This window comes from Giraffa tippelskirchi, chromosome 1 (genome assembly GCF_054371585.1).
Source record: "Giraffa tippelskirchi isolate mGirTip1 chromosome 1, T2T-mGirTip1v1.2.pri, whole genome shotgun sequence".
Taxonomy (NCBI): domain Eukaryota; kingdom Metazoa; phylum Chordata; class Mammalia; order Artiodactyla; family Giraffidae; genus Giraffa; species Giraffa tippelskirchi.
Window position 1 is genome coordinate 4,589,919 of NC_137275.1, and position 124,081 is coordinate 4,713,999.

At 48.4% G+C, this 124,081-nt stretch overlaps 3 protein-coding genes and 2 long non-coding RNA genes across 5 annotated transcripts; 2 read left to right on the forward strand and 3 right to left on the reverse strand.

Annotated features, from left to right (window-relative positions):
• Positions 1-13,962: 13,962 nt before the first annotated feature.
• Positions 13,963-49,222, forward strand: LOC145543640 (epididymis-specific alpha-mannosidase-like). The gene is made up of 20 exons (XM_081585858.1): positions 13,963-14,100; positions 15,543-15,689; positions 17,025-17,130; positions 29,374-29,546; positions 29,940-30,028; positions 30,645-30,822; positions 31,500-31,698; positions 32,564-32,754; positions 33,825-33,963; positions 36,622-36,755; positions 38,441-38,715; positions 39,428-39,619; positions 40,116-40,368; positions 41,480-41,590; positions 41,668-41,860; positions 45,349-45,486; positions 46,618-46,625; positions 47,181-47,285; positions 47,638-47,758; positions 48,985-49,222. The coding sequence occupies exons 1-20, from the start codon at positions 13,963-13,965 to the stop codon at positions 49,080-49,082; spliced, it is 2,988 nt and encodes a 995-aa protein (XP_081441984.1). The 3' UTR covers positions 49,083-49,222.
• Positions 39,152-41,674, reverse strand: LOC145543672 (uncharacterized). Its single transcript, XR_014080956.1, has 2 exons — positions 41,489-41,674; positions 39,152-41,072 (listed from the first exon to the last, which is right to left on the reverse strand). It is a non-coding gene; the product is annotated as an uncharacterized LOC145543672 (long non-coding RNA).
• Positions 43,473-44,864, reverse strand: LOC145543688 (uncharacterized). Its single transcript, XR_014080968.1, has 2 exons — positions 44,766-44,864; positions 43,473-44,621 (listed from the first exon to the last, which is right to left on the reverse strand). It is a non-coding gene; the product is annotated as an uncharacterized LOC145543688 (long non-coding RNA).
• A 6,556-nt stretch (positions 49,223-55,778) lies between the features above and the next one.
• Positions 55,779-94,733, forward strand: LOC145543708 (epididymis-specific alpha-mannosidase-like). Its single transcript, XM_081586178.1, has 20 exons — positions 55,779-55,934; positions 57,374-57,520; positions 60,425-60,530; positions 65,856-66,028; positions 66,425-66,513; positions 68,001-68,178; positions 72,857-73,055; positions 74,781-74,971; positions 75,225-75,363; positions 78,489-78,622; positions 80,207-80,481; positions 86,384-86,575; positions 87,072-87,324; positions 88,426-88,536; positions 88,614-88,806; positions 89,747-89,884; positions 90,758-90,765; positions 91,321-91,425; positions 92,502-92,622; positions 94,495-94,733. Exons 1-20 carry the CDS (start codon positions 55,797-55,799, stop codon positions 94,590-94,592), a joined length of 2,988 nt encoding a protein of 995 aa, XP_081442304.1. The 5' UTR covers positions 55,779-55,796; the 3' UTR covers positions 94,593-94,733.
• A 14,506-nt stretch (positions 94,734-109,239) lies between these two features.
• On the reverse strand, positions 109,240-120,007 carry CLRN2 (clarin 2). Its single transcript, XM_081501018.1, has 3 exons — positions 119,755-120,007; positions 112,482-112,661; positions 109,240-109,505 (listed from the first exon to the last, which is right to left on the reverse strand). The coding sequence occupies exons 1-3, from the start codon at positions 120,005-120,007 to the stop codon at positions 109,240-109,242; spliced, it is 699 nt and encodes a 232-aa protein (XP_081357144.1).
• Positions 120,008-124,081: the final 4,074 nt, after the last annotated feature.

Here is a 124,081-nt window from a genome sequence, read left to right on the forward strand (position 1 = left end):
CCCATCCCACAATTTCAATTCTTCCAGGTAGTTAAGTGAGGGGATAAGTGTCTCTTGCCTACAGGGTCTTGACGGCTTTTAGCTCAAAATAATCCACATGCAAAGTGGCACATCTTGTGGACCTGCAGTCCAGCCTTTGAAAATTCTCCAAGAAATTCACAGTCCAGAAGTTGAGTTGGCAGATGCCTCATCTTATTGAACCAGTCTCTTAGTCCCCAGAAGAGTTCAGTTCAGTCAAATGGCTGTGTCTTATTTCAAGACGTGGTGATGAAGGCAGGGTCCCAAAGTTAGGACTGTGGTACAAGCAATCAGGTATTTAATAAGAGGCATTTCTGTGGAAGGGCTTCCCCGATGGCTCAGTGGGTAAATAATCGACCTGCATTTCTGGAGACACAGGAGATATGGGATTGATCCCTGGGTAGGGAAGGTCCCCTAGAGGAGGAAATGGCAACCCACTCCAGTATTTTTGCCTGAAAAATCCCACGGACAGAGGAGCTCGGCAGGCTACAGTCCATGGGGTAGTAAAGAGTCATACACGACTGAGCAACTAAGCATTTCTGTGGAAACAGAAGGGAAACAGTACTGACTGGAACTAATTATAATCCCAGTTTCTGAGTTCTGAAGAGAACCAGCCAAGATTTCTAGATGTCCAGCTCAAAGGACATTCAGATGGAGTGAAGCAGACGGTGACATATTGATAGGTTTTCCTAATTTGTTATTGGAATGTCTCTGGTGATCTTTCTGAGCGGCCACGCAGCAGCAGGCACAAAGACTGTCCACACATGAGCCACTATGATGATCTCTGTGAAGCTTACATCAATTTGCCCAACATTAGCTTGAACAGCTTTTAAAAAGGTCAGTTTTAGTTCTCAGTGATTCTACATCAGAGAAGTGGGAGGAAAATTCAAAATGTTAGTTTGGAGTTCTTGTCCGCAGTCACTCAGTCATGTCTGACTCTTTGCGACCTTGTGAACTGTAGCCCGCCAGGCTCCTCTGTCCATGGAATCCTCCAGGCAAGAATACTCGAGTGGGTTGCAACTTCCTACTCCAGGGGATCTTCCTGAAGCAGGGATCAAACTTCCGTCTCTTGCATCTCCTGTATTGACAGGAGGATTCTTTACCACTAGAGCCACCTGGGAAGTCCTAGTTCTTAGTGATTCCATGTCAGAAATGTAGGAGAAGAATTCAAAATTTTAGTTCGGAGAGTTGTCGCCAAATAGGAGGAAACTAGAATTCATGATCCAGTCGAGTTTAGGGGTGGAAAACAAAATGTTGAAAGACCGTGCACAGCATTTAAATGTAATAGCCACAAAGGTTTATTACTAAAATGTAATTTTTCTCTCTAGAAGGAGCCCCTTTTAACAAAAGATAGCAGCAGCAGCAGCAGCCATATTAAGACTAATATGTTGGCAGCTAAGTCTAAATTCAGTGAATGTGTCCTTTTTATTTACATGATTGCAGCAAGAAAGGGCTTCACGAGTGGCTCGGTGGTAAAAGAATCTGCCTGCAATGCCACAGTCACAGGAGGTGCGGGTTTGATCTCTGGGTTGGGAAGATCCCCTGGAGGAGAGCATTACAACCCACTCCAGTATTCTTGCCCAGAGAGTCCCCATGGACGGAAGAGCCTGGTGGGTTACAGTCCGTGGAGTTGCAAAGAGTTCGACACAACTGAAGTGACTTACACACAACAGGAATAGTGAAAGATCATATATATGTATGTGGGTGCTCAGTCATGTCCAATTCTTTGTGACCCCATGGACTATAGCCTACAAGGCTCCTTGTTCCATGGAATTTTACAGGCAAGAATACTGGAGTGGGTTGCCATTTACTCCTCCAGGGGATTTTTCCTATTCAGGGATTAGACCTGTATCCCATATGTCTCCTGTATTGGCCGGCAGATTCTGTACCAGTGAGACACCTGGAGATATCATATAGGCTCTTTTAAATCTGCTTTGCTGAAACTTTTTCATAAGGAGTCTCAGATTGAACTTTTAAAAACGCCTTGCTGCCAGGAAGCCAAGCCAAAGGATTACCATCAGACTCACCTTCAATGCCTATAGATATGAGCAAATTCCTCTCTTCTTGAGGTCCCCTAAATATCCTGAGGTTCCTGCAGCCACCAAGAAGTGACCTTTCTTACTCATCTGATAAAGCCACTGGGAAACCTATAGGAAAAGGACTAGTTTATTTTTTCAAGAACATTTATGTTCCCATAACATCAGTCAGTTCCTTAAAGTTGCTATTCATATCTGAGTTTATGAACATTTTCAAATTGGGTATTCCAATCAAAGTGTTGGCACTACAAAAAATGTTTTCAATTATGTTCTATTATAAACAAAATTGAATCTTATTGAACTTATGCAAATACCTATATTGCCACAAAAATAAGAATACTCGCTAAGAGTTTCCAAATTCTGGAAGGATCAGGTAGGGAGAATAAGATGAATGTTTCAGTTCTTCCTACAAAGTTAGAAGTTACCAAATTACTTTAAGTCATATTTAGCTTAAGAGGAAAAGTTTCCTTATATCTAGAAAAAATATTAGAGAACCAGCATAAGAAGTCATAAAAATGACAGTCATCCTCATTGAATCATTTAGTCTCCTGTAATTGATTCTTGCTGATATTTTTCTAAAATTTTATTGGAGTATAGTTGATTTACAAAGTTGTGTTAGTTTCTGCTATACAGCAAATGAATCAGTTTTATATGTATATATATATTTGTATCTGCATATATATATGTGTATACACACACATATGTCCAGTATTCTTAGATTCTCTCCCCATAGAAGTCATTACAGAATATTGATTAGAGTTCTCTATGCTGTACAGTAAGTCATCTATTTTATATACAGTAGTGTGCATGTGTCCATTCCAGTCTCCCAATTCACCACTCTCCCCTTTAGCCCCCTTGGCAATCGTCAGTTTATTTTCTACATCTGTGATTCTACTTCTGTTTTGTAAATAAATTCATTTGTACCATTTTTAGATTACACATATGTGATACCATATGACATTTGCCTTTCTCTGTCTGACTTACTTCACTCAGTATGACAATCTCTAGGTCCATCCATGTTGCTACAAATGGGATTATTTTTTCTTTTTATGGCCAAGTGATATTCCATTGTATATAGGTACCACATCTTCTGTATCCAGTCCTCTGTTGATGAATACATAATAGGTTGGTTCCATGTCCTGGTTATTGTAAATAATTCTGAAATGAACATTGTGGTATATATATCTTTTCAAATTATATGTTTCTCTGGTGTGGCTCAGCTGGTAAAGAATCTGCTTGTAATGTGGGAAACCTGGGTTTGATCTCTGGGTTGGGAAGATCCCCTGGAGAAGGGAAAGGCTACCCACTCCAGTATTCTGGCCTGGAGAATTCCATGGACTGTATAGTCCATGGGGTTGCAAAGAGTTGGACACGACTGAGCAACTTTCACTTCCACTGGATATATGACCAGGAGTGGGATTGCTGGATCACATGGAAGCTCTATTTAAAAATTTTTAAGGAACCTCCTTATTGTTCTTCATAGTGGCTATACCAATTTACATTTCCACCAAGAGTGTAGGAGGGTACCCTTTTCTCCACATCCTCTCCAGAATTTATTGTTTGTAGAGTTTTTGATGATGGCCATTCTTACCATTGTGAGGTGATATCTCAGTTTTGATTTGCATTTCTCTAATGATTAGTGATTTTGAGTATCTTTTTCATGTGGTTTTAAGCCATCTGTGTGTTGTCTTTGGAAAAATGTCTATTTAGGTCTTCCACACAGTTTTTGATTAGGGCTGTTTTTTTTTTTATTGATACTGAGATGCATGAGTTATTTGTGTATTTTGGACATTAATCCCTTGTTGGTTGCATACTTTGCAAATATTTTCTCCCATTCTGAGGGTTGTCTTTTCATTTTGCTTATGGTTTCCTTTGCTGTGCAAAAGCTTTTAAGTTTTATTAAGTTCCATTTGTTTATTTTTGTTTTTATTTTTATTATTCTAGGAGGTGGACCAAAAAAGATCTTGCTGTGATATATGTCAGAGAGTGTTCTGCTTATGTTTCCCTCTAAGAGTTTGATAATATTTGGCTTTACATCCAGGTCTTTAATCCATTTTGAGTTAATTTTTGCGTAGGGTGTTAGGGTGTATTCTCATTTCTTTGTTTTACATATAGCTGTCCAGTTTTCCCAGCACCATGTATTAAAGAGACTGTTTTTCCCTCTGTTGAATATTCTCGTCTTGCTTGTCATAGATTAGGTGACTATAGGTGCGAGGGTTTATCTCTGCACTGTCTATCCTCTTCCACTGATCTATATTTCTTTTTTTGTGCTCATACTGTACTTTCTTGATTACTGTAGCTTTGAAGTATAGTCTGAAGTCAGAGAGCCTGATTTCTCCAGCTCCATTTTTCTTTCTCAAGATTGCTCATGCTATTTGGTATCTTTTTTTTTTTTGTCTCCATACAAATTGTAAAGTGTTTTATTCTAATTCTGTGAAAAATGCTACTGGTTTTGATAGGAATGCATTGAATCTGTAGATTACTTTGGGTGTATAGTCATTTTGACAATATTGATTCTTCCAATCTAAGAACATGAGATATCTCCCCATCTGTTTGTGCCATCTTTGATTTTTTTCATCAGTTATCCCTGGGATAAATCTCCCTTGCTCATGGTATATGATCCTTTTAATGTGTTGTTGGAGTCAGTTTGTTAGTATTTTGTTGAGGATTTTTGTATCTATTTTCATCAGTGATATTGGCCTATATATATACATATATATATATTTTTTGGTGGTCTTTTTGTCTGTTTTTTGTATCAGGGTGATTGTGGCCTCACACAATGAGAGGAGTGTTCCCTTTGCAAGTTTTCAGAATATTTTGAGAACGATAGATGCTAACTCTTCTCTAATTGTTTGATAGAATTCACTTATGAAGCCATCTAGTCCTGGACTTTTGTCTGTTGTGTGAAATGAATATTTCTTGCCGTATCAGTGGGCAAGAAATACCACAGCCATCAGCAATTTTGGGCCTCCAAATGTGAATGAGGACTCCCCAAGAGGAAAAGAATGGCTGCGATCCAACAGATGCTGCCATCCTCACCCCCATGGTGGTTGCTGAGGAATTCAAGGGAATACAAGAAGCAGCCGTCCACCACATATGTCACTCCTTTCAATGAACAAGGTATTATGGGTGGGGACAATAAACAATTAAGGGTTTGGCCCTGGAGGTGCGTATGAAAGGAATGAATTCAGTGAGTCTGGAGGCTTGCATCTTCCCATACATAGAAGAAAGCTGTTTCTTAGCTTGGTATCTGGTTTTCCTTACTCAATCATCTTTGATGTTCATACTGCCTTCCTCCTTTGTTGCAAACTTGTATATAGCCTGAATCCCTCTCCTGACTCCTTGTAACAGTTTTCTCAGGGCTACTGAGATGCTACCTCCCTGGATCAGAGTCCTTAACATTCCTACCAAATAAAATAACTCTCTAGTTTCAGGTTGCGACTAACTTTTTAGTCAACAGGTGGGAATTTTTTTAGTCACTGTTTCAGTTTCAGTACTTGTGACTGATCTGTTCATATTTTTGTGTTTTTCTGGCTCAATCTTGGACAGTCGTACTTTTCTAAGAATTTACCCATCTCTTCTAGGTTGCCCATTTTACTTCCATGTAGTTGCCCATAGTGGTCTCATGATCCTTGGTACTCCTGAGGTATCAGCTGTAACTTCTCCTTTTTCATTCTAACTTTATTGATTTGGATCCTCTCCTTTTTCTTCCTAATGAGTCCAGCTGTAGGTTTATCAGTTTGGTTTATCTTCTCAAAGAACCAGTTTTTAGTTTCATATTTCTTCATCTCTATTTCGCTCCTTCTTGCTCTGTTCTTTATGATTTCTTTCCCTCTACTAACTTCAGTTTTGTTTGTTTTCTCTCTCTAGTTGCTTTAAGTGTAAGGTTAGGTAGTTTATTTACATTTTTGTTGTTGCTGTTTGTCTCCTGAGGTAAGACTGTGTTACTATAAACTTTCCTCTCAGAATTATTTTGCTGTGTCCCATAGGTTTTGAATCATTTTGTTTTCACTGTTATTTGTCTCTAGGTACTTTTTTTATTTCTCTGATTTCTTCATTGATCCATTGGTTGTCTAGTAACATATCGTTTAGCCTCCAAGTGTTCATGTGTTTTTACAGTTTTTTCCCCCATAATTGACTTCTCATAGTGACGTGGTCAGAAAAGATGCATGATATGATTTCAATATTCTTAAATTTGCCGAGTCATAACTCATGGCCCAAGATGTGATCTAGCCTGGAGAATGTTCCATGTGCACTTCAGAAGAAAGTATATTTCTGCTGCCTTTGGATGGACTATCCTGTAGATATAAAGTCAATCTGATCGAATGAGTCATGTAAGGCTTGTGTTTCCTTATTAGTTTTTGATCTGGATGATCTGTCCATTAGTGTGAGTAGGGTGTTAAAATATCCCAGTTGTACTGTGTTACTGTTGATTTCCCCTTTGACAGAAGTTAGTATTTGCCTTATTTATTGAGGTGCTTCTATGTTGGGTCCATATATATTTACAATCGTTATATTTTCTTCCTGGATCGATCCTTTGATCCTTGTGTAGTGTCCTTTCTTGTCTCTTGTAATCATCTTTATTTTAAAGTCTATTTTTTTCTGATGTGAGTATCACTATTCCAGCTTCCTTTGATTTCCTTTCGCATGGAATCTCACCCTCAGTCTCACTTTTCCTCTGAGTCCCCTTCCAGGTGTTGGACTTGACCACATCACCTTTTTCCCTTTCCTACTCAATTATATGTGTATCTTACGTGTGTATCTTTCTTATAGGCTTGATTATATAGGAATTCTTTTGTCAGTTTCCAGTTAAGTTTTTAGTGAGAATTGTTCCATATGTGCATATATTTTTGATATGTTCATGGGGGCAGGTGAGTATCACATGCTTTAACTCCACCATCTTGATCTTCTCCTTTACCAACAATAAGGAAGCCACAAAAATATAATCTCAGAAGGTTTTAGCATCACTTATTTGACAGTCTCCCCTATATAACTTAACATGTGAAATAAGGCTAATTCATGTAATATCTTTCTTTATATAAAGAGAGCAAAAATCTTCTGAGATGTTTCAGGGGACCTCTGGGAAGTCCCCAAATAAACGTAAGGTCAAAAGGACTTCATATACAATTTGATTTGGGATAGCTTGTCAAAAAAAAAAATCAAAAGGTTTGGATATTTGATTAAATAGGATGACAGATCATTATGAAACAATACTTAACCACCTATTTGACCAAAGTGACAATAAAAAATTTCAAAGGAAAATACAAAAGGTTACATAGTTGTGAGCAAAACTTAGCTCTCTTAATATTAGGAAGACTTAGTTTTCTGAAACTGTCAAACACCTGATAAAGGCAAAATTATTTTGATGAAACACAACATCTTTGCTTTCTAAGTGGATTACTTACTTAAAAGGGGGAAAAAACCTTTCAGGATCATTTCAGGAGCAGTCCAACAGTCCATAAAACTTTTGTCCTTTTAATAGATGAAAGTAAAAAAGAAATAAAATTTCATTTTTACCTAAGTGTGCTGTTGATATTAAAGCTTAATTTCATAAACTTTATAGTAAAGTCACGTAATTTTAGCCTGCTTGACCACTCATAGTGAGTTTCTTACCCCTGCTCTGCATGCTGTGATCTCTCCTCTGTTTCATTCTGAGCCAAATACTTGCAGGGGGAGGAGGGGCTTTTGTATGTTTTTATTTTTAGCAAAAGCAGATCCCCATATCTCATAACTTTTCCTAGCCAAAGACACATCCTTCTTTCCTTGCAGAGTTGTTTCTCCTGTTATTTCCAGTAGTCCTGATTAAATACATTAGTTAGAATTCTGAACTTTTAGAAACCTTAATTTCTAATAAAAACTAAGAGGTAGGTATATGAGCTGTCTGTCATACCAGAATTAATTATATTAACAAATTTATGAATACATTTTATAATATCTGGAAACATGCGCCCTTCAACTACATCATTTTCAATCTCCTTTTTTTTTGTTTTTCCTTCTAGATATATAGCTCTATTTTAATTTATGAGAGATGGCCTAAAACATTTTCTACCAGGTTCTGAATATCAGCTGTGATCATGAGTTCAGTCAGATCAGTTGCCTCTCATCTTATTTTTTGCTTTTTAAATATATTTAGTCACTAATCTGAGGAAGTTGTCCATTTACAGAAACTTGAGGATCCTGGTTTTAAGAAATTCTTTAACTACAGCCTATAGTTTGGCCTTTGACCAAAGAGTTAAAGATGCCTGAAAATAATCATCTGTAGCCTCAGGTGGTCTTATGTTAAAAGTTAACTGTAAAGAAAAAAATGTTGACTGCTATTTCAGTACTACAAAATCAAGCTACCCACCGATGATGCACCTGAGGAGGACTCAGGATGGAAGAAGGGGAAGCCTTCTGTGCCCTGGATCTTCTATAATTGGTGACAATGCTAAGTTTTACTTGGCAGTGGATAAACTAACTTTGAGGAGTAAGTTTTCCTTTCCTTTCAAGAAAAGATCCCTGGGTTACCCTGGGATTTACAGGGATTAAACTGTAATTAAAATGTAAATTAAAATTTACAAGGATTAAAGTTGCAGGGATTTTTGCTCAGTTGAGAGACACTGGGGTGGTTTGGACTCGGTGATTAAATAGGAGTCTGCGATGATGTCTTTCCTATATTCAGCTACTTTAATAGAATTTGTTGGAAAAAAAAATTATGGATACCTAATGAGAGCTCCCAGCTTCAAAGAAATGAAACAAATCTTCCAACTGGTGACAGCTTCCTCAGGCAACCAAGAAACTTGTGGGAGTGTTGAAGGCAAGTCTACCTACTGGGTAGTGGTCCCATAGAGAAACTCATTTATTAATTTAAAATTTGCTTGGCCAGATGATAGCCTATGATGAACGGTACTGATGGATTTGTGGTCTTCGAAGGAGAAGATTTAACTCTGGAACCAAAGATAGTCTCAGTCACTCAGAGCTTTGTGTGCAAAGTTTTACTTAAAGTGTAGGACAGAGAAAGCTTCTGACACAGACACCAGAAGGGAGTAGAAAGAGCACCCGCCTCACTAGTTTAAGTAGGACCTTATATACTTCTCAACTTGCTGCTGAGAATTGATAAAAAGAATACCTCAAGGTTGTAAGAATTCCACCAGAGCCTTTCCCAAGGCATACATCCTGAGATAACTTTGGCACAAGATTAGCCAGGGAGAATGGGTTCTGGGCAATGTCTCTGGGCAAGATATACTGCTGCTGTGTAATCAGGGGTGCAAGTCTTGAGAAACAGGTTCCCAGGCAAAATTTGTTACCATTATAATTATTAACATAAGGCCTAAGAAAAGCATTTCCATGAGTAAGACATTGTGCTCTGTGATCATTAGTTCCTGACCTAAAGAAAGGCCAGTTCTCAGGCGAGATACACTATGGAACAGGGATTAAGGAAAGCATGAGAGAATGTTCATCTCCACCTTAAAGGACTGCCTGCCTCAGCTTCAATGCTTTCACAGGGACACACAGAACACACTGGCCGCCCTGTGCTCTCAACACTCACAGTGGTTTTAGACCGTAGGAGGGAGAGACTGAGAAATGTAAAAGACTTGAACAACTCTAGGGTGACGCCGAGAGGAGTTACGCTCACAAACAGCACCTTGGCCCGTCACTCAGCTATCAGTATGATTCTATCCTGACAAGCCACCTTTAAAATGGGAAACAAACCTTTCAGATCAAAAGCAAGATGGATGACAGGTTGCCAGCCTTCAGCTAACACCCCAACCCAGGGTTCATACATGTACAGAACTTATACTTGCAAGTACTCACTTAATTGGGAACTCACCCAAGATGGAGCTCTGTTGATACTCCAAAGCGTGTTTTGACTTTTGTGTATGCAGTTAGAGAAAGTTGTCTTGATAAAATACCTTCTCAGAATTCTGACCTTAAAGGAACAAAAGCCCTTCTGGGAGGAACCTGAATTCATCTCCCTGTGCCTTTGAGATGTATATGTTCTACTTGAACTTCTAGGCATCCTGTTTCTATTTTGAGAGCTTGGTCTCTGCACTCCAGAAGGTACACATAATATGGGGTACATCTTCCAGCCAGTCAGACAAACTGCGTTTCCAAGTAGTCTCTTGGCTGTGTCAGCTCTCAGGGAAATTTGTCCTAGGGGCTCCCATTCTATAAGGGCCTGTGTCATCTCAACCTTCATTGCATCTGCTAAGCAATGAAGGCCTTTACTTTCTTAGGCTGTTTTCTAGAGCTTGTGACGGTAATATACTTTTCACTCCCTTGTAGGGACACCTCTTGCATCTTATTGTTTTGAATTGCTTTTGAGATAATATTCGCCAATGGCAGATGATGGGTCCTTAAATGGAATACATTTCTAAATGGGTTAAATTTTAGAGCGCTCTCATTGTAAACAGGCCAGAAAGGCAGGGGGGATGAGTCCTAGAGGGTCTGAGGTGCAGGCTGAGGGTCAGGTTCCCAGAGGGCAGCCACAGGAGCTGTGGAAGGTTAAAAGCAAGAGGATGCTGGGTCCCTGCTGCTGTGGGGAGGCGCTTGGCACTAGCTGCAGCCCCAGGCAGTGTACCCATCAGGACAAGTCTGAACTCCCCGGGACAGTTCACTTAGCGAACAGGACCGAGAGCGTTAATGTCACAAAGAATGCACGCGAGCGGTGCTCGTGCGTCCACTTTACAAACTCGCACGCAGCCCAAAGCAGGGTTGGGCCGCTCTTTGTCTAGAACACCCAGCACAAGCCGTGCTTCACACTCGCACAAGCCGCTGTGGCCCAATCAAGAAGAGGTCGCGGGCCACAGGCCCCCAGGTGGGAACGAGCTGACTTTGCTGCGGGGGAAGTATCGCGCCCCATGTTCTTCTCACCAGGCTGGATTCAATATGGAGTTCATGGTGCGGCTCACTGGAGCGACCAAAACACACGTGGAACCTTTTGCTTGACAATTTGCTTCCAGGAAACAAGGTCATGAATCATAGAACATCAAGTAGCCTATTCAAGCTGGGCACGGCAGAGCCTGTTCCAGAAAGACTTGCTCTTGTGCTGTAGCCTGTCCCTGCAGGGAAATGCCGCCTCATGGTGAAGAACAGTGAGCCCCTGAGGCTGTCATAGAAGCTGCCGTGACTCCTAGCCTCCCAAGGGGGGCCTTGCAACCTCCAGATCTGTGAGATAATACGTGTCTGCTGTTTATGTCCTTTCTCTGGTATCCTGTTATGGCAGATTAAACACCAGTCACAAAGGATTTAACAGCAGGAGGCACGTTAACAGACTGCAGAGTATTCTGAGAGTGGACAGGGTTGGTCTACACTGAGTGAAAAAGAGATGCCAACTCTGCCAGGACAGGTGGAGGAGGGAGGATTAAAGATCCAGGGATGTAGGAATGGGCTGGATGGTGGTGGTTGGTGAAGTCCGAGGCCCAGAGGACCTTCCATAAATCAAGCACTAGTATCACCAACAAGCTCAGACACAGGGCTGGGCTGCAGACCGGGGCTGATGGCAGACGCATGATTACTGAAGCGGCTCCATGGTGGCACTTGAGGTAATACGATGTGAGAATCAGAGGTAAGGTGCCTGAACGAAGGTGTCAGAAGGAAAGTCAGTGAAATTACTGTGACATTTCAAGAAAAAAGGGGCAGCAAGCCCACTCTCGGCTATGGAGATGGTTAGAAGAAACCAGGACTCTTAGGGGCAAAGTCGATGAACAGATGACATAGGTGACCCTCACTATGGCCTCTGAGAAGGAATCAAGGATGAATGGGTTAGGAGGTAAAGGGTGCCAGCCAGTGGCATGGATTTTGGTAAGGAGGTGTGGTAGTGGGTACACAACCATGAGGATACTGCTCCGATTGTGAACTGCCGGCCTGAGAGAGGAATGGAGCAGCCAGGGGGAGGTTCTCTTGAGCAGCAGCTTGGAGATGGCACCTGTGGCTCTGGGGCACCGCCCTCTAGGAGGCATGTGGACCCCAAACCAACGACCAGAGCCTGGTGTTCCCAGTGGGTAGAACATCTGGGATGGAAACAGGTGGGGCCCATTTGTCATCACTCCCAGGGACCTACTTGGGAATTGGAATCTCATGTACACAACTCCGTACTCTGCCGGTTCAGAGGTCTGGACATTCAAAGTGGGGGTGCTTCCACCAGGGGAGAAGTTCCTGCTGGCCTGGTCACTATGGGTTACTCCTGCCAAGAGGCCAGCAGACAAGAGTCAGCAGGGTAGCGGGTCTGACCCAGACCACGTGAGGAGGTAGGTCACGTTGGCTGAGCACAAGGAGGCCGAGAAGACTTGGTTTGGAGCTCACGTGGGCATCTCTGGTCTTCTCTGCCTGATCTGGATGCTGAATGGACAGGTAGGAGCTGTGGCTCAGGAAGGCATGCTGACCAAAGGTCCGGTCCTCAGGAAAGAGGCTCTGGGTACCACCAGGTCAGCATCATACCAGCACAGGTGCATGCTGGCGGTGAAAGGAGATGGATGGTAGGTAGGGACATGAGTATCTTCCACACCCCATATGATCTAAGACAAGAACAGCTAATGCACAGGCCTGGTGGAAGGGACGAGAGTAGACACCTGTGGGATGTGGATGATGTCTCCACGTGGGCGCAGGCGCATGGGGCAGGGGCTGGAGCAGCGGGGCTGGCCTGCCCCTCTCTCTGAAGGACTCTTAGGGCTGCTCCACGTCTCCTTCCCAACGGCCTGGTTAGGGCTTCCCCACAGCTGGACGCTCTGGGATCCACACATGAACGCACCAGGGGCCAAGGCAGGCTGTGTCCTGCCACTTCTGACAGCCTCCAAGTCACACAGGCCATCTTTTCTACATTCTATTGGTTCCTAGACAGTCACCAGTTCACCAGCTACAAAGGGAGAAGGCGCAGGTCCTGTAGTCAATAGGAGGAAGTTAAGATCAAGTCAGGTCAGGTGGGTGCCAGGGAGGGGGATGAGACCGAAAGGATGAAGACCTGCTTGGAGACCGTGTTCTCCAGTTGTATTTGCTGGGAGAGTGGACAAGGAGGCCAGAAGGGAGAGTGAGTCACAGGTCTGGCAGCGATAGAAAGAGGCACTCAGGCATTTGGAGGTCAAAGAGAGGAGCCCACTCCCAGACCTCTGCTCCTGAGCCAGGGTTACAGAGACCCCCAGGCAACACTCTGGCCCCTGCAGGCTGCACCACCATGCCAGCCATCCTCCAGGAAGGAGGCACTGTTGTTGTCATCTCATGTGCATTCCCTCTCAGGTCCCCAGTACATCTATGGGTGTCCCGTTTTACAGATGGACTGCTCAGATGCAGACAGCTTAGGCATCTTGCCAAGGTCACTATCCCTGATTCAGACCTAATTCTGAAAATTTCAGGTCTTCTGCTCCTACACTAGATGTGTGACCTCAGGTTGTCAAGTCCTATTTGGGAAAGCCAACTTTCCTCCTTAAAAGAGAGATTACAACCCCTATTGTAAGGCTCAGATTGGGGGTTTCATGTGAAGGAGAGTGTATCAGGGCAGGCTTCCTGGTGGTGGCAGGCCCCACACTGAGAGTTACGATTTGCAGGGCAGCGTCAAGGAGTCAGTCCAGTGGGTTGGCGGCAGGGATGGGTAAGATGCCCAGTGGGAAATTCTGGAAAGGCCTAAGGGAGGGGCATGAGGATTAGGGTGAGGAGAGCCAGGCCTGGCCAGAGGGAAGCTGGCATGCTTCCCTGGGGTGGTGGTTTGGGGTTTGGCTCAAGGCGGATGGTCAGGAAACCGCAGATGGAGCAGAGTGCTGCAAGGCAGTGAGCGAGCGCCACCCGCCTGCCCTGCTCAGGTGACAGCACCTGTGTGGGTGTCACTCCTGGTTCCCTCCCCACTCCATGCACCGAAGGGTGGTGGCCCAGCCAGCTGGCAGGAGGCCGGGCCCTGCAGGCAGGCAGACGTCCTCCAGCCTCTGTGCTGGCCGAGGAGATGGAGCCGCGGGGCTGGCTGCCTCTGCTCCTGCAGTTGGGCCTGATGTGGCCCCCGGGGGCTCTGCCTGAGCCCCGACTGAGGGTATTCGTGGTTCCCCACAGCCACATGGACGTGGGCTGGCTGCACACCGTACAGGTAGGTGCCCAAGTGACCCCTGCACAACTCTTGAAGCTGCGGTTCTTTTTCCATCTGGACTCCAGAGTGGGTTTGTGTCCTGGGTCTCTGCCATCAGGGGACTCGGCCTTGGGTCCACCTGTACTTGGCTACGGACTGGATGTCGGCTTCCCTGGTGGCTCAGATAGTAAAGAATCTGCCTACAATGCAGGAGACCCGGGTTCGATCCCTTGGTCAGGAAGATGCCCTGGAGAAGGAAATGGTAACCCACTCCAGTATTCTTTCCTGGAGAATTCCAAGGACAGAGGAGCCTAGTGGGCTATAGTCCATGGGGTCACAAAGATTTGGACACGACTGAGCAACTAACATATACTGTCTGTGGGCAGAAGTGAGAATGTGTCCCCAGCTGCAATGGGTGGAAGGGGTTCCTCAGATATTCCTTGAGTGAATGAATGAACCAGGGCCAAGGAAAAGAGGGAAAGACTGATTTCCATAAGTCTCTGGTGCAGGTAACTGAAATGATTACCCAGGCTTGCACAAGATCTTTTCTGGAAGGAGGAAGGAAATAAATGAATAGGACCACTCTGATCATGGATTCAATACTTTCCATGAGACGTTAATGAGTGAGTCGCTCATTTTAAAGGGAGTGGGGCAGCAAGAGGCCCTGAGGCTGGGTGCTGAGTCTGGTCCCAGCTCACCAGGCAGCCTCTGTGGGTGGTCACCCACCTGCAGGTGGACCTGCTGACGTGCGAGGAAGCATGCTCACTACCCCCAGTTTACAGAAGGGACACTGAAGCCCAAGGGGAGAGTGCTGCCCAAGTCAGCAGACATTGCTGCCTTGCCCAATAACCCCCTGCCTGGGGCTCCTTGCATTCCTTTATCAGCATCTCTGGGCACCATGGGAGCCAGCCTGACCCAGATGGGAGCGGGCACAGCTCCATCCTGGGGGCTCCCAGCCTCGGGGGGAGGAGATAGATCCAGAGAGATGACTCTCAGGGTCAGCTCCTCTCAGCCTCAGCCCTTGACACACGCTTCCCCATCATTTCATCCCAAGAAGGCCCTTCAGGGTCCCCGGACCTCACTCCCGGGACCCTGTTGTCGACTGGTCTGTCCTCCAAGGCAGGGGTGGTCAGCACGCCCCTCTGGGCTGGGCTGGCACGTCCCTCTGTCACATAGAGTGTGTGTCTCCTCGTGACTGTCCTCAGGGGTAGGCTCCCATCGAAGGGAGTCCGCCCGGGTCCTTCTCTCAGTGCAGTGCTCACCGCCAGGCCAGCACAGAGTGGACACCGTGCTCCCTTGTTTGAGGAGCAGGGGGTCTAGGGCAGGGCCTGGACAGGCTTGGTGGGAGTGCCAGTGGCCCCCGGACAGCGTGTCTCCCTGGACATCCCTCCTCGGTCCCTGGTCCACGCCCTCTGGTTTCCCCCGCGGGTCTCGAGTGATGTCTCTCCCCTTCGCCACCCCAGGAGAGCATGCAGGCTTATGTCACCAACGTCTACAACTCCGTGGTGGAGGAGCTGACCCTTGAGAAGAAGCGCAGGTTCATCGCCGTGGAGCAGGAGTATTTCCGGCTGTGGTGGGATGGCGTCGCCTCGGACAAGCAGAAAGGCCAGGTAACGCTGCCGTCAGGGGGTCCTCACCAGGCAGGTGAGAGTGTCCCTGGGGGTCCCAGGAACGACCCTTCAGGAAGCCCCTGGGTTATGCTCTGTGTGACTGGGGCGGGGCTGCCTAAACCAGGAGGCCCCAACCCAGCTAAGCTGTGCCCAGGGTCCATTTAGTACAGGTTTGTAGTCAGCCCCACGCCCAGGGGACAGGCTTGTGTTTGATCCTGCCTTTCTGGTTCCTCCTAAAAAGTTGCAGCCCTGGCAGCCCAGCTGGGCACTCAGCTGGTGCAAACAGGGTCACCTCTGACACTGGGCACTCCAGGGTGACCCTGTGTCCACACCTTCTGACTTCATTTGTGGGTCTGCATGGCCCCCATGGACACTGGAGCCGGGACCATCCAGGGGTCCAGGAGTCCCTGTGGATTAACCTCCGGGTCTTGATTAACTCTGCATCACAGTGGGTCAGAGGCCATGGTCCTTGGAGGGGCAGTCTGGGGCCAGGTCCCTTCCCCCTCTCCGTGTGATCACAGGTTGGGCCTGGCCTCTTTAGCTGCATGTGAATTCATTGGTAGCATGATTAATGTTACATTCCTGATTTAGTTAATTATATGACAGCTATAATGATCTTGCTCAACACTTACTGAACTACGGAATTAAAGGAATGCAGCTGCTAACGTTTACTTTCAATTGGTTTAAGTAAACCATATCTTGTATTAAAATAAATAAATAGTGTTAAGGAAATGGGTAAATAATATTAACAGTGAGATAATTTGGGGAAGCTGAAACTCCAGTTCTTTGGCCACCTGGTGTGAAGAGCCAACTCATTGGAAAAGACTTTCATGCGGGGTAAGATTGAAGGCAGGAGGAGCAGGGGATGACAGAGGATGAGGAGCTTAGATGGCATCACCAACTCAGTGGACATCCGATTGAGCAAACTCTGGGAAATAGTGAATGACAGGGAAGCCTAGAGTGCTTCAGTCCATGGGGTTGCAAAGGGTCAGAGATGACTGATCAAATGAAAAACAGCAATCTGTGGAAAGATTTATGGGAGGGGAGCTTTTTTTACAATCCTTGCAAGGCTTTCATAAGCTGGAAATTATTCCAAACAAAAGTTGTGAACATATATACCTGTATATATGCCTGACGAAGCAGCAGCCATGGGCTGTTCTCAGAGCTGGACACAGTGCTGCCCCGGACGGACAGCGTCCTGCTATTTGCAGAATAAATGAGGCTGCGGAGCTTGAAGGAAGGACCGTGAGACGCACTAGACATGAGACCAGCAAACATAAATGGTTCAGCCTGGGAGGTGTAACCTGGCCTTTTCTCTCTGCCCACCACGCCAAGGTCCACGAGCTTGTGGCCGAAGGTCGCCTGGAGTTTGTCCTCGGAGGCCAGGTCATGCACGACGAGGCCGTGACCCACTTTGATGACCAGATCCTCCAGCTCACAGGTTCGATTACCCTTCCTCAGACCAGGGTCCCTGTGGCCTCCTGTGGGGCTGGGACTGGGTGTCTGAGCCCTGATCTGGGCTCCATCTTCCCCTCTCAGCAGGAGACTGACCAGTCAGCACTGTGATTGCTGGTGCCGTGTCCATGTCTGTGTCTGAGTGCAGGGGATAAGGGTGTGGATTCTAGACCAGCTGGCCTGGCTGGTTCCTGACTCTGCTAATTCCCAACACTATAACCCTGGGCAAGTGATGCAACCTCATTAAGCCTCAGTTGCCTCCTGTATAAAAATATTTGATAATGATGTATGATCTATCTGAAAGAGTTGTTATAAAGTTTAAATTGAAATAATTCAAATAGGTCACATTGAGTACAGCATGTGGGTCCCTAGTCAATTATCAATAAGGGTCAGATGCCATCTCTGCCATCACCTCACCCACCAGCTATTCAATCAATACCAACACCTCCAACACCACCAGCATCGCCACCTCCAACACTACCGACATCACCACGGTTACATTGGTGCCATCACTACTAGCACCTGTACCACCTCCAACAAGACTACCTCCAAGTCTATCATGAATGCCCCCAACACCACCATCACCACCACCAACATCTTAGCACATCATTGCATCACTTATAACACCAACACCTCCAACATCAGCACCATCACCATCAATGTCACCATCACTGTCTGCACCTGTACCACCTCCAATCCCACTGCCTCCAAGTCCATAATGAATCCTCCAGCACCACCATCATCACCACTAATACCCCAGCACATCATTGCATCACTTCTAACTCCAACACCACCCACACCAACACCAAAATTACCACTGTTACCACAACCTACCCATCATGCATCTCTTCCAAAACCACCACATTCCCCACCACTATTAACACTTCCACCACCACCAAAATTAAATGTACATTAATTTTTTTAAACACCATTCTTGTAGAGAAGGGGGACAAAAAGAAGCAAATGTAGAAAAATATGGGAAACCTATTGAGAATGTGTTCATTTCTCATTTCCCCATTTCCCATTTCACCTCCAACATCAATACCACTTCTAACACCAGTGCATACAACCACTCTGTCAACTGTTACATCCACACCATCATAACACCAACACCTCTACTACCACCAAATCTCATCACCTTCACCACCACGAAAACCAACAGCACCTCGTCTATCACTAACATTACCCCCTCTGCCAACAGCAAAACTATCTCCACCACCACGAGCACCCCCAGAATCACCAGCACTTTCACCTCCATGATCAGCTCTAACGCTCCAACCACTTCTGGCACCATCACTGCCAGCAGCACCACCGAAACCTCCAGTGCTAACTCTACCACCTACGGCACAACCAGCATCCTCAACGCCAACACCGTAACAGGAAACCGATAAACTTTACCACCGCCTCTACCATCCTCACTACCATCATCATCACCACCAACTCCATTCGCATCATTATCCCCGTCAACGCCACAACCACTGTCATCACAGCCATCATCACCAACACAGCTATCATCCATACCACCACTACCACCATCATCATCTCTTCCATATCCGTTACTGACACCGCCACTGTCACACCCCCATCACCTTCACAACCTCCATCACCACACATCCTGTCATGAAGGGCGCATTCTCCTCCACTTAACAAGTGTTTTTCACAGGCATCACTTCATGCACCCTGGAAGGCAGGGTGTCCAGAGGGCATCAGGCTCTCGGTCTCTTTCACAGAAGAGACACTAAGACTGAAGCTACAAGAGGGACAAAGTGTCAGTGGGTGAGCCAGGTTGGCTGCAGTGTGGGCTGGGCTCTAGCCCATTGTCACTCCACTAAAGTCAGACCCTGTGCAGGACATCACGATGGCACTGGGCTTTCTCTTTGGATTTTCTTACCCTGTCTCTCCTTTCAACTCTTTAATCTGTGCTTCCTTCCTTCTGAGTTTCTACTGCCTTATTTCTAGATGTAAGTGTGAAGCTCATGGGAATCTTTATGTTTTACCGTATAAACTCCTGTGTCTGCAAAGCGCAGCCTCTGGCCTCACCTCCTGCCTTCCTCCTGTTCCTTCTGCTTCCTGCTTCCCTTGATCTGCCCCTAAGACAAGGCCTCCTGTGCTTTCAGAACAAGATTTCCTGTTGTTTCCAGCCAGACTCACCTAGGGAGTCTCATGTCCAAGAAACTTTCAAAGGGGCCACAATACCCGAGCACCTCCCCTCTTCACCATGAACTACAGTTTGATTCTTATCTGGGTTCCCAGGGCTCAGTCCAGGATTTGACTAGGCCAGGGGTGGTGGGCATAAAGGGAGGGAAAGGGCACTGATCTGTCTTCTCCAGGTACATACAGAATGATCATTCCTAATCTCTGGTCTCAGACCACCATGCTCACCTCCTTGAACACCACACAGCTGACCTTGCAAAGCAGACCAGAGGAGCAAGAATCTAAGCAAAGACAGGTCCCCATCACTGGGGCAGGAAGGGCTGTGGACACCTGCACCCTCCCCAGGACATTCTCTGAGGCTCCATTTCCGACACTAGTCAGGCTCCTGGGACCCTCAGAGGATGGGCCCTGACTTCATCTCATGATAACCTCTTGTTCTAACAACAAGGGATACACTTACTTCCTTCAGTCTTGGTGGCAGTCCTGGAGATGGGGAGACTTACAAAACTCCATTTTTGGAGGTTGAATACGAGGCAAAAATGCTGCTGAAACTTACATGAATCACGCTGCCAGCAGGTGATGGTCACATTCTTTTTTGAAAAAGTTACTTATTTTTTTCTTATTATATATATTATTAAAGTATGATTGACTTACAGTGTTTTAGGTGCAGAGTGACGTGATTCAGGTATACATACACACATATTATTTTTGAAATGATTTTATATTATAGGTTATTATGAGGTATTGACTATAGTTCCCTGTGTTGTACAGTATACCTTTGTTGTTTGTTGCATATCTATTTTTAAATTAAAAATCTAGCATTGTATTCATACTTAGTCAAACAAGTGGAATCAAAATGTCATACATTTTTTAGTTAGGCAGAAATTCATATTCTAAAATATGTAAGTATATGTTATGCATATTATTTATATATATATACATATACAAGAGCATTTCTACTACAGTTGAAGAAGGATTGAGAAAGAACAAAAAAAGAGATGAAGAAATTGGAAAACAAAAACTAAATGAAATGGGAGCACTGAATATTAAATAGAAAAAGTGAAACAAACTAGATAAAAGTAAAAGATCATCATGTAGTCCAGTTGTTTTTAACTACGGTGGTTCATTAGAAACATATCTGGAGCTCTGGAGGAAAAAAAGCAATACCTGGGCATTTGTATTTAAAAAAAATTCTAAGAAAATTCTGATATGTATCTGCATTTTAAAAAGTGATTACAGGTTTTTCTATTAAATGGTAGTTTTGGTGATATATAGAGTTCTATTATTTTTCTGTTGACCAATCATGACACAATGATATTGAGTAATAGTTACATAATCACAAAGGTGAAAGATTCTTATCAATTTTCACAATCAATAGCTAGACAAAAAATAAAAGATAATTACAATTACAAACGATTATGGGAACATGATTAACCTAACAATATAAAATAGGTACAAATTATTTGCGTGGGTTAAGCAGAGTGACCTGGTAAGTGGAAGTTGGTGCTTTTAATGCATTTACATTTGAGGTGATTATCAATATGTTTGATCCAATTGCCATTTTCTTAATTGTTTTGGGTTTATTTTCTGTAGATCTTTTTCATCCCTTGTGTTTCCTGCCTAGAAAAGTTCCTTTGGCATTTGCTGTAAAGCTGGTTTGGTGGTGCTGAATTCTCTTCACTTTTGCTTGTCTGGAAAGCTTCTGATTTCTCCATCAAATCTGAAGCAGAGTCTTGTTGGTAGAGTATTCTTGGTTGTAGTTTCTTCCCGTTTATCACTTTAAATGTATCATGCCATTCCCTTCTGACTTGCAGAGTTTGAGTTGAGAAATCAGCTGATAGCCTGATGGGAGTTCCCTGCTATGTTATTTGTCATTTTTCCCTTGTTGCTTTTAATATTTTATCTTTGTCTTTAATTTTTGTCAGTTTGATTACTAGGTATCTTGGTGTGCTCCTCTTTGGGTTTATCCTTCCTTGCACTCTCTCTAGTCTCCTTCCAGGACCTTCCTATAATGCAAATTTTGGTGCATTTAATGATGTCCCAGAGGCTTCTTAGGGACACCGTCATTTCTTTTCATTCCTTTTTCTATATTCTGCTCTATGGCAGTGATTTCCACCATCCTATCCTCCAGGTCATTTGTCCATTCTTCTGCCTCAGTTATTCTGCGATTGATTCCTTCTAGTGTATTATTCTGGAGAAGGCAGTGGCACCCCACTCCAGTACTCTTGCCTGGAGAATCCCAGGGACGGGGGAGCCTGGTGAGCTGCCGTCTATGGGGTCGCACAGAGTCGGACACGACTGAAGTGACTTAGCTGCCGCAGCAGTGTATCCTTCATCGCTGTTTGTTCTTTAGTTCTTCCAGGTCTTTGGAAAACATTTCTTGCCTCTTTATTGTTTTCCCAAGATCCCGCATCATCTTCACTATCATTATTCTGAATTTTTTTCTGGGAGGATGCCTATCTCCACTTTATTTAGTTGTTTTTCTGGGGTTTTATCTTGTCCCTTAGTCTGGGACATAACTTCCTGCCTTTTCATTCTGATTCACTTTCTGGAATGTGGTTTTTGTTCTAGCCACTGTGGAACTGCTGTTCTTCTTGCTTTTTCTGTCTGTCCTGTGATGGAAGAGGCTAAGAGGCTTGGGAAAGGTGCCTAATGGGAAGGACTGATGGTGGGAAAAACTGGTCTTGCTCCGGGGGGGCAGCACCTTGCTGAGTAAAGCTTTAACCCAATTATTTGCTGATGAGTGGGGTTGCACTCCCTCCCTGATAGTTGTTTGGCCTGAGGTGACCCAGATTTCCTGGGGATTCCCAGGCCCTTTGTTGGTTCCCCAGGCTTGGAACCATGACATGTGGTTGAGAACCTTCACAGAAGTGGGAAGGCTTCTTTGGTATTACTGTTCCCCAGTTTGTGGAGAACCTTACCCCACAGGGATGGCATTTCATTATATTGTGATTGTGCTCATCCTACAGGCTCAATATATAGCATTGTACAGGTGGTAGTTACAAAAACCATCCTCAAGAAAAAGAGATGCAATACAGAAAATAGTTGCCTGAGGAGGTCTTACAAATAGATTAGGAAAGAAGATAAGTGAAAGGCAAAGGAGAAATGGAAAGATATGCCCATCTGAATGCAGAGTTCATGGAAAGATATGTCCTTCTGAATGCAGAGTTCCAAAGTATAGCAAGGAGAGAGATATAAGAAAGATTTCTTAAGCAAAGAAATAGAGGAAAACAACAGAATCGGAAAGACTAGAGGTCTCTTCAAGAAAATTGGAGATACCAAGGGAGCATTTCATGCAAAAAGATGGGCACAGTAAAAGAAAGAAATGATAAGGAACTAACAGAAATATAGGAGATTAAAGAAGATGTGGCAAGAATACACAGAAGAACTGGAGAAAAAAGTCTTGATGACCTGGGTAACCACGATGGTGTGGTCACTCACCTAGAGCCAGACATCCTGAATTGTGAAGTCAAATGGGCCTTAGGAAGCATAGTATAAACAAAGCTAGTAGAGGTGATGGAATTCTGGCTGACCTATTTAAAATCCTAGAAGATGATGCTGTTAAAGTGCTGACTCAATAGACCAGCACATTTGGAAAATTCAGCAATGGCCACAAGACTGGAAAGGGTCAGCTTTCATCCCAATCCCAAAGAAGGGTAATGCCAAAGAAAGTTGAAACTACCATACAGTTGCTCTAATTTCACATGCTAGCAAGGTAACGCTCAAAATCCTTCAAGCTAGACTTCAATAGTACATGAACCAAGAACTTCCATGTATTTCACCTGGATTTAGAAAAGACAGAGGAACCAGGGATCAAATTGCCAACATCCATTGGATCATAGAAACAGAAAGAGAATTCCAGAAAAACATCTACATCTGCCTCGTGGATTACACTAAATCTTTTGACTGTGTGGATCATAGGAAACGAAAAACTCTTCAAGATATGGGAGTACCAGACCACCTTACCTGCCTCCTGAGAAACCTGTATGTAAGTCAAGAAGCAACCATTAGAACCAGACACGGAATAACAAACTGGTTCCAAATTGAGAAAGGAGTACACCAAGGCTGTATATTGATACCCTGCTTATTTCATTCATATGCAGAATGCATCATGCAAAATACCAGGCTGGATAAAGCACAAGCTGAAATCAAGATTGCAGGGAGAAATATCAATAACCTTGATACGCAGATGACACCACCCTTACGGCCGAAAGTGAAGAGGAACTAAAGAGCCTCTTGATGAAAATGAAAGAGGAGAGTGAAAAAGCTGGCCTAAAATTCAACATTCCAAAAATTAAGATCATGGCATTTAGTCCCACACTTAATGGCAAATAGATGGGGAAACAATGGAAAAGAGTGACAGATTATTTTCTTTGGCTCCAAAATCACTGCCGAAGGTGACTGCAACCGTGATTAAAAGACACTTGCTTCTTGGAATAAAAGCTATGACAAACCTAGACAGAGTATTGAAAATCAGAGACATCACATTGCCAACAAAAGTCCACATAGTCAAAGCTATGGTTTTTCCAGTAGTCGTGTACATCTGAGGGAATTAGATAAGGCTGAAGGCTGAAGAATTTGTGCTTTCAAACTGTGGCATTGGAGAAGACTCTTGCGAGTCCCTTGGACAGTAAGGAGATGAAACCAGCCAATCCTAAAGGAAATCAACCCTGAATGTTCTTTGGGAGGACTAACGCTGAAGGTGAAACTCCAATACTTTGGCCACCTGATGCAAAGAGCCAACTCATTGGAAAAGACCCTGATGCTGGGAAAGATTGAGGGCAAGAGGAGGAGGGCAACAGAGGATGTGATGTTGGACAGCATCACCAGCTCAATGGACATGAGTTTGAGCAAACTCTGGGAGACAGTGAAAGGCAGGGAAGCCTGATATGAGCAGTCCAAGGGAATGCAAAGAGTTGGACCCAACTCAGTATATGAAGGACAGCGACAACGCATCCTCTCAGTCACCTTGGCCTCTGCACTCTGGCCCCACCCTCAATTCCCTAGGCAGGTCGATCTTCACCTGGTCATTGTGCTCATTAGGAATCTGGTTCTGATGCAATGAAGGTGACTGAGTGACCGTGACTCAAGCAAGAGGGAAGGTTCTTCTCTTAGGGATGGGGCAACGGAGAGGGGAGTCTACACTGCAGGCTGTTCTGAGCCATCAGGGGGCTCTACTTCACAGAGTAATGATGTTTCTGGTTGCTGGTGTGTTTGCTATTCATCCCGTAGGGTGTCCTTGCCCTCCTCACATGGCCGAAGGTGTCTCACCCCTTTGAAATGTCATCTCATTTGGGGAAGGGGAGGGGAATGAAAGGAAGAGGGTAGTGCATCCTTGAGAAGGTGACCCAGAACTACTTTCATCACTTCTGGCCATGTCCAATGTTCAGAACCTCATCACATGGTCTGTCATCTATGGGAGGCTTGAGAATGCAGGCGCCAGGTAGAAGTTTATTACCCTGACCTAACTGGGTGGGGTGGGGGTCTTCCCTGGTGGCTCAAGGGTAAAGAATCCACCTACCAATGCAGGAGATGTGAGTTCCATCCCTGGGTTAGGAAGATCCCCTGGAGAAGATTCCACTTCAGTATTGTTATCTGTGAAATCCCATGGATAGAGGAACCTTGGCCAGCTAAAGCCTAGATGATAGCTTACTGTGAACGATATCAGATTGGTGATCTCCAAAGGCAAAGATTTACCCTCGGGACCAGGAACCAGTCTTGATCACTCAAGAGATTTTGTGTAGCAGAGTTTTATTAGAGTATGAAAAGGGACAGAGCAAGCTTCCTACATAGACATCATAAGGGGGATGGAGAGTGACTCCCTCACTAGTCTAAGCAAGGGAATTATGTACTTTTTAATTGGTTATTGCAATAAATCAAAAGAATGTCTCAAGGTTGTAAAAACCTTTCTAGAGTCACTCCCATAATATACATTTTAAGATAACATGATTAGTCAGAAGGTTTTCAGGAAGGAGAAACATGTCCTCAAGCAGGATACTTTATTGTTATATAATCCTTAGTAAGGAAATGTAAGGAAAATAATGTTTGTCCTTTCCTCTTCATTGAGAACTCCAGACCCCTATCTCCTCCTCGGGGACCCTGGACTTCTGAACAACCTGCCCAGGGATTGACTCTCTCGATCCCCCTTTTTCTTTTGGGAGAATTATGTTGCCAAGGGAAAGGGGCATCATTTTCATTCCATAACTACTTCCTGTTGTTGAGGGGAATTGTCGCTAAACTGTTGATGCAACATATTCTTCTCACCCTCATGTTGAGTGTCTCTGATCCAGGGAACCCAAGTAATAGTTGGAGAAGGTTGTGGCACTTGTATGAGCCTGAACAACCTTTTGTAACTTAAAAGCTTTCAGATCATTAGAAACAAACCCCATTTCACAGTTACCAATGTAAGGCAAAATAGCCATTAAACCATGTTAAAACATAATCAAAATTAAAAGTTACATTATGTACACAGTTAAGGTACAATATGTTATATCAGTCCTTCTTAGAATTGTTTGATGTCATCAGATCAAGAAGAGTTGAAGAAAGTCTTTTCCTTGAAGTGGAGAAACTCACCATGGGAAGCCTTCAATTGATGAGGAGGTTGAAAAGTTGAAAGCTGAGTCACATAGTTAATTTCAAGCCTTCAGGATCTATGACAATACCTGTGCACAAAACCAGCCTGTCATAGAGACAGGTCCTTCTTAGGGGCAGTTTGAGCCCTTATTAAAGCTATGGGGAGAACTTTAAACCAACTGTCTTGTGTTTCCTGAGTTAGCCTACACAGATGCCGCTTAATAATGACATTAGCCTTTCCAACTTTTTCTGAAGATTGGGGTCTCCAGGAACAGTTTAAGTGATATTCTACTCCTAGAGCTTTTGACACACCTTGAGTTATGCAGCTTTAAAGATGGAGCCATTGTCACTCTGAATTTTAGAGTTTAAAATCCCACTAATATCATGAGAAGTCAGTACAGTAAGATTTTGTCCATTAATAAGCTTAGGAGCTTTAGGCATTAGCAAAACAATAGCATAAATTATCCTTAAGCAATGTAGCCATAGACTTTTTTTCAGTAACAAACAAACTAAACTCTGATCCTGTGGGTAAGCTCAAAGCGGGAGCCTGCCAGAGAGCGGTTTGAAGAGTCTTAGAAGCCTTTTGAGTTTCTGGGGACCAAACCAGCTTGTTGGTTTGGGCCTGCTGAGTCTCAGTTATACGTTTATATAAAGGCCAGGCAAGTTCTGCATAACCCAGAATCCAAATGCGGCAGTAGCCTGTGATTCCTAAAAATCCTCTCTTGTCCTAAAGTCATAGGTAGGGGATGACTTAATATAGGTTTAACTCTAAAAAGTATCCTTCAAATCAGTGACTGAAAAATATTTTACTCCTTCGGCAATTGTAGACAATAAAGTATGAGGATTAGGCACTTATTATTTGTAGATCTTGGACAAGTCTCCATTTATCATTTGATGTTTTTTTACACCCCAGATAGGAGTGTTGTATGGACTGGTACAGGGAATTAACAGTCTTTGTTCCTTTACATTTTTAATGATTGGCTTTAACCTTTCTTAACTTTGGGTTTTGGTGGGCACTGTTTTTATGTGGGAATAGGTGAGGGTCTTTGAGCTTGATAAACACAGGAACAGCATTGCTCAACACACAGTTTTTCCATCAGCCCACACTTTAGGATTTACATTTCGTTCAACTAATGGGAGAGAAAGAGAAGGCTCCATATTCTTGAAAACAGAGGCCTGGACCTTGCTCAGTATATCCCTCCCCAGAAGGGGTGAAGGAGACTTCAGCAAGATGAGAAACGTGTGAGAAAACAGCACAGGGTCCCAGTTACAGCTTAAAGGATGACTGAACTAATAGCATATGACTCGTCCTGACAGTACCATTGCAGTAATGGATTGGGAGGAAAGCGGACCAAGGTCTTCAGTGAGCACAGAAAAATTTTCCTCAGTGTCCAAAAGAAATTGACTGATTGGCCCTTCACAGTTATTAATACCTGGGGTTCCTCAGATGTAATTAAAATGGGAGCTTGTGTGGGGACCCAAGGCACCTTCAGTCCTGATTATCTTGAGTCTGAGCCCTGGGGCCTACACCTCAGAAGGAAGTTTCTTTTCCAGTATGTTCCTTTGCAGACCAGACATGGAGCCGAGGGCAGCTTAGATGCCTGAGGACAATCCTACTTTAGATGCCCCTCCTTCCACAGTAATAGCAAGTCCATCCCTTTTTACCTGGGTCTCTCTTGGCATTTTTCTCAGGCTGTTTCAGAGCAGGTCTAACAGCCTTTGTTGGGGCATCAGTCTTTTGACTGGTTCTTTTTTCCTATTTTCCTCGTCATCCTCTCTACCATAACATACGTCTGAGACAGCTGCAACAGTTTTTCTAAAGACTGATTTGGTCCAAACGCCTGTTTTAGTAACTAATGGCAGATATCTGGAGCTGATTGAGTGAGGAATCTATCTTTTAAGATCATTTCTCCATCTGAACTTTCAGGGTCAACATCAGTAAACTTGTAGAGAGCCTCCCATAATTATCTAGGAATTTACCAGGAGTTTCCTTCTCTCCCTGTTCTATGTCAGCCAACTTAGCATATTTAAAAGTCAGTGCACACTCGCTTGAGTCCTGCAAGAATACATCCAGCAAAGGGAGTCTGTTATGGGAACTGCTTGGCTCCAAGTAGGGAGGAGGGCTATTTCATGTTCCCACTTTCTCCTTACCTTAAGCCTTTCATCTCCAAAAGTGGTAGCTTCCCCCAAAACTCAAGCTCTTGAGTCAGGAGTCAGCGTCTCTCCCAAGACATGTATTACATCTCGCCAAGTAAGGTCATAAGGTAAAGTTAGTCCCGTAAAGCCTTCCATGTACCTTTTGGATCCTCTAAATATTCCATTGAGACTGAGGCAACCCCTCCTAGAAGGGTGCCCTGATTCTCTGCCTGTTCATTTGGGAGCCCCAGATACAGGGGGCTGTAAGAGAAAAGGAGGGAGCTGTCGGTTTCACATCCAAACCTGCACCCTTAGGACACAAGTCTGGAATGTCTCGCAGAGAGATAAAGAGCAACACATATGGCACTTCTACCCAATTCTCTTGTTTTCTTTGGAACTGATCTAGCTGTGAAACAGTATCATAGTGAAGAAACTCTTCAACTGGCCAGGATTCCCCTTCTTCCAGAGGATACCATGACCCCTCAGTGTCACAGAAGAAGATCAGGCATGCCATCTTAACCTCTGGGGATGAAACTAGTCCCAGCATTTTTTAAAAAATACATTTTAAAGGAGTGATTCTGGAAGTGCTCCCTCCCATCTGTAAGAGAATAAAAAAAAATGGCATCCACAGCCATGGCTTTTTTCCACCGGAAGTGTCCTTCCCTGCTCTAGATGAGGGTGTACACAGACTCTCCACCAAAGCTTTCCTTCCCTGGTAGGACTTAGTCTGTCCCTTACCAATGCAAGCATCTTACTCGTCCCTCTCGGTTCTACCACCGAGGCGGGGTGGACATGCACAAGGGGTAGACCTGATAGCACCTCAGACTGATTTAGTTCCATACCACCAAAATCTTTGTTTGATTGGCCCTTTTCTCTGATGCCACCCGGGGTAGAGCAGAGTAGTTTTCCCAGAATGTTTCCCAAGCTAGGTCTCCTAGGGGAAGCATCCACCTTTCATGCGCCTGTGGGCATTCCTGTGTACAGTCCTGATCGCAGTAGAAGCAGTGAGTCATAAAGGGACAAACAACAACCAAGATAACCCTTCTGAGTGTAACCAGGCCAGTATATGTATAGCCGAAGAGGTGGTGGGGGGTTGGCCAGAGAGCAGATTATATTGGGGGAAAACCCTCGGGGAATTTGAATCGACGGCGTATCAAATATGGGACTTTTTGAAGTCACCTTGATTCCTGCCTCTATGGGGTGGCTTATAAATCATGAATAAAGATGTGAATAGACCGTTTATTCTGGGAAGAAGTCCTAATATTACCATCTATTTCACAAGACCCTCCTTGCCTATTAGATGGCATCCCAGCCCTGGAGAAGGGCACAGGGCCCTGAGGGAGTGATGAAACTTTTCTCTTTGCAGAAGGACATGGGTTTATCTATGAAACTTTTGGGGTCCGGCCGCAGTTCTCCTGGCAGGTGGACCCATTTGGTGCATCCGCCACGACCCCCACCCTCTTTGCCCTGGCGGGCTTCAATGCCCACGTCATCTCCAGGATCGACTACGACCTGAAGGAGGTCATGCAGGATCACCGGGTGAGTGGTGAGAGGCATCCACTCATCCACGTTCTCACCATCAGAGCTTAAAAAAGCTGCTGTACCTTCAGTGGTGGTGATGAGCTTCCTGTGTCTGGCGGCATTCAAGCCGAGTGTGAGACAGCCTGGCTGGCAGACCCTGGCAGAGAGTTCTGCCCTGAGGAGGGTCAGATAAAAGTGCAGGCAGGCACTGTCTGGAGGGCCAATTCCTCCACCACTGTGGCTTTGGGAGGGCACGGGCAATCTTGAGGAGGGGACAGCAGAGGGAGATCTTACGATGAACCACTGAGAGAAGCAGGTGCAGGCAGCTAGGAGACTCAGGTGGGGTCTGCGGAGGGGAGCCGGCAGCCTTGTCACCCCTGGGCCCTCACTCCGTTCCCTCCGGGTTTGCAGGAGCTGCAGTTCGTGTGGCGAGGGTCCAGATCCCTGTCGGCACAGCAGGAAATCTTCACACATGTCCTGGACCAGTACAGCTACTGCTCGTGAGCACCTGCCTCGGGCCAGTCCCTGTCCCAGCACCCTCCCTGGACCACCTTAGCCACACCCCTCATGGCCACCCCTGAAGGCACGCACTGAGCACCCATCTTACAGAAAGAACAACTGAGGCCTGGACACCCAGCCAAGGTCCCGCGATAGCAGCCATGGGGCAGCTGGAGTGGCTCAGGCAATTGAGTCAAGACTTCCGAGTTCTGGCACCAGCCCTCCTGTGGGCTGTGTGGTGGGGGGCCTTGAGTCCAGTCCCCTCTGCCCTCTGTGCCTGGGAGGCCGTGGGTGGAGGCTGAGCCCCCATGAGCAGGGGAGGTGGGATGAAGCAGCAGCTGGGAGAAGAGCCGGGGGGACTCACTAGCAGGTACTGGGTGCCCTGCAGAGTCAGGGTGAGGTGCCCAAGTGCCCACAGGACTGATGTGGAGGCATCTTCTGTCCACACAGCTCTTGTCTGCCCACCAGCACCCCGTCCGCCCACTGATAGGAGACAGAGGCCCCGAGCAGGGTCTGCAGGCACAGGTGCTCTGGCCTCACTGAGCTCTGCCGGCCTCCTAGACCTCAGGCTGCTGCCCTTCTCAGGGCTGGGCCCCCTAACACTCCTCTCTCCCTCAGTGAGGGATTTAACTGGGATGGCGAACCAGTCTTCCCAGGTCCACCCACAGATGGCCTGTACCCCAACGTGGAAATGCCTGTCACTGAGGACAGCATCCCAGTTTATTCCAGTTCCATGAAGACCAATGTGTTGGCTCGAGCCACCTGGTTCCGGACACCGCACATCCTCTGGCCCTGGGTGAGTTGGGGCCCAGGCCCTGGTTCCTCAGCTCTGTGAAGGGACTGCGTTCACGTGTCCCACCCCAGCGCCTGGGTCCACCCAGGACTCTGTGTCCATCTCCAACCATTCCAGTGTCCATCCAGGCAGTGGGCCTTCCCAACCCTGGCTCAGCCCTCCTTCCCTGCACCCCGAGTCCTCACCCAGTCTACCAGCTCCTCTCCGACCCTGGATCACCCCCACAACCTCCGCCTCCAAGGCAGCCCCTCCCCCACACAGGCTCCAGCTCCTCCCCAGCTCTCCCCTCCTTTCCCCTTCTCAGTGCTGGAAGCAGAGGCCTGGGCCTGAATCCTGGCTCCCTACTCAGGGGCTGTGAGACTTGGACCCTCTGAGCCTCACTTTTCTCATCTGTGAAATGGGGATGATGACAGGACCTGCTCCATAGGCTGGATTTGAGGTCAAGTGGGAAAGACACCCCCAGGGGACAGTGCCTGACACCCAGTCACCATTGTTGTCACAGCCAAACTGGACGCAGCACCTCCTGTACTCCCAGAGGCGAGAGCTAGTCAGCCCCATGGGTGGCTTCAGTGTCCACCGTGGGGAGGGGGGCAGTCGTGCAGATGAAGAGATGCTATCCCTCTGCAGGCTGGGCTCTGCACCCAGAAGGGCTGGGCATTTCTTCTGTCCCCCGGCTGCAGGGATGTGACAGGCAGTTCTTCAACGCCTCGCTGCAATTCGGCAACATGGACATTTTAATGGAATACGTCAATAGTCATGCATTGGAGTTAGATTTCTCAATGGAGTATGCCACGCTAGGCGACTACTTCCAGGCTGTGCACTCTGACCAAGTTGCCTGGCAGGTCCGAGACCACCGCGACTTCCTGCCCTATTCCTCGGGTAGGAGCCTCTGGGGGTGGGGGGGATTCAGGGCCAGGGAGATGTCACCAAAGCAGTGATAGGTGGTTTCCCAGGCTGCTCAGCTGCACTGGTGGAGCCCACAGGGCCACTGGGTCACAGACAGCCCTACCTTACCCGCCTGCCTAATGCGGATCGCCCAGGGTGGAGACAGATATAGGCGGGCCCAGTGCTGTCCACTCTTCCTACACCAGTTACTTTTCTTCACAAGAGAGGCTTGAGTGATGTCCAGAGGCAGCCTTGGTTTCCAGTGGGGCACTGGCGGGGGTTGGTAATGCCCCTTGGGGACTTCGTCATGCCATGAGCTTTGTGTTCAAGGTGAGGAGAGTGGTTTCAGGGATCTCAGCTCCCTGTGGCCCTGCCAGTCTGCCCCCATGGGCAACCAGAGGGACCCGCTGGAAGGCATGCCTCTCCAGACCCTGATTTTCCTCAGAGGCACACAGAGGGGGCCAGCACTCCAGCCCTTCCATTCTGGTCCTGGCCTCCTGGCCCTCATCCCTCTACCTCTTCCTCTGAAGTCCTCCAGGGCCCTTCCCCACAGGCCATCCCAGGGGCCCAGGTGCACACTGGAATTCTTGTCGTCGTCACAGTCCTTCAGCACTCGGGCCTCTCCAGGCCTGCCCCAGCCCAGCCTGACCCTGTCAGCTGCCCAGGCCTTCCAGGGATCTCGTACCATTGCTGACCTGGCTGGACCAGGAACACTGAGATCATCCCCCTGGCCTAGGCTGTGTCCCTGGGGACCCAGGCAACTCCATCTCTGACCTCATCTCCCTCAGCATTTCCCAGGGGGTGCTCAGGGGCCTCTAAAGGCAGGCCCTCCCACAGACTCCTGGCCTTTTGCTCCTAGACATGCATCATGCCTGGACTGGATTCTATGCCTCCCGAAGTGGGCTCAAGGTGCTGGCGAGGCAAGCCAGCGCTCTGCTGTACGCCGGGGAGTCCATGTTCACACGCTACGTGCTGTTGACTCCCCACCAGTTCCTGGACCCGGCCTGGGGCCTGCAGCAGCTCCAGCAGCTCCGCTGGGTGGTCTCCGAGGTAACACAATGCCTCCCAGAGACAGGACAGGATTGGACCCTCCTGGGCTGTGTGCTCCCCTACCCTTCGGCCAGCACAGCTCCCTGTCCTTGGTCACTACAGGTCCCTTTTACAGATGAGAACACTGAGGTCGCCTTTGGTCACAAGACCAGGCATGTTGAAGCTGCCCCAAGGCTAGGACCATGGCCTGCCAGGGTCCAGCTGTGGTTCAGTAAGATTTAAAGCCAGACTGTCCCAGAGCAGAAAGGGCAAAGTGGAGTGGCATTGGTGTCTAACAATCCTGGCTGGATTCAAATCTCAGCTCAGCTCTATGAGCTCAGGATTTCCCTCTCTGAGCTCTAATTTCCTCCTTGAAAAATGAGAACTACGTGCTCACTCAAGACATTGATGGGACAGTTGAATGTGATAATACACATATGCTGGTGGGCTCTGCGGCCAACACAAAGGAAGATGTTCATAAATCTGCATCTTACTTTTTCCCCACTGTGCAGAAGGGAAAACTGAGACCCAAGATCTCCTATAAATTGTCTCCTCTCCAGTCAGAAATGAGCCATATGGCCCAGGACATTCCTAGTCACTAAGGGAATTGCTGGCAGGACCAGTCATTGTGTGGGCGGTGAGGGGATTGACTTTAGCATCCATCAGAGCCGGTGGACACATGGCCTCACCCCACGGGACTCAAGTTTCCCTTCTGGGAAGAGGAGGTCATGCACCCTACATGGTGCGGTCAAGTACAAGGCCATGTGCGGGGCTTGTCTGGAGCAGGTTATCGGCACTTCTGGGATGACTGGGTCATGGAGGGAAGCTGGGGAGGGTCCTTTCTGGAGTCTGTTTTCTGTCCAGGCTCAGGGACCCAGTTATGTGTTTTCCCAAGGTCAACAACACTTGGGCAAGGTCATCAGCCTCTCTGACCTCAGTTTCCTCTTCTGTAAAGTGGGAGAAACCCCCAGCTTCTCCAGCAGCACCTGCTGAGAGGGAAGGGGAGTCAGGGCCCAGGGGGTGTCAGGACAGCAGGTGCTGAGCAGAGGCCGGCCTGAGCCCACTCTTGTCCTGCTCCTGTGGGCGCCCAGGTCCAGCACCACGACGCCATCACCGGGACTCATGCCCTCAAGGTGGGTGACATGTTTGTGGAGCACCTGAGTGCCGGCATGCAAGGGGTGCACAAGCTGATGGCCTCCATCACCCAGGACAGGTCTCCAGCCCACTCAGGTGAGCGAGGCCCCTGGGGGCACAGCGGGCTATGGCAGGTGTCTGCCCTGATCTGAGAAGAGAGCCTGAGGGTCAGGGAGGGGCCGGGACACCTGAACTTCAAACTCGAGTCCCGTCCAGGGGAGGGTCTCATTTCAGCGTGAGCTGGGCAGGTGCCTTCACGTCACTGAGCCATTTCCTCTCTGTGATTCAGCAAAGGCTGATATGCCAACTAGTTCAGTTCAGTCGCTCAGTCGTGTCCGACTCTTTGCGACCCCATGAATCGCAGCACGCCAGGCCTCTCTGTCCATCACCAGCTCCCAGAGTCTACACAAACCCATGTCCATCGAGTTGGTGATGCCATCCAACCATCTCATCCTCTGTCGTCCCCTTCTCCTCCTGCCCCCAATCCCACCCAGCATTAGGGTCTTTTCCAATGAGTCAACTCTTTGCATGAGGTGGCCAAAGTATTGGAGTTTCAGCTTCAACATCAGTCCTTCCAATGAACACCCAGGATTGATCTCCTTTTGGATGGACTGGTTGGATCTCCTTGCAGCCCAAGGGACTCTCAAGAGTCTTCTCCAACACACCACAGTTCAAAAGCATCAATTCTGCGGCACTCAGCTTTCTCCACCGTCCAACTCTCACATCCATACGTGACCACTGGAAAAACCATAGCCTTGACTAGACAGACCTTTGTTGGCAAAGTAATGTCTCTGCTTTTAAATATGCTATCTAGGTTGGCCATAACCTTCCTGTTTTAATTTCATGGCTGCAATCACGATCAGCAGTGATTTTGGAGCCCAAAAAAATAAAGTTTGACACTGTTTCCACTGTTTCCCCATCTATTTCCCATGAAGTGATGGGAACAGATGCCATGATCTTAGTTTTCTGAATGTTGAGCTTTAAGCCAACTTTTTCACTCTCCTCTTTCACTTTCATCAAGAGGCTCTTTAGTTCTTCTTCACTTTCTGCCATAAGGGTGGTGTCATCTGCATACCTGAGGTTATTGATATTTCTCCCAGCAATCTTGATTTCAGCTTGTGTTTCTTCCAGCCCAGTGTTTCTCATGATGTACTCTGCATATAAGTTAAATAAGCAGAGTGACAATATACAGCCTTGACGTATTCCTTTTCCTATTTGGAACCAGTCTGTTCTTCCATGTCCAGTTCTGTTGCTTCCTGACCTGCACACAGGTTTCTCAAGAGACAGGTCAGATGGTCTGGTATTCCCATCTCTTTCAGAATTTTCCACAGTTTATTGTGATCCACACAGTCAAAGGCTTTGGCATAGTCATTAAAGCAGAAATAGATGTTTTTCTGGAACTCTCTTGCTTTTTCGATGATCCAGTGGATGTTGGCAATTTGATCTCTGGTTCCTCTGCCTTTTCTAAAACCAGCTTGAACATCTGGAAGTTCACGGTTTACGTATTGCCAACTAGAGGCAGGAATAAATGCTAATGCAGTCTGGATGTTGCCAAGCACACTGCTTGCACAATTTAGTGTAACACCTCACATCTCTGAAAAGCTGGAAGTGTTACTGTCCTCACTTCATAGCTGAGGACACACATGGAACAGAGAGGTCGTGGAGCTGCCCAGGGTCACAAAGGTAGGAATGGTACCCATACCCCTGTGCTGCCCAGCTCTGTAGACAGGATGCAGGTGTTCTTTAGACTTTGCCAGTTTCACAGTTGGAGAATGACTGGTCACTCCATTTGCCTGGAGCTGACGGGCTTCACCCCTGCACATCCTGGGTCATCAGAGACAGGCGTTCTCCCTGCAGGAGAATGTGGCCCGCCCACCTTCCCAGGGTCCACACTCACCCTCTGTCACTGTGCTCTCCCTGCTCTGCCCCTCCCCTCCCCTGCCCAGCTCTGCCCTCCAATCTGTGTCTGTGTACAGTCCATCCTACCTTCAGACTCTGTAAGGGCCCTGGGGATCAGGAGGGCAGCAGGCTGGAATCCTGTCCACAGGGACTGGGGTCGGGAGGGGATGACGGTCACAGAAAGGGAGGTAGAACTGGGTCCTTCCAGTGTCTGGTGAGGTCAGCCATTCCCGTGAGCTCATAGGGGCAGCTCCCCAAGCAAGGGGCAGGTGGAGAGCCCAGAAAGGCATCCAGCCATGGGAGCTTCCCCGGGCAGAGGCCGGGGACTGGACAGTGTGTGCAGTGTTCAGGGATCTGGGAGTCATCGGACATGGTCATAGATGGTCACTTGGGGTGGTGGGTAGAACAGAAAGAGAATCCAGGTTCATACCAAAGAGGCCTCCAGCGCTGAGCTTGGTGATTGACCTTGACCCTCCAAGCTCCAGAGAATTGTCTGTAGATTGCCAAGCGCTTAAGCTTTGGAGCCAGGCCTTAGGACATGGGGTCACCTTGGACACCTAACCCTTCACTCTGGTCCTCAGTCTTCTCACCAGTAAAGTGGGCTAACAAGGAGAGATGAGTGAGGAGCTCAAGGACCCTCATCTTTAGGGGCATGCTAGCCCACACCCCTGGGAACCAGGACCCAGCTTGAACAGATGAGGAGGGGGTTGGACGTCTGAGCCCATGTGTCTGCTTGTCCTTCCCCTTGGACTCTGCAGGGCCAGTCTCACCTGCCTCAGTTTCTCTTGTTCTGAGGGGCACCAGGGGTGAGGGGTGGGTCAGGTGGCAGCAGTAGAGCCTGTTCTCTGTGCGCAGGCCTGGAGCCTGGGGGACACTTTGCGGTGGTCTACAACCCGCTGGCCTGGACGATCACCACCATCATCACCCTGACTGTGGACTTCCCCAAAGTCAGCATCACAGATGAGTCAGGCCGCCCTGTGCCTGCACAGGTAAAGGGGACATCGTGTCTAAGGTGCACGCCCTGTTGCAGCCCCTGCTCTGCGCTGGGTCCCCAGAAGTGGGGCATCTGAAGGGAACATGTGACACGCTGCCCTCACTGTGAGGACAGTGTCATAGGGGTGAATCACCATCAGGGTCAGTGGATCCACCCAGGGGACTGACCCTGCCGTATGCGTATCTGAGTTGACCAGAATCTGCCTGTAATGCAGAGCCACAAGAAACACGGGTTTGACACCTGGTCAGGAATATCCACTGCATGAGCGCATGGTAACCCACGCCAGTATTCTTGACTGGAGAATCCCATGGGCAGAGAGCCTGGTGGGCTACAGTCAATGGGGTCACAAAGAGTCAGACGACACTGAGCTGACTTGGTGTATATGTATATATAACCCTGTATAAGTTTCCACTTCTCATGGGGACGCCAGCAATAGTCCTCATTGTGCATCTTTATGGAGGTGCTGTTAGGGCAGGCCCCAGCTATGATGCCCGCATCCTGTGTGGTCCCTCCTCATCTCCTTCCCAGACCTGGAGCTAGACTTGAGTATAGAGGTGACCCTACTGTTACCACGCCAGCCCTTTCTTGGGGGAGATGGACTGAGTAATGCCATCAGTCAGCCATTCAGCAAACACTGCTGAAAGCCTGTGCTGGGCTTGGTCCCAGATGAGTGCTCATCCCTGGACTCGGGAGCCAGCCTGGGATTCAAGGAGCAGACACAGAAATGGACAATTAAGGCATGGGGTAATGACCAGGAAGCCAGGGCAGTGGCCCTTAGGTGAGACAGAGGAGAAATATTCCTCTATGTCATGGCTGGGGGAGGTGAGGGTGTTGGGTGGAGTAGACCCAACACAGAACATCCCCCTTCCCCACCCAAAGGCACCACCCATCGAGCCGAAATGCTCTTAAATACTACTGAACACCTAGTATGTGCCAGGTGTTACTCTAGGCACTGGAGAAACTTTAACAACCAAGTAGACAAAAGCCCCTGCACTCAGGTGGCTCCTATTCCAGTGGGGGATCCAGGCAAGAAGAAAATAAGAAAGTATAGGAGTGACAGATGACAATTGCGGTGGAGGAAATCCTTCAGGACTGGTTTGGGGTGTGGGGTGGGGATGGGTATCTGCTTTAGTTCAGAGGAAGGCTGGGCTGGAGGCTGTGAGGAGCCACGTGGGTTTGCTCATAGCCCCCCAAACCCTCCCACAAGAACCAGAAGTGACACTTGTCCCTAGAGAGTGAAGAACCTCCCGCACGGACCCAGTGTCCTCATCCAACTCCCTTCCCTGAATCAGATGACGTGGAGATAGAGAAAGGCCTGCAGGCTGACCTGGAAACCTCCCTCCTCGGGGAAACTGGAGTATTAAGAGACAAGGGAGCCCCCTCTAAAGTGGCCGAGGGAAGAGTGTGAGCAGTTTCAGAGGCAGGAACAGGAGGGAGTGTGGGAGGAGGGCAGGTGGTTTGCAGCCCCAGTAGAGGAGGAAGTGGGGAGAAGAGATTGGACCCAGCTGAGCGGGGAGGATGCAGGAGGGGAACCCAGCTCAGCCCAGTGTTCGATGACCTAGCTGTCTCCATGCCAAGCAAGCACTCCATCCACCAGGTATGTAAGCCCAGGGATTCCAAGGAGACTGAGGTCTTCCTTCCCTGACATCCATCATTCATCCTGTCCTTTGGGTCTTGCAGATCCAGCGCTCGAAGGAGATGCCCTCTGCCTATGACCTGCATGTGCTGACCACGATCCCAGGGCTCGGTTACCGACACTACAGCATCCGGCCCGGCAGGAGTTCCCAGGAGGACATTGGGGAGCCTGAGCCCTTTGTGGCCAAAACCACGCAGTATGGAGGCCGACTCAGGAGACGTGGAGGGCAGGTGGGCGGGAGCCTGGTGCCTGTGGTGAATGACTGCTACTTCGTGTTCCTGGACCTGGACACCAACCTGATGCACAGCATCTGGGAGAGGTGAGGTGCAGTCATTGCTGCCTCTGAGGCCAGGAGGACCCTGGGACCTGGGCACATAATGCCCCACCTGGATCTCTATTTCCTCAGCTGCAGGGCGAGGGTGTGATGGTGGCGAAGCTCCCTGCAGGGCATCGAGCTCTATTTCTAGTGTGTGAGTCTAGGCCTAGTCACAGAAGCAGGCAGGACCTATAGGATCCAGCAGAGGTGATCAGGGGGAGAGTGTGGGGAGCAGCAGAAATGGGGTGCAGCCCCAGAACGTTCTGAGTCTCCCTGGTCTGAGCCCTGGTCAGGCTGGGAAAGGTGAAGTCAGAACTCAGGCCTTGGGCTCCGTCATCACTCAGGCCCCATACATCTTTCACCGCCACCAAGCCCTGGTGACTCAAACCTCCTTTCTGTCTCTCCAGATTGGCCTACAATGACGTATCATGCAATGAAATTATACCATATGGGGCCCTTGGCAGGCTGCCTTCTTTCACTTGTCATGTTTGTAACTTTCATACACGTTACAGGGTGAATGAGACCCCTCATTCCCCTTGAGGACTCAGTAATGCTCTGTTATATAGATACACCACTTTAGTTCTGCAGAAGCTGTCTCTGTTCACCCCTGGCTCCAGGCTGGCATCTCCATAGAGGCTCTGTGAGCCTGGTTCCAGCATGAGGATGACACGATGTCCGTCACAATGACACTGTTTTCTCTTTCCTCTCTGTGCAGACGGAGTAACCGAAAGGTATACATGACCCAGCAGTTCATGGAGTATCACGCAAACAGTGATGTCTGGCAAGTCCCCATTTCAGACAATTATGTGTTTACACCCCGTGGTAGAGCAGAGCCAGCGTGGGAGGCTGTGAGGATGGAGATCGTGGCGGGGTCGCTGGTGACTGAGATCCGGCAGCACTTCTACAGGTGAGGGCTGCCCCCCGGCTGTGCTCAGCACATGGAGGTGCCCACAGGAAGGCGAAGGAGGAAATGAGGGCCCATCCTTGCTTCAGACACCCAGCTCCTGGACCTGGGCTTGGCGCCTGGTCCTTCCTCCATGGAAGTTCGGTGAAGTCCTGAGCCGCTCCAGTCTCTGTGGTCCTGCCGTGCTTGCCTGCGCTGTGTCACCTTGGCGGCACCTAAGTCCAGAGGTGGGACAGGTGCCCGCAGTGACAGGGAGCGAGACAGGAGAGCAGTTCTTGTGTTTCCATTAGCAGGACAGACAGAGCCCCCAGGCCTGGTCGGGTAACCAGTCTTCAGAGGACAGGGTCCCTCCTGTTCTCTATTCCAAGCATGTTCCCTGTCCCCTGGCTGCAGGAAGGATGGAGGGAGGAAAACGGAAGGAGACGAGGGAAGAAAGGAGAAGGGAGGGGCGTCCAGAAGGCTCCCCGGGCTTGACCTACCCATCCTGCTTCTCCTGCAGGGAGGTGAACGACAGTGAGCCCACGTTCGCCATCTACTCCCGGCTGGCCCACAGGCCCCGGGGATCTGATGGGGAGCTGCTCTGCCATCGCATAGAGCAGGAGTACCGGGTGGGCCCCTTAGAGCTGAACCGCGAGGCCATCCTGAGGACAAGCACCAACCTGAACACGGGGCGGGTCCTCTACTCGGACAACAACGGCTACCAGATGCAGCGCAGGCCCTATAGGAACTACAAGAACAACACCATTGCTCGGGTACGCCCTGAGTTGTCCTGGGGTGTGGCTGCTGTAGACCCAGTCTTGATGGCCATTTTCCAGAAGGCAGGAGAGTCCCCTTAGGTCCAGAGCATCTCCAGAGCCCCGCTGCCCTGAGTCTGCCCCGAGGGCCTGTGGCCAGGTGTGTTCAGACCAGGTCTCAGAGCTCTGGGGCCGCCGCATATGAGCTGTGTCCCTGAGGTCTCCTGAGTGCACCGCGGGGCCTCCTCGGTCAGATGGATGACCGACTGGGGGTTGCTTGAGGATTAAGCACGTGGTGCCTGTCTAGGCCTGAACAGGGTGTGACCCTCCTTGGCTGCTCAGAGCTAAGCCACAGCCTGTCTTCCAGGGAGAGCTCAGCAGGGGCTGAACTCCAAAATCAATCAGCTCCCAGGGCCTCTCCCTCCATCAGCATGACCTCGGGCGAGTCCCTGGGTGTCTCTGGGCCTCGTTGATCTCCTGGGAAGAGAGCGACCTCCCCCAGAGCTGTGCTGAGGCCTGGGATGATCCAGGGGCAGCGCCGTGCTGGGCACCTCCTGAGCCTTCCTCTAGTTAGTTGTCTCTCCTTTCAGAGGGACCCGGAGAAGGGGTGTAGTTCCTCCCTGCTCTGTCTTCCCTGAGTTTCTGTCACTTCGTCTCTACAGCTGGTCTTCACACTCTGTGCCCTGGGCTCCAGAGTGTCCAGGGCTATCAGCCTAGGACATCTTGCTCCAAAATAGGAAAGAGCAGGGCTGTGTGAGTGCTTTCCAGCCCAGACACCATCCCCTTTCTATTTGGGAACCACTGGCTGGGGGCATCCCAGACTGGACTGGCACAAATGCCTCATTGTCTCCCTGCAGCAGGGGGACCTTTTGGGCACATTTTACAGGGGGAAACTGAGGCTTGGGCAGGCTGAGTCCCCCAGGGCATAAAGTCAGGAAGCAGTGGAGCTGGATTTGAATCCCAGTGCATCCATCTCAGAAGTCAGAGCCCCTACCCCTCACTACCATGCCACCCTAGCTGCTGCTGCGCCCATGCAGGAGGCCACCTGGGGCCAGAGGGAGACCCCGGGCCTGCTGGCTGACCTGGCCCACTGCCCCCACCACCAGCCTGCCAATGTTTCTGTCCACAGAATTACTACCCCATGGTGCAATCAGCCTTCATTCAGAGCAGACGAAGCAGGCTGGTGCTGCTGTCGGAGCAGGCACATGGCGTCTCCAGCCAAGGGAACGGGCAGGTGGAGGTAGGAGGAGGCCCCTCTGGTCACTCTCGGGCACCCCAGGGCCCAGGCAGACCCGGTCAGACAGCTGTCCCCTGCAGGTCATGCTCCACCGTCGGCTGGTGAACAACAATCCAGGAAACATCATTGTTGACCTCACAATGAATGACACCTCAGTTGTCCACCCAGTGTTCTGGCTTCTGCTGGGATCCAGGGCCCTCACCAGTGGCCTGCGCCAGAGGAGCGGGCTGGCGCTGCAGCACCGGCCCGTCGTGATGCTCAGAGAGATGAAAGGTAAACGTGCTCCTGTCCTCACTGCCTGGGGGAACCTACCTGCCCAGGGAGGGGGCTGAGCTGGTATTGACAGCTTAGGGTGAATGATGTTGATTTGTGATCTCTGAAGAAGAAGATTTAGCTTCAGGATCAGGGCCCAGGCTTGATCACTCAGACCTTTTGTGTGGCAAAGCCTCATTACACTGAAAAATGACAGAGAAAGTGTCTGACATAGACATCAGAAGGGGGAGGGGGAGAGCCCACTTGGTAGTCATATCAGGGCCTTACATATTTTCACCAGACCCACTCCCACAACAGACATCTTAAATTAACAAGGTTAGAACTAACAATAGAGGGGTCTTACCAGACCTACTGCCACAAGTCTTAAGATAACAAAAGACTAGTCAGAAGTTTCTTCTTAAGAAGGAGAAACATGTCCTGGAGCAGGATACATTATTGTTATATAATCATTAGTACAGAGTTTAAGGAGAAACATACAATTGAGCAAGATGAGTTGTTTGGTTTTGTAATCATTAGCTCTGGGCTTAAAGAAAGTCTTAAAAATTGTTGTCACAACAACTCAGAGTTTAAGTAAAAACATCTTTTGGGCCTAAGGCAAAGCAATGTAGGAAAAAATGTTTGTCCATTTCTTCTCCTCGAGGGCCCTGGACTGCTTATCAATCTACCTAAGGATTAACTCGGTCAGTACCTGCCAGGATCTGGGCTACTTTTGGGTAGGAAGGGACCAGAGTCCTCACACCCAAGCCCCTCATTTTAAATGTGGGCAACCTGAGGTGCAGAGGTTCAGTGAGTCAGTCAAGGTCATACAGCTAGTAGGTTCAGAGCTGGGACTTACTGCAATCCCCTCCTTACCTCTTTTCCCTCAATCTCCTCTATTTCCTTCTCTGAGGACACTTTCTACTTCTTCCTATGATATATGTCACCATTCAGGTCTGGTTGCTCAGCATTTAAAAGACTAGCTTTATCTGAATTAAGCGCATTGTCACCGAGTGAGGGAGATTCTATTCTATGTCCTGATCTGCAAGTTTTATGAGTTGCCTCTCCTGAGACTTCTATAAATTTCCTTCACTACAGTTGGGTATCATAGCTGAATAGTTGAACATGAAACACTTTAAACAATGAGTGCATTTGAAAGTATTTGAAGATGCTACTATAGAGAATCTTTTAAATTTTATAGACATAAACACAAAGTGTGTATTTGTCCATTCTCTCTACAGGCATACCTCAACATATATACTTTTGTTTTCTTTTTTCTTTTTTTTTTTTTTGAGCATTGAAGATATTGCATTGTTTACAAATTGAAGGTTTGCTGCATCTTGCATGCAGCATGTTCGTCTGCACTGCTCTTTCAACAGCATTTGCTCAGTTCACATCAATGTATCACATTTTGCTATTTCTCACAGTATTCAAACTTTTTCATTATTACTATAATTGCTATAGGATTAGTGATCTTTGTCATTGTTCTTGCAGAAAGATTGCTAATCACTGAAGTCTCACCTGAGGTAACTTTTTTTTAACAAGAAAGCCTTTAAAATCTAATGTATATATAAACTGTTTTTCTTAAACATAATGCTATTGCACACAATAGATTATAGTAAAGTGTAAACATAAATTTTATATGCACTATGAAACCAAGACACTCATGTCTGGCTTTATTACAATGTTTGACTTATTTCAGTGGTCGGAGTCAAACCCACATTAATTCCAAATTTTGCCTGTAATCAGGCAAAATAACCTGTTTTTTATTTCTCATCACTTGCAGAAGTTTTGATGAGGGCGTGATTTTAGGTTTTCCCTGTTTGAGATTTAGGCTAGACCTTCATAAGGCATTAGCAAGAAGGTGGGTGCTAGCTGACTCATTCACTGAGCATTTATTGAGTACCTGCCGTATGCTGCAGATTGTACCTGCATTTGACCCAGCTCTTGTCCTGAAGGATTTCTCAGGGGCTGTACGGGGGTACAAGTCATGGGGATCCAACTTCAGGGTGAATAGGGATTAGAGGTCACAAGGGACCTGATGTCCGTATGTTTGGTGGAGTTTGCAACACCAGACCAGGTGGTGTACAGTTATCAACTTCAAGAGATAACAGTTGATGTTCTCTTGTTTGGAAGTAAAGAAACTGAAGGGGCAGGTACTTGGGCTGGGTGTGGGGAAGCAAGTGGAATGGAAGGACAAGCTGGACAAGAGGCTGGGGCAGGAGGGAGACAGTGCCGCTCCGGGCCTCTCAGGAGCAGGTGCTCATGTCCATCTCTTCTGGGACTGTCAGGAGCTGCCTGCCCAGCCATGCCTATATCCAGGGGCAGACTCCGAGGAGAGGGACGGGTTTGGCCAGCTGGGCTGGGGCTGCTCCTGTGTCAGTCAGTGGTTCCTTCCTGGCAGCAGAGAGGATGTTGCCGTGGTGAGAAAGCTCCATGGCTGTGGTCAGCTCCACCCACGGTCCCGTCCATGGCTGTGGCCAGCTCCGTCCACGGTCCCATCCATGGCTGTGGCCAGCTCCACCCACGGTCCTGTCCACGGCCGTGGTCAGCTCCACCCACGTCCCGTCCATGGCTGTGGTCAGCTCCGTCCATGGTCCCATCCATGGCTGTGGTCAGCTCCACCCACGGTCCCATCCATGGCTGTGGCCAGCTCCACCCACGTCCCGTTCATGGCCGTGGTCAGCTCCGTCCATGGTCCCATCCATGGCTGTGGTCAGCTCCACCCACGTCCCGTCCATGGCTGTGGCCAGCTCAGTCCCAGATTCGGCCCTGGGCTCTTCACCTGCACAGAGAGAAACCAGAGGTGCTGAGACGGAGCAAGAGGAGCCTTTGTTCCGGGGCAGACGCACCTGAGGGAAGGGTAGCGTGTATTGGTTCCTCGGGTGCTGGGCCCTTCATGCGGCTGTCCCCTCCCTCTTCCTGTCACCTGAGCTGCGCTGTCTGCAGACCTTGTTTCTCCTCTCGTCTGGGAGGTGGCTGTGAACAGCTCTGGGGCGGAAGGAACTGGGACGCCTGAGTCAAGGTCAGAGATCCTAGGAAAGGCTCTGATTGGCCCTGATCGAGTCACATGACCCAAGCCCGACCAATCACTGAGGCCTGGGAGCTGTGAGGGATGGCGGCTCCAGCTGGAGCCCAGAGTTGAACGGAGCATCTCCCGGAAGAGGAGGGCTGAGTCCGTCTGGGCAGAGGCAGCGATAGATGACAGCACGGAGCTGGCGTCTGAGACCTTGTTCACAGAGCAGGTCTCTGTGTGAACTTGCTGCAAGTTCTGGAAGAAATGGTGTCTTCTCTCTGGTCCCATCTCCCAGTCTGCAGTATGAACCGGCTGGACCAGAGATTCACGGCAGGCTGGGGCTTTTGCACCAACAGGTGCTTCAGGCTGCCTGCCCTGTGGGCCACAGGCGGGAGGGAGTGAGATCAGATGAAGTGGGGGACTTAGGTGGCGAGCTGTGAGTGTCAGGAGGAGAGTTTGGCCCAAAGCCTCTCCTTGTTGTCCATCTGCCTTGCAGAGACTGCCCGGCATGGCTCAGGCTCCAGGCAGCAAGAGGCTGTGACGCTGCCCCCAAGTGTCCACCTGCAGATCCTCAGCATCCCCGGCTGGAAGTACAACTCAAACCACACAGAGCATCTGCGGACTCTCCAGAAAGGTGCGGCAGGTGTTCAGGTGTCCAGACTCATTCCTTCCTCCACAGGTCAACCAGGTCCCCCAGCCCATCACTGGACAGAGGGGCTCTCCTCTGAGTCATCCAGGCTCTTTGAGGTCCTGCTTCTTCCAGGGTCTTCTCCTGGAGCCTCAGACACTGGTGTCCCACCTGTATTTTGGGCTCAGGCATGACTTTGATGAGGTTCCATTCATGCCTTGAAAAATGATTCTAATGTCAGGCACTGCAGATTGAGCCATGGATGACACAGGAAACATCCCTGGGCTCAGTGGGCCCCTGTCTACAGAGGGAAGCAGCCAAGTCATCAGAGAGCAATGACAGTGATCCAAGGAAAGTCCCAGCTGGGCATCACTGAGGGCTTCCTGGTGGAGGCAACACCTTCCAGAAATGAATAGGTCCTGTACCTCTTACCTGCCCCTTTAGACTCTGAGCAGTTCCAGGGCAGGACTGACTGTGCCCCAGCCACCGCTGTGTCCCCAAAGCTGCACTCAGGGCCTAGGACGTTCCCATATAAGTGTCAGCCCAATTAAGGAGGAACAGAAAGAAGTCAAGATCAGACGTCACCTTTGTGCCTGATAAACTGGATGTTTGAAAGACTGGCTCAAGCCTGCAGCCACATGGCTTCCTGACCCTGACCTCCAGCATCCCTGCACCACTGCCCACCTGACACATATGATGGGGTGGACGGGGTTCCCAGCAGCAGCAGAGTCATTTGGCTCCCACTTGTGTGTGTATGTGTGTGTGTGTGTGTGTGTGTGGCCAAGCCACTGAGAAAGCACCTCCTGGAGGCTGCTTGTACTGAATGAAGTAAAAGAGACACGGGCTGGGCCAAGCAAGACCCTCTTCCTAGGAAGGTGAGTAAGTGGCCGAGTGAGGGAGCGCTGGTGATGGCAGGAGGGCCGCCTACCTCCCCAGAAACATACAACCCCATTATCATCATCACCTGCATCACCACTGTCATCATCTCTAGCTACATTTTCCAGTGCCAGAAATTCTTCCTTGATTCTAGAGCTCCAGTCCCTAACTCCATCACTTGAATGGAGACAAGAGACTTTGCAGACCTCCTATGCTGCAGTAACAAGGAGCCCACAGCATCACTGTCCTCCCACAGCACAGGTCATTTTGTCCTCGTGTTCTGTGGGATCGGCAGGATGGCTCTTCTCATTTGGTCTCAGAGGACCAGCAGATGGAGGCTATATTACACCACATTTCCTAGGTCTCAGTGGCAGAAATAAGCTTCTATGAGACGTGACACATCACATCTGCGATGGTGCCTCATCTTCAGGGTTACGAGGCCACACTCCCCTTCACAGGGGCCAGGGCAGAGAGAAAGTTCCAGAGAACAGGAAGCTGGAGGGACAGGCCCAATGAGGACCACACCAGTGAACAAGAACAAAGAACTTCAGACGTCAGCACCAGCCCCAGTGTGGGTGGTGGGAGGCGGTAGCTTTGGCTGCACCTGGGTTGGAATCCTCCCCCCTCCTTCTTTATGCACACCAGCTGTGTGTCTGGGCAAGTGCCTGCCCCTCTCTGAGCCTTGTTTGTCTCATCTGCAAAGTGGGGCTGTGTTAGCTGCCTCGGAGGGAGGTTGAAGATATGAAACGGAGGTGAGAGTGTAAAGTGCCAGGCAGAGACTGTTGTCCTCATGGCCACCTTCCTTCTGTCCCTAAGACCGAAAGCACAAGGCCAAGGCAGACCTCCGCCGTGTCCTGCTGCGGCTCCAGCACCTGTATGAGGTGGACCAGGACCCCGAGCTGTCTCAGGCTGTGACGGTGAACCTGCAGGTAACTTGCCCCTCCCGTGTCCTGCTCCGACATCACTGAGTCAGGCCCCCAGGAGGAGGCCCCCTCGGGAGACACACCCTGGTGTTTGGGTGTTTGCTGGGGTGGCTCCATGTGCCCACCACCTGCTGGGAGTGCTGATCCAGCTGGCACTGGGAGGGGTCTGCTCCCCCCGGCCTCAGTTCCTCATCTGTAAAATGGGACTGCCCCTCCTCCAGCAGGGGCTTGCTCTAAGTGAATGTGGGCCATGCTGGGCCCTGGGCCCTGGGTCCTGGTGCGGCCACCCTTCTTCACCAGGTTCTCGGCTCATATTTGGGGTCCGGGTGCTCACCCCTCCCTATTCTCTGTCCTGAAGTCTGTGCTGCGGGGACTGGGCTCCGTGGCGTCCGTGGAGGAGCGCTCGCTCACAGGGACCTGGGACGTGAGTGCGATGCATCGCTGGACCTGGAGCACGCAGGACCCTCCTCGCCACAGAGGTTCGGACACCCTGGTCCTGACCGTGCCCCGGGTCCCCAGCCTGACCCCAGCCAGATCCCAGCTCTGCCCCTAAGGCCTGTGTGACCTTGAGCTGGCCGTCCTCCTTCTCTGGGTCTCAGTCTTCCTGAATCAGCCACAGAAAGTTATAGACTCTAGGCTTCAGGTCAGTCTCCACATGCCAGAGCTCCACACAGGTTGTGTGTGTGCGTGTATGTACTTGAGTGTCCAAGACTACAACACTCTGAGGCCTTGAGTGAGCCCCAAACTTTAGGTGCACCCCCAGGTGTTCTGACAGTTGCCCTGCTGTGCGTTATTCTGCACATGCACAGATTGCTTCTTGCCTGGAAATATTTGCCTCTGCTGTTCCTTCTGCCTGGAAAGCCCTTGTCCCTTTATCTGGGCAGCCCCTGACTCACTCCGCCAGGTCAGGGCTGAGTCAGGAGCCTCCCTTCCTCTCCGCTCTCCCTCAGATCGCTCAGTCCCATTTGTCTCCTGTTTTGGCTACTGCACATGGCATAGTCTGGCTACATAAGTAGGCACCTGGTCAATGTATGATAGACAGATAGATGAAGGGATGGTTTGATAGAAAAAAAGATGGAAGAAAGGAAAAAAAGTAGGTGGATGATAGACAGGGTCAATGGTTGAGTGATGGATGGATGGAAAGATGAAGGAAGGAAGGAAGGAAGGAAAGAGGACGGAACATGGACTGTTGTGTGGATGGAGGTTGAATAGATGGATAGGAGGATGCAGGATGGAGGTCAGTATGAAAGGATGGAAGAGTGTGTGGTGGAAGATTAGATGTTTGTATGTATGGATGGATAGAGGGATGGATGGACGAGCAAGTTTCATCCCAAGGAGGAAGCCTAAACCCCAGGGTGTGACCCCTCAATGGAGCCCATTGAGATCAAGGGCAGGGCCCCCTCATGGCCTCAGTGAGAAGGCTCTCAGGCACATATATGGGGCCACAACCCATGGAGATACGAGGCCAAGTGGGGCCAGGGCCCCCTGTACCTGCCTTGACTGTGCTGTGCCCTCAGGGGAGGCCAGAAATGAAAGAGGCCCCCTGGCAGTGGAGTCCTGTCAAGAGGGGGCAGCTGAGGGCTGTGATCACAGTGGGAGCCACAGACGCAGCAGGAGCCATGTTGCGAGGGGGATGCTGGGAGGAGGGGACCTGGGGAAGCAGGTGGTCCAGGGGCTGTGCTGGACAGACCCTCTCTGCTCCCAGGCAACTCCAGTCGTCCCTCACCACCCCCAGGAGGCCCCGAGGTCACCATCTACCCAAAGGAGATCCGGACGTTCTTCATTCACTTTCAAGAGCGGTGAGCCCTTGGCAGATTCCTGGTCCCGGGACACAGGAAGGCAGCCTAGAGGGATGAGGGGAAAGCTGCCAATCTTGTGGGCTAATGGCAGGAAATGGATGGATGTGAGGTGTTCTGACTTCTTAAATAAAATCTCATTAAAGACCTGTGTCTTCCCCTGCCCACTGGAGCTGGCAAGTTCTCTCTCTCCTCTCCTGTCACAGACGGTAGCTTCACACACGCTCACACTCCTGCTTCACTTGCAAGTCAAAGCCAGGAAGTTCTCCCAAAGACAGAAAGAATAATCCCAGTGATATCAGAATGCCTGCATCCTGCCAGATCTCAGCAAGTCCACCAGTGTTAACATTGGCCCTTCTGGGTTCTGGGCACCTTCATAGGCTCATCCCAGGGTGGAGATGCCCCTGCTGTGGCAAGACCATGCCTAAGATATACGGGAGGGACCTACAGCACTGACCTACTGACCTGGGTGTGTGATGCCAAGCTGTGCGTCCAACCTCATACTCTTCCCCTGACCCCTGGGAACACCTGCCCTACAGGAAGGTCCTCCAGCTCGGGCCACCGAGAGAGAAAGGAAACCACACAGCAATGGGAACACGGGACACCCAGTGTAAGAATTATTAATATTAAAGGTAATATTCATGCCCATGTTTGTGTCCAAATGATTGAAAGCATTCATCAGCAAGAAACTCTTTTTTGTTCATTGCTCATTTGATAAGTTGTGTCCAACTCTTTGCTACCCCATGAATTGTAGTTAGACCAGGCTCCTATCTTCCAGTATCTCCTGGACTTTGCTAAAATTCATGTCCATTGAGTCAGTGATGCTAATCTAACCATTTCATCCGCTACCACCCCCTTTTCCTCCTGCCCTCAATCTTTCCCAGCATCAGGGTCTTTTCCAATGAGTCGGCACTGTGTATCAAGCAGACAAAGTATTTTAGCTGCAGCTACAACATTGGTCCTTCCAATGAAGAGTCAGGGTTGATTTCCTTTAGGATTGACTGGTTTGATCTTCCTGAAGACCAAAGGACTCTCAAGAGTCTTCTCTAGCATGACAATTCAAAAGCATGAATTCTTTGGTGCTCAGCCTTCTTTATGGTCCAAGTCTAACATCTGTACATGACTACAGGAAAAACCGTAGCTTTGACTAGATGGACTTTTGTTGGCAAGTGATATGTCTGCTTTTAAATACATTGTCTAGGTTTGTCATAGCTTTCCTTCCAAGGAGCAAGCATCTTATAACTTCATGGCTGCAGTCATGATCTGCAGTGAACGCGAAAATAAGATCTGTGACTGTTACCACACTTTCTCCTGATATTTGTCATGAAGTGATGGGATCAGGTGCCATGATCTTAGTTTTTTAAAATGGAGGTTTTCAACCCAGCTTTTTCACTCTTCTCTTTCACCCTCATCAAGAGGCTCTTAGGTCCTCCTAAATTTCTGCCCTTAAAGTGGGAACATTTGAGTATCTGAGATTGTTGATTTTCCACTGGTAATGTGGATTCATCCAGTCTGGCATTTCGCATGATGTACTATACACATAAGGTAAAGAAAGAGGGTGACAATAAACAGTCTTGTTGTATGCATTCCCCAAATTGGAACAAGTCCATTGATCCATATCAAGTTCCAACTGTTGCTGCTCGACACGTTAGGTTTCTTAGGAGATAGGTGAGGTAGTCTGATATTTTCATCTCTTTCTGAATTTTCCGCAGTTTGTTGTGATCTACAGTCAAAGGCTTTAACATAGTCAATGGAGCAGAAGTAGATGTTTTTCTAAAACTCCCTTGCTTCTGAACGCAAATTAAAAGCAACATTATTCACAATCACGAAATGGTGGACACAATCAGTGTCCATCCATGATAGCTGAATACTCCAAACTCACCATATGTACACAGTGGAATATCACTCAGCCATAAAAAGGAACAAGTATTATGCTTTGAAAACATCAAACTGAATAAAGGAAGGCAGACAAAAAGGATACATACTGTGCAACTACGTTTATATGAATGTCCAGAATCAGTAAATATTTTAGTATATTAAAAGCACCTGGGACTCCACAAAAGATTTCATCAGGATATAATCCATTTCACAGTGTAAGGTAATCACTATATGAAATTTCCTGCTTTGGAATAAAAAGAGTTGGACCACAAAGAAGGCTGAGTTCTGAAGTGTTGATGCTTTCAAACTGTGGTGTTAGAGAAGACTCTTGAGAGTCTCTTGGACAGCGGGGAGATCCAACCAGTCCACCCTAAAGGAGATCAGTCCTGGGTGTTCATTGGAAGGACTGATGTTGAAGCTGAAACTCCAGTATTTTGGCCACCTGATGTGAAGAGCTGACTCACTGGAAAAGACCCTGATGCTGGGAAAGGCTGAAGGCGAATAGAGAAGGTGGCGACAGAGGATGAGATGATTGGATAGTGTCACCGACTCAATGGACATGAGTTTGAGAAAACATTAGGAGGTAGTGGACGACAGAGCAGCCTGGTGGGCTATAGACCACGGCGTTGCAAAGAGTTGGACATGACTGAGCAACCAACAATTTCAACACTTTTCTTTTTCCAACCTCAAAGATGGAAAGGATAAGGACTTAAGTAAGGGAAGCTAAAGTCCTATGTTTAGGAACCTAAATACCTATGTCTTCCACAGGAACAGCTAACATGGTTGTAGCCACCAAGATTCACAGTATCTTAAGGAGCTCCCTCTGGTATCATAATTTCAGGACCAGAAACAGCAGCTGGCTGAGGACTCTGTGCCTCCTGGTGGCCATTATGAGAAAGAGCAGGACGTGGGAGAGGTTTTGAGCTGGGGTGAGGGGGACCCTCCTGGAAGGGTTGGCGCAAGAAGGGGGGAGGGAGAGATAGTAGGAGGAGATGACCATATGGAAACGTGTGGATGCCCTGTAGCTGTGTCCTCTGTGCCCAGGTACCTCACTGGGATCGTTTGCCTTAGTATAAAGCCCATTTTACAAAGAGAAATTAAAGGGGAATGGGTAGAGAGGAAGGTTCTCAAACTGTGGATGTTTGACTCTGCTCTGAGAACCTTTTCCTTCTCCCCATTCCCCAAACGCCCTCTGCTTGGGGCAGCGATGGCTGCACTCCCCTGCTCCCCAAGGATGCCCTATAGAGGAGGACAAAGCCCTGGAAGCCAGATCCAAGGAGAAAAATAGAGGTGCTTCCGGTGAGATCTTGACAGATGAGGACTGACCTTCTGATTCCAGCTGCCTCACCCAATGAGGGAACAATAATAACCTCCCCTCTGGACACTAAAGACCCTAAAGTGCAGGAGTGGATGGACTTGAATACCCTGCCTGCCCCTCCACGAGCCCCAGAGCGAGATTAGAGGGGAGATGGCCAGGGAGAGGGAACAGGTGGAGTTATAAAGAGAGGAAGCCAGAGAAGAGAGAGAGAAATAGCATGCAAGACCCAGCCTCGCCCTGGCTCTCCTCCCACATCATGGCCCAGGACCAGCCATCTCCCCAGCACCCTCTCCCCTCCATCCCTCCTCCAGAAAGCCCTCCAGGGTCTTCAGAGCACAAAGCAGATTCTCCTGTGGGCAGAGCCACCGTGGCCGAGGCCTGTCTCTCTACAAGGAAATCGTTGGGGCAGCGCAACTCCTTTCCCTTCACCTCCCAGCCTGGTACACAGTCAGGGTTCAGTGGCTGTTTACTGATGAAAACTTGAGAACAGGACTCAGGGCAGCCTTGAGGCCTGGGGTGGGGTGGACCTGCTGTGTATGAGGAGAGTTATCTCTGTGGTCAGGCACTGGTTGGGCGCTTACATCGCCAACAGCTTAGTATCCAAACCGCCCTATGGACAGACCTACATGTGCCCACTGCACAGACCAGGAGCCCGGGGGACTGAGTCAGGCTGCAGGAGGTGTGCATTGTCCTGCTCCAGGGGTGAGGGACTGGCTCACACAGTGGGTGGAGGTGGAGTTGGGAGGAGCTGCTGAGCTGAGCTTTATATGCTGTGCTGTGGGAATCACCCAATCATCCAGGGTAGAAGGGGGACAGCCATGTCCATAACAGCTATATCCCTGGGTTCTTTATCCCAAAAGATCAAGAGGTCCTGCTTTGTCCCCAGTGCTGATCCAACAGAGGACAGAATGGACCCGTGTGAACCAAACACACAGGTTAATACAGAAAGATATTTATCAGTAAGTGTTGTGGAGGATGGATGGGAGGCCCAGAGAAAATCTCTCAGAGATGGGGAGAAATAAAGGAGGAATAGCAACCTGCCAGACAGGAAGTGGAGAAAGATGCTTCCCAGAAGAGGGACCAGCACCTCAAAGGGCCTGAGCTGGGAAAGGGCTCGTGCTGTAGGGAGGCCCTGACCCTGCAGCTGTGGTGCGGGGCGGACGGGGCTCCTTCCAGGCCAGGAGCACAGAGGCCAGGACACAGCAGAGGAAAAGGGTCATGAGGATGGGGGGAAGTGGACCTTCCAGCAGCTTCAGAGTGGATGGAGCAGAAGTGTTGAGAGGGGAGCCCAGGAAAGCAGAGGGGACAAGTGCTGGAGTGTCTAGATTCAGGCTTCGGGTCAGGTTCCCAGAGGGCAGACATGGGAGCTATGGAAGGTTGGAAGCTACAGGATGCCGGGTCCCTGCTGCTGTGGGAAGACGCTTGGCCCTGGGTGCAGCCCCAGGCAGCCTGCCCATCCATCCTGAGCCCCCAGGCTGGTCACAGGCCCTAGAGGACAGACAGCGCTGACGTCACAAAGAATACACGGAAATGATGCTGGCGGGACCGTCGTACAAACTCCTCCGCAGCACAAAGCACGGTCGGGCTGTTCTTTCTCTGGAACATCCACAGGTCACGCTTCACACTCTCACGAGCCGCCATGGCCCGGATCGGGGAGAGGTCACAGGCCGCACGCCCATGTGTGACACTGGGCACAAGCTGGCCCTGCTGTGGGGTCCTGCCCGCACCCTGCGTTCTTCGCACGGTGCTCGGGCTCGGTGTGGCGTTCACGGTGATTCTCACTGGAGCCGAACACAGTGCACCGGCCCCTTTGCTTGACAACAGTTTGCTGCCAGGAACCAAGGTCACGGGTCCCAGAACCTCCAGGAGCCTCTTCTGCTGGGTTACTGGGCACGGCAGAGCCCGATCCGGAAAGAACTGCTCCTGTGGGGAAGCCTGTCCCCGCAAGGAGATGCTGCCTTCTGTTGAAGGACGAGTGTGTTAATCCCTCAGTGATGTTTGATTCTTTATGACCCCCTGGACTGTAGCCCACCAGGCTCCCCTGTCCACGGAATTCTGCAGGCAAGAATACTGGAGTGAGTAGCCATTCCCTTCTCAAGGGGATCTTCCCTACCCAGGGATCAAACTCCGGTCTCCTGCAGGGCAGGCGGATTCTTTACCAGCTGAGCCATCTAGTGGTAAGAACCTGCCTGCCAATTCCAGAGACATAAGCGCTTCAGGTTTGACCCCTGGGTTGGAAAAATCTCCTGGAGGAGGGCATGGCAACACAGTCCAGTATTCGTGCCTGGAGAGTCCTGGGACAGAGGACCTGGAGTCCATAGAGTCCCAAAGAATCGGACGTGACTAAAGTGATTTAGCAAACACTCAGTGAAGGACAGCGAGCCCTTGAGGCTGTCACAGAATCTGCCCTAACCCCTAACTTTCTGGGAACCTTTTGGTCTCCAGATCTGTGAGATAATACATGTCTGCTGTTTAAGACCCTCAATGGGAGGAAAGTCCAGGTCAAGTCGGGTCAGGTGGGTACCACGGAGGGTGAGCAACACAGGATGGAGACCTCCTTGGAGACCATGTTCTCCCGATGTATTTGCTGGAGGAGAGGACAATGGGGCCAGAAGGGAGAGTGAGTCAGAGGTCTGGCAGCAATATTAAGAGCCACTCAGGCATTTGGGTGTCAGACAGAAGAGCCCACTCCCAGACCCCTGCTTCTGAGTCAGGATTACAGAAACCCCCAGGCAACACTCTGGCCCCTGCAGCTGCACCACTGTGCGAGCCGTCCTCCAGGAAGGAGACACCGCTGTTGTCATCTCCACTGCATTCCCTCTCGGGTCCCCAGCTCCTCTATGGGCGTCCCATTTTACAGATGGGCTGCTGAGTCCTAGAGGGTTTAGGCATCTTGCCAAGGTCCCTATCTATGCTTCAGACTTAATTCTGAAATTTTCAGGCCTTCTTGCTCCTGTATCAGCTGTGCAACCTTGGATAGTCAGGTCCTATTTGTGAAAGCCAACTTTCCTCCTTAAAAGAGCGATTACACTCCTATTGCAAGGCTCAGACTGGGGGTTTCATGTGAAGGAGAATGTATCAGGGCAGGCTTCCTGGTGGTGGCAGGCCCCACCCTGAGTGTTACATTTTGCAGGACAGTGTCAAGGGGCCAGTCCAGTGGGTTGGGAGCAGGGATGGGTAAGATGCCCAGTGGGAAATTCCGGGAGAGGCCTAAGGGAGGGGCATGAGGATTAGGGTGAGGAGAGCCAGGCCTGGCCAGAGGGAAGCTGGCAGGCTTCCCGGGGGAGGTGGTATTTGGGGTTTGGCTCAAGGCGGATGGTCAGGAACCCACAGATGGAGCAGAGTGCTGCAAGGCAGTGAGCGAGCGCCACCCGCCTGCCCTGCTCAGGTGACAGCACCTGTGTGGGTGTCACTCCTGGTTCCCTCCCCACTCCATCTGCCGAAGGGTGGTGGCCCAGCCAGCTGGCAGGAGGCCGGGCCCTGCAGGCAGGCAGACGTCCTCCAGCCCCTGTGCTGGCCGAGGAGATGGAGCCGCGGGGCTGGCTGCCTCTGCTCCTGCAGTTGGGCCTGATGTGGCCCCTGGGGGCTCTGCCTGAGCCCCGACTGAGGGTATTCGTGGTTCCCCACAGCCACATGGACGTGGGCTGGCTGCACACCGTACAGGTAGGTGCCCGAGTGACCCCTGCACACCTCTTGAAGCTGCGGTTCTTTCTCCATCTGGACTCCAGAGTGGGTTTGTGTCCTGGGTCTCTGCCATCATGGAGCTCGGCCTGGGGCCCATCTATACTTATCTATGGACTGGCTGTGGGCATCCCTGGTGGCTCAGATGGTAAAGAATCTGGCTGCAATGCAGAAGACACGGGTTCAATCCCTGGGGTAGAAAATGCCCTGGAGAAGGAAATGGCAACCCACTCCAGTATTCTTTCCTGGAGAATTCCATGGACAGAGGAGCCTAACAGGATATCATCCATGGGGTCACAAAGAGTCAGACACGACTGAGCAACTAACATGGACTGGCTGTGGTCAGTGGTGAGAATTGTCTCCAGCTGCAACGGATGGAAAGTGTTACTCGAAAATTTGTTGAGTGAATGAATGAAACAGGACCGAGGAAAAGAGGGAAAGACTGATTTCCATAAGTCTCTGGTGCAGGTAACTGAAATGATTACCCAGGCTTGCACAAGATCTTTTCTGGAAGGAGGAAGGAAATAAATGAATAGGACCACTCTGATCAGGGATACAATACTTTCCATGAGACGTTAATGAGTGAGTCGCTCATTTTAAAGGGAGTGGGGCAGCAAGAGGCCCTGAGGCTGAGTGCTGAGTCTGGTCCTGGCTCACCGGGCAGGCTCTGTGGGTGGTCACCCACCTGTGAGTGGAACTGCTGACGTGCGGGGAAGCATGCTCACCCCCCCAGTTTACAGAAGGGACACTGAGGCCCGGGGCAGGGGTGCTGCCCAAGTCAGCAGACATGGCCGCCTTGCCCGCTAACCCCCTGCCCAGGGCTCCTTGTATTCCTTTATCAGCATCTCTGGGCACCACGGGAGCCAGCCTGACCCAGACGGGAGCAGGCACAGGTCCATCCTGGGGGCTCCCAGCCTCAGGGGGAGGAGATAGATCCAGAGAGACGACTCTCAGGGTCAGCTCCTCTCAGCCTCAGCCCTTGACACATCCTTCCCCATCATTTCATCCCAAGAAGGCCCCTCAGGGTCCCCGGACCTCACTCCTGGGGCCCTGATGTCGACTGGTCTGTCCTCCAAGGCAGGGGTGGTCAGCACGTCCCTCTGGGCTGGGCTGGCACGTCCCTCTGTCACATAGAGTGTGTGTCTCCTCGTGACTCTCCTCAGGGGCAGGCTCCCATCGAAGGGGGTCCGCCCGGGTCCTTCTCTCAGTGCAGTGCTCACCGTCAGGCCAGCACAGAGTGGACACCGCGCTCCCTTGTTTGAGGAGCAGGGGATCTAGGGCAGGGCCTGGACAGGCTTGGTGGGAGTGCCAGTGGCCCCCGGACAGCGTGTCTCCCTGGACGTCCCTCCTCGGTCCCTGGTCCACGCCCTCTGGTTTCCCCCGCGGGTCTGGAGTGATTTCTCTCCCCCTCCCCACCCCAGGAGAGCATGCAGGCTTATGTCACCAACGTCTACAACTCCGTGGTGGAGGAGCTGACCCTTGAGAAGAAGCGCAGGTTCATCGCCGTGGAGCAGGAGTATTTCCGGCTGTGGTGGGATGGCGTCGCCTCGGACAAGCAGAAAGGCCAGGTAACGCTGCCGTCAGGGGGTCCTCACCAGGCAGGTGAGAGTGTCCCTGGGGGTCCCAGGAACGACCCTTCAGGAAGCCCCTGGGGTTGTGCTGTGTGTGACCGGGGCAGGGCTGCCTAAACCAGGAGGCCCCAACCCAGCTGAGCTGTGCCCAGGGTCTGTTTAGTACAGGTTTGTGGTCAGCCCCACGCCCAGGGGACAGGTTTGTGTTTGATCCTGCCTTTCTGGTTCCTCCTGAAAAGTTGCAGCTCTGGCAGCCCAGCCAGGCACTCAGCTGGTGTGAACGGGGTCACCTCTGACACAGGGCACAGCAGGGTAACCCTGTGTCCACACCCTCTGACTTCATTTATGAATCTGCGTGGCTGCCACGGATATACTGGAGCTGGGGCCATCCAGGGGTCCAGGAGTCCCTGTGGATTAACCTCCGGGTCCTGATTAACTCCATATCACAGGGGGTCAGAGGCCCCGGTCCACGGAGGGGCAGCCTGGGGCCAGATACTCCCCCCGTTCCCTGAGTGGTCACAGGTGGGGCTGGCTCTTCAGCTGCAGGCCTCACACCTCTTAGTAGGAGTGACCTCCCTCCTCAGAGAGGCTGTGCCCAGAATGCGCCCATGATATAAGCACCTAGGGTGCCTCTGGGGCTTGGTCCCCTCTAGGCATCGCCTTCCCTCAGAACAGTCGCTGACCGTGAAACTCAGAGGCTCAGCAGCCTGCTCAGGGTAGAGAGCTCAGACGGTGAATCGGGGTGTCCACCTGGTCCCCCAGAGGGGATGTGAACCTGCAGCCTGAGGAGCCGTGAGGACCAGCCTCCCATCTGATGGGCGCTGCCGCGTGCCAGGTGCTGGGCTCAGGTTGGTACAGGTTACTCTGCTGACTCCTCCCCACAGCCAGCACGGTGAGGACACTTATCCTACTGTACAGAGCTGGTCCGGGTTCAGAGAGGGCAGGCAACCGGCTCAAGGTCACACAGCTTATACCTGACAGGTGGGGTTCTGGATCAGTATTGTGAATCAAAGCAAAACTATCCCGGTGTCCATTGGGCAGTTCTTCCTTCTTTACATGGACACCCCCAGAGCCAAGTCCCTTAATCCTGTTCTCACAGTTAGGTCTGTGCTGGCTAAGACCTAGACAGGCAACTCAATAGTATGTCCCTGGAAGGTAGCAATTTTTCCTGAGTTGTTTGGGCTGAATCCCAGTGCCTGGATGGTGCCCAGCATGAAGCAGATGCACATTTAAAACAGTACATGGTAGGTGTCTTTCCACATTTCTCAAATGAATGATCTGCAAAGACAGTACTTTCAGATCCGATCCAAGCCACAGTCTGCCAAGAGTGTGGTGTGCTCAGTGTCACGGTCCGTGACTGTATTTATGTTCCCACTCTTCCCTTCTTTCATGGATGTATTTTATCTTCCAAACCGTGAGGTTTGCGGGATCTTAGTCCCCCGGTGGAAGTGAAGGTGAAAATCGCTCAGTCGTGTCCCACTCTTTGAGACCCCACGGACTGTATCCTGCCGGTCTGCTCTCTCCGTGGGATTGTCCAGGAAAGAATCCTGGTGTGGGTAGCCATTCACTTCCCTAGCGGATCCTCCCGACCCAGGGATCAAACCCGTGTCTCCTGCATTGCAGGCAGATTCTCCACCATCAGAGCCACCAGGGAAGCCCAGGAAGGGATCAAGCTCACGTCCTTGGCACTGAAAGGACGACCTACGTTCTGGACCACTGGGCCATGCTTTTCACGGTGTATTTTAAAATATTTGTTAGCCAATCATGTGACAATCTGAAGACCATTCTACAAAATAAGTAGCCTGATAGCCTCAAAATTATAAATCTTCTGAAGGCAAAAGAATGACTCAAGAAGTATTGTAAGTTAAAGAATGAAAAAGAGAACTGATACTAAAAGCAGATCATGAACCTAGATTGAATCTCGCATCAGAGAAACGACATTAGTGGAACAAGTGGCAAAATTTGAGTGAAGTTTCTTAATTCGATAGTAGGCTTATGCATAGGGATTCCCATGTGGCTCAGTGGTATAGAACCTGCTTGCCAATGCAAGAAACACAAGAGATGTGGGTTCGATCCCTGGGTCGGGAAGATCCCTTGGAGAAGGAAATGCCAATCCATTCCAGTATTCTTGCCCAGAAAATTCGATGGACAGAGGAGCCTGATGGGCTGCAGTCCATAGGATTGCAAAGAGTCAGACACGACTGTGTGACTGAGCACATATGCACATATTATTAATGTGAAATATTCCGAGTTTTGATCATTATATAGCAATTGTAATATTATTCTTATCAAAAACATCCTGAAGTAGTCAGATAAAGCATGCTGTTGCTAACTTGTACTTTCAAAAGGCTTAGGAGAAACATAATATGTGTAAGGACTGGGGTGGGGAGGGAGGTGGGAGGGGGGTCCAGGATGGGGAACACATGTAAACCCATTGCTGATTCATGTCAATGTATGGCAAAAGCTACTACAATATTGTAAAGTAAAAAAAAATTAAAAATATATAAATAAATTAATAAAAAAAATATGTGTAACGACATGTGGGAGTGTGGGGAAATAGATAAAAAATACTAGCAATGAGATAATCTGGAGAAGGATTTATGGGAGTCATGGGTACATTTCCCACAAGTTTTCCATAATGTTGGCATCATTCAAAAGCAAAAGGTGTGAACATATATATCTGTATATATGCCCGATAAAGCAGCAGGCATGGCCAGATGCTGTTCTCAGAGCTGGACACAGTGCTGACCAGGACCGACAGTGTCCTGCTTTTGCAGAATAAATGAGGCTGAGGGGTTTGAAGGAAGGACCATGAGATGCTATAGGCATGTGCCCAGCAAACACAACCAGCTCAGCCCAGGGGCTGTAACCTGGCCTTTTCTCTCTGCCCACCACGCCAAGGTCCGCCAGCTCGTGGCCGAAGGTCGCCTGGAGTTTGTCCTTGGAGGTCAGGTCATGCACGACGAGGCCGTGACCCACTTTGATGACCAGATCCTCCAGCTCACAGGTTCGGTTACCCTTCCCCAGACCAGGGCCCCTGTGGCCTCCTGCGGGGCTGGGACTGGGTGTCTGAGCCCTGGTCCTGGGCTCCATCTTCCCCTCTCAGCAGGAGACTGACCAGTCAGCACTGTGATTGCTGGTGCCGTGTCCATGTCTGTGTCTGAGTGCAGGGGATAAGGGTGTGGATTCTAGACCAGCCGGCCTGGCTGTCTCCTGACTCTGCTAATTCCCAACTCTGTGACCCTGGGCAAGTGATGCAACCTCATTAGGCCTCAGTTCCCTCCTCTGTAAAAGTGCTTGATAGTGATGGAAGATCTACCTCAAAGGGATGTTATCAGGATTAAATTGGGATAATTCCAGCAGAGCACAGAGTGGGGTTTGTACTGCTGTTCAGTCTCTCAGTCGTGTCTGACTCTTTGTGACCGCGTGGAGCAGAGTATACCGGTTTCCCTGTGCTTGACCATCTCCCGGAGTTGCCTCAAACTCACTGAGTCCATTGAGTCGTTGATGCCATCTAACCATCTCTTCTCTGTCACCCGCTTCTCCTCCTGCCCTCAATCTTTCCCAGCATCAGGATCTTTTCCAATGAGTCGGCTCTTCAATGAGTCGGCTCTTCCCATCAGGTGACCAAAGTATTGGAGCTTCAGCTTCAGCATCAGTCCTTCCAACGAATATTCGGGGTTGATTTCCTTTGGGATTGACTAATTTGATCTTGCTTTCCAAGATTTTCAAGAGCACCACGATTTGTAAGCATCAATTCTTTGATGCCCAGTCTTCTTTATGCTCCAAGTCTCACATCTGTATATGACTACGGGTAAAACTATAGTTTTGACTATGTGGCACTTTGATAACAAAGTGATGTTTCTGCTTTTTAATACAGTGTCCAAGTTTGCCATAGCTTTTCTTCCAAGAGAAGATTTAAGTTTTATCATATAAACTCCCCAGCCTGCAAAATGCAGCCTCCGGCCTCACTTTCTGGCCGCCTGTTCCTTCTACCTCCTGCTTCCCTTGACTTGCTCCCATAACAGAGCCTCCTGTGCTTTCAGAACAAGGTTTCCTGTTGCTTCCACCCAGACTCAGCTGAGGAGTCTCATGGTCCAGGCACTCTCCACTGGGGCCACAATCCTCGAGCACCTCCCGTCTTCACCATGAACTGCAGGTTGCTTCCGCAGTGACCAGTGTCTGATTCTTCTCTGGGTCCCCAGGACTTAGTCCAGGGCTGGCCAGGGCTGGTGGGCACAGAGGGAGGGAGAGAGCACTGACCCGTCCTCCTCCAGGTGCCCACAGCAGAGGCATCCCTCACCTCTGGTCTCAGCCCACAAAGCCCACCGTCCTGAACACTCCAGAGCTGACCCTGCTGGCCTAACCACAGCAGCCAGAATCCAAGCAAAGTCAGGACCCAATCACTGGGACAGGAAGGGCTGTGGACCCCTGGACTCTCCCCAGGACATCCTCTGAGGCTCCATTTCCAACACCAGCCAGGTTGTCGGGACCCTAGAGGATGAGTCTGACTTCATCTCATTATGACCTCCTGTTCTAAGAACAAGACATACACTTAATTCCTTCGGTCCTTCAGTCCAAGAAGCAGTCCTCGAGATGAGGGGTCTTACAAACTCCCGCTCATTGAGGTCGAATTTGAGGCTCAAAAGTTGCTGAATCTTACCTGAGTCCTGCAGCCAGCAGGTGAGGGTCTCATTCTGACCAAGCCCGGCCCAGTCAGCAAGGTGTTTGAGAGCTCAGCCTCTCTTACAGGAGGATGAACCAAGTGCTTGCCCATCTGTTCTTTCCTGGGGGCCTCTGAACAGCCTGGTGGCAAGTGGTGTTGTTCACAGCCCCATTTTCAAGAAGAGAAAACCGAGGCACGGAGAGCTGCAGGGATGTCCATGCAGCCAGCAGTCGAACCGGACTCCAGCCAGGCCCATCTGGCCCTGCTCTGTCTGTAACTTGTGCCCCCAGGTGTGGGTGTGGATGTGTATAGGGGGTAGGGGTGTACATCTGACTTTCAGCAGGGCCTTTTCAACCCATCATCCCTGATTTCCTGGACAACCACTTGTGGTTGTATCCACAGTGTGCCGTGGTTTCTCTGATGTGTTGGATGGGTCATGCTGGACCAAACCTCACTGGTCCTGGATCCATTCCCTCCTCTTCACCTTTGTTGAGCCCCTGCTGAGTGTTAGGCCCTGGACAGGAAGAATGAGGCCAGGAGGTCACCATGGGCTCAGGTCTAAGGTCAAAATGATTTCGTAGATAGGAGTCAGAATGGGCAGGATCTTGTTGGGAGAGGACAGGCCTCTGACCTTCTGCTGCTGTAGCATGGCTTCTCAGGCATGTCTTCTAAAAAATTTGTATTTAACTTTAATTGGAGGTTAATTGATTTATAATATTGTGTTGGTTTCTGCCTTATGGCAACATTAATCATTATACATATGTCTGGTCCCTCTTGAAGCTCCCTCCTGTCCACCACTCTAGGTTGTCACAGAGCACTGAGTTTGAGCTCCCGGTGTCATACAGCAAATTTCCACTGGCTATCTAATTTTACATATGGTGATGTAGACGTTTCAATGCTGTTCTCTCAATTCATCCCACCTTCTCCTTCCCCTGCTGTGTTCACAGGTGTGTTCTCTATGTCTGTGTCTCCATTGCTGCTCTGGAAATAGACTCATCAGTACCATCTTTCTAGATGCTGCACATATATGTGTTAAAGTACGATATTCGGTTTTCTCTTTCTGACTTACTTCACTCTGTATAATAGGCTCTAGGTTCATCCACCTCATCAGAACTGACTCAAATACACTTTTTTATGACTGAGTAATAGTCCATTGTATATGTGTGCCACAGCTTCTTTATTCTTTCATCTGTTGACAGACATCTAGGTTGCTTACATGTCCTACTTACTGTAAATAGTGCTGCAGTGAAAACTGAGGTCTCTGTATTTCTCTGTATTTCTCACTTTTTTCCCTGATGAGTCTCTCTAATGGATGGTCAGTTTTGTTTATCTTCTTAAAGAATCAGCTTTTAGTTTTTTTTTTTAATCTTTGTTATTACTGCCTTCATTTCTTTTTTAATTTGTTTCTGCTCTGATATTTATGATTTATTCCCTTCTACTAACTTTGAGTATTTTTGTTATTCTTTTCCTATTTGCTTTACATGTCAGGTTCGGTTGTTTATTTCATGGGTCTCTTGTTTCTCGAGATAGCCTTGTTTTGCTGTAAACTTCCCTCTTAGCACTGCATTTACTGAAACCCATAGGCTTTGAGTTGTCGTGATTTCATTGTCATTTGCTTCTAGGTATTTTTTTATTTTTCTTTGATTTCTTGAGTGATCTCTTAGTTATTCAGAAGCATATTGGTTAGCCTCCATGTGTTAGTGATTTTTACAGATTTTTTCCCCCTGTAATTGGTATCTATTCTTATAGCATGCGGTCAGAAAAGATGCTTGAAATGATTTCAATTTTTAAACTTTACCATGGTTTGATTCGTTATCTAAGACATGATCTGTCTTGTGCATATTCCATGTGCACTTCAGAAAAATGTGAAATCTACTGCTTTTGGATGAAAGGGTCCAACTGGTCCAATATATCATTTAAAGCTTCTGTTTCCTGTTAATTTTCTGTCTGATTGATCTGTCCATTGGTGTGAGTAGGGTATTAAATTCACCCGCAGTTATTGTGTTACTGTTGACTCCCCTTTAACAGTTGTTAGCATTTGCCTCATGTATTGAGGTGCTCCTCTGTTGGGTGCATATATACTTATAATTGCTGTATCTTCTTCTTGGATTGGCTCCTTGATCATTATGTGGGATCCTTCATTGTCTCTTGTAAGGGGCTTTATTTTAAAGTCTATTTTATCTGATATGAGTATTGCTGCTCCCACTTTCTTTTGCTTACCACTCGCACGGAGTATCTTTCTCCAGCTCCTCACTTTCAATCTCTGTGTGTCCCTAGGTGTGAGGTAGGTTTCGTGTAGATAGCATGCACAAGGGTCTTGTTTTTGTATCAATTCAGCCAGTCCCTGTCTTTTTGTTGGAACATTTAGTCCATTTATATTTAAGGTAATTATTGATATATATGATCCTATTACCATTTACTTTCTTGTTTTGGGTTTCTTTTATGTCTATTCTTTCTCTTGTGTTTTCTGTCTAGATAAGTTCATTTAGCATTTGTTGAAAAGCTGCTTTAGTGCTGCTGAATTCTGTTAACTCTTGCTTGTCTGGAAAGCTTTTGACTTCTCCTTCAAATCGGAATGCAATCCTTGCTGGATAGAGTAATCTTGGCTGCAGGTTTTTTCCTTTAATCACTTTAAGTATATCCTGCCACTTCTTTCTGGTCTACAGAGTTTCTGTTGAAAGATGTGCTGTTAGCCTTATGGGAAACGCCTTGGGTGTTATTTGTTGTTTTTCCCTCGCTGCTTTTAATATTTGTTCTTTGTATTTGAAGTCTGGCAGAGGTGGATAATGTTGCCATGACCTGTGAGACCAGTGATAAGTCATTCCTTTAGTCTGGGTCAGTGTCCCCTGAATGAAGTGAGGATTCTGAGTGTGGAATTAGGGGCCACCAAATCAGCATCCATCAGGCCTGCCTCCTCAGACAGACCATCCAGGGACAGGGTGTGCCCTCCACAGCTTGCTGACCCCCCGTCTCAGACCCGCCATCCCCAGGTCTTCCCCCTCCTCTCCAGCTGCTCCTTCTTGGCCTCCTCTGTTTCCCACACCCCCTCTGCTGCTCCCATTGGTCCCTGAGTTCTCAGAGCCCACCTCAAGTCCAACTACCTGGTGGACTTCATCACCTCCTCTGCACCAGACCCCAAATCTACTCCAGGCTCCCCCCAGCCTCCCAGCAGTCACCCACCTCCTGGATGGGCCTTGTTTGTGGATCTGATCACATTTCTGCCCCAGAACCCTGGCATCTTCTGGGCCGGAGCCAGTGTTCCAGCCTGGTGAGCTCATCAGTGAAGGGCAGTTTGACTTGGCACCAGGCACTTAAACTCTCTGAGTCTTTGTTCTCTCATCCTAAAATGCAGACTTTAGCCCCAGCTCAGAGTATTCAGATATCATATTTCAGGAGCATCTTTGGGAAGTTTAATCAATGACTTCTCAAATCTGAGGATTTCTGCAGTCACCTCGATTTCTGCACATAGGGATGGCATGAAACTCATGAATAAATAGATGAATATTTAGGTGATTCTGGGATGGACCGTTTGACTTCGTATCTGTTTCAGCAAGACCCTGCTTGGTTTGGAATAGAATTTCAGCCCTGGAGAAGGGCATGAGGCCTGAGAGAGTGAGGGGTTCAGGGGCCACCATTCAGTCACTCAGGAGCTTTATCCCTTTGCAGAAGGACACGGCTTTCTCTATGAAACATTTGGGATTCGACCACAATTCTCCTGGCAGGTGGACCCATTTGGTGCATCCGCCACGACCCCCACCCTCTTTGCCCTGGCGGGCTTCAATGCCCACGTCATCTCCAGGATTGACTACAACCTGAAGAGGGTCAAGCAGCATAACCGGGTGAGTGGTGAACCACATCTACTCATCCACGTTCTAACCATCAGAACTGAAAAACACTGCTGCACCTATAATGATCCATAATGAGCTCCCCATGTCTGGGGACATTCAAGCAGAGTTAGAGACAGCCTGGCTGGCAGGTCCTGACAGAGAATCCCGCCCTAAGGAAGGTCAGATGAAAGTGTAGGCAGGCACCATCTGGAGGGCCAGTTCTTCCACCTCCTGTGGCTTTGGGAGGTCAGGGGGAATCTTAAGGAGGAGGCAGGAGAGGGAGATCTTGACCCTGAACCGCTGAGAGAAGCAGGTGCAGGCAGCTAGGAGACTCAGGTGGGGTCTGGGGAGGGGAGCCGGCAGCCGTGTTGCCCCTGGGCCCTCACTCTGTTCCCTCCGGGTTTGCAGGAGCTGCAGTTTGTGTGGCGAGGGTCCAGATCCCTGTCGGCACAGCAGGAAATCTTCACACACCTCCTGGACCAGTACAGCTACTGCTCGTGAGCACCTGCCTCGGGCCAGTCCCCGTCCCAGCACCCTCCCTGGACCACCTTAGCCACACCCCTCATGGTCACCCCTGAGGGCACGCACTGAGCACCCATCTTACAGAAAGAACAACTGAGGCCTGGACATCCAGCCAAGGTCCCGTGGTAGCAGCCGTTGGTTGGCTGCACTGGGATCAGGAGGCAGCGGCAAGGCCTCCGGGTCCTCAGCCATGCTGTGGGCTGTCTAGTGGGCAGCCCTGCATCCAGTGCCCTCTGCCCTCTGTGTCTGGGAGGCCGTAGGTGGGGGCTGAGTCCTCATGAATAGGGGAGGTGGGATGAAGGGGCACCTTGGAGGAGAACCTGGGGGGACTCACTAGCAGGTTACTGACAGTGGGCTCCACTCTCCACCTGGCACTGTTTCTCAGCTTTTCCACCAGTTACTTTCACTCAGTCCTCTTAGTGATCATCATACATTTTATGATCAGGAGACTGAGGTTCACAGTGTTTCAAAGTGGTCATTCCTGTGGGCTGGTCAATGGGCCCTCCTATGCGACTGCTTGCTGCCCAGCGTGAGTGGTGGGACTCTCACCGGGGGCTGTCTAGACCCCTGAGGTTCCTTCCTGGGGTCAGAGCCTCCCAAGCCATATTGTACTACTTCCCTATCTTTGTGTAGAATATTGTGATTCTGTTCATCATGATGTTTTTTGCATTATATTCTATTTCAAAAGTGTGAAAATCTCATCATCTCATGCTGAGATTTTTGCAAGCGCGAAGTTTTGTGCAAAGGCGAGTATCTCACTTGCCTCGTTTTGGTCCCAGCCCTGCTCGGGATCCTTGGAATAAGATTTGATGGGCCCAGCGGTCACCTAGAGAGTGAGTGATCACACGGATCACACCTGATCCATGTGGAGGAACTGGGGCCCAGAGGGTGTGTGCTCCACAGAGCAGCTGAAAACTCTTGGGCCTTTTAGGGTAACGTGCCCAGGGTCCTGCAGGACTGAAATGTGACACCTTCTGTCCACAGAGCTCTCATCTGCCCGCCACCACCCTGTCTGTGACAGAGGCCCCAACGCTCTGACTTTTTTTTTTTTTTAATAAATTTATTTATTTTAGTTGGGGGCTAATTACTTTACAATATTGTAATAGTTTTTGCCATACATTGACATGAATCAGCCATGGGTTTACATGTGTTCCCCTTCCTGGACCCCCCACCCACCTCCCTCCCCATCCCATCCCTCTGGGTCAAGATGGTAACGATAACCCTATATGCGAGACAGAATAAGAGACACAGATGCATAGAACAGTCTTATGGACTCTGAGGGAGAAGGTGAGGGTGGGACGTTCTGGGAGAATAACATTGAAACGTGTATATTATCATATGTGAAACAGAACACCATTCCATGTTCAACGCTCTGACTTTTCTGAGCTCTGCCGGCCTCCCAGACCTCGGGCTGCTGCCCTTCTCAGGGCTGGGCCCCCTGACACTCCTCTCCTTCTCTCAGTGAAGGATTCTACTGGGATGGTGAACCCATCTTCCCAGATCCACCTGCGGACGGCTTGTACCCCAACATGCAATTACCTGTCACTCAGAAAAGAGTCCAATCCTTTGCTGAGGCCTTGTTGCACAGTGTGTGGAAACGAGCTACCTGGTTCCGGACACCACACGTCCTCTGGCCCTGGGTAAGCTGGGGACCCAACCAGGCTCTGGTTCCTCAATTCTGCCCAGGGAGTGCTGTCATGGGTCCGACCTGAGCCCCTGGCTCCACCCGGGACTCCGTGTCCACCTCCAACCATTCCAGTGTCCATCCAGGCAGTGGGCCTTCCCAGCCCCGGCTCAGCCCTCCTTCCCTGCACCCCGAGTCCTCACCCAGTCTACCAGCTCCTCCCCAACCCTGGATCACCCCCACAACCTCTGCCTCCAAGGCAGCCCCTCCCCCACGCAGGCTCCAGCTCCTCCCCAGCTCTCCCCTCCTTTCCCCTTCTCAGTGCTGGAAGCAGAGGCCTGGACCTGAATCCTGGCTCCCTACTCAGGGGCTGTGAGACTTGGACCCTCTGAGCCTCACTTTTCTCATCTGTGAAATGGGGATGATGACAGGACCTGCTCCATAGGCTGGATCTGAGGTCAAGTGGGAAAGACACCCCCAGGGGATGGTGCCTGATGTTGTGTCGTCATTGTTGTCACAGCTAAACTGGATGGAGCTCCCACTGTTCCATGGGATGTATGTGTCTCCCCTATTTTCTCTGTCCCACTGGGCACAGGGACAGGCCCTATGGTGTCCTATCTACTCATAAGGGACTGAGAGCCAGAGAGGTTAAGGAATCTTCCTGAGGGCACATAGCTGCTTAGCAGGGCAGCTAAGAAAGTGGAATTTGCACTCAGATCCATTTGAAAAGCTACATAGCCTGCTTTCTTTGCTTACAACTGTGTTTTTTGGGGGGGATTTAAATTATTTTTAACATATGAGTGTGTGTGTGTGTGTGTGTGTGTGTGTGTGTGTGTGTGTTAGTCACTCAGTCGTGCCCAATTCTTCATGATCCTGTGTACTGTAGCCCTCTAGGCTCCTCTGTCCATGGGATTCTCTAAGCAAGAATAGTGTAGTGGTTTGCCATTTCCTACTCCAGAATATATGAGCAGATATTAATAAATGTTTAACCAAAAATTCTATACATTAGGTAAACAGGCAAACTGGTATGACAACTTAAATCAAAATATATTAATTTATGGCAGCTTGACAGGTATACATGTAGGCAGTAAAAAAGAAAAACAATGAAATGTTTACTGTCTCAAGAATTATATGTATGTGTGTATGCATATATATATGTATTGTAATATGATCACCACAAAGATCTCGTTAATATTTGTCACCACAAATAGTTACACAATTTTTTCCTGTGATGCAAATTTTAAGATTTACTTTTTAACAACTTTCAAATAAACAATAGAGTATTGTTCACCACAGTCACCATTCTGTACAGTGCAACCTTACAACTTTCTAATTTTGTAGATGGAAATCTGTACCTTGCAGCCTCCATCATGCATCCACCCTACCCTCCTGTTTTTGGCATCCACCAATCTGTTCTCTCTGTACATGAACTCATTTTTCACATTTTTTCTCTTTTCCTTTAATTCACGTACGCATGACACCATACAGTATTTCATCTTTCTCTGTCTGACTTGATTCCCTGAGCATAATGCCCTCAAGTTCCACTCATGTTGTTGCAAATGGCAGGATTTCCTCTTTTGATGGTGAATAACACTGTGTACATATATCACATTTTCTCAATCTGATCATCCATTGATGATTGGTTGATTCCATGCCTTGACTGTTATAAATAATGCTGCAGTGAATATAAGGATACAAAAGTCTGTTCAAAATAGTATTTTTGTTGTCTTTCAATAGTTATGAAGAGATGGAATGGCTAAATCATATGGTAGCTCTATTATTAATTTTGGGAGGAATCTCCATACTGTTTTCATCATGGCTGGGCCAGTTTACATTCAAGCCAACAGTGTATGAATGTCTCCTTTTCTCCTCATCGTGATGTACATTAGTTGTTTCTTTTTTCATAAACGATAGCTGTTCTAATAGTTGTGAGCTTGTACCTCTGTCTGATTTGATTTGTTCAGCATCTTTTTCTGTCTGTTGGCATCTCCATGTCTTCCTTGGACAAATATCTTTTCGAGACCTCTGTCCATTTTTTACCTGGCTTGTTTGCATTATTACTACTGATTTGTATGTGTTCTTTATATATTTTGGATATTAACCCTTTTCAGATTTATGACTTGCAAATATTTTCTCTCATTTCATAGGTTGTCTTTGTTTATGGAGTCTCTTTGCTGTGCAGAAGCTTTTAGTTTGATGTAGTCTACTTGTTGATTGTTCTTGTTTATCCCTTTCCACGTGGTGTCAATCCAAAAACTCATCATCAAGACCAACGATGAGGAATTTACCGCATCCATTTTCTCCTGGAAGTTTTATAGTTCCACATGTCCGACTCTTTGTGAACCCTTGGACTATATAGTCCATGGAATTCTCCAGGCCAGAATACTGGAGTGGGTAGCTGTTCCCTTCTCCACGGGATCTTCCCAACCCAGGGATTGAACCCAGGTCTTCCGCATTGTGGGCAGATTCTTTACCAGCTGAACCACCAGGGAAGACCAAGAACAGTGGAGTGGGTAGTCTATTCCTTCTCCAGCAGATCTTCCCGACCCAGGAATTGAACTGGAGTCTCCTGCATTTCAAGTGGATCCTTTACCGGCTGAGCTACCAGGGAAGCCCTTATAGTTCCAGGAGTTACAATCAAGTCTTTGCCTAACTTGACTTATTATTTGAGTACAGTGTCAGGCAGTGGTCCAACCTCATTCTACACATGAGGATGTTCAGTTTTCACAAGACCATTTCTGGTAGAAGATGTCCTTTCCCCAGTTTATATTCTTGCCCTTTTGCTGTAATATAATTACCATACACACATGGCCTTGTTTCTGAGCTCTCTATTCTATCCCATTGATCTATCTGTATCTTTTATTGTCGGTACCAGACTATTTGGCTTGCTGTGACTTTGCAGTGAAGTCTGAAATCAGGGTGCACAATGCTTCTAGTTTTGTTCTTCTCACTAAAGATTGCTCTGACCATTCAGAGTCTTCTGTGGTTCTCACAAATTTTAGGATTGGCTATTCTATTTCTGTGAAAAACGTCTTTAGAATTTTAATAGGTTTTGCATTGAATCTGTAGATTGCTTTGGAAAAGGAGGCCCTCTTCTTACAGTCAGGAGCACAGAGTATTTTCCCACTTATTTATGTCTTCCTCCATTTCTATCATCACTGTGTCGTCTAGTTTTCAGTGTACAGGGCTGTCACCTGCTCCGTGAAATGTATTCTTAGGTATTTTACCTTTTTGATATAACTACAAATAGGATTGTTTCCTTCATTTCTCTTTCTGATGATTTGTTATTAGCGTGCGGAAACACTAATCAGCAGGAGATTATGTGAATCGATATTTTTATCTTGCAACTTTACTGCTGTTATTCATTTAAGATTTGTCTTTAGGGTTTTATATGATCTCTATTTCTATAGCACCATTACAGTTGCCATTGGTGAGAATTTTGCTGCTTCTATTCCAGTTCCCATGACTTTCCTTTCCTGTTGACTACTCCATGCTTTATAAATACCATGTTAAACAAGTGGTGAGTGGGATCACCCTTGTCTTTTTCCTGATCTCACAGGAATAGGTTTTATCTTTTCATCCTTGAATTGATGTCAGTTGTCAGCTGTCATATTTGATCTCTCCTATGTTGACATACTTTCCATCCACTTCTACTTTGATGAGAGTTTTTATCACAAATGGAAGATGAATTATGTCATATGCTTTTTTTTGCATCTGTTGAGATGACTATGCAATTTTTACCTTGCATTTTCTTAATGTGCGGTAGTACATGGATTGATTTGAGGATGTTGAAGAATCCTTGCATTCCTGGAATAAATCCTGCTTGAAGATGGTGTAACATTGTCTTCATGTATTTGAATTTGTTTTGCTAATGTGTTGTTGAGAATTTTTGTGTCTATGTTCTGAGACGATATTGAGGCTTCTTTGCCTAGTTTCATGTCAGGGTGCTCTTGGCCTTGTATTGGACGAAGAAATTATATTGAAAGTTTTGTGTCCAATTCTAGTTTATGGGACAGACTAACAAGAGTTTGTATCAGTTCCTCTTCAATAGTTTATAGAAATCTCCACTGAAAGTTGATCATTTGGTTTCTTGAGAGGTATTTGAGTCCTGATTCAATTTTGTTGCTAGTATTCCATTGTTCATTCTTTCTATTTACGCATAATTTAGATTATATATTTCCAAGAATTTGTCAGTTTTTATACTTTGATATCTTTCAGAGGATGTAATAAAGATCAGTAAATGCAAGTAAGCCATTGTCCTTTTTATTCATGTTTAGTATCTTATAATTAAGGTTACTGATATCTAGTAATGTGCTGGGGTTTAAGAAACAGTCAAGAAGTGAAGTCAATCAGACACAGAAAAACAAAACCTGAACCATCTCAGCTACATGAGGAATTTTACAAAACCAGTCTCATAGAGAAAGAGATCAGATATTTGGTGGCCAAAGGGGGCACTGGAGAGCGTGGAGAATTGGGGAACGTTGTGAAAGGGCACAAACTCGCAGCTGTGAGACAAACCCGTGCTGGGGAAACAGCCTAAACGTGATAGAGAGAGGAAGACACACAGCACAGGGCCCGGGGTCCGTGCCCACCGTGGGGCGTGGGGGTGGTCACGGGGATGAGGGGCTCCCCCTGTGCAGGCCGGGCTCTGCACCCAGAAGGGCAGGGCGTTGCTTCTGTCCCCGGGCCTGCAGGGATGTGACAGGCAGTTCTTCAACGCCTCGCTGCAATTCACCAACATGGACCGTGTAATGGAGGAGGTCAACAAGTTCACATACAAGAACGGCATCTCGGTGGAGTACGCCACGCTGGGCAGCTACTTCCGGGCTGTGCACGCTCACCAGCTCTCCTGGCAGATCCGAGACCACCAGGACTTCCTGCCCTATTCCTCAGGTAGGAGCCTCTGGTGGGGGAGCAGGGAGGGATTCAGTGCCAGGGAGGAAAGGGGCCCCCAAACGCAGTGCCTGCTCAGGCCTCTGCTTGGAGCCTGCTAGGTAGGGGCCCTGGGGGAGGTACAGGCCCTGACCCTCCTGACTGATCCCCTCCACACTCTGCCCCAGATACGACTGAGCATGCATGCACACGTGGCACCTCCTCCAGGAAGCCTTTCCTGACCTTAAGTCTAGATCGGTAGTCTCCTCTTCCCCTCAGGGCACCACTTTTCACCTATTGCCACAGAGTCATTATTGGGGGACCTTGTCTCCCACAAGCCTGTGTTCTGGAGGCCAGGACGGTTTTGGCTGTGGCCGGCACAGCCTCAGGGTGAAAGGTCATGGAGTGAGCCTTGATCTGGGTTGCATGCACCCGTGGAACCATTCTGTGTCAGGAAAGTGGGGACGTTCATCTTGGTTAGCGCATCCAGTGTGAAAATGAAGTGAGATAGGAGAGCCCTTAGCCTAGTGCCTGGGTCAGAGCAGGGCTCAGCAGATGCAGCTGTTAACAGTTACAGCAGCATCTCCATCCTGGGAGGCCAGGTCCCATCCTGGACATGCTGTGGGCACTCCATGCTGAGGAAGCTAGTCCGGGGCCTGATTGCCCTGAAGGAAGCCCAGCGTTAGCGCCTCTTCCAGGTCCAGCCCCACTCACCTCCAAGCGGATCCCCCCTAGAAAATACAGCTCCCCTATCTGCAAGCCAGACAGGAATTATGCACAAACAGCTTCCCACTGACATCTGGGGAGGTAGAAACACCCTCCACACCCAGTCCAGCCCTTGTTCAGGGCATCTGCGGGGGATGGTGTAGGCCAAGTTATGAACATCTGAAACCCTTACTGTATACAATGTCAGAATCCTTGAAGGATCCTTGCTGTCTCGCTCCCCTTTGCAGAGAAAGAGGAGCTAAGGGGTGTGGGAGTAGGGGGAGACAAAGGCCAGGTCCTCATGAGCCAGGGCAGCCTAGGGACCCTGATCAGGCCCTGCCACCCAGCCAAGTTTGCCCAACCCTAGGGCCTCGCTGGGATCACTCAGCGAGAGAGGATGGTTTGGAATGAAGGCACAGCACAGTCTGTAGAAGACATGGGAGTGGATAAGAGTGGGAAGAGACACACTTGCTGAGAGACAGCCCGGACCTAAGGTGCTCAGCACGTCTCCTCCCAATCCTGCTTTGTAATCTGTCCAGGGTCAGGGAAGTAGCTACGGAGGTATCTCAGCTTGCACCCCCCTGCCATCCATCCCTGCTAGGCAGCCAGAGGGACCCACTGAGATGCAGGCCAGTAAAGGGTCTCCTTTGTCCTCAGAGGTACACAGGGGCTGCCACACTCCAGCCCTTCCCTCTGGGTCCTGCCATCATCCCTCCTCCAGGGCCTTTCCCCGCAGGCCCTTCCAGGGGCCCAGGTGCACACTGGGATTCTTGTCGTCGTCACAGTCCTTCAGCACTCGAGCCTCTCCAGGCCTGCCCCAGCCCAGCCTGACCCTGCCAGCTACCCAGGCCGTCCAGGGATCTTGTACCATTGCTGACCTGGCTGGACCAGGAACCCTGAGATCACCCCCTGGCCTAGGCTGTGTCCCTGGGGACCCAGGCAGATCCATCTCTGACCTCACCTTCCTCAGCATTTCCCAGATGGGGCTCAGGGGCCTCCATGGGCAGGACCTCACACCCACTACTGGTCTTGTGCTCCTAGACATACGTCACGCGTGGACTGGATTCTATGCCTCCCGAAGCGGGCTCAAGGGGCTGGCGAGGCGAGCCAGCGCTCTGCTGTACGCCGGGGAGTCCATGTTCACACGCTATGTGCTGTTGGCTCCCCACCGGTTCTTAGACCCAGCCTGGGGCCTGCAGCAGCTCCAGCAGCTCCGCTGGGCGGTCTCTGAGGTAACGCAATGACACCCAGCAGGGGACAGGACAGGATTGGACCCTCCTGGGCTGTGTGCTTCCCCCTCCCTAGGCCAGCACACCTCCCTGTCCCTGGTCACTATAGGTCCACTTTACAGATGAGAAACTCCCAGCTTCTCCAGCAGCACCTGCTGAGAGGGAAGGGGAGTCAGGGCCCAGTGGGTGTCAGGACAGCAGGTGCTGAGCAGAGGCCGGCCTGAGCCCACTCTTGTCCTGCTCCTGCGGCACCCAGGTCCAGCACCACGACGCCATCACCGGGACTCACGCCCTCAAGGTGGGTGACATGTTTGTGGAGCACCTGAGCGCCGGCATGCAAGGGGTGCACAAGCTGATGGCCTCCATCATCCAGGACAGGTCTCCAGCCCACTCAGGTGAGCGAGGCCCCTGGGGGCACAGCGGGCTATGGCAGGTGTCTGCCCCGATCTGAGAAGAGAGCCTGAGGGTCAGGGAGGGACCGGGACACCTGAACTTCAGACTCGAGTCCCGTCCAGGGGAGGCTCTCATTTCAGCGTGAGCTGGGCAGGTAGCCTCACGTCACTGAGCCGTTTCCTCTCTGTGATTGAGGAAGGGCTGTTGTGAAAATTAGAGGGAGGAATAAATGCTAACGCAGTCTGGATGTTGCCAAACACACTGTTTGCACTATTTAATGTAACACTTAATGACCTGATAACCACAATGGTGTGATCACTTACCTACAGCCAGGCATCCTGGAATGTGAAGTCAAGTGGGCCTTAGGAAGCCTTACTATGAAGAAAGCTAATGGGGGTGACTGAATTCCAGCTAAGCTCTTTTAAATCCTAAAAGATGATGCTGTGAAAGTGCTGCACTCAATATGCCAGCAAATTTGGAAAACTCAGCAGTGGCCACAGGACTGGAAAAGTCAGTTTTCATTCCAATCCCGAAGAATGGTAATGTCAAAGATGTTCAATCGACCACCCAATTGTGCTGATTTCGCATGTTAGTAAGGTTATGCTCAAAAATCTTTCAAGCTAGGCTTAAGCAGTATGTGAATGGAGAAGTTCCAGATGTACAAGCTGGATTTAGGAAAGGTAGAGGAACCAGAAATCAAACTGACAACATCCCTTGGATCATAAAAAGCAAGAGAATAGGGGAGGGAGGTGGGAGGGGGGTAGAAAAAAAAAAAAAGCAAGAGAATGCCAGAAAAACATCTATGTCTGCTTCATCTACACTGTGTGGATGAACAACAAACTATGGAAAATTCTTCAAGATATAGGAATACCAGACCACCTTACTTGCCTCCTTAGAAACCTGCATGCAGATCAAGAAGCAACATTTAGAATTGGACATGAAACAATGAACTGGTTCAAAATTGGGAAAGGAGCACATGGAGGCTGTATATTGTCACCCTGCTTGTGTAACTTACATGCACAATACATCATGCGAAATGCTGGGCTGGATGAAGCACAAACTGGCATCAGGATTGCCAGGAGAAATATCAATAACCTCAGATATGCAGATGACACCACCATTATGGGAGACAGTGAAGAGGAACTAAAGAGCCCCTTGAGGGAGGTGAAAGAGGAGAGTGAAAAAGCTGGCTTACAACTCAAATTCAAAAAAATAAAGATCATGGCACCTGGTCCCATCACTTCATGGCAAATAGATGGGGAAAAATGGAAACAGTGGAAGACTTTATTTTCTTAGGCTCCAAAATCACTGCAGATGGTGACTGCAGCCATGAAATTAAAAGACCCTTGCTTCTTGGAAGAAAAGCCTTGAAAAACCTAGGCAGGGTATTAAAAAGCAGAGACATCACTTTGCTGACAAAGGTCCATACTGGTCAAAGCTATGGTTTTTCCAATAGTCATGTATGGATGTGAGAGATGGACCATAAAGAAGGCAGAGTGCTGAAGAATTGATGTTTTTGAACTATGGTGCTGAGGAAGACTCTTGAGAGTCCCTTGGACTCAAGAAGATCAAACCAGTCAATCCTAAAAGATAGCAACCCTGAATACTCATTGGAAGGACTGATTATGAAGCTGAAACTCCAATAGTCTGTCCACCTGATGTGAAGAGCTGACTCATTGGAAAAGAGCCTGATACTGAGAAAGACTGAGGGCAGAAGGAGAAGAGGATGACAGGGGATGAGATGGTTGGATGGCATCACCAACTCAATGGACATGAGTTTGAGCAAGCTCTAGGAGATGGTGAGAGATGGGACGACCGGCATGCTGCAGTCCATGGGGTCTCAAAGGGTCACTCACTATTGAGTGACTTAACAAGAATCACACATCCTGAAAGCCGAAACTGTTACTGTCCTCACTTCATAGCTGAGGACACACACACAACACACAGGTCATGGACCTGCCCAGGGTCACACAGGTTGGATTGGGACCCTTAGCCAAGTGCTCCCCAGCTCTGCAGACAGGATGCAATTTTCTCAGGGAGGCCAGCCTGGCTCCTGCACTCCCTCCTGAGCTCAGCTTGGAGGCACATCACATCTTGGCTGCCATGTGACCGGCTTCTTTGTTTATGATGGTTTCACAGGTGGAGAGTGAGTATCACTCCATTTGTCTGGAGCTGACGGGCTTCACCCCTGCACATCCTGGGCCATCAGAGACAGGCGTTCTCCCTGCAGGAGCATGTGGCCCGCCCACCTCCCCAGGGTCCACACTCACCCTCTGTCACCGTGCTCTCCCCGCCCCTCCCCTCCCCTCCCCTGCCCAGCTCTGCCCTCCAATCTGTGTCTGTGTACAGTCCATCCTACCTTCAGACTCTGTAAGGGCCCTGAGGATCAGGAGGGCAGCAGACTGGAATCCTGTCCACAGGGACGGGGGTCAGGAGGGGATGACAGTCGCAGAAAGGGAGGCAGAACTGGGCCCTTCCAGTGTCTGGTGAGGTCAGCCATTCCCGTGAGCTCACGGGGGCAGCTCCCCAAGCAAGGGGCAGGTGGAGAGCCCAGAAAGGCATCCAGCCCTGGGAGCTTCCCTGGGCAGAGGCCGGGGACTGGACAGTGTGTGCAGTGTTCAGGGATCCGGGAGTCATCGGACGTGGTCATAGCCTGGGGCATATGGGGTGGGGAAGGAGCAGAAAGAGAATCTAGGTTCATACCAAAGAGGCCTCTGGTGCTGACCTTGATGATTGACCTTGACTTTCCAAGCTCCAGAGAATTCTGTCTGTAGATTGCCAAGCACTCAAGCTTTGGAGTCAGGCCTTAGGACATGGGTCACCTTGGACAGCGGACTGTTCGCTCTGGACCTGTGTCCTCACCAGTAAAGGGGCTGACAGGGAGAGATGAGTGAGGAGCTCATGGACCCTAATCTCTGGGCGGAAGCTCTCCCACCCCTCTTGGGAACCAGGACCCAGCTTGAACAGGTGTGGTCGAGGCTGCACGTAGGAGCCCACGTGTCTGCCTGTCCTTCCCCCTGGACTCTGCAGGGCCAGTCTCACCTGCCTCAGTTTCTCTTGTTCTGAGGGGCACCAGGGGTGAGGGGTGGGTCAGGTGGCAGCAGTAGAGCCTGTTCTCTGTGCGCAGGCCCGGAGCCTGGGGGACACTTTGCGGTGGTCTACAACCCGCTGGCCTGGACGATCACCACCATCATCACCCTGACTGTGGACTTCCCCAACGTCAGCGTCACAGATGAGTCAGGCCGCCCTGTGCCTGCACAGGTAAGGGGGACATCCCATCTAAGGTGCATGCCCTGTTGCAGCCCCTGCTCTGCACTGGGCCCCCAAAAGTGGGGCATCTGAAGGGAACATGTGACACGCTGCCCTCACTGTGAGGACAGTGTCATATGGGTGAGTCGCCATCAGGGTCAGTGGATCCACCCAGAGGACTGACCCTGGGCTTTGGGCATCTGGGTTGACCAGAAGTCCCTCTGCTGTGCTTACCCTGCAAGGTCTCATAGTGATCTGGTTTACATGGAGAGCATATATATTCTCAGGAAATATCCACCTTGCATGAGAAGTCCATCAGGAGTCCTAAATGTGCATCTTTATGGAGGTGTTGTTTACGGGCAGGGCCCAACCGCCTCTCTGAGACACCCACATCCTGTGTGGTCCCTCCTCATCTCCTTCCCAGACCTGAAGCTAGACTTGGGTCTAGAGGTGACCCTAACTGTCACTCAGCCAGCCCTTCCTTGAGGAGGTGGAGGAGGTGATGCCATTAGTCAGCCATTCAGCAAACACTACTGAATGTCTCTTCTGGTGTGGCCCCAGATGAGTGCTTGTCTCTGACACTGAAGTCCCCATGGAACTCAAGGAACAGACACAGATATGGACAGTTGAAGTGTGGAGTGATGACCTGTTGGCCAAGGCAGTAGCCTTCAACTGATACAGAGGAGGAAGATTCCTCTGTTGTGGTCAGGGGTGGGGAGGGGGTTGGGTTGAGCAGACCCAACACAAAACATCCCCCTCCCTACTCAAGGGCAGCACTCCCTAAGTGTCAATGCACTTCAATATTATTGAACACCTACTATGTGTCAGGCATTACTCTAGGCACCAGAGAAACTTTAATAACCAAGCAGACAAAAGTCCCTGCCCTCGAGGGGCTCCTATTCCAGTGGGGGGATCCAGGAAGGAAGAAAATAAGAAAGTGTAGAAAGTGACAGATGATAACTGTGGTGAAGGAAAACCTTCAGGAGAGGTTTGGGGTGTGGAGTGGGGACAGGGTGTCTGCTAGTTCAGACAAAGGCCAAGCTGGAGGCTGTAAGAAGCAAGATGAGTTTGCTCATAGCTCCCTAAATCCTCCCACAGGACCCAGAGATGACATCTGTTCCCTAGAGAGCGAGCCCTGTCCCCCACTCCCTACATGGATTCAGTGTCAGAATTCCCTTGCCTGAATCAGATGACGTGGAGATGAAGAAAGGCCTGCAGTGGTGATCTGGAAACCTCCCTCCTCAGGGAAATTGGAGGATTAAAAGAGAAGAGTCCACCCTCCAAAGATGAGGCTTCCAGGTTGAGGGAACAGCATGAGCAAAGGCTCAGAGGCAGGAACAGGAAGGAGTGTGGGAGGAGGGCAGGTGGTTTGCAGCCCCGATGGAGAAGGAGGAAGGAGGAGGAAGAGGACTGATTCTGTTGTGCAGAGAGGATGCAGGAGAGGAAAACAGCTCAGCCCAGTGATGAATGACCCAGCTATCTCTGTGCAGAGCAAGCACTCTATTCACCAGGTGTGAAAGCCCAGAGTTTCCAAGGAGACTGAGGCATCTTCCATACCTGACATCCATTTTTCATCTTGTCCCTCAGGCCTTGCAGGTCCAAAGATCAAAGGAGATGCCCTCTTCCTATGACCTGCACATGCTGACCACAATCCGAGGACTCAGTTACCGACACTACAACATCTGGCCAAGCGGGAGGCCCCAGGAGGACACTCTGGAGCCTGTGGCCTCCTTGGCCAGCTCCAGGCAGTTTGAACGCAGACTCAGGAGAAGCGACGGGCAGGTGGGCGGGAGCCTAGTGCCTGTGGAGAATGACTGCTACACCGTGTTCCTGGACACGGACACCAACCTGATGCACAGCATCTGGGAGAGGTGAGGTGCAGCTGTTGCTGCCTCTGAGGCCAGGAGGACCCTGGGACCTGGGCAAGTAATGCCCTACCTGGGTCTCCATTTCCTCAACTGCAGGGTGAGGGTGTGATGGTGGTGAAGCTCCCTGCAGTGCAATCAGGTTTATGTCTAGTTGTGGGAATCTAGGCCAAATCTGTACAGCCTTTCTTGAATTTGTTCATTCCAAAGATTTTGATTCATGGAAAATGAGGCATTGCAGATCACATCCTGGGAATAGGTAATAGTCATGTTATCTACTTTTTAATATTCAGAGGCACAAAAAATCCATCTATTCACCCACACTCCCATCCATCTATGCACTCACCCACCGACTCATCTATGCACCCAACCCTCCACGTTTCCATCCATCATCCATCAACGCATCCATCCATCCATTCATCCTTCCATCCATTCATCCATTCATTCATCCATCCTTCCATCCATTCATCCATTCTATTCATTCATTCATTCATCCATCCATTCATCCATCCTTCCATCCATTCATCCACTCAAGTATTTATTCACTCACCAGCATTCTTTGGCAGCTGAGCCCCAGGAAAGGCTCCCCAGAGTTTGAAGCCACCCTGTGCATGCTCAGGTCTCATCCCAGGCAGTTTCTATTCCTCTTCAGCTCCTTGTCCAACAATCTACTTCTGTTTCCTGATGTGATCTCTTTACAGAAGTAGAAGTTTGTGTGTGGGGGGGAGTGGACAGGAAACTTGGGGGAGCATCTGGCAGAAAGAGAGGTAGGGAAAGAGAAAGAAGAGGCAGACAGAGAAGGGGAAGAAGACAGTGTGCATTGGTGTGAGGTGAGTGTCACCTGGAGCTCAGCCCCGTCATCTGTCAGCAGTCTGAAAGCACAGACCAGGACCCCCCTCTCCCCGACGGGGCTCAGTCCTGCAGTCAGCCCACAAGTCCTTGAGAGGACATGAGGCATGGAGGCAGGACAGACTGCAGAGAGTGTGGGGGAGCAGCAGAAATGGGGTGTCACCCCAGCAGGTTCTGAGTCCCCCCGCCCCGGGGTCGGGCTGGGAAAGGTGGCCAGCTTGAGCTTTGTCATCACTCAGGCCCCATGCCCCTTCTGCAGAACCCCTGAAAGGCCAGCTCCAGCTCCCAACCCCTTTCTGCCCACCCTCAGATGCCTCACATCTAAGCCACAACCCCACACATTGCCTCCCAGAAGAACTCATGTCCTGCTGTCGATCATCCTGACTTTTCCAAGTTTCATCCACATTGCAGTGTGAGTGAAACTCTATTTCTCTTCAGGGCCCAATAATATTCCTCTGACAGATATCCCTTGGTTCATTTATCCAGTCCTCATTGCATGAGCCTGTGGCTGGTTTCCACTCTGGGGCTATGGTGAAAAGGGCTGCTGTGAACATGCATGTACAAGATTTTGTGTGGACAAAAGCTTTCCTTTCTCTTGGGTTAGTTCCTAGGAGTGGAATTACTAGGTCACAGGAAACTCTTATGTTAAGCTCTTTGTGAAATGGCTGGACTGTTTCCCACGTGATTGCACCATTTTGCGTTCTTATCCAAGTGTATGAGGGTCCGATTTCTCCACATCTCCATCTACACTTGTATTTATATGCCTTTTGGATATAGCTATCCTAATGGATATCATGTGGCATCTCATTGTGACTTTGATCTGCACATCCTGAGGACTACAGACATTGAGCATCTCTCCATGGGCCTGTTGGCCATTTGAGCATCTTCTCTGGTGAAATGTCTTTTTAGATCCTTTGCCCATCTCAAAATTGGGTTGTTCTTTATTATGGAGTTGTAACAAATCTGGTGGAGGTAATGGAAATCCAGTTGAGCTACTTCAAATCCTAAAAGATGATGCTGTTTAAGTCCTGCACTCAACATGTCAGCAAATTTGGAAAATTCAGCAGTGGCCACAGGACTGGGAAAGATCAATTTTCATTCCAATCCCAAAGAACAGTAATGCCAAAGAATGTTCTAGCTACTGTACAACTGTGCTCATTTCACAAACAATTCCTTTTTTTGGTGCAAAAGTATTTGCGGTTTCAGACCGTGGATTTTAAATCCTTGTGTGCGTGCATGCATGCCAAGTCACATCAGTCATGTCCAGCTCTTTTTGGCTCTATGAATCATAGCCCACCAGGCTCCCCTGTCCATGGGCTTCTTCTGGCAAGAATACTAGAGTAGGTTGCCATGCCCTCCTCCACGTGATCTTCCCAACCCAGAGATCTAACCCACATGGCTTACATCTCCTGCATTGGCAGGTGGGTTCTTTACCTCTAGTGCCACCTGGGAAGCTCTTTAAATCATTATAACTAAGCTCAAATACATCTTTACCAATCAAAATAGGAACCATTACAATGAACACATTTTTGCTAATGAGAAAAAAGTTTGTTTATTCCTATAGCATAAAAATCTGTGCTTCAGGATACCATGAACTCTTGGAAAACTTCTGTCTCCTGCTGGTTGTGGAAGCATTTTAGATTTACTGAGCATACTTCTCTGATGTAATGGTTTTGCTGGGATTTAGAAAGCTGTAGTGGATCAGACTGGCAGCAGACCACCAAACAGTGACCATGGCCTGTCATTTTCAGTGCAAGTTTGGCTTTGGAAAGTGTTTCGGAGCTTCTTCTCAGATAACCAGTGAGCTGGTCACTGATGTTTGTCATACAAAATCCACTTTTGCCGTACTTCATGATTCGATTGAGAATTGGTTCATCGTTGTTGTATAGAACAAGAGAAGATGACACTCAAAAGGCCGATTTTTTAATTTTTGGTCAGCTCATGAGACACCCATTTATTAAGCTTTTCCATCTTTCTAATTAGCTTCAGATCCTGAATGATGGTAGAATGTCAACATTGAATTCTTTGGCAACTTGTCACATGGTTGTAAGAGGATCAGCTTCAATGATGGCTCTCAATTGGTTGTTGTCAACTTTCGATGGCCAGCCAATATTCTCATCTTCAAGGCTCTCATCTACCTTGCAAAACTTCTTGAACCATCACTTTACTGTACATTTGTTAGCAGTTCCTGGGCCAAATGCATTGTTGCTGTCGCAAGTTGTCTCTGCTGCTTTACTCATTTTGAACTCATTTTGAACTCGAATAAGAAAGTTGTTGAAATTTGCATTTTTATCTAACATCATTTCTGTAGTCTAAAATAAATATAAAACAAACAGGAAGTAATGTCGTTAGCAAAAAACATAAAGTGAGAAATGCACATTAAAATGACATATAACTTCATTTATTTAAGAATGTATTCCAAAGTCAAACAGCAAATTTCAACAATGCAAAAACCACAGTTATTTTGCACCAACTCTAGCAAGGTTATGCTCAAAATCCTTCAAGACAGACTTCTGCAATAAGTGAACCAAGGAATTCCAGATACACAAGCTCGATTTCAAAGAGGCTGAGGAACCAGAAATCAAATTGCCAACATTTATTGGATCATAGAAAAGCAAGGGAATTTCAGGAAAATGTCTGCTTCATTGACTACGCTAAAGCCTTTGACTAAGTGTATCACTTCAAACTGTAGAAAATTCTGAAATAGATCAGAATACCAGACGACCTTATCCTTCTCCTGAGAAACATGTATGCAGGTTAAGAAGCTACAGTTAGAAGTGGACATGGAACAATGGACTGGTTGCAAACTGAGGAAGGAGTACATTTAGGTTGTACATTGTCTTCCTGCTTATTTAACTTATATGCAGGGTGTATCTTGCAAAATGTTGAGCTGGGTGAATCATAAGCTGGAGTCAAGATTGCTGGGAGAAATATCAACAACCTCAGATATGCAAATGATACTACTCTAATGCCAGAAAGTGAAGAGGAACTAAAGAGCCTCTTGATGAGGATGAAGAGGAAAGTGAAAAAGCCAGCCTGAAACTCCACATTCAAAACACTAAGATCATGGCATCTGGTCCCATCTCTTCATGGCAAATAGGAGGGGAAAAAGTGGAAGTAATGACACATTTGATTTTCTTGGGCTCCAAAATCACTGTGGACAGTGACTGCAGCCATGAAATTAAAAGACGCTTACTCCTTGGAAGGAAAGCTTTGACAAACCTAGACAGTGTATTAAAAAGCAGAGACATCACTTTGCCAACAAAGGTCCATATATAACAAGAAGAAGTAGAAGTGAAGTCGCTCAGTCATGTCTGACTCTTTGTGACCCCATGGACTGTAGCCTACTAGGCTCCTCCGTCCATGGAATTTTCCAGGCAAGAGTACTGGAATGGGTTGGCATTTCCTTCTTTAGGGGATCTTCCCGACCCAGGGATCGAACCCGGGTCTCCTGCATTGTAGGCAGATGCTTTACTGTCTGAGTCACCAGGGAAGTCCAATATATATCAAAGCTATGGTTTTTCCAGTGGTCATGTGTGGATGTGAGAGCTGGAACATAAAGAAGGCTAAGTGCCAAAGAGCTGATGCTTTTGAACTGTGGCATTGGAGAAGGCTCTTGAGAGTCCCTTGGACTGCAAGGAGATCAAAGCAGTCCATCCTAAAGCAAATCAACCCTAAATATTCATTGAAAGGACTGATTCTGAAGCTGAAGCTCCAATACTTTGGCTACCTGATGCAAAGAACTGAGTCATTGGAAAAGACCCTGATGCTGGGAAAGATTGAAGGCAAAAGGAGAATGGTATGACAGAGGATGAGTTGCTCAGATAGCACCACTGACTCAATGGACATAAATCTGGACAAACTCTGGGAGATAGTGGAGTACAGGGGAATCTGGTGTGCTGCAGTCCATGGGGTCAGAAAGAGTTGGACATGACTTATTGACTGAACAACAACAATAATATGAGTTCTTTCTATTTTCTAGATACACATCCATCATCAGGTGCATGATTGTGAATGTCTCCCATAGTGGGGTTTGACTTGCAAGTTTCAACATGGCACTGCGAGGACCTCTTATGAAAGGAAGCTAGAGGTGGGGGCCTGGGGTCAGATGAGAAAGGCTTGGGTGCCAGACTAATGAAAAGGGTTATTTTCCTCTTCTCCTCTTCTAAGGAGCTCAGGAGGGCACCCCTCCAAGACCTCTTCTTTCCTTGGCCACAAGAACCCTACAGAAATCCACAAAGGGGCACAGACGTGTCACTTCTTCAACCCCTGCTGCCAGACAGGGCCAGCTGGGATACAGAAGCATAGCTGTGCCTTTGCTTAGGCCACACCCAGGGGGGCAATGCAAATCCATGCGTGCAAGGCTCTGAGCTGATTCCTCCCTTATCACCAGTGTATCCACACCTCCAGTCCTAACCTAAGGGAGTGAGCATGGAGTGCACGTTTGGAACTCAGTCTGAGTCCTCCTTGGCACTTCCTGTGTGTGGGATTTCAGGAAATGAGGTCACATCTCCTAGTGAGCTATGCCTCCGTCCTGAGATAGGTTCATAATCACTGCCTGTGGGGGTCCAGAGAAAAGCATGAAGGGTTAAGTGAAGGCCCTGGCAAGTGACATGGGGACAGCACCAGTGTGACAGACTTCCACGATGTCCTGGCTTGATGACCTCCTGAAGGAGTAGATATCCCCCTGCTGGCATCTAGGATAATGGGGCCAGGCCAATGAAGGCAAGGCCTCTGCAGACATGATACACTCTCTGCTTGTATTCTCAGGAGCCTGCACTGAAGCCTGTGTGTGCTCCTCTGTGGGATCCGTTCCTGGACATAGATAAGGTCTGATGCCGTGTGGGCTCTAGTGGGTCCAGCCAGCTCTCCTCCAAGCCAAATGTGTGAACTTCACTCAGTGACCTCATAGCTGTCACTGAAGTGCTAAGCAGGTTGTTTGTGTCCAACCGTGGTTCCAGGCTGGCATCTCCATAGAAGCTCTGTGAGCCTGGTTCTAGCATAAGGATGACACATTGTCCATGACAATGACACTCTTTTCTCCTTCCTCTCTGTGCAGGCGGAGTAACCAAACAGTGCGGGTGACCCAGAGGTTCATGGAGTATCACGTGAAGAGTGATTTAAGTCACGGCCCCATTTCAGACAATTATGTGTTTACACCCCGTGGTAGAGCAGAGCCAGCGTGGGAGGCTGTGAGGATGGAGATCGTGGCGGGGTCGCTGGTGACTGAGATCCGGCAGCACTTCTACAGGTGAGGGCGGCCCCCCGGCTGTGCTCAGCACATGGAGGTGCCCACAGGCAGGTGAAGGAGGAAATGAGGGCCCATCCTTGCTTCAGACACCCAGCTCCTGGACCTGGGCTTGCCACCCGGTCCTTCCTCCATGGAAGTTCGGTGAAGTCCTGAGCCGCTCCAGTCTCTGTGGTCCTGCCGTGCTTGCCTGCGCTGTGTCACCTTGGCGGCACCTAAGTCCAGAGGTGGGACAGGCGCCCGCGGTGACAGGGAGCGAGACACGAGAGCAGTTCTTGTGTTTCCATTAGCAGGACAGACAGAGCCCCCTGGCCTGGTTGGGTAACCAAAGTCTTCAGAGGAGCGGGTCCCTCCTGTTCTATTGCCGAAGCATGTTCCCTGTCCCCCTGGCTGCAGGAAGGATGGAGGGAGGAAAACGGAAGGAGACAAAGGACAGAATAAGGGAGGGGCGTCCAGAAGGCTCCCCAGGCTTGACCTACCCATCCTGCTTCTCCTCCAGGGAGGTGAACGACAGTGAGCCCACGTTTGCCATCTACTCCCGGCTGGCCCGCGGGCCCCGGAGCTCTGACGGGGAGCTGCTCTGCCATCGCATAGAGCAGGAGTACCGGGTGGGCCCCTTGGAGCTGAACCGCGAGGCCATCCTGAGGACAAGCACCAACCTGAACACGGGCCGGGTCCTCTACTCGGACAACAACGGCTACCAGATGCAGCGCAGGCCCTACAGGGACTACAAAAACAACACCATTGCTCGGGTACGCCCTGGGCTGTCCTGGGGGCACTGCAGCCAGAGATACAGTCCTGGTGGCAAGTTTCCAGAAGGCAAGAGGGATCCCTTAAGCTCCAGAGCATCTCCCCTAGGGTGTCTGCCCCTTGGGCCTGTGGCCAGGAGTGTTCAGACCTGGTCTCAGAGTTCTGGGGACGCCATGTGTGAGGCATGTCCCTGAGGTCTCCTGTGTGCACCGCAGGTCCTCCTCGGTCAATGGGTGACACGCTGGGGTTACTTGAGGATTAATCGGTGGTACCTGTCTAAGCCTGAACGGGGTGTGACCCTCCTCAGCTGCTCTGAGCTGTGCCACAGTCTAGCTGCCAGGGAGGGCTGAGCAGGAGCTGAATTCCAAAATCAATCAGCCCCCAGGGCCTTTCCCTCCAGCAGCGTGACCTCGGGCGTGTCCCTGGGTGTCTCTGGGCCTCGGTGCTCTCCAGGGAAGACAGTGACCTCCCCCAGAGCTGTGCTGAGCGCTGAGATGATCCAGGGGCAGCGCCATGCTGACCACCTCCTGAGCCTCCATCCGTGTTAGTTTCTCTCCTTCCACCGGGGCCCTGAGAAAGCGTGTGGGTCCTCCCTGCTCTGTCTTCCTTGAGTTTCTGTCCCTTCATCTGTGGCTGGTCCTCACCCACTGTGGCCTGGGCTCCAGAGAGTCCAGGACCATCAGCCCAGGACATCTTGCTCCAACAGAACAAACAGCAGGGCTGTGTGAGTGCTTTCCAGCCCAGACACCATCCCCTTTCTATTTGGGAACCACTGGCTGGGGGCATCCCAGGCTGGACTGGCACAAATGCCTCATTGTCTCCCTGCACCAGTGTGACCTTTTGGGCACATTTTACAGATGGGGAAACCGAGGCTTGGGCAGACTGAGTCCCCCAGGGCATAAGGTCAGGAAGCAGAGGAGCTGGATTTGAATCCCAGTATGTCCATCTCACAAGTCAGAGGCCCTCCCCCTCTCTACCATGCCACCCTGGGCTGCTGCTATGCCAATGCAGGAGGCCACCTGGGGTCAGATGGAGATCCAAGAACTGGTGGCCAACCTGGCCCATTGCCCCCACCACCAGCCTGCCAATGTTTTTTTCCACAGAATTACTACCCCATGGTGCAATCAGCCTTCATCCAGAGCAGACGAAGCAGGCTGGTGCTGCTGTCCGAGCAGGCACATGGCGTCTCCAGCCAAGGGAATGGGCAGGTGGAGGTAGGAGGAGACCCCTCTGGTCACTCTAGGGCACCCCAAGGCCCAGGAATGACCGGTCAGACAGCTGTCCCCTGCAGGTCATGCTCCACCGGCGGCTGTGGAACAATGACATGTGGGCCCTGGACAATGACCTCACACTGAACGACACCTCGGTCGTCCACCCAGTGCTCTGGCTCCTGCTGGGACCCAGGACCCTCGCCAGTGGCCTGCGCCAGAGGAGTGGGCTGGCGCTGCAGCACCGGCCCGTCGTGATGCTCAGAGAGATGAACGGTGAGGTGGGGGTCCTTTCAGTGCACCTGTCCTCACTGCCCCGGGCGAGCCGACCTGGCTGGGGATGGGGCTGAGCTGGTGCCCGCAGGGATCCGGGCTACTATGGGGCAGAAAGTGACCAGGGACCTCAGATCCAGGCCTCTCATTTTAAATGTGGGCAACCTGAAGTGCAAAGAGGGTTCAATGACTCGTTCAAGGTCATACAGCTGTGTGTGTGTGTTAGCCACTCAGTCATGTCCAACTCTTTGCGACCCCACGGACTGTAGCCCACCAGGCTCCTCTGTCCAAGGAATTCTCCAGGCAAGAATATTGGAGTGGGTTGCCATTTCCTCCTCCAGGGATTTTCCTGATCCAGAGATCGAAGCCGGGTCTCCTGCATTCCAGGCAGATTCTTTACCATCTGAGCAACCAAGGAAGCCCCAGGGAAGGAGTCTTGAGACGCCTGTGTCAAGGGCAGAGATCCTAGGAAAGGCTCTGATTGGCCCTGATCGAATCACGTGACCCAAGCCCGACCAATCACTGAGGCCTGGGAGCTGTGAGGGATGGCGGCTCCAGCTGGAGCCCAGAGTTGAACGGAGCATCTCCCGGAAGAGGAGGGCTGAGTCCATCTGGGCAGAGGCAGCGAAAGATGACAGCACGGGAGCTGGCGTCTGAGACTTGTTCACAGAGCAGGTCTCTGTGTGAACTTTCTGCAAGTTCTGGAAGAAATGGTGTCTTCTCTCTGGTCCCATCTCCCAGTCTGCAGTATGAACCGGCTGGACCAGAGATTCACGGCAGGCTGGGGCTTTTGCACCAACAGGTGCTTCAGGCTGCCTGCCCTGTGGGCCACAGGCGGGAGGGAGTGAGATCAGATGAAGTGGGGGACTTAGTGTGGCGAGCTGTGAGTGCCAGGAGGAGAGTTTGGCCCAAAGCCTCTCCTTGTTGTCCATCTGCCTTGCAGAGACTGCCCGGCATGGCTCAGGTCCCTGGAAACAAGAGGCTGTGACGCTGCCCCCGAGTGTCCACCTGCAGATCCTCAGCATCCCCGGCTGGAAGTACAGCTCAAACCACACAGCGCACCTGCGGACTCTCCAGAAAGGTGCGGCAGGTGTTCAGGTGTCCAGACTCATTCCTTCCTCCACATGTAAGCCAGGTCCCCCAGCCCATCACTGGACAGAGGGGCTCTCCTCTGAGTCGTCCAGGCTCTGTGAGGTCACCTGTTCCCTTATCTGCCCAATGAGGGATCTGAGGCACACAGGGAGGCAGGTCTCCCTCAGCAAGCAGGAACAAGGTGGGTCTGGATAACATCAGATGCAGTGACTGTGTACAAAGGGAAGCCCCCAGCAGGTGATCAGGGAGGGCTTCCTGGAGGAGGAAACAACTGCTAGGAACCCATTATTCATATCAGCAAAGCGTTTGCTCCACCCTACCTACTCTGTTACACTCCGTGCATCTCAACGGCAGTCCTCCCTGTGCCTCAGCCACCCTCCTGCTCTCAGAGACCCACCAAGGGCTGGCATCTCTCAATGTAAGTGTCTGTGGAATAAGGAGAAGGAGGAAAAAGAGGCAGAGGCCAAAGGTCATCTTTGTCCCTCATAGAAGGGTGTTGCTGAGTGTGGCTCCACTCTGTAGATGCAAGTGGCTGGGCTGGTCAAGTCCATCCTGTTAGAGAGAGATTGGTGTAGACTGAGCCAGGGGAGCCATAGCCACAAGGGATGCCATGAGGCCTGCTGCCTCTCATGATGCTTGAAACGAGGAATCACCACCAGCGTGATCATTTCTATCATTATCATTATTGTCACCACCATCTTCATCACCATTATCCTCGTCAACTTCATGTTCTGCACCTAGAAGTCCTTCCCTGATTCCAGAGCTCCAGTCCCTAACCTCAGCACTTGAATGGAGACAAGAGACTTTGCAGACCTCTTAGGCTGCAGTAACAAGGAGCCCACACTGTCCTCCCACAGCACAGGTCATTTTGTCCCCGTGTTCTGTGGGATTGGCAGGATGGCTCTTCTCATTTGGTCTCAGAGGACCAGCAGATGGAGGCTATATTACAACACATTTTCTAGGTCTCGGTGGCAGAAATAAGCTTCTGTGAGACGTGACACATCACATTTGCGATGGTGCCTCGTCTTCAGGGTTACGAGGCCACACTCCCCTTCACAGGGGCCGGGTCAGAGAGAATGTTCCAGAGAACAGGAAGCTGGAGGGACAGGCCCAATGAGGACCTCACCAGTGAACAAGAACAAAGAACTTCAGACGTCAGCGCCAGCCCCAGTGTGGGTGGTGGGAGGCGGTAGCTTTGGCTGCACCTGGGTTGGAATCCTCCCCCCTCCTCCTTTATGCACACCAGCTGTGTGTCTGGGCAAGTGCCTGCCCCTCTCTGAGCCTTGTTTGTCTCATCTGCAAAGTGGGGCTGTGTTAGCTGCCTCCAAGGGAGGTTGAAGATGTGAAATGGAGGTGAGAGTGTAAAGTGCCAGGCAGAGACTGGTGTCCTCACGGCCACCATCCTTCTGTCCCTAAGACCGAAAGCACAAGGCCAAGGCAGACCTCCGCCGTGTCCTGCTGCGGCTCCAGCACCTGTATGAGGTGGACCAGGACCCCGAGCTGTCTCAGGCTGTGACGGTGAACCTGCAGGTAACTTGCCCCTCCTGTGTCCTGCTCCGATATCACTGAGTCAGGCCCCCAGGAGGAGGTGCCCTTAGGAGACAAACCTTGGTGTGTCTGCCCAGACTCAGATGGCACCTGGCAAATACAGCATCAGGGTGGTCTCACAAAGGAACCTGGGGGCCCCTCACTCTGACTCATGATGGTCTTCTGAATTTTTCCATCATGTAACACACATCTATTTTGTTTATCATTTTTTCTTGTAGTACATCTTCTTACACAACACAGAAGTTACATGCATAATAAGAAAATGAACAGATTCTTGCACAGACTCCCTACTGGGTGATCAGAGTCACACAGTCCAGGGGCGAGTCTGGGTGCCTCCTCTGGGCTTCGTGGGCCCCTGGGCTCTGGGCCTCAGTCTCCTCACCTGTAAATGGGGAGGAGAGAGTCTTTGCCCACAGGGATGCTGAGAGGCTGGGGTGGGATTGTCTGCAAACAGATGCCTGACACCTAGCACACCTGATGGGTGTCAGTGTCCCAGACCCTGATCTCTGTCCTCTCAAGCTGGCATCACCCTCAGGAGCAGAGGTAAAGGCAGAGGGCAGATGGTAGCAACACAAGGAGCCTGCCTCCACGTCTTCCCCTCCGCCAGCTCAGGGAAGCTCCTGCAGAACAACCCCCGCCCTTGGAGCAGCCGCCTGTCCTTCCTTCCCAGGAAGAGTGTTCACCGCATCCCCTCTGCCTAGAGGCTGGTTTGATGCTCATTCGGGAAAAGGGGATCCAGAACATAACTGACATCATCCCAGGACCACGCAGGGCTCCCCAGAGCATCGCAGAGAGACAGGCACTCGATGCTGGAGTGACTGAATGTGCCTGTCACCTGCTGGGTGTGCTGATCCAGCTTGGCACTGGGTGGTCAGCTTCCCCCAGCCTCAGTTTCTCATCTGTAAAATGGGACTGCCCCACCTCTAATAGGGACTTGCACTACAATGAATGTGGGGGATGCTGGGCCCTGGGCCCTGGTGTGGCCGCCCAGCTACATTGGATTCTCTGTTCAGATCTGGAGTCTGGGTGCTCACCCCTCCCTGTCCTCTGTCCTGCAGTCTGTGCTGCGGGGACTGGGCTCTGTGGTATCCGTGGAGGAGCGCTCGCTCACAGGGACCTGGGACGTGAGGAAGATGCAACGCTGGTCCTGGAGCACACGGGACCCTCACCGCCACAGAGGTTCGGATGCACTGGACCTGGCCCCACCCTTGGCCCCCAGCCTGACCCCCAGCCAGATCCCAGCTCTGCCCTTAAGGCCTGTGTGACCTTGAGCTGGCTGTCCTTCTCTGGGTCTCAGCCTTCCTGAATCAGCCAAAGAAGGTTGTAGACTCTAAGTTTCAGTTCAGTTTCCATCTGCCATGGCTCCACACAGAGTGTGTGTGTCCATGTGTGTGTGGCTGTGTGAGTGTGTGTGCACATGTACATTCAAGACCACACACCCCACCCAGGTCTAGATGAACCCAAGACTTGCATGTGTACCCCGAGGGGTTGTGATACCCTCCATGGTGTGCATTACACTGCACACCTGACATTTACTCCTGTGACCCCCAGGCTACTTCTTGCCTCCCAGGGTTTACCAGTGCTCACCCCTCCACCTGGTTTGCCTTTGACCTTCATCTGGACCAGCTCCTAGTCAGGCCCCCTCAGCTTCATGTCTGGGTCAGGTGCCTCCTCTGCTCCTCCTTCCTTGTCAGTTGGCTCTGACCTGTTTGTCTCTTCTTTGTCTACTGCACACAGCATAGTCTCGGTACGTAGGTAGACACCTCAGTTCAGTTCAGTCACTCAGTCATGTCTGACTCTTTGCGACCCCATGGACTGCAGCACGCCAGTCTTCCCTGTCCATCACCAATTCCCAGAGCTTACTCAAATTCATGTCCATTGAGTCAGTGATGCCATCGAACCATCTCATCCTCTGTCATTCCCTTCTCCTGCCTTCAATCTTTCTCAGCATCAGGGTCTTTTCCAATAAGTCAGTTCTTCACATCAGGTAGCCAAAGTATTGGAGTTTCAGCTTCAGCATCAGTTCTTCCAATGAATATTCGGACTGATTTCTTTAGGATTGACTTGTTTGATCTCCTTGTAGTCCAAGGGACTCTCAAGAGTTTTCTCCAACACCGCAGTTCAAAAGCATCGGTTCTTCGGCACTAAACTTTCTTTCTAGTCCAACTGTCACATCCATACATGACTACTGGAAAAACCAAAGCTTTCACTTGATGGACCTTTGCTGGCAAAGTAATGTCTCTGCTTTTTAACGTGCTGTCTAGGTTGTTCATAGCTTTTCTTCTAAGAAGCAAAGTGTCTTTTAATTTCAAGGCTGCAGTCACCATCTTCAGTGATTTTGGTAGACACCTAGCCAATGTATTATAGACTGGTGGAATGAAGGGTATTTAGTTGGCAAAAAAGGATGTAAGGAAGGAAGGAAAGTATGTGGATACAGGAAGATACACAATTGCATAATGGATGGATGAGAGATGAAGGAAGGAACATGGATGGATGATGTATGCATGAGTGGATGGATGAAAGGACAGATGGAAAGAAGTTGGACGTTTGATGGATGACTGGAGGTTGGATGGATTGACAACAATGGGTGGGTGGAGGAATTGGATTCAGGCATGTATGGATGGACGGATGGATGGATAGATGGTAGCATGTGTGGATGAATGGATGAACTACTTTCATCCCAAGTGTGAAGCCTAAACCCCAGGGTGTGTCTAAGGAGAGCCCATTGAGATCAAGGGCAGGGCCCCCTCATGGCCTCAGTGAGAAGGCTCTCAGGCACATATACAGGGCCACAACCCATGGAGATATGAGGCCAAGTGGGGCCAGGACCCCTGTACATGCCTTGACTGTGCTGTGCCCTCAGGGGAGGCCAGAAATGAAAGAGGCCCCCTGGCAGTGGAGTCCTGTCAAGAGGGGGCAGCTGAGGGCTGTGATCACAGTGGGAGCCACAGACGCAGCAGGAGCCATGTTGCGAGGGGGATGCTGGGAGGAGGGGACCTGGGGAAGCAGGTGGTCCAGGGGCCATGCTGGACAGACCCTCTCTGCTCCCAGGCAACTCCAGTCATCCCTCACCACCCCCAGGAGGCCCCGAGGTCACCATCTACCCGAAGGAGATCCGGACGTTCTTTATTCACTTTCAAGAGCGGTGAGCCCTTGGCAGATTCCTGGTCCCAGGACATAGAAAAGCAGCCTAGAGGGATGAGGGGAACAGCTGCCGATCTGGTGGGCTAATGGCAGGAAATGGATGGATGGGGAGTGTTCTGACTTCTTAAATAAAATCGCATTAAGGACCTGTGTCTTCCCCTGCCCACTGGAGCCAGCCCTCTCTCTCCTCTCCTGTCACAGACGGTGCCTTCACACACACTCACACTCACACTCCTGCTTCACCTGCAAGAGTCAAAGCCAGGAAGTTCTCCCAAAGACAGAAGGAATAATCCCCAGTGATACCAAAAGGCCTGCAGCCCTGCCAGATCTCAGCATGTCCACTACTGCATGCTGGGCACCCATCCCAGGGTGGCGACACCCGTGCAAGGGCCTGGCTTTGCCTACTGTACAGTGAAGGGAGCTGCCATGCCGGCTTGGTGTGTGGACCAAGCTGGGAGTCCAACCCCAGACTCCTCCCCTGCCCCAGGGCACACCTATCCAGCAAGAAGGCCCTGAAGCTCGGGTCACCAAAAGATGAAAGGAAACCACACAGCACGTGAAATGGAGGGCATGTAGTATAAGAATTATTAATGATAAGAAATGTGCACTCTCCTAGGAGTGTGCCCAAAGGATTAAAGCATTCAACCACCAAGAGCTAGTTCATGCATATTTAAGGCAGCATTATTCTCAAGGACAAAAGGTTGACCCAACTCAAATGTCCATTTAAGATACCTAGATACTGCGAAACTTTCCTTATGTACACAGTGGACCATTACACCACCATTCAGTTAAGTTCAGTTGTCTGACTCTTTGCAACCCCATGGACTGCAGCACACCAGGCCTCCCTGTCCATCACCAACTCCCAGAGCTTACTCAAACTCATGTCCATCAAGTCGTTGATGCCATCCAACCATCTCATCCTCTGTCATCCCCTTCTCTTCCTGCCTTCAATCTTTCCCAGCATCAGGGTCTTTTCAAATGAGTAAGTTCTTCGCATCAGGTGGCCAAAGTATTCGAGTTTCAGCTTCAGCATCAGTCCTTCCAATGACTATTCAGGTCTGATTTCCTTTAGGATGGACTGGTTGGATCTCCTTGCAGTCCAAGGGACTCTCAAGAGTCTTCTCCAATGCCACAGTTCAAAAGCATCAATTCTTCGGCACTCAGCTTTCTTTCTAGTCCAACCCTCACATCCATACATGACTACTGGAAAAACCAAATCTTTCACTAGATGGACCTTTGTTGGCAAAGTAATGTCTCTGCTTTTTAATATGCTGTCTAGGTTTGTTATAACGTTACACCACCATAAAAAGAACAAAGAATCTCCTAACATTTTACATAGTGAAGAAAGGCAGACATGAAAGACTCACATTGTGCAATCATGTTTAGAAGAATGTCCAGAATTGGTAAATTTTCTAGTACATTGGAAACCTTCTATGATCCCACATCACACTGCATCAGGATCTTACACACCTCACCATGTAAGGTAGCCACTATATGGAATTTCATATCAGTGCTTCACTGGCTCTTCTTTATTGCTAGGGTTCCTACACAATACGAGTTTAATGATGGTAAAACATATGATAACAATTCAATATCCGGAATTGTGTGCAAGTTATACCTGACCTGGAGAGAGATCAATCAGTCAACAGGTACTCATGTAATGGTTTCCTGTGGTTGCTATAACAGAGAGCCACAAACTTGGTGGGTTAAGCCATAGAAAAGGCCAGATCAAAGTGTCATCAGGGCAGCTGCCTTCTGAGTCTGTGTGGGATAATGTGTCCCACACCTCTGTCCCAGCTTCTGGAGATGAACGGACCATCTTTGCCCTCCATTGTGTTGTAGAAGCATCATTTGGTCTGTGCCTTCATCTTCCCAAGGCCTTTGTCCAAATTTCCACTCCTTGTAAGGACACCAGTCAAACTGGATTAGGGACTCACTCTCAAGACCTCAATTAAAGAATTAAATATCCAAAGACTTTATTTTCAAACATGGTCACTGGGGGTTGGAACTTTAACATCCGAATTTGGGACAGGACACAATTTAACCCATCACAGTACAGACATTCAGGGACAAATCTGAGGTGTACAATAACTTATTTAGTAGTGTATTTAGTATTTATCAGGCAACTGCTTGTGTTAGAACTTGGAAACAGCAGAGAGAAACTCACAAAATCCCCACTTTTGTGGAGCACAGACAACAGGGGCAGGAAGGATATTTCATGACGTGCATTGTTTAGTCAAAGTTGTGGTTTTTCCAGTAGTCATGTATGGATGTGGGAGTTGGAATGTAAAGAAAGCTGAGCACCAAAGAACAGATGCTTTTGAACTGTGGCATTGGAGAAGACTCTTGAGAGTCCCTTGGACTGCAAGGAGATTAAACCAGTCAATCTGAAAAGAAATCAACCTTGAATATCTATTGGAAGGACTGATGCTGAAGCTGAAGCTCCAATACTTGGGCCACCTGATGCGAAGAGCTAACTCACTGGAAAAGACCCTGATGGAGGGGAAGATTGAGGGCAAAGGGAGAAGGGGGTGACAGAGGATGAGATGGTCGGATGGCATCACCAACTCAATGGGCGTGAGTTTGAACAAACTGAGGGAGATGGTGAAGGACAGGGAAGCCTGAGGTGCTACAGTCCATAGGGTCACAAAGAGTTAGACATGACTTAGCAACCAAACAACACTACCACCACTAGAAAAAAACTACTGACTACCAGGAAGTAGATCATAGACTGTAACCCCGATAACCAATGTCATAAAGTAATATTATGATTAACAGTTTGATTGTGCATGGACTGGATTGAAGTGCTGTGAGCCTGTCAGGCACCTTGGTGAACAGGAAGAAAAAGCATCTTCTCTGGTGGAAGCATCTGCAGGATTCAGGCCACAACATGCCAGTGGAGGATGGGATAGATGTGAGCAGTTCTCCCATGGGTGAGGTTCAACCTGCACAGCCATCTGCAGGAGTCTTGGGAAGGAACCCTAGAAGTCTCACAAGAAGTGCAATCCTGCAGTGGGAAAATGGTTACCTTGACATTGCATAGGTGGTGGCTGAATCCTTTCTCCATGGCTGATGAATAATGTGGCCTGAGCAAGTCACTTATTTCTCTGAACCTAAAACTGCCCATCTAAAGATGCAGATATTAATATATGTCTTCAGTGTGTGTGTGTGTGTGTGTGTCTGTTCTCAGTCATGTCCAACTGTTTGCAACCCCATGGACTGTAGCCTGCCAGGCTTCTCTGTCTATGGGATTTCCCAGGCAAGAATACTGGAGTGGGTTTCCATTTCCTCCTCCAGGAGACCTTACTGACCCAGGGGTCGAACCCATATCTCCTGCATCTTCCTGCATCAGCAGGCAGATTCTTTACCACTGAGCCACCTGGGAAGCCCCATATCTTCAATAATTGTGCTCAAAATTGGGGAGAAAGCATGTCAAGTGCCTGACTCATGCTAGATGGTGCTCATTATCATGTAGTACAGGTTTCTCATTTTAGAAATGAGGGAATAGAAATCTGGAAATGGCCAGGCCTCACCCCAGGCATATTAACAGGTTTCCCCTGTTTGGCCTGCAGCCACTGTTGAGCCTCCTTGAAGCATTAAGTGACTTTGGTGAGTTTTTTCCTAGGTGTGAAAAAATATAACCATCTCAATGGGCTCTAAGTCTGAGATTTTACTTTATACTGGCTATGTACTCACAACTCTTTCTGGTGATTTTGAAAAACAAAGACTTAAATTTCATGTGTGTGCTTGTTTATTATTTATTTTTTACTTCTTCTTCTTTATTAAAATTTTTAAACATGAATAAAGTTAGAATAATAACAGATTGCTGTTGTTGTTTAGTCGCTGTGTCCAACTCTTTGGGACTCCAGGCTCCTCTGTCAATGAGATTCTCCAGGCAAGAATACTGGAGTGAGATGACATTTCCTTCTCCAGGGGGATCCTTCTGACCTAAGGATTGAACCAGTGTCTCCTGCATCATAGGTGGATTCTTTACCACTGAGCCACCAGGGATGACCTTATATAACAAATACCCATCTTCTAAGTTTAACAATGGTGAATATTTTGCAGAGTTAATTTTTTGAATAAAGTTTATTTCATATTTAAACTAGGTCATATTAGCAGGAGGGGATTTCTCAAGTCTGCTGTTGTGGGGGAAATAAGAGCCTATGAACCACCTTAGTTACTTCACTGGAGTGGGTGGAGTGGTATCACCAGGCCCCCTGGGGTAGGATGCTGTACAGACACCAGGTGGGTCTCCTAGGCTACCGAGCAGGTGGGTGGCTCTGCAGTGGAGCTGAGTATGGACCAGAGGACAGGTGAGCTGGAGGGTGAACTTGGTGGTCACTTAGGGGACTGCAGCTGGTAGGATCCAAGATGAGGACAAGTCCTCCAGGCAGTGACTGGGCTATGACCAGTGGGAAGAACATTTCATATATTATTCCACCCTCAGGCTGCCCTGGGAAGGCTGGCAGGGCAAGCAGCATCTAGAGGGACAGAAGGCCAGTGAGCCCAGCCAATGCCCCAGCCCCGCAGAACCACCAGGACACCAGGGAGTTCTTCCCAAAGATCAGGAGTTGAGTGTGCCTGACTTCCATCCCATAATCCCAGGGCCTTCAGGGGAGAGGCAGGGGCAGAGAGGTTATCTGAGGAGCCAGTCACTTTACCCCAGAGAGGCTCAGCTTTACCCCTAAGTATAAACAATCGGGGGTTCCCCGGTTGCTCAGCAGTAAAGAATCTGCCTGAGATGCAGAAGACGCAGTAGACACAGGTTTGATCCCTGGGTTGGGAAGATCCATAGGAGAAGGAAATGGAAACCCACTCCAATATTCTTGCCTGGAGAATCCCAGGGACAGAGGAGCCTGGCAGGCTACAGTCCATGGGGTCATAAAGAGTCAGATAAGACTGGGGGAACTGAGCACACGGGCACACTCACATAAACAATCAGATCGGGTTACATTTAAACTGAATTAGGGAGGCAGTCCTAAGATGGCAGAGGAATAGGACGGGGAGACCACTTCCCCCCCCACAAATTCATCGAAAGATCGTTTGAATGCTGAGAAAATTCTGCAAAACAGCTTCTGAAAGCTGGCAGAGGACACCAGGCGCCCAGAAAGGCAGCCCATTCTCTTCAAAAGGAGGTAAGACAAATATAAAAGATAAAAAGAGAGACAAAAGAGTTAGGGACAGAGACCAGGAGTCGTGAAGAAGGAGAAGTTTCCAAACACCAGAAAACCCTCTCACCAGCGGGTCTGTGGGGAGTTTTTGGAATCTCAGAGGGCAACATAACCTGGAGGGGAAAAAAAACCCCCAAAACCCCACAGATTACGAGCCTAATCACAACTTCCAGCGGAGAAGAAGCCCAGACTCTTGTGTCTGCCAGCAGCGAGAAGGGGCTGAACAGGGAGGCGCAGGCTGCATGCTTAGGGTAAGAACCGGGCCTGAATGCCCTGAGGGCAATCTGAGGGAGCTGTGTGAGACAGCAACCCAAACTGGGATAGCCAGAGAGAGGAAAAAGAGCGAGCGAGAGAGAACTTACCCATGAAAAGCTCTAAAAGTTTTAGAGCTCTAAGAGCTCTAACACTTTGCCACGAAAAGCACAGCCTGGCCCGCTCACAGAACAAAGGATTGAGCGAATACCAGAGGAGTTGGCCGGCTGCAGACCGGCCCATCCCCCTCGCCGGAGGCAGAGAGGCAGGCGGGCGACAGCAAGAGCCAGAAGGCAAGGGGCAATCTCAGCCCCAGAGATGCATCCTCCACCAAACTGTGAGCAGGCCCCCAGTTGCTAACCAAGTCTTCCTGGGATCCTGGACGGTTGACATCAAACCCAAAAAACAAAGTAAATGGCAATGGGATCATACTTATCAATAATTACTTTAAATGTAAATGGGTTGAATGCCCCAACCAAAAGACAAAGACTGGCTGAATGGATACAAAAACAAGACCCCTATATATGCTGTCTCTAAGAGACCCACCTCAAAACAAGGGACACCTACAGACTGAAAGTGAAGGGCTGGAAAAAGATATTTCATGCAAATAGAGACCAAAAGAAAGCCGGAGTAGCAATACTCATATCAGATAAAGTAGACTTTGAAATAAAGGCCGTGAAAAGAGACAAAGATGGACACTACATAATGATCAAAGGATCAATCCAAGAAGATATAATAGTTATAAATAGGTATGCACCCAACATAGGAGCACTGCAATATGTAAGGCAAACACTAACAAGTATGAAAGGGGAAATTAACAGTAACACAATAATAGTGGGAGACTTTAATACCCCACTCACACCTATGGACAGATCAGCTAAACAGAAAATTAGCAAGGAAACACAAACTTTAAATGATACTATGGACCAGTTAGACCTAATTGATATCTATAGGACATTTCACCCCAAAACAATGAATTTCACCTTTTTCTCAAGTGCACACGGAACCTTCTCCAGGATAGATCACATCCTGTGCCATAAATCCAGCCTTAGTAAATTCAAAAAAATTGAAATCATTCCAAGCATCTTTTCTGATCACAATGTGGTAAGATTAGATGTCAACTACAGGGGAAAAAAACTATTAAAAATGCAAACATATGGAGGCTAAACAACACCTGTCTGAATAACCAACAAATCACAGAAGAAATCAAAAAAGAAATCAAAATATGCACAGAAACGAATGAAAATGAAAACACAACAATCCAAAACCTATGGAATTCAGTAAAAGCACTGCTAAGGGGAAGGTTCATAGCAATACAAGCTTACCTCAAGAAACAAGAGAAAAATCAAATAAATAACCTAACTCTACACCTAAAGCAACTAGAAAAGGAAGAAATGAAGAACCCCAGGGTTAGTAGAAGGAAAGAAATCATAAAAATTAGGGCAGAAATAAATGAAAAAGAAACAAAGGAGACCATAGCAAAAATCAACAAAGCTAAAAGCTGGTTCTTTGAGAAGATAAATGAAATAGACAAACCATTAGCCAGACTCATCAAGAAAAAAAGGGAGAAGAATCAAATCAGCAAAACTAGAAATGAAAATGGAGAAATCACAACAGACAGCGCAGAAATACAAAGGATCATAAGAGACTACTATCAGCAACTATATGCCAATAAAATGGACAATTTGGAAGAAATGGACAAATTCTTAGACAAATATAACTTTCCAAAATTGAACCAGGAAGAAATAGAAAATCTTAACAGACCCATCACAAGCACGGAAATGAAAGAGTCATCTCCTAGGCAGGTTGATAAGAAGTCTAGGGGTCCCCAAGGAGAGAAGGGTCTAGAATTCTCAAGGAGGAGAAAAGGACAACTCTTTTTATCCCTCTGCATTCCTTAGTCTTAGTCAATTACACAACTCAGTTTAAACTCTATACTAGGGATTATACAACAACAATGTATCCAGCTGGAGGACAGTTTCTGAAAACCTTCTGACTAATCCTGATATTTTAGAATGTATATTATGGGAGTGGGTCTGGAGGATCTTTCTACTGTCAAAAGCTAATCCTGTTATCCTAAAATGTAAATTATGGGAGTGGGTCTGGTGAGGTCTTTACAACTTTCAGACATTCTTTTGATTCAGTGTAATAACTAATTAGAGAGTATATAACATCCAGCTGAAGACTAGCAGGGGGCACTCTTTCTGCCTCCTTCTGATGTCTATGTCAGGAGCTTTCTCTATCCCTTTTATACTTTAATAAACTCTATCGCACAAAAGCTCTGAGCTATCAAGCCTCGTCTCTGGCCCCGGATTGAATTCCTCTCCTCCGGAGGCCAGGAATCCCGGCCATCTTTTCATGGTCCAGCAACAACCTTTCAGAAATCGAAACTGTAATCAGAAATCTTTCAACAAACAAAAAGCCCAGGACCAGACAGCTTCACAGCTGAATTCTACCAAAAACTTTGAGAAGAGCTAACACCTATCCTACTCAAACTCTTCCAGAAAATTGCAGAGGAAGGTAAACTTCCAGACTCATTCTATGAGGCCACCATCACCCTAACACCAAAACCAGACAAAGATGCCACAAAAAAAGAAAACTACAGGCCAATATCACTGATGAACATAGATGCAAAAATCCTTAACAAAATTCTAACAAACAGAATCCAACAACATATTTAAAGATCATACATCATGACCAAGTGGGCTTTATCCCAGGGATGCAAGGATTTTTCAATATTCGCAAATCAATCATTGTGATACACCACATTAACAAATTGAAAGATAAAAACCATATGATTATCTCAATAGATACAGAGAAAGCCTTTGACAAAATTCAACATCCCTTTATGACAAAACCCTCCAGAAAGCAGGCATAGAAGGAACATACCTTAACATCATAAAAGCCATATATGATAAACCCACAGCAAACATTATCTTCCATTGTGAAAAATTGAAAGCATTTCCCCTAAAGACAGGAACAAGACAAGGGTGCCCACTCTTACCACTACTATTCAACATAGTTTTGGAATTTTAGCCATATCAATCAGAGAAGAGAAAGAAATAAAAGGATTCCAGATTGGAAAAGAAGAAGTAAAACTCTCACTGTTTGCAGATGACACGATCCTCTACATAGAAAACCTTAAAGACTCCATCAGAAAATTACTAGAGCTAATCAACGAATATAGTAAAGTTGCAGGATATAAAATTAATACACAGAAATCCCTTGCATTCCTATACACTAACAATGAGAAAACAGAAAGAGAAGTTAAGGAAACAATTCCATTCACCATTGCAACAAAAAGAATAAAATACTTAGGAATAAATCTACCTAAAGAAACACAAGACCTATATATAGAAAACTATAAAACACTGATGAAAGAAATCAAAGATGACCAAATAGATGGAGAAATATACCATGTTCATGGATTGGAAGAATCAATATAGTGAAAATGAGTATATTACACAAAGCAATCTATAGATTCAATGCAATCCCTATCAAGCTATCAACGGTATTTTTCAGAGAACTAGAACAAATAATTTCACAATTTGTATGGAAACACAAAAAACCTCAAATAGTCAAAACTATCTTGAGGAAGAAGAATGAAACTGGAGAAATCAACCTGCCTGACTTCAAACTATACTACAAAGCTATAGTCATCAAGACAATATGGTACTGGCACAAAGACAGAAATGTAGCTCAATGAAACAAAATAGAAAGCCCAGTGATAAACCCAAGCACCTATGGACACCTTATCCTTGACAAAGGAGGTAAGAATATACAGTGGAGAAAAGACAATCTCTTTAACAAGTGGTGCTGGGAAAACTTGTCAACCACTTGTAAAGGAATGAAACTAGAACACTTTCTAACACCATACACAAAAATAAACTCAAGATGGATTGAAGATCTAAACATAAGACCAGAAACTATAAAACTCCTAGGGGAAAACATAGGCAAAACACTCTCTGACATAAATCACAGCAGGATCCTCTATGACCCACCTCCCAGAGTAATGGAAATAAAAGCAAAAATAAACAAATGGGACCTAATTAAACTTAAAATCTTTTGCACATGAAGGAACCTATAAGCAAGGTGAAAAGACAGCCTTCAGAATGGGAGAAAATAATAGCAAACGAAGCAACAGACAAAGGATTAATCTCAAAAATCTACAAGCAACTCCTGCAGCTGAATTCCAGAAAAATAAACGACCCAATCAAAAAATGGGCCAAAGAACTAAACAGACATTTCTCCAAAGAAGACATACAGATGGCTAACAAACACATGAAAACATGCTCAACATCACTCATTATTAGAGAAATGCTAATCAAAACCACAATGAGGTACCATCTCATGCCGGTCAAAATGGCTGCTATCAAAAAGTCTACAAACAATAATTGCTGGAGAGGGTGTGGAGAAAAGGGAACCCTCTTACACTGTTGGTGGGAATGCAAACTAGTACAGCCACTATGGAGAACAGTGTGGAGATTCCTTAAAAAGCTGGAAATAGAAGTTCCATATGACCCAGCAATCCCACTGCTGGGCATACACACCGAGGGAACCAGAATTGAAAGAGACACGTGTACACCAACGTTCATTGGAGCACTGTTTACAATAGCCAGGACATGGAAGCAACCTAGATATCCATCAGCAGATGAATGGATAAGAAAGCTGTGGTACATATTCACAATGGAATATTACTCAGCCATTAAAAAGAATGCATTTGAATCAGTTCTAATGAGGTGGATGAAACTGGAGCCTATTATACAGAGTGAAATAAGTCAGAAAGAAAAACACCAATACAGTATATTAACGCATATCTATGGAATTTAGAAAGATGGTAATGATGACCCTAAATATGTGAGACAGCAAAAGAGACCCAGATGTAAAGAATAGACTGTTGGACTCTGTGGCAGAAAGCGAGGGTGGGATGATTTGAGAGAATAGCATTGAAACGTGTGTATTATCATAGGTGAAATAGATCACCAGTCCAGGTTCGATGCATGAGACAGGGTGCTCAGGGCTGGTGCACTGGGATGACCCTGAGGGATGGGGTGGGGAGGGAGGTGGGAAGGGGATTCAGGATGGGGAACACATATACACCCATGGCTGATTCATGTGAATGTATGGCAAAACCACTACAATATTGTAAAGTAATTAGCCTCCAATTAAAATAAATGAATTAATTTAATTTAAAAAAATTTAAAAATGTAATATTCAAGTTTTCAAGAAAAATAATAAACTGAATTAGACATATATTATTTTTTTCTTGACTCATAAAATGACCAGATTAACTACGGTCAGAACAAAGGAGCAATACTTTCTCTGTACCTTTGAATCTCATGTGAGTGCTCTGTGGCCCAGACGTGTATTGTCTCCTCTCCTCCTCCTCTCACTCCTAGCAAAACTCAGTACATTCTATATAGGAATCTCTTCTGTGATATCCCTGAGAGACACCTTTCAGACCAAACCTGACTATCTCCAGCAGCATGGAGGTCACTGCCTGGTGGATCAGGGTTTGAAAATCTTAGGGTGTTATAAACACTTCTGAAACCTTTTGGAAAGCTGTAGATTCTGTCACTGAAAAAATACACACTCACACAAAAGCCTGCCCTTTGACACCATGGAGCAGATGGATCTTGATCAAGGTTGCCATCTTGATAAGGCAATTCTACTATTAGAAGCAAAACCAAATTCACTCTTCCACCACCTGAGAGTCTGCACAGACCTGAGTCTGATCAGGGTGAAAGCTAAGACTTGGGCTGGCATTTTTTAGGAGCTCACAAGCTGTCAGAGATGAGTCACCAACCACCAACATCCACCCAACCACAGCTGCTCAGAGAGCAAAATCTCTGCAGGGGCAGGAAGTTTTGTCTGTTCACTGCTCTATTTGCAGAAACTTCAGCACTTGTTGAGTGAATGAATACATGTTCCACGACCCTCAGATGTTTATCATATAAACTGTTGCCCAAATTTTGTGTCTATGTTATTGATTGTAAAGAAAAACTGTCTGCAGGACTTCATGTTAAACTTGATAGAACATTGACCTTTCCACTTGTTTTCAAGACAGCCCTGCAGCCTGCTTCTATCGGATGCATCTCCGATCACGTTTTCTCTTCCTCCCATCGTGCACCATTCTGCATATTTGATGAGTGACGACAGTCTGCTAAGTAGGACCGCGGCTGTGTCTGGGGTGGGGACAGAGGGTTGAACGGGGCAGGACACAGAGGGAATCACAAGCAATTAGCAGAGATTTCATGGAAACTTTCTGAGGCTCACTGTTAAGAGAAGTAGGGTGAGTCCATATCAGGTGTCATTTTAGTGGAAGCTAATCTGCGGGGAGGGGAGGGGGATAACTTTAACCTGGCATGAAGACAGGAGGGCTGGGAAAGGATTCACCCCAGCTGGCATAGTGGGAAAATGAATTAATAGAGTTAACAGAGTTCTGTTTTTCTAGTAGTCATGTACAATGTGAGAGTTGGAACAAAAGAAGGCTGAGTGCCAAAGAATCGATGCTTTGGAATTGTGGTGCTGAAGAAGACTCTTGAGAGTCCCTTGGACTTCAAGGAAATCAAACCAGTCAACCCTAAAGGAAATCAACCCTGAATACTCATTGGAAGGACTGTTGCTGTAGCTGAAGCTCCAATAGTTTGGCCACTGGATGTGAAGAGCTGACTCATGGGAAAGATCCTGATGCTGGGAAAGACTGAAGGCAACAGAAGGGGGTGGCAGAGGATGAGATGGTTGGATGGCATCACTGACTCAATGGACATGAGTTTGAGCAAACTCTGTGAGATGGTGAAGGACAGAGGAGATTGGTGTGCTGCAGTTCATGGGGTCACAAAGAGTCAGGCATGACTTAGTGACTGAACAACAACAACAAATAGTTGTGTGCTAGAGTTGTGTGCCAAAGAAACAGAACCAACAGAATGTGTGTGTGTGTCCGTGTATGTGTGCCTGTATGTGTTTGTGTGTGTCTGTGTGTATGAGGGAGAGAGAGATATGTATTACAAGAAATTGGCTCACATGACTGTGGAGACTGGCAAATCCAGAATCTATAGGGTAAGCTGGCAGTATGAAGACTGAGGGAAGAGTTGCAGTTTGGGTCCGGTGGAAGTTTGCTGGAAGAATTCCCTCTCCCCTGGGGGAGTCAGTCTCTTTCTTAGGGCCTTCAACTGATTGGATGAGACCATCCCATATTATGGAGGGCGGTCTGCTTTCCTGAAAATCTACTGTTTAACCCCATCCCACCCCCAAATACCTTCACAACAACATTTAGAGTAGTGCTTCTCCGATATCTCTGTACCATGTCCTAGCCAAGTTCACACATAAAGTTAACCATCATCACAGCACCACTTAGGAAAACCTAATACAAAGCATCTGGGTTTGTCCAACAGCTGCATTAGAGCAATATTCTTACTCTGCTGGGCATTCACATACTTTCAAGTATCCTTTGTAAGGGCATGGCAACCCACTCCAGTATTCTTGTCTGGAGAATCCCATGGACAGAGAGGCCTGAGGGTATCCAGTCCATGGAATCTCAAAGAGTCAGACAGGATGAGCGGCTAACACACTTAACACTTGTAATGTCATATGCTGTGCCTCCTTATCATTACTGACTTGACCTGGAATCCTTCTCCAACCTTGCTTCCTTTACCACTGGAAAAAGCCTCCTCTTCTTTCAAAGTTCAGATCGAGTGTCAACTCTGGGACACACACCGCATCCCCTCCTGAAGCATGAACTCCTTCTTGGGTCCTTTCTCCGTATGCTGTTATAACACTGATCCCATTGCCCTGCGATTGTACACCAAACATCAGATTAGCCAAGTGGTTAAACATGTACCCTTTGGCTTCAGACTTCCCTCCATTTAATTCCTGACCTTGGCAAGTGGTCTGACCTCTTTATGCCTTAGTTTCTTCATCTATGAAAAGGGACTTAAGTAGTACTATACCAACAAACTTGTGCTCAGGACCTAATGACATACTATACGTAAAACTTTTAGAACTGCAGGCAGTAGCCACTCCAAAGAAGAGTGAAAAGTAAAAGTGAAAGTCATTCAGTCATGTCTGACTCTGTGACCGGTCCATGGAATTCTCCAGGACAGAATACTGAAGTGGGTAGAGTTACCCTTCTCCAGGGGATCTTCCCAACTCAGGGATCAAATCCAGGTCTCCCACACTGCAGGTGGTTTCTTTACCAGCTGAGCCACAAGGGAAGCCCCCAAAGAAAGGGTGGTTATTTTCATTCTTACTATTATTGTTGCTCTGATTCCTGTGTCCTGTGGAAAGACCAGGTGTCTCTGGAGGTCAGGCACATTATCATCTTCCTCTTAGCATCCTTCCTAATATTGAGTGAAATATACCAAGAGTCTCTAGACATTTCTTGGAATGTGTAGTGTCTTATATGTACAGGGTGCCAGCCAGTATACAAAGGCTGGCAGCACTATCATCCATGTAACATCATTTTGCTGACAAAAGTCCACATAGTCAAAGGTACGGTTTTTCCAGTAGTTGTGTACAGATATGATAGTTGAATCATAAAGAAGGCTGAATACCAAAGAATTCATGTTTTTGAACAGTGGTGTTGAGGACTCTTGAGAATCCCTTGAACAACAAGGAGATTAAACCAATCAGTCCTAAGGGAAATCAACCCTGAATATTCATTGGAAGGACTGATGCTGAAGTTGAATTTCCAATACTTTGTCCACCTGATGTGAAGAGCCAACTCATTGGAAAAGACACTGATGCTGGGAAAGATTGAAGGCAGGAGGAGAAGGGGCAACAGAGGATGAGACGGGTGGATGCATCACCAACTCAGTGGACATCAGTTTAAGCAAACTCCAAGAGACAGTGAAGGACAGGGAAGTCTGGCGTGCTGAAGTCCATGGCGTTGCAAAGGGTCAGACACGACTTAGTGACTGAACAACAACAAAAAGCTCATTACAATCTTGCAAGGTCATTAATATTCCCATTTTATAGATATTAAGTGAATCGTCCAGCGTCACAGACAGGTGCCAAGTGGCAGAGTCTCTAACTCCAAGGTCAGTGAGAAAGAAGTACAGAGATGCTAGAAATTCAGAATATTTTTTTTTCTGGTGCACATACTACCCTCCCCCCTTCCACTTCCTTCTTCTTTCTGCCAGTAACACAGACATTCTGGACTGTGAAACCTGGAAAAAGAAGAGGGAGGTTTCCATTCACACCAAAAACTGGTTTTAGGTGCAGGTTATTAATACAAGATGTCCTCGGCCGTGACCGTGGCCTCTTCAATCTTGGCCTTGATCTCCGGCAGGGGGATCTGACTGATGGCCACCACAGCCAGGTTAGTGGCGTGGGCTGTGGCGCTGGCCACACAGATCCAGAAGGACTCCTCGTACTGCTCCTCCACCACCACGAAGCGAAAGAGCTTCTCCTGGAAGTTGGCGATCCGTTCTGACAGGGCGTGAAATTTGACCGAGGTCATGAAGCTGGCGATGGCCAAGGCCACGACTCCGCCTGAAACCCGAAAAGTACACCCTCATACACAGCCTTTTCTTCTGCAGTTAGAGTCCTAGAGACGTGAGGTGGCTTTTCTGAGGCACAAGCAATGAACTTTGTGGGTTTAGGTTGCTTGGCTGTGTCTGACTCTTTGCGATCCCATGGACTGTAGCCTGCCCGGCTCCTCTGCTCATGGGATTTTTCCCCGGCAAGAATACTGGAGCCGATTGCCATTTCTTCCCCCAGGAGATCTTCCCAACCTGGGGATCAAACCCAGGTCTCCTGCATTTGCAGGCAGATGCTTTACCACTGAGCCACTAGGGAAGCCCCTGAAAACGTTCTGAGGGTGACACAAATTTTAATTTGCTTTTAAAAGTGGCAGATAGTTCACTGTGTGAGGGGCAAGAGGCGTGGGAATAAGCTTCCTATCAGATCAACTTTGAATCTCAAGCCCTTTAATTTTTCCTTTACCCAGTGCAGGGCACTTATCTACTTTGGATAATCTCAGTCTCTAACTAATTCAGCCTGTGTATGCAGACCCTGAGGCTATAAGGAAGACACAAGGGCATCCTATGGGGTGGACTGGAGGATCAGCAGAGGGCTAGACGGTTCTCTCCTCTTTAATATCCTCCTTCCAAGCTTAGTGATAAGCAGAGATGAGAGAAGGAGGAAAGGAAGGGAGAGAGGGGAAGGCTTCATGTCTTTCCCTACCGGTTGCTTTGGACTTGGACCTTCTGGGTTCTCTCTGTTTCTCTTTCTCTTTCTCTCCCCATCTCTCTCTCTTTTGCTCAACTTTTCCCCTACCCTGATTTTAATTAGTATTTTAAAAACATATTTATTATTCTCTTTCTTTAGATTATTATTCTTTCCTTGAAAAACACTTGGACATCCAAGAAAATCATAAAGATGAAAAGACAAATTTGCTTTTTCCCCTAAAAGTCAAATGAAAACACTTGGAACATTTTAGTATATTTCTTTACATTTCTCTCTTTTTAACAGAATTAGTATTATGGTACTCCTACTGTTTTACACTTGATTTTTTTCTCTCTAACTTGAATATTTCTTTTCCATGTTGCTAAATATTCTGTTACAGCACCACTTTAAATTGGTCTATGATGCTTCATTCCAGTGACACACCTAATTAAGTTTAATTAACGGTGACTTAATTTCTAGATTTCTAGATTGCTTCCAAGTTTTGATATTATAAAGTGCTGCAGGAAACACCTTTTAATGTATATTTCTGTGCTCTTTTCCAGTTATTTCCTTAGCATAAATTACTATTTGGGGTTGTTTAATCAAAGGCTATTCATATTTTGATGCCTTTTGAGAGTCAAGTTTTGTCAAACTGCCTCCTTAAAGATACTCTGAGCTTGAGAGTACTGCCTCAAGACGGAAGGAAATTGACCGAGATAAACATTTATTTAAAGAGTGAGATTGCGCACTTTCTACATGCCAGTCACTGTGAGGATTCAGGCAGAGATAAGCAAGTCTAGACGGGAGTGAGCCATGTTTATAAGAAATTCTACAGGATGGTCACAGTCTGCAAATATAGGCAAGAATGTAATAACTGATTCACCGACATTAGGTTCTAATGCATGATGAAGCAACATTGCTGTTGTTGTTCAGTCCCTAAGTCATGTCCAGCTCTTTGCAACCCCAGGGAGGGCAGCACACTAGGCTCCTCTGTCCTTCACTGTCTCCTGAAGTTTGTTCAAATTCATGTCCATTGAGTCGGTGATGCTATCTAAACATCTCATCCTCTGTTGTCTCCTCCATTTGCCTTCAATTTTGCCTTTTTTTTTTAAAGTGGAGAAAACCAACATTACTTGTTTTTATACTTGCTGGTCATCCTGTATGAGGTAGTAAGGTAGTGAGAGGTTATTGACATCAGGACACCTTCACCATTTGAACTGGATTTTCTGAAATCATTCTTGGGATTTTGTTACTTTCATTACAGGTGATTTTTTTCAGTGCTGAACTAAAGGTGAATTAATTTCTATATACCAGATACTCACCTAAATCAACACACCTGCACACGCTTACACACATCTTTTGACTTGGGTTTTGTCTTGGAAAATAGGTCATGGTGGTCATAGATGACACCATGGATTAATGAAAAGACAAAAGGCTTAGACTCAGTTATACCTGGGTTGGAATCTTGCCTCTGTTACTCATGACTGTGTGCCTTTCAGTGCATCTTTTAATGTCTCTGAGATTCAGGTTCTTCATCTATAACTATGGCAGAGTCCCTTGGATTGAAAGGAGATCAAACTAGTCAATCCTAAGGGAAATCAGCCCTGAATATTCATTGGAAGGACTGATGCTGAAGCTCCAATACTTTGTCCACCTGATTAGCAGAGGTGACTCATTGGAAAAGACCCTAATGTTGGGAAAGATTGAAGGCAGGAGGAGAAGGAAGTGGCACAAAATGAGATGGTTAGATGGCATCATGGACTCAATGGGCATGAATTTGAGCAAACTTTAGAAGAAGGCGAAGGACAGGGGAGCCTGGCAGGCTGCAGTCCGTGGGGTCCCAAAGAGTCAGACACGACCTAGCTACTGAACAACAACAACAACAGACATAGGGAGGTTGTGAGGGTTACAGAAAATAAGGACTGCGAGCCCCCAGGTTCCTTCTCTTCTGTTCTTTGTGAGGTTCCTCCAGCATCATGGCAGCAGCTCCCCTACCACTGGTCCCAGGGTCCCCACCTCTCCACCCTCATCTCTCTGTCTTCCCTGTCTCTCATCCCAAACTCTTTGCTGCTCCAAGCCCTCAGCCACTCATTCACGCTAAGACCTGATTCTCCATGATGACAGCTATTCTTCAACTTTTAGTAAGAAGGACATTGGTGCCCATCAAGAAGGTAACAGATCCAGGGAAGTGAAGCTTGAGGTGGGGTGTTTGCACTCCTTCACACCTTCTGCCCACCTGCTTGGAACTCAGCCTCCTGATGGCATGGGCAGGAATCTCTCTTCCCATGGGGCCTCCCTTACCTGCAAGAACATTCCATAGACAGATGCCCCCGGGGCCGTTGACTGCCCGGTACGGAACTTGGATCATGTTGAGAATGGCGAAGCCCATGCTGACCAGAGCCAGCGCCAAGGCCAAGAAGAGGAGCAGCACAACCGTGACGTGGAGGCCCATGTTGAGCTCCTTCACCAGGTGTGGGAAGACTGGGGAGACAAGACAGAGCCAACGCGTCAGCCTCAGAGCTCAGCTCAAGGGTACACAGCCCAGGCTGCTTACCGTGAAGGCGCTAGCACAGTGGAGTGAGGGCAAGGCGGCAAGCGCTGGGCTTCCGGAAAGCGGGAGACTGCCCAGATACATTTACTCCTTATCAGTTGGCCAACAACCTTGGCTTCCTTGGGGTGGATGCGAAATGAGAATATGCCCCAGCTGGGTGTTTAAGCGGCGTCGGCCTTGCGGGTCCGGGATCTGGTGTGAGTTGATCCACACAAGCCCCAGGGGGTGTCTCTAGCAAAGGAGCCCGGCAGTAGAAGCAGTCTAAGAAGGCCGGTCACAAAGCTTTCGTCAGGGTCAGAGTGTTGTTGCTTGTCCAAACCTTTTGCGACCCTCTGGGCTGTAGCCCACCAGGCTCCTCTGTGCATGGGATCTCCCAGGCAAGAAAACTGGAGCGGGTTGCCATTTCCTTCTCCAGGGGATCTTCCCGACCCAGGGATCGAACCTGGGTCTCCTGCACTGCAGGCAGATTCTTCACTGTCTGAGGCACCAGGGAAGCCCCATAGTCCTATGTACCACATGGTATATAGAGTTTAGAGTCACTGGTTTCAGTTATTATATGTGAATGATTTAAAACAACGAAATTGGGGACTTCCCTGGTAGTCCAGTAGGTCAAGACTTGGCCTTCCAGTTCAGGAGGTGCAGCTTCAATGCCTAGCTGGTGAAGCCAAGATCCCACATGCCTCATGGCCAGAAAAACAAAACATAAAATAGAAGTAATAATGTAACAAATTGAATAAAGACTTAATACAATGGTGAAAGCTAAAATAATACTACTAATAATAAAAACAGCTGGGCAAACCCCTTCCTCTGCAACTACTCCGAGGTTTCTACTGAGCACCTCCTGGTCTAACCTGGGGCTGTCCTGTGCACTCCCGCCTCCCTGCTTCACTACTTGACACCAGACTGACCGGCCCGTCTCCCACCCCAATTGGGATCCAGGACTCAAAGCTTTCCTGGCTCTACTCTCTGCCTGACCCCGTCCCCTCGCTCCTTTGCCGGCTCACCTGCCCATTTTTATTCAGAGAAGGCTGGTGTCTGCCAAGTCTGAGAACAAGAATTTTGGTCTCTCTCCCTTTGCAGTGTCCTTTCCACTCAGAAGTTTCCAGACACAGCACAGTTACATCTTTAGTTCTGATCGAATTTTCCTTTTAGTTCTGTATTTCCATGTGTATTTATCTCCATGTGGTTATCTCCTCGGCCTGAGAAACTTTACCCTGGAAAATGAGCTCCTTCCCATGGGACTTCTCCCTGTAGGACTTCTCGTTTTCATTTCTGTTCCTTATATCTCGGTGTCCTTTAGATTTTTATTTTTTATTGCAAACTCTCAGCAATTTTTTTTTCCACTCCAAACATGGTAGCTTGTGCCTGATTACCTAACTGTTTCTTTATCCCCTTACTTGCTCATGCAATCCTTAGGACATATGACCAGCATAATAATCCTCACCAAACACTTAAAACAGAAAATCATCACCATGTGATTGGCAAAGACCAAAGTTTCGCTGATACACGGTGTTGTTGAAGGTGTAGGGAAGGATATGGTGCCAAACCCGGTAGTGATATTAATTCATACAACTTTCTTAGAGAGGAATTTGGCAGCATGTCTCATTGTAATTTCACTTCTAGGAAAAGCACTCCCACATGTGCTCAAAGCTGTATATGTGTGTGCGTGTGCGTGTGTGTGTGTGTGTATCAGATATTCATTTAAGTAGCAAAAAGTTGGAGAGAAACGAAAATACGAATCGGTGCTGTGCTGAGTCCTATCCAACTCTTTTCGACCCCATGGACTGTAGCTCACCAGGCTCCTCTGTCCATGAAATCTCCCAGGCAAGAATACTGGAGTGGGTTGCCATTTCCTCCTCCAGGGGAATCTTCCCGACACAGGGATAGAACCCACATCTCCTGCATCTCCTGCATTGGCAGGCAGATTCTTTACCACTGAACTACCTGGGAAGCCCATGAATCAGTAGGAGACTGGTTTAACTAATTAAAGCACAATCCACACAATATAACTTTGGGACAGAATTAATCATACCCATGTAATCATAAGAAACCATCTCCAGATTTGATTTAATAGAAAATTGAGAAATAACCAATTACTATGATCAGTTCAGTTCAGTCACTCAGTCGTGTCCAACTCTTTGCGACCCCATGAACCGCAGCACGCCAGGCCTCCCTGTCCATCACCAACTCCCAGAGTTTACCCAAACTCATGTCCATTGAGTCGGTGATGCCATCCAACCATCTCATCCTCTGTTGACCCCTTCTCCTCTTGCCCTCAATCTTTCCTAGCATCAGGGTCTTTTCATATGAGTCAGCTCTTCGCATCAGATGGCCAAAGTATTGGAGTTTCAGCTTCAACATCAGTCTTTCCAATGAACACCCAGGACTGATTTCCTTTAGGATGGACTGGTTGGATCTCCTTGCAGTCCAAGGGACTCTCGAGAGTCTTCTCCAACACCACAGTTCAAAAGCATAAATTCTTTGGTGCTCAACTTTCTTTATAGTCCAACTCTCACATCCAAACATGACTACTGGAAAACCGACAGCCTTGAATAGACGGACCTTTGTTGGCAAAGTAATGTCTCTGCTTTTTAATATGCTGTCTAGGTTGGTCATAACTTTCCTTCCAAGCAGTAAGCGTCTTTTAATTTCATGGCTGCAATCACCACCAGCAGTGATTTTGGAGCCCCCCAAAATAAAGTCAGCCACAGTTTCCACTGTTTCCCCATCTATTTGCCATGAAGTGATGGGACCAGATGCCATGATCTTAGTTTTCTGAATGTTGAGCTTTAAGCCAACTTTTTCACTCTCCTCTTTCACTTTCATCAAGAGGCTCTTTAGTCCTTTTTCACTTTCTGCCATAAGGGTGGTGTCATCTGCATATCTGAGATTATTGATATTTCTCCTGGCAATCTTGATTCCAGCTTGTGCTTCATCCAGCCCAGTGTTTCTCATGATGTACTCTGCATATAAGTTAAATAAGCAGGGTGACAATATTCAGCCTTGATGTACTCCTTTTCCTATTTGGAACCAGTCTGTTGTTCCACGTTCAGTTCTAACTGTTGCTTCCTGACCTATTACTATGATGGATGAAGGCATTTTGGGGCATATGAAGTGATGTGGGGGCTTCCCAGGTGACACTAGTGGTAAAGAACCTGCCTGCTAATGCAGGAGATGTAAGTGATTCAGGTTCAATCTCAGGTTGGGAAGATCCCCTGGAGGAGGGCATGGCAACCCACTCCAGTATTCTTGCCTGCAAAATCCTATGGATAGATGAGCCTGGCGGGCTACAGTCCAAGAATTCGAAAAGAATCAGACATGGCTGAAGGGGTTTAGCACATACACAGCATAGCAGGAAAATCAGATAACTTGGATAAGCAAAGATGTAAAAATTTAGTTCTAGCAGAGCTGAAATTTTAGAAGCTTTATTTTGAATATTTCTTTTTAAAAAGAAATGTATTTATTTATTGGCTGCGTCAGATCTTCATTTCAGCATGTGGGGTCTTCCACCTTTAGTTGCTCCCTGCATTGGGAGTGTTGAGTCTTAGCTCCTGAACCACCAGGCAAGTCCTGAATTTGATTACGTATTCTTATTGTGTACATATAAAAGCTACCTTGCTTGACTCCCAGAAGTGATTAATCAACCTATCAGCATCTCAAATTAGATAATTACCTTATTATTACAGATTTGTAATATCCTACAGAAGTCCTGAGGTCCTTTTTATCCCTAGCAAGGCAAAAAATAATTTAAAAAAGAAATAATTGATATATTAGATTTCATGAAAATGGAAAAAATTCTGCCCTGTGAAAGACAGTGTCAAGAAAACAACAGCATGGTCACTGAATGGGAGAAAATATTTGCAAAAGACACATCTGAGAGAGGACTGTTATCTAAAATAGACAGTAATAGGAAAAGTGTGAGATCTGAAGTCAGTTCCAGGTCTGGCTGTGGATGGAATGTTTGGGGGTGAGAGATGACGAGGGCCCCAGCAAATTAAAAGTGATCAAGCACATACTACCTTTCAGGCACTACATCAGCTGCTTTTACAGAAATTATTTTCTTTATTGGTTTCTCTGATCCTCAGTTTCCTCATCAGTTAAATGGGCATACATAAGATCTCTTCTCCAGCACAGAAATGGATGAAGGAAATGAACTAAGAGGGAAGCTTGTGACACTAATGTATCACAGCTCAGGGATCACTTACCACCTTTCTCTTTCCCGGATGGAAAGCTTCTGGAGGCAGACACTCCTCTGTTTAGTTCATCCCTGTTTTTCTTAAATGCCAGGCCCACAAATACTCTACAATATGGCTGAATACATGAATGCGGCTAAATAAGCATCTGTCTCTTTCTTTCTACTCAAATGGCTAGGTTGTTTTGCTTTTATTTCAGAAATTCTGGGTATAAACAAGGATCTTAATCATGATTGTGCCGCGTATATGAGTGCTTATATGTGTGCTTAGCCGTTCAGTTGTTTCAGCTCTTTGCAACCTCATGGACTGTAGCCCACCAGGCTCCTCTGCCCACGGGATTCCCCAAGGAAGAATACTAGAGTGGGTTGCCATTTCCTTCTCCGGGTGATCTTCCCTACCCAGGGATTGAACTCAAGGTCTCTTGAGTCTCCTGCATTGGCAGGCAGATTCTTTACTGCTGAACTACCCGGGAAGCCATCCTGTATATATAGCTCTTTGCTCTTCTCCCTGGTTGATTTGGAAATTGACCTTCCTGGGTGACTGTAGGGGAGATCCCTATGAAGGTGGGAATGGAGGCTGTTTGTCTTATGAGACCTAACCAAACCTTCCTATTCCAGTTTACAAAGCACCTTCACACCCACCCCCCAATTCTCCTGATCTGCACACAGGCCCTAGGAGCAGGATTTTTAAATATTTCTATGGATAGTAGCAGTTAAATCCTGATTCTGTCTTGGGGTGCTGGGCTCTGATGCACCCCTAGGCACCTCACACAGCTGGGTGATGTTGGCTCTAGGAGCTGTGCATCCAAAGACAGCGAGACATATACTCTGGTTTCTCTTCAAATCATATACATCTTTCGCCTTTTACTAAAGGCAGCGAGACTCACTTCTGATGCTGAGAATATCCAATACAAAATAAAAATTTTGCAAATTATCTACGATTGTTTAAAAAATTGTGCCATCTCCCACTTAATTTTTTTTTTTTTGTATAAGTGGTTTTGAAATAACCTTAATGCTATCAATATTTTGTTTTTCCTCTGAACCATTTGAGGGTACATTGCTCCTTCAACCCTGAGTACTTCAGGGGCAATTTCTTCAAAAAGGGCATTCTCTTTGACAACCGTGATACAACTATCAAAATCATTAGGTTAACACTGGCATATGACTGCTGTTTAATCCTGATGCCCTGTTCAGGTTCCATCAATTATCCTAGTGACGTCCTTTATAGTCAACGGGCCCAGCTCAGAACCAAGTACTGCACACAGCTGTCATCATTTCCTTTTAGCTTGTCCTATTTCTTTGTTATATTTATTTATCTATTTATGTTAAATGTGTTTTCAGCTTTTTATGCAATTTTTTATTACATTTTATTGGAGTATAGTTGCTTTACAATGTGGTTGTTAGTTTCTACAGTACAGCAAAGTCAATCAGATTTGCTGATATATTTTATCCCCTCATATTTTTAAAAGACCTAGCTATTTTTTCAGTATCGCATGTCCAATTTCATTTCTGGGTAAATATAAATAGTCCCCAAGAATTTTTTTATTGCTATACCTGACAAATTTTAACATGTATATCCTTCCTGTATATAAGTGAAGCCAGTTTGTATTATTTGTCAGTGGTTCCAGTTTTCTCTCTTTCTATGTTTAGGAAGATACTCTGGCTAAAGAAAGAAAGAAAGTGAAGTCGCTCAGTCGTGTCTGACTCTTTGTGACCCCTTGGACTGTAGCCTACCAGACTCTTCCGTCCATGGAATTTTCCAGGCAAGAGTACCGGAGTGGGTTGCCATCTCCTTATCCACTACAATCCTGACATATAGAAATCAAATAATGAATGAAAATCCTTATCCCTTGCTTTTCCATTATATGGATTAATTATGAATGTGTAGGCTTCTGTTCTCACCGGCGATCTGTCTCATTCTGAAGACATGCAGAACGTTGGGCTTTTTGTGTTGGCTTTTCCTTCCCCGAGGACCCTTCATACGCTGGGCTTGGATTCCTGCTCTGTTTACACGCAGAGCAGCTCGGACATGACCTGGACGTCCGCCCGCCCTGGTCAGTACCTGCTCACGTTCACGGACAGCAGCCGTGCCCGAGCTCTCCCCGCCAGGAAACAATGGGCTTGGGCTTTGAACCCAGGTAGTCTGATTCCAGTGCTCGGATGTAGAGCTCTTTGGCTCTTTCTCAGACTCCGAAGCTTTTATATTAATATAAACAAAAGTGTAAGTTTCATTTCAGCAGGCGGTCTACCCTCGCGGGCCAGACTGGCTGAGTACACCCCAGTTGTGTGGCCTGTGTCTAAAGTCTGACTCTGTTTCCTGGCTGGCTGACCTCAGGCAAGTTATGTAATAAACTCTCCGAGTCTCTGTGTAACCCTCTGAAAAATGGGAATGTTAATAATGCCTTCTTTATAAATTTGTTACAAGGCTTAACAGAGACAAACCATGGAAAGCATTTAGTAGAATGTCTGACACAAGTAAGCACTCAATATATTAATAGTGATTGTTCACAGAGGTAAACTACAAAGATCTACAAATCTCTGCAGAAAGAAAAAAAAGTTTTTTTCTTGATGCTGAACAAGAGTAAGTCCTTGGCTTACTATGGATTTTGTCATCATGCCTTAGACTGAAGCGGCTCTTTAATTCTGCATTTAGACACAAGCCTACTCCAGTATTCTTGCCTGGAAAATCCCATGGACAGAGGAGCCTGGTGGGCTACAGTCCGTGGGGTCACAAAGAGTTTGACGGGGCGACTGAGCGTGCATGCATGCACCCCATGCAAATATTTCCAATAAGTGTTCTGGAGCAGCTTTTGTGGCCCCAGTATACTCACTCGTGAACTGGGACTGGCGGCCCCCCAGCCCGCACTGCCGCACCTTACAACCGCGGAAGAGCCCGTAGTAAATGTCTCCAATGAATTTGACCAGCTCTGGGTCTGTGGCGTTGACGAGGTCCACTCCCGTCTGACAAAGGATTTTCCCACTCAGCCAGTGGGGCAGCGCCAGGGCAACAATGATCAGCATGAAGGAGGAGAAGCTGAGCAGAGAAGCCAGCCCGTACCATGCCTTTCTGAACCAGCCAGGCATGCTGCTGGGTGCAGGTCATGCCCCAGGGGTCCCAGCAACACCGGGGCTCCTCAGCATCTTCTGGACACCGGCTGATTCACTGCTTCAGGGTCGGCTCTCCCAGACACACCGGCTCAAGAGTTCAGGTGCGTCTCCTGGTCCTCCCTCAGCACCTGCCCCCACAGCCCGTGTTTACTACAACCTCATGGGAAGTCTCTACAGAGACGTCTTCACCTGACTGCAGTGTGGAGGAGTGTGTTACCAAAGGAAGTAACCCTAGATCTCCCACTAGACTAAGGTTTCAGCAGAGAGTTCAACTGTTCTTCATTTCGAGTGTTTGAATAACCCTACCGTGGCTGGCTGTCTTAATGACGAAGGAGCTATTAGCAGGCAAAATCAGGTGGATCTGAGTCTAAAGAGACAACAAGCCGTCTCACAAAATGCAAACGGTAGAAGGAAAACAAAGATGGAAAGAGTAGCCTTTGAATGTTGCCAACAACGCGCGGTATCAGATGTTGATCTCTTTGATGCGTGCCCGGGCATTTCTTTCTCTGAAATGTCGCTGCTGTCAGAACCCCTAGAAGTGTTATTAACACCATGAAATGACCTCTGTTCTCAACCCTTTTAATTGAAATGTGTAAGCAAGGCTTTATGACTCTTCAATTTATCACTGGGTGGATCTGCTGCGGGTAAAATTGCAGCTTTGAGATGGCTGGGGCAGCCTGGACCTAACACTCTCTCTCACACACACACACACACACACACACACACACACACACACACGCCCTCTTTATCCCTCACAGGTCGTGTCATCTGAATGGGAAAGTGTTTTTCTGATGTTTTAGTAAATAATCTTCTCCCATCACCCTGCTGGGGTCTTTGTCTCTTTTGAGAGTGAAGAGCCCCTGGAGAAGGAAATGGCAACCCACTCCAGTACTCTTGCCTGGAGCATCCCATGGACAGAGGAGCCTGGAGGGCTACAGTCCACGGGGTCGCAAGGAGTTGGATGCGACTGAAAGACTGAGCACACAGTAGTGAAGCTATGTCACCTTCTTTTCATTTATAGGCACAAGGAATGCAATAGTCCCTAATTTCTATCTTATACTGTGTGTTAAAAATTTTAATTTTTAGACAATTGCCGAATGTCAACTTTATGTCATGTGAGGCTGGCAACAGCCACTCGGATAGGTTTGGGGGCAGAGTGGGGTTGAAGTGGCCCAGTGAAATTCCTCCTTTGGTCTCAGAGCTCTGGAGGGGGTTCCGGGGGTTGCACTGTTAACCAACAGGAGTTCAGGGAACCAGGCTCACCCCTCCTGGTGCCGCAACTCATTGTGGCAGGCAGGGGATGGGCCATTCCAGACACTTCTCTCCTGAGGAAACTGAAGGTCTGGGTTGGGGCTGGAGATTAGGTCTTTGAAAGGCTTCTTCATCACAATGACCTTGACATGGCAAATTTTTTTTTCTTCTGGTAATGAACAGCATACTGTGAAATGAAAATATCTCCTGCCATATCAATAAACAAGGAATGAAACAGCCATCAGCGATTTCTGTCCAAAGGTGAATGAGGGCTCCCAAAACTAATTGTGATCCACGTGATCCAGTGGATGTGGCAGCCCCCCCAGGCTTCTCCCCTTCCCAATTGCTGAGGAGCTGGGCGAATGCAAGAAGCAAGGTGAACAAGGAAACAGGATTGGCCCCAGATAGCTGAGGTGCATATGAAAGGAATGAATTCAGTGAGTACAGAGGCTTGCTTCTTTCCAGACATAGAAAGCCAAGTTCCTTAACTAGATACCTGATCTTTGATGTTCAGACTGCCTGCTCCCTTTGTTGCAAACTTGTATGTAGCCTGACTTTCCCTCCTGCTTCCTGGGAACAGTTTTCTCAGAGCTACTGAGATGCTGTCTCCCAGGTTCTGAGACCTAAACTTTACCACCAAATAAAACAACTCTCTAATTTCAGGTTGTGAAAATATTTTTTAGTCGACAATTCATATAACAGGGCTTCCCAGGTGGCTCTAGTGGTAAAGAATCTACCTGCCAGCGCAGGAGACAGACGAGACACAGGTTTGATCCCTAGGTGGGGAAGATCCCCTAGAGTTGTTCTTTTTTCAGTCTATAAGTCATGTCTGAAACCTGTATGCAGGTCAGGAAGCAACAGTTAGAACTGGACATGGAACAACAGACTGGTTCCAAATAGGAAAAGGAGTACGTCACGGCTGTATATTGTCACCCTGCTTATTTAAGTTCTATGCAGAGTACATCATGAGAAACGCTGGGCTGGAAGAAACACAAGCTGGAATCAAGATTGCCGGGAGAAATATCAATAACCTCAGATATGCGGATGATACCACCCTTATGGCAGAAAGTGAAGAAGAACTAAAGAGCCTCTTGATGAAAGTGAAAGAGGAGAGTGAAAAAGTTGGCTTAAAGCTCAACGTTCAGAAAACTAAGCTCATGGCATCTGGTCCCATCACTTCATGGGAAATAGATGGGGAAACAGTGGAAACAGTGTCAGACTTTATTTTTTTGGGCTCCAAAATCACTGCAGATGGTGATTGCAGCCATGAAATTAAAAGACGCTTACTCCTTGGAAGGAAGGTTATGGCCAACCTAGATAGCATATTTTGGAGAAGGCGATGGCACCCCAATCCAGTACTCTTGCCTGGAGAGTCCTGTGGACGGAGGAACCTGGTGGGCTGCCATCCATGGAGTCTGGAAGAGTCGGACACGACTGAGCGACTTCACTTTCACTTTTCACTTTCACGCATTGGAGAAGGAAATGGCAACCCACTCCAGTGTTTTTGCCTGGAGAATCTCAGGGACGGGGGAGCCTGGTGGGCTGCTGTCTCTGGGGTCGCACAGAGTCAGACACGACTGAAGCGATTTAGCAGCAGCAGCAGCAGATAGCATATTTAAAAGCAGAGACATTACTTTGCCAACAAAAGTCCGTCTAGTCAAGGCTATGGTTTTTCCAGTGGTCATGTATGGATGTGAGAGTTGGACGGTGAAGAAAGCTGAGCGCTGAAGAATTGATGCTTTTGAACTGTGATGTTGGAGAAGACTCTTGAGAGTCCCTTGGACTGCAAGGAGATCCAATCAATCCATCCTAAAGGAGATCCATCCTGGGTGTTCATTGGAAGGACTGATGTTGAAGCTGAAACTCCAATACTTTGGCCACCTCATGTGAAGAGTTGACTCATTGGAAAAGACCCTAATGCTGGGTGGGATTGGGGGCAGGAGGAGAAGGCGACGACAGAGGATGAGATGGTTGGATGGCATCACCAACTCGATGGACATGGGTTTGGGTAGACTCCGGGAGTTGGTGATGGACAGAGAGGCCTGACGTGCTGCAATTCATGGGGTCGCAAAGAGTCGGACACGACTGAGCGATTGAACTGAACTGAAGTTATGTCTGACTCTTCGCGACCCCATGAACTGCAGCACACCAGGCTTCCCTGGCTTTCACTATCTCTCTGAGTTTGCTCAAAATCGCGTCCATTGAGTGGGTGATGCCATCCAACCATCTCATCCTCCGTCACTCCCTTCTCCTCTTACCCTAGAGTAGGAAATGGTAACCCACTCCAGTATTCTTGCCAGGATAATCCCATGGACAGAGGAGCCTGGTGGGCTACAATCCATGGGATCGCAACAGTCGGATACGACTGAGCGACACACACACACAAGCTGTCACAGGCTTGTGTAAAGGAAAACGAAATAGCACTTGGAGATCACGTCTCTCTCTCTCTCTCTCACACACACACACACACACACCACTTGGAGATGACATCACACACACACACACAACCTGTCACAGGCTTGTTGTGCAAAGGAAAATGAAACAGCACTTGGAGATCACGTCTCCTGGTGGGTGTCACGCCGGGGCGTTACTGAATAGAGTGCCCTCCTGCGCGCGGGGCGGGGGCTGGCCGAGCTCCGGCGGGTAGCGCGCGCTAGGCTGCAGCAACTGGCTGGGCTGGGGCGCGGCCGCCGTGCGGGCCCCTCTTGGAGGGGCGAGGCGGGGCGGCCGGGGCGGGGCGGGGCGGGGCGGGGCGGGGCGCGGGCCCCTCTTGGAGGTGCGTGGAGGGGCGAGGCGGGG

Excerpts from the sequence above, each read along its gene's own strand:
- LOC145543640 (XM_081585858.1), top strand. The coding sequence starts at position 13,963 with ATGGAGCCGCGGGGCTGGCTGCCTCTGCTCCTGCAGTTGGGCCTGATG. Across the intron at positions 30,823-31,499 it reads CGCACATCCTCTGGCCCTGG|GGATGTGACAGGCAGTTCTT; the intron begins GTGAGTTGGGGC and ends CCCCGGCTGCAG. Across the intron at positions 47,286-47,637 it reads CTGTGACGGTGAACCTGCAG|TCTGTGCTGCGGGGACTGGG; the intron begins GTAACTTGCCCC and ends TCTGTCCTGAAG.
- LOC145543708 (XM_081586178.1), top strand. The coding sequence starts at position 55,797 with ATGGAGCCGCGGGGCTGGCTGCCTCTGCTCCTGCAGTTGGGCCTGATG. Across the intron at positions 57,521-60,424 it reads CGGACAAGCAGAAAGGCCAG|GTCCGCCAGCTCGTGGCCGA; the intron begins GTAACGCTGCCG and ends CACCACGCCAAG. Across the intron at positions 73,056-74,780 it reads CTTCCTGCCCTATTCCTCAG|ACATACGTCACGCGTGGACT; the intron begins GTAGGAGCCTCT and ends TTGTGCTCCTAG.
- CLRN2 (XM_081501018.1), bottom strand. The coding sequence starts at position 120,007 with ATGCCTGGCTGGTTCAGAAAGGCATGGTACGGGCTGGCTTCTCTGCTC. Across the intron at positions 112,662-119,754 it reads CCGCCAGTCCCAGTTCACGA|TCTTCCCACACCTGGTGAAG; the intron begins GTGAGTATACTG and ends TTGTCTCCCCAG. Across the intron at positions 109,506-112,481 it reads TCTATGGAATGTTCTTGCAG|GCGGAGTCGTGGCCTTGGCC; the intron begins GTAAGGGAGGCC and ends TTCGGGTTTCAG.